This window comes from Thunnus maccoyii, chromosome 12 (genome assembly GCF_910596095.1).
Source record: "Thunnus maccoyii chromosome 12, fThuMac1.1, whole genome shotgun sequence".
NCBI lineage: Eukaryota > Metazoa > Chordata > Actinopteri > Scombriformes > Scombridae > Thunnus > Thunnus maccoyii.
The window spans coordinates 20941034-21083289 of record NC_056544.1 but is presented as its reverse complement, the minus strand read 5'-3'; the positions used below and the strand labels follow the sequence as shown (position 1 = coordinate 21083289).

At 40.9% G+C, this 142256-nt stretch overlaps 9 protein-coding genes across 15 annotated transcripts in view; 6 read left to right on the top strand and 3 right to left on the bottom strand.

Annotated features, from left to right (window-relative positions):
- prkci (protein kinase C, iota) overlaps positions 1-31452 on the top strand; it is a 32465-nt gene extending 1013 nt beyond the window's left edge. The window contains exons 2-18 of the mRNA XM_042429488.1: positions 10922-11043; positions 14217-14306; positions 16319-16369; positions 17111-17196; positions 17832-17969; positions 18118-18172; positions 19384-19439; positions 20367-20543; positions 22197-22294; positions 23652-23738; positions 23853-23988; positions 24109-24196; positions 26075-26200; positions 26726-26805; positions 27190-27279; positions 29302-29417; positions 29543-31452. Of these exons, the coding sequence (XP_042285422.1) occupies positions 10922-11043; positions 14217-14306; positions 16319-16369; positions 17111-17196; positions 17832-17969; positions 18118-18172; positions 19384-19439; positions 20367-20543; positions 22197-22294; positions 23652-23738; positions 23853-23988; positions 24109-24196; positions 26075-26200; positions 26726-26805; positions 27190-27279; positions 29302-29417; positions 29543-29630 (1684 nt within the window). The 3' untranslated portion in view covers positions 29631-31452. The remainder of the gene's footprint in view (positions 1-10921; positions 11044-14216; positions 14307-16318; positions 16370-17110; positions 17197-17831; positions 17970-18117; positions 18173-19383; positions 19440-20366; positions 20544-22196; positions 22295-23651; positions 23739-23852; positions 23989-24108; positions 24197-26074; positions 26201-26725; positions 26806-27189; positions 27280-29301; positions 29418-29542) is intronic.
- Positions 31453-37503: 6051 nt separating this feature from the next.
- Positions 37504-69767, top strand: skila (SKI-like proto-oncogene a). 2 transcript variants are annotated; one of them, XM_042429990.1, is made up of 8 exons: positions 37504-37903; positions 39862-41147; positions 60339-60434; positions 61241-61326; positions 63444-63586; positions 66407-66795; positions 67475-67705; positions 69293-69767. In XM_042429990.1, exons 2-8 carry the CDS (start codon positions 40026-40028, stop codon positions 69551-69553), a joined length of 2328 nt encoding a protein of 775 aa, XP_042285924.1. In that variant the 5' UTR covers positions 37504-37903; positions 39862-40025; the 3' UTR covers positions 69554-69767. The 2 variants fall into 2 exon arrangements, with proteins under 2 accessions (XP_042285924.1, XP_042285923.1); XM_042429989.1 differs by lacking the exon at positions 37504-37903 and adding an exon at positions 37924-38415.
- Positions 69768-80685: 10918 nt separating this feature from the next.
- Positions 80686-91271, top strand: nadkb (NAD kinase b). The gene is made up of 12 exons (XM_042429890.1): positions 80686-80847; positions 82437-82730; positions 82841-82924; positions 83574-83703; positions 84585-84693; positions 85054-85139; positions 85863-85965; positions 86122-86357; positions 88536-88635; positions 88754-88911; positions 90098-90180; positions 90273-91271. Exons 2-12 carry the CDS (start codon positions 82438-82440, stop codon positions 90430-90432), a joined length of 1542 nt encoding a protein of 513 aa, XP_042285824.1. The 5' UTR covers positions 80686-80847; position 82437; the 3' UTR covers positions 90433-91271.
- Positions 91272-93493: 2222 nt separating this feature from the next.
- Positions 93494-103836, bottom strand: sec62 (SEC62 homolog, preprotein translocation factor). Its single transcript, XM_042427402.1, has 8 exons — positions 103763-103836; positions 99803-99911; positions 98796-98901; positions 97713-97914; positions 96862-96957; positions 96673-96733; positions 96445-96564; positions 93494-95295 (listed from the first exon to the last, which is right to left on the bottom strand). Exons 1-8 carry the CDS (start codon positions 103796-103798, stop codon positions 94745-94747), a joined length of 1281 nt encoding a protein of 426 aa, XP_042283336.1. The 5' UTR covers positions 103799-103836; the 3' UTR covers positions 93494-94744.
- Positions 103837-104413: 577 nt separating this feature from the next.
- Positions 104414-112852, bottom strand: samd7 (sterile alpha motif domain containing 7). The gene is made up of 9 exons (XM_042429293.1): positions 111548-112852; positions 108151-108292; positions 107706-107829; positions 107350-107474; positions 107158-107239; positions 106306-106982; positions 106092-106207; positions 105891-106001; positions 104414-105288 (listed from the first exon to the last, which is right to left on the bottom strand). Exons 2-9 carry the CDS (start codon positions 108251-108253, stop codon positions 105052-105054), a joined length of 1575 nt encoding a protein of 524 aa, XP_042285227.1. The 5' UTR covers positions 108254-108292; positions 111548-112852; the 3' UTR covers positions 104414-105051.
- Positions 112853-114136: 1284 nt separating this feature from the next.
- Positions 114137-119331, top strand: LOC121908994 (apolipoprotein D-like). 4 transcript variants are annotated; one of them, XM_042429336.1, is made up of 5 exons: positions 114137-114252; positions 118066-118199; positions 118369-118490; positions 118776-118864; positions 118976-119331. In XM_042429336.1, the coding sequence occupies exons 1-5, from the start codon at positions 114228-114230 to the stop codon at positions 119215-119217; spliced, it is 612 nt and encodes a 203-aa protein (XP_042285270.1). In that variant the 5' UTR covers positions 114137-114227; the 3' UTR covers positions 119218-119331. The 4 variants fall into 4 exon arrangements, with proteins under 4 accessions (XP_042285270.1, XP_042285272.1, XP_042285273.1 ...); XM_042429338.1 differs by lacking the exon at positions 114137-114252 and adding an exon at positions 114370-114528; XM_042429339.1 differs by lacking the exon at positions 114137-114252 and adding an exon at positions 116587-116992.
- Positions 119332-120303: 972 nt separating this feature from the next.
- Positions 120304-126318, bottom strand: LOC121908754 (apolipoprotein D-like). 3 transcript variants are annotated; one of them, XM_042429020.1, is made up of 6 exons: positions 126211-126291; positions 121867-121972; positions 121581-121714; positions 121292-121413; positions 120803-120891; positions 120304-120699 (listed from the first exon to the last, which is right to left on the bottom strand). In XM_042429020.1, the coding sequence occupies exons 2-6, from the start codon at positions 121946-121948 to the stop codon at positions 120458-120460; spliced, it is 669 nt and encodes a 222-aa protein (XP_042284954.1). In that variant the 5' UTR covers positions 121949-121972; positions 126211-126291; the 3' UTR covers positions 120304-120457. The 3 variants fall into 3 exon arrangements, with proteins under 3 accessions (XP_042284954.1, XP_042284955.1, XP_042284956.1); XM_042429021.1 differs by lacking the exon at positions 121867-121972 and having other exon boundaries at positions 126211-126318; XM_042429022.1 differs by lacking the exon at positions 121867-121972 and having other exon boundaries at positions 126220-126316.
- apoda.1 (apolipoprotein Da, duplicate 1) lies at positions 125666-131883 on the top strand. Its single transcript, XM_042429024.1, has 6 exons — positions 125666-125726; positions 129882-130039; positions 130435-130569; positions 131001-131122; positions 131219-131304; positions 131528-131883. Exons 3-6 carry the CDS (start codon positions 130456-130458, stop codon positions 131761-131763), a joined length of 558 nt encoding a protein of 185 aa, XP_042284958.1. The 5' UTR covers positions 125666-125726; positions 129882-130039; positions 130435-130455; the 3' UTR covers positions 131764-131883.
- A 1341-nt stretch (positions 131884-133224) lies between these two features.
- Positions 133225-141610, top strand: LOC121908965 (COP9 signalosome complex subunit 9). The gene is made up of 3 exons (XM_042429296.1): positions 133225-133427; positions 135739-135811; positions 141413-141610. Exons 1-3 carry the CDS (start codon positions 133332-133334, stop codon positions 141448-141450), a joined length of 207 nt encoding a protein of 68 aa, XP_042285230.1. The 5' UTR covers positions 133225-133331; the 3' UTR covers positions 141451-141610.
- Positions 141611-142256: the final 646 nt, after the last annotated feature.

The following is a 142256-nucleotide window of genomic DNA, read 5'->3' as shown; positions in this document are numbered from 1 at the left end:
ATAATGCACTCACAATGTAAGTGATTAGGGCCAAAAACCACAGTCCTTCTGTGCTAAAATGTATTTAAAAGTTTATCTGAAGCTAATATGAAACTTCAGCCATCCAAATTAGTCAAATCAAGTAGATAAATTTCAACTTTACAGTCTTTTCAGTGCCAAAGTCCCTTTATATGTTACTATACTTCCACTGCAGCTCAACAAGGAAACACAGAGAGGGAATTTAATGCCAGTAAGACTGTAAATGTGGCAGATATCAACCTTATATGACTAACTCAGACTGCTGAAGCCTCATATAAGCTTCAGATAAACTTTTAAATGCATTCTTGCACAAAATGACTGTGTGGACACACTGTGGATTTTGGCCCCCATCACTTAAATTGAAAACCCATTTAAAGGGGATCTTTTAATAGCCAGTATGAACAGGAGGAATGATTACAGCGAGGAAAACCTCTTTCAGTGTTCATATGGACACTTGACTGTTGTTTTAAGACGGACTTGTTGTGAACCTGTCCTTTAAGGCATCTTGGATTATCACCCCAAGTTGTGTTGTTGATGTTCCTCATGTTGGACTATCTGACAATCTGAGATCAGTCTGAGCCGGTGTTGTTAAGTATTTCAGACATACTTATGAAGTGTGACAACAAAACTGTGTATCACAATTAACAATACTTAAACAAACTCTCAGAATGTAGTTACAGTGTTGTGTCCCAGTTGATTTGTTTACCTTCTTCTGAATTCAACCTGAGCCCTATCTGTAACTACAGATTATTTTCATAACAAATTAATGAGTTAGAAGCTGGGACTAGCAAATGTTTTACATTTTGCCTCATTAAATTATTCAATTATTGAAAAAAAAAATGCTGATTAATTTTCTAATTGATTAATCAGCTAATTGGTTAAGCTCTAGCCTCACCATAAGTGCTATGGGAAACACTATTTGAGGGGAAATAATCAATTATAAACAACAAAACCGATGCACTCTCCATCCCTGATCCTGTCAAGTATGAGGAGACGCCAGTGCTTTGAGTTTTTGTTTCACCAAATGACAGTCTGTGATTCTCCTCCATCCTGGTAGCGGCAGTTCAGCTGTTTTCGTTTCGTATTTGTGATGGAAATCATCGATCACCCAGGTGTTTCCATGACACTCCCTGCCCCACTGTCTCTGTTTGATGGAGCCAGTGATTGGAGCGTAGCCAAGACTTGAAAAACGTGTAGTGCAAGTCATCTCCACCGGACCTGTTGTATTTCTCAGCAGCTCTTTGACACACCTTAGAAACACTGCGATGTGTTATGATCATTAGGTGTCATGTCACAGAACAAAGTATCAGAAGTATTTATGAGGTTGACGCTGAGGAATGTCAGCTATGTTGCCAAAGAAGGAATGGTCTCATTACGGGTGCATTAAGCTAGGACGTTATCAGTGTTGTTATGGTTTCCCTGCGGAGGTCACGAGTGGGAGATTGAAGGGTTAGTAATGCACTCGACTGATAAACTAGATTGGTACTGACCTAATTTAACAGATCAGGTATCAGCCAGATATGACGGATAAACGCTGTGTATTAATTGTAACAACACAACTTTTAATAAACCCTCTGAAACACTATAATTAAAATGTGCACAAGCCTAAAGAAATGTAGGTGTGTGAGTGTATCCACTTATGGTGAAGAAGTGATATCAACATGTTATGCTGTTACGCAAACTATTTTGATGATGAAATAATCATTTTTTAGTCTTTTTTTTTTTTTTTTAAAGAAAAATGTGCAAATCTTCTGTTTCCAGCTTCTCGAATGTGAATATTTTCTGGATTATTTACCCTTCTATGACAGTAAACTGAATATATTTGGGTCATGGACTGTTAGACATTTGAGGTCGTCATCTTGGACTTTGGGAAACAAGGAACAACAAGGAAATAATTGACAGATTAATCAATAGTGAGAATAATCATTAGTTGCAGCTCTACTCTCTGCCATCAAGGCCTGAGAGTCTGCAGCTTTCCTCTATCATCCAAACACTACAGCAGCTGATTTCACTGATTGGCTCCATTACTGCGTTTCAGAGAGTTAATCAATGAAATCAGCTGATGGAGTGATTTGTTTTAAAACCTCCTTAAAGCCTTAAAAAAAAAAAAAAACCCATCCAGTTAGCAAAATTAAATCAGTCTCTTTCAGTCTCTCCTGCTCTGTGATAGTGTCTCAGATTATCTGTTTTTCAGCATCTCTCTCGAGTCCATTCTTTACAATTTGCATGTCTGTTGTCGGTCAGCGCCAGGCAGCGGCAGACTGGTGTCAGCCTGTAGCAGTCTCAGCCTGTCACTGGCTCCTCTTCATTTTGCTCTCATACAGACCGACGGTCAATAGAGGAGCAAACGCACTGACCACATGACTAGTAACTGACAGTGATGCTGATAATGTACTGTGTAGTTGACACAATGCAAATCCCAGTTTACAGTGCAGTGATTTTTAGTAGTTTTTGTGTAACGCTGTATATAGACTACTACTTACTAATACTTCAAAAGTATAGTTCACTGTCTTTTGTAGCTAAAATCTGTCTTGTATTTAGGATTTATGATTTTTATTTTTTATTATTTCTTTCACTGTAACCTTGTATAATTAATAGGGATGTGTTTTGTTTTTTTTTCACTAAATCTGATTGTTTTAATTATACTTTTTCTACATAATACAGCTGCTCAGTGCACATGTATCCCGTTGTAGGCATACATTAGAGTTAATAAAGCTATTTGTACATTTGATAGTTAAATAGCTCTCCTTCAAGAAAATAAACGGTATCGCCTACACCAGCTTTCCCTTGACGATCTGTTTTGTTTAGTATCCTGCAGTGTTTTGTGTGTTTCAAGTGTTTTAAAAGAGGTCAACAAGGCAATTTTGACAGCTGACAAACAGAGAAGCAAAACAGATCAAGCTTTAAATTGCAGCTATAATTCATAAAAACAAATGGCCAGTACTTTTCCTCTTTTAACCCAGACTAAACAGGATTTTCCAACAGAGTGCTTGCATGTTCTCTGTTTGATGAGTTGCTGAGGGTTTTTTTTCAAAATTTTTGTGTGGGCTTAGGACAGCAATTTTTGAACACTTTCCTCTGTCTGTGTTTAAAAGTCAGCTTATTTTAGTGCTTTACCGGCTAGTCATAGAGATGTTATGAAATGTTTTCATCAACCTCTTTCTAAAGGAACAGTGAACATACAGCCCAGAATTATAGCCTACAAGAAGCTAAGCTGTGTATAGATCATTATTTTAGAGAAAAAACATTTCTGTATATCACTGCCAGTGTGTCACCATGTCAGGCCAGAAAAATATTATTTTGAAGAGTTGCCAACGACGACTAACACAACGCTTCTTATGTGCCAGATCTACTTCAGGATTCCTGTTTAAGGCATGTTGTTTGGCAGGAAACTGGGATTACACCGGCTCGACAGAGCAGTTCAGTTCACTTATTTTCCTTTTTTTTTTTTTTGTAAGGAGTTGCTCTTCTTTTTCAAAGACTCTGCCATCACTGCATCACCGCTCCAAGGCTGGGCTTTGTTTAAAATACGGGAAGCGTTCCTTGTCTTGCCATTTACTTTAGCTCTGAAAGCCCCTCAAGCACTGAGCCACAAAGTCATCCACCTCCCACCCACCCATCCACCAACACACATCTGCACTCATGATTGCAGCTAACAGGTTTGAATATCACTGATTCTCAGCTGCCGCTAACATGCACGTAATGTGTTGTCTGTGCTGCGGCGTTGACCCATCCTGAAGGTTGTGTGTAATAGCGATGCAACGATTATAGATTCTGATGGTACGATTATAGTCTGGGGAGAAATCCATTATGCATTAATTTATTTCACAATACTATAGATTGATAAAATCATCAATGAGCATGTTTGGTTTTGAAGAGTGCTGAACTGCAGCAGTACCAGAGGCAGATTGAGGCTAAAAATGAATAAGAAAAATGAAAATAAATAAACAATGCCAAGATGAATTTCAACTGGACATTGCTGCAAAGACTTTAATTGATTTATAATATTTAGTATTTTTAATTATTATCATTAATATAAGATTAAGAGGAACTTTATTGATTCCTCAGGGGAAAATATTACTAATGTAGGTAATAAACTGAAGTGTTTTTATTACGAACTGTCATTCATGCCTATTTTTTAAATTCATTTTTAATCATTTAGTTTAATAATTAATCTAATTTTACATGCAGCATGAGAAAATCCCGTCCATTATTGTTTTTTTGTTTTTTTTGCAGTTCTAGTAAAAATTGAGAACATCTCTTATGCAGGTGTTATTAATCACTGAAATGCAATTAATTAGAGCCCATGATATAGTGCTGGTGCTACAAGATCCTAATGTTAACTTAATCTTTTGCTCCTAACATACTGTATTTACCTGCCGTACCGAGTGTTTATTCAAAACAGATGGAAGGAAGCAACAGGATTTTAATGGTTGCGCTGAAGCCGTGGAGGGGATTACATGTTGTTTCATTTATAAACGGTGCAATGCTCCTTTTCCTGCTTTGTTGCCGTTCGTTTACGTTGCACTGAAAGCCCAACTCTTAGCTAGTTTGTTGATTGTAAGTGACATGTTTATACTTAATTACCTACCAACTCAATGTTTCCTTAAGTGCCACTAAAGTAATGGTTTTTTTAACTTAGTTATTACCTAGTTTATTACCTTCACTTGTGTGTGTATAGCTGGAGTTTGATCTCGAAGATGTTGCGTTAAGTTTGAGGTGTTGGATCCTTCAGCAGCGACTTTTCTTTGGCAAGTTTTATAAACTGGAGATCCGTCTTCTTGAACAACCCCCCGTCAAGTCTTTATGTATCTAAAATGCTCCCACACTGACCACTTAAGGTGTTTTTTTGGTGGATACGCTTCAGTGTTGGGTCCCTCAGCTATCGCCAGAACTCTTCTCATCTTCTGTGACAGCACGTGTAACTTTGCGTACCTGAAGTTGTTTCAGCATTTTAAACTGGTACACCAGGTTTGTTTTGTCGCAGTCTGCCGGTTGGCCTATGGACTTTTTTTGTCTAGTTTTGTTTAATTTTCGTCATAGTACAACTGTTGTTTCATTAAAAAATAACAAACCATCATGTCCCTGTAAGGTTACAAAACCGTGACATTTTAAAGGGCAGTTAATAGTGAAATCGGTTAATCGCTGCATCCCTAGTGTGTAATGCAGCTCAAGCGGTTGCTTTCATGTGTCTGTCTGTCGTTACGAGTGACCTTGTCCCCGGGCTCGGCGGGAGTGTGTTTGGTTGGTGCTATTGTGCTGCAAGGAGAGAGGCTCCCTCCTGCTCAGCACCACAGGTGGGCCGTGTTGCCTGGAGACCAGAGCATCCGACAGTATGTTTCATTCACCCTGACCTGACTGTGGGAGGAGTGGGAGAGTCAGGGTGTTTTGTTTTTTGTTTTTTTCAGGGAGTTGGGTGTCTCCGTCCAGGTGGCTGTTTTAGTAACATCACCTTCTGCTTGAGCATTACTGTATTTGTTTCAGTGTGTGTTTTTCTTCCGAATCGTGTTGGCATACTGTGAGTCTGGTTCTCTGAGCATGTGCACGTGGGTTGTGTGAAGGTGTTTTGGGGTGGGGTGGGGTGGGGGGGGGGCATACCCATGCGTGGCAGCCGTGACAGAGAGATGGATGGTCCTAGGTGCTCATAGAAGCCCAGAGAGGCACCCTGACCTCTCTTCCTGCTTGAGCGCTCACCAGTGACGAATGGCTTCATGCTGGGCAGATGGGGCTGCAGAGTCCTACTCACGGCAGTTAAGACGCCAGGGGCACGGGCCAGCAGTCCCCTCCTCCTCCTCCTCCTCCTCCTCTCTCTCCCCTTCCTCCTTTTTAATTTAGCTGTACTGTAGGACGGCACACAACAGAGGAATGCCAGGTCTGTGTGGAATGCCATTTCCTCCCTGTTACTCACCACTGATGAGCTCCCAGATGCTCACTGCGCAATCCTTCTGCCTTAGTCACTCTGAGGAATCCCACAGATCAGCTTCCTTTGTCTCTCACAGGTCCCTACTTTTTGTTCATGTTTTCAAGTCCCTTTAAAAAATGAATCTATTGGCTACTGTTGAGTTATTAATGGGCTTAAAAAATTGATTTTTCCCAGATCAAAAGAAGCAGCACAGACGTCTTCTGACAAGTTACAGAATTGCTGGCCTGTTAATCAGCCCACCAAACGGGGAAATACTTTCAAATGGGGAAATTCATTTAAGTTCACTTCATTTATTCATTCATCGTTCAGTCATTATTTAGTTTTGTGTCTACACATTATGCATGTGTGCGCCTACTTTCGGTGGTGCTGTGATTACAAAAGAAGGAATGATTATGTTTTGATAAATTCTTTGTATAAAATATCAAAAAGTTGTTAAAAATGCCCATCTCAAGTTCTGAGAGCCCTAGGTGACATCTTTTATTTAAATGTCTTTGTTTTTTTCAGACTAACAGTCCAAAAGATATTCCTTTTTTAAAATTATAGATGACATTTGAGAAGCTGAAACCAGCAAATATTTGGCATTTTGGCTGATTAAAAACCTTCACTCATCGTTTCAGATCCACTATCTGCAATTAAAAACCTAAAACCTACAATTAAAAAAAATAAATAAATGGGTGGAAGCGTTTTCCTGCCCTACTTTTCACATATTTTTATCACTTAGTAGTCTCTTCCAGTTTCCTGTGACTGCTGTAGCCATTAGCTGAGCTTGTATGTGTGTCACGGAGGATGTTGTTTAAGGCACCGGAGACGTGGCTAAACTTTAACTACAGTGTAGACGCCCAGTGTTTAATGAACACCCACAGATCAGGTCCAGTTACACGTGACACAGTTAAAGTCACCTGCTGGCATTAATGCGCTGTCTGGATCCTCTATAGACGCAGTGTGGGAACTATAATGTGTGTGTGTGTGTTTGTATGTGTGTCGTACACTCTCTATCTTTTGATGTTATCAGGGCTTTATAGGAGGAAGTGGAGCTGCCATGCTGGTCCTAGAGGAGAGATCAGACTGTAGGAGTGTAGTTGCCAGAGTGGTGGCACGCAGTCTTTTCCTCCTCTCCTCCCCTCCTCCCCACCTCCCCCACCTCACAGGCAATGATTAACACCAGCAGGATGGAGGAAGAGGGTGAGAAAATACAGGCAGGGTGGGAAGAGGAGGAAGAGGAGGAGGCATCAGTCTGAGCTTTGCGTCGCTTTATTCTTGCTTGAACACTTTATTCATTCTTCATGTGTGATTTTCAGTCCAGACAATTTAATACCTCTGAGGAGGCAGCGCTATCATGAGCCATGACGACTTTAGATGCCCTAGATTGATGACAAACTTAGATTTCAGCCAATAAATCCGGTGTTTCCCCTAGGATGTTTTTTCAGCGGCGGCGCTGTTGTGTGCGTGCAGAGCCCATGACGCCACGACCCGTATTTACGCACACCTGCAGTGGAATGACTTAAAAATAGCTTAGATCTGTTCCTGATAGGTTTATCCATGTCCACAGGGTCATGTGTGTGTTAATTTACAGGAGCTTTTTACACCAGAAGGGCTCTGGAGGTCCAGATGAGTGTCATTGTAATAAATGTTAAAAAAATGAAAGGCCTCAACGCAGTCGGGGGGGTTTGGAGGTTCTCCCCCCAAAAAATGTGATATTATTTGACTAAAAACTATACATTTTCACATCATTTTGGACCATTATATTACAATATTAATAAAAAAAACAATACACATAGTTTTTTGCAGTACAGCTAGCAAGAGGAAAAGTGAAATAAATATGCTCACTGATGAAGTAAGCACTATGTCCTGAAGTTATCCTTAATCAGAACAGGATAAGAATTGATTTATATTTTAAATATAACTAAATATTGTTTCTAGAGTAGCAACAGTAGTGTTTACCTCAGCAAAGTCACTTTTTAAACTTAATAATATCTCACTGGAAACAAATCTAAAACGTCAATAAAATAAATAATATGTCTGACATCAAAATACTGAGTAAAGTTTAGAAAGAATGAAGAACACAAACATCAGTCATTCCTCCTGTCCTCTGTCCTCCTCCCTCTGCTGTTGCCTGCAGGTCCCACTGGTAAGGGGGCGTGGGGGCTGTCGTCTCAGCCAGTAGCAGTTTACAAGAATTTGACTAGTTTTAATATATACGGCAAACTAAGCTAAACAGTCAGGCTACATACAGACAGCTTTCATTTTAGCTTGTTCATAATATTTCGCTATTAGCTTAACCGGCGTGTTGTGGTTTGAGTAAAACATAGCGGCGGTGGATGAGAGACGGTGGACAAAGCTGGTAGAAATATCGCTTTTCTACATGTTTATGCTTGTTGAACAGGTGATTTGATAAAGTACTTATTGGCTTTTCACTCGCAAATGTTTTATCGCACTTACAGTAACGGGCGTAGTCGTCGTCAATTCTTTTACTTCACCTGGTTCACTGTCTCCATCACGGCCTCTCTGCTCTGCTGTCCACTCTGTGTGTGTGCATACATGATACCAGTTCCCATTCTCTCACCACCAGCTCCAGTCAGCTGCTCAAAGCAGAGAAAGTGCGCGCTTTTTCCGTTCGTCGTGATTATTATGTACCATGTGAAATTTCAGTAGTGGCGTTCATCATTTCGCAGCGCCGCTGTTGAAAGCATAAAGGGCAAACACTGAAATTACAATCTAGTTTTATTTGTGTTCATTCGCTGCCGGAAAGGACCGACCTGACATTGACCTTACACACTCCTTCACTGTCCTTGGACTTGTACAGCAGATGTCCTGGAAAGTGTGTGTTGTTTACTCTTGTGTGTCTGGTTTTTATCATCCTGCTATAAAGCTCTCAAGTTAATGAAAAACTGGATCCATGTCTGATAATAGCAGTAAAGGGTGTAAGAGGTCTATGTCCTTGCAGGTTGCTTCTGGCTGGTGAGACGACTTTTACACGTTACCCCGTCTTTACTTGCCTTTTTACTCCCGTCTTCTTGCCGTACTCCCCTTGTTTTCGCCCATTCTGTCACTCCCATTCGTTCCAGTCCCCACACATATAGACGCCTGAGCTCAGACCACTGTCGCCTGAAGACCTGTAAAAGCTTATGCGTGTAACATCTCCACCACCCACCCACCCCCCCCCCCATCTTTGGGTTGTAAACACCACCGAGGCTGGCCAGAGGGCTGGGACTAGGCGAGACATCAATTCTAACGCTGCCACGAACTGACGAGGAGCAGATGATCCCATCCACGGGGAGAGATGCTCCCGGTCACCCACCACTACCCTCTTTATGCCATGTCTCACTATAACATACGAGTGTTTATGTTTGTGTGTGAAGAAGCAGGGAATGATGTATGAAGCTCGATGGCTGAACTTGTGCTTGTCGGATAAGAGCATTAAGTTTTCTGACTGCTTTCCAGGGAAGTGATGAAGCGCAGCGGTGGACAGTGAGCTTTAACCGCTGCGGTACAACACAACTACGACCACGTTCGCCTGTGACTCATTCGGTTTTAGTTTGTGGCTCTCTCCATCAGGCCTGAATTCCTGAATAGGATCAATCCAGAGTTCATGAATGGTTGGCGTCATGAACACGTCTGCACAAATTTGTCTAAAACTTAAGCATTCAAGTTAACTCTGATGAGTTATTCTATCTTCTTAACACAACGCTCAGAGACCCAACTCTTCAAATAAGTTATTTTACAAGCATGTAAGGAGCCGAGCTCGTAAGATTTGCAGCGGAACACCTTGTATACGATGTTATTTAATATTGAATTTAACAAAGTGTGGGTGTGCGCCCAGCTCTACTCTCCATCTCTCTGCCTCCCTCACTTTTTTGCAGTATTTTTTTTTTTTTTTCTCACACCCACAATTGTGCTGTACAGATGAATGCGCACACAAATGTGACAGACTGCAAGACTGTGACTCACACAGCAGCTTTTTGGAAAAAGGACTCTCTCTCTCTCTCTCAAATCTCTTTGCTCTCTCCAATCAAAGGTCTGGTGTTCTCCGGAGTTTTCCTTTGAGCACATCATTAAAAGAGAGACGGAGGTGTAATAGTTGTAGACAGTGGTTTTAATGTAAAGTGCTGAAATGACCAGTCAGTTCATCAGTTGGTCAATTATCAAATAAAAATACCAAATATTCTCTGGTTCCAGCTTCTAAAACGTGTGGATTTGCGTCTTTCTCCGTTTAATATGATTGTAAATTGAATATCTTTAAGTTTTGGACAAACAAGCGATCACTTCGGGCTTGTGTTTTGCATTTTTGACTGTTTTCTCACATTTTGTAGAATAATTAGTAATGGAAATATCAAGCTGTTGCAGTAGTAATAATATTTAATTAGTATGTCTGGGTGTTTTTGGAATGCATCTTAATATAAATAAATTAAAAAATATTCACTACTTGTAACATTTCAGATATGTTGGTGTGTGTGTGTTTTTTTTTAACATTTCTAATTGAATTTGTTTCTTTAACATTAATACAGACGGTGCTGCACTAATTGGTGGTAAATATGTTTTTGTTTATTTGCACTTGGCCTGCAACGTAATCCCTAGGGATGTACGGATCCAACTTTTTTTCTCTCCCGATATCATTTCTGATATCTCAACTCAGCGTATCTGCCAGTACGAAGCAGTGATCTGATGCCAGTGCTTTCTTTTACCCAAATTTTAAATCTGTACCCCTCACTGCCTGGAAGTCAGTAAAATGTTTTTTTTATGAAGGGTAAAATGAGGCCAAGGTTTGCTGTGGGACTAAAAACTGAGTGGGTGTTTAGTTTTGACTCAATAAACGTGACTGATGATGGAAACACTGAATTGTGAAATGACAATGAAAAAGTATTTAATGTATCAATCAAATCATGGCCCACTACGATTAATAAAATCAGCTCCATTACAATCCTGCATATCAGATCAGCGCATCCAAAGTTATCATATAAATCTTATTTGTCTTCTCTGCAGGGACATCATGATCACCCACTTTGAACCGTCCATCTCGTTCGAGGGCCTGTACGGGGAGGTGAGAGACATGTGCTCGATGGACAACGACCAGCTCTTCACCATGAAGTGGATCGATGAGGAAGGTACGTCTCCTCTGCTCTTCTCATCACCTCTCTTTGTGTCTCTCCATCTGTACTTCAGGAGGAGACCAGCCAGAGACGCTGGTGTTTTGTCAAAAATCCACCTGTCTTATTAAACAAAAGTCAAGTTGATGACATCATCTAGTATATTAAACAAACGTAGATGCCACCGGCTGAATTCGCCGCATTTGCCGGTTCCATGTGTTAACATTAACACATGTTCACACCGCCTGTCACTTGACTGTAAGCCTCAGTCTTTTCTTGTCACTCAAGAAAGTGTACATCACCCCCCCACCCACCCAGCCACCCACCCACCCCCACCCAATTCCTTGTTGTCAGCCAGTTAGTCAGGCAGCAGTAATAGTGTCATAGGAAAGATGGAGCCGTCAGATCACTCCGCTCAGGATAAGGTCAGCCTGCCCAAACTCATTAGACTCAGATCAGCTCCTGCTGGTAGCCACCCACATACAATCACTGGAGTCATTAGCCTGTCTGAGAAAGAAAAGCTGCTTGATGGTGATAATGAAGCACTCCGCCGTTCAGAGGTGTCTGTCTCCGCTACTGCCCTCTTCCATGGTAACCACATACATGCAGCTGTGCAATGTGAACTCAGGTCATTATCACGATAATTAAAAAAAATGTACCTGTAATTAATTAATACGTTTTGAAACTCTCGTTCAACCAAATACCAGGTCTGCGTTACGTGATCTGCTATATAAGGATTTCTGTATCTTCAAGTGTTAGAAAAACGTCAAGGCAATCATTCATGAAAACATAAAAACTTTTAATGAACCTTGTGATGAACGTGTGTGTGCCACAGCTGGTCTAGTAGTAGTAGTGACAGTTATGGATCTAAAGTAGAGCTGCCTATTAGAGCTGAAATCATTTATTCGGTGACATCATCATCATTTATTTCTAGCAAAAAGGCCAAACGTTCCCCAGATCCAACTTTTTCAGTTGTGATGATTTGCTGCTTGTCTTTGTTAAACTGAATGTATTTGGTATTTGGACTTTTAATCAGACAAAACAAGTTCAGCTTCAGGAAATTGTGACAGGTGTTTTTCACATTATTTTACATTTTATCAATCAAAATGATTGATTGAGAAAGTAATCAAAAGTTGATGAATCGATCGATTGAAAATTAGTTGGCAACTTCTTTGATAATTTATTATTTGTTATTTTTCAAGCATAAATACCAAATATTTCCTGAAATCCAGATTCTCACTTGTGAGGATTTGTTGTTTTTGCTTTGTGCTATTTGATGGTATATTGATCATTTTGGGGTTTTGGACTGTCGATCAGAAAAACAAGCTATTGAAAGATGCCACGTTGGACTTTAGGAAATAATAACAGGCACTTTTCACTATTTTCTGACATTTTATAGATAGAATGATTAGTTCAATAATTGAGAAAATAATCAGTAGATTAATCAATAATTATTAGCTTCATCACAAATATACACTGTATATATTGTTGTATATGTTGGCTTACAAGTAGCAGGATATCGTAGTACTGAAATGTAGAATATGTATTAGATTATTATTAACAGTGTTAAATAGTTTTGTCAACCAGAGAACACTGACAAGTTTATTTTAACAGTTAAATGTCTCGCACAGTGTGTATCTTGGGTACAAATTTCAGGGATCTTTATCAAAAATGTGTACGTCATGTATTTGTGTTGTAAAATTAATATTGTTATCAGATTTTTAAAACACTCAAATGTTGATAGCAGCCTCAAAAATCCTATATTGGTCAGGCTGTAATCAAAAGCACCACCTGTAAGATGTGTACTTGTGACAAAAATGTGTTTTTTCACCCCAAACCACCAAACCGTAAATAAACATCTTGTTGACTGACTGCAGAGTAATGGGGACAGTAAACAGGTGTACTCTACTACTATATAGTCTACTTTCTCTGTAACATACATGGAAGTTCATGAACTCACAAACATGACAACACTTCTTCCTGAAACCCAAACTCTTCAGTAAAGATAAAACCCGACAGTATGTAGCTCCACATGCACATGATGGTTGTTGCAGTTCACCCACTAGTTCTGCATCAACCTCCAGAAGTTAGTATCATCTTAAATATACACTGTGTGTCATAGTTTCTGTTCTCAAGCTATTTATAATGTTGTGATTAGTTAGATAAAGCACTATGAATAGCATAGATGTCCTCACCATTGGCTAACACTACGTCTCCAAGTGTGTCACCCAGACATCTGACTCCTCCCGTTAACGATAAGGACATAATTAAGTCTTTGTCTGTGTGATATTTTAATTATTGACTTGGATTGATTACGGTACAAAGAGGGTTGCGCAATTAATCGGAAACACTTTGAAACGGCAACATTAACTACCGCAGTCTCCTACGCTCTAGCTCGCACCCACACACTTTCTTCGATGTTTACTTAAAGTTCATGTGTTGCAATTCATATCACAACTAGAATGGTTAGACTATTTTTTTTTTTTTAAATGTCACACTGCCCCACTGTAACCTGCATTTTACGCTCACAACCTTTTGCACTGGGAGGTGGAAATAGGTGTAGCTCTTAATTTCCTCTCCGTCTGCAGTTACCTGATTTCTCTAAATGTCAGCTGTAAGTGAGAAATCTTAACCACGTCTGTGGTTGTATTTTCAGATATTTGCTTTATAAACGCCTCAGACAGATAATGTATTAATGGGGCAGCAGGGCAGATGTAATGAAAGAGGAGATTTTGTTAGTGTGCCCTTGTATCCAAAATATTTAAACATAACTGAAACTACAATGAGTAAATCAGTTTCCACGGCTATACAACAGATTTTCTTATTTATTTCGGATACATTTTCCTCTCTCGCACAGTAAGAAAAGCTGCACCTCTCATCATAGCGCCTGTCCTCTCTCTGTGCGCTGTCAGTCCAAATGCTCAGACATAAAAAGAAAATCTGGTCTTCAGGCTGTAGTATTGTATCTCACTTATATATTTCATATATGACCCTTTTGGTCCACGGTACAGTGTGGGTGTAAGAGGAGACGTTTCATTCAGCTGCATGTTCGTGTAGGTTTTATAGGTTAGTGCAGAGGGTGAAAAAACATCCTGTGATTTCCTTTCCTTTACATGTTTTCTTCCAGTAACCTGGTTTCATTCGTGTATGTAAATGCGGTGAATGACATCTGGTCTCTCCTCCGCTGTTAGGTGACCCCTGCACCGTGTCGTCTCAGCTGGAGTTGGAGGAAGCTCTGCGTCTCTACGAACTCAACAAAGACTCAGAGCTCATTATCCACGGTGAGCCTCACACAGCCTCTCACACAGACAGTATTTATACTGTAAACCTACACAATTTCAGGATTTGACTAACAGGATGTTTACTGTAAGCCGGTAAGATGTTGTTTAGTTAGTACACGGTCCTGGTGGGAAGCATGTCATCTTTGACTCTCTGTTCTCTGACTCTCTTTTTGGGGATTTTAATGACCAGTTAGGTCTTTCGCATTATGTTGAATCTCTGGTCTTTGAGTTATACCAGACCCCCGGCCCAGGATCACAGATGACAACCATGGCCAGTGCCAACACAGATCACCCAGGGAGTTGTGGCAGACATGTAACTCACTGTTAAGTAATTAACTGCCTGCCAGTACCAGTCTCCTCTGATAATAGAGTTAATCACTCAGGCCATTTCATATCCTGCAAAATGTTTTCATTCAAAGCAAAATACATTTTTTCCTATTGCAAAAAAACCCAACTTTGTATTCCTTGGATATTACTAAAAACTGAGTTCATGTTTTCATTTTGGTAGTAATAATATTATGATTAATGATACAGATAAAACAGTTATTCATGTTCACAATATAAATGTTTTTCGGCTGATCATAATATAAATTTGATACCTCTTTGATTCATTACTGACAAGCAAACCTGAACAAACCTTCAACAATACTTAAACTGAACTAGAAAATGTAGATAAATTACATTATATTTAGGTGTTTTCTACTGTTACTTTATATACTAGAATAATTAATTTGGTAATAATGGCAGACTCCAGTTTGCACTTTAAATTTACGCACTAATATATATAACACAGTTTAAACTTTGAAGTAATATCAGAAAATAATTAGCATATAAATGAAACAATGACAAACTAAAAAGTTTGAGAAACCGGATCAAGATGATCCAACAATAACGCAAAATAGACTTTTCTAGAAAATTGTTTGAATGGGAATTTTTCTTCCTTTTTTCCGGCATGACGTCAAGCCACAATAATACAAATAACATATTAAGATTCAATTCACCATCAATCTAAAAATGTCTGGGTTCGTGACAAGACTATACACTGCTTGCTTGTCGTTTCCTTTCCTTTTCTATCTCACATCCGTCTGTACATTTACATTTCTGAACACAGACAGCCGGATACGCAATCAGGAAGCATCAAAGCCGACGGTTAATGCCGCACTGACCTGTGAAAACAACATTTCCTCCGCTGTTGATGTCTGTCTACAGGCCCTTGAGCTAGATCTAAGCTTAGCGTACTTTACAAATAGTTCAACTTCATGAATCTAGAGGTCATGCTAACTCAGACGCGGGGTGGGGAGTGTGTGTGTGAGGTGGGGGAGGGGGGGGGGGGTTGTATATGTGGAGTGACTTGGAACATTTGATTGACAGGCCATGTGTGTGTGTGTGTTTTTGTATGTGTGTGTGTGTGTGTATAAGCATGTAACCTGGGGGTAGCGGTGACGGGGGCTGTGTGGTTAATGTAAAGTTTTAATCAAATCAGAGGTGAGGGGTCAAGAGTACATTGGATACAAGTGTGACGGCAGAGGATGAATGAAGGAGGAGGGGTGGAGGAGAGGATGTGACAGTGCCGCGGGGGGGTCGCCAGGTCTGCTCGCTAACGAGCTCGTCGGCTGTAGCCCACGCCTTGCCTCTGACTCACACTGCCCCCAGTCTCTCTCTCGCCGTCTCTCTCTCTCTCTCTCTCTCTCTCTCTCTCTCTCTCTCTCTCTCTTACGCACACTTGTCGGCTTCTTTAAGATCGTCTTTTCCCACTTCTCTCTCTCTCTCTCTGTGTGTTGCGCGCACACAAACACGCTTGCGCCATCATGAAAACAACATGAGCGAATTTCATCATGAATCGCTCGAGGCGACAGGTTTGCTACAGGTAGTCTTAACAGCCGTCATGATGAGAGGCAGTGAAATATGCTCAGTAGCGTGCAGATATCCTCAGATGCATGCTTTCATACTCATCTGATTTAGATTAAATGAAGACTTGCTAAATGTAACGGTGTCTTTGTTTTTCTTCCCAGTGTTCCCATGTGTACCAGAGAAACCTGGCATGCCTTGTCCGGGAGAAGACAGTGAGTTAAATCTTGTTTTTTCATGCTTCGGTTTTTCCTAATTTCGTCAGCCGGGGTCCCAAAGAAACCCACATTTAAATGATATCTTAAAGGGATAGTTTGACATTTTGGGAAATACACTTAGATGAGAATATCGATACCATCCTCATATCTGTCAAACTTTTCTTCTAAATTTGAGTTACTTAAGCAAATTTCTTTAGAAGATTTCACTTTAGCAAACATGTTCAACACTATGTAACGTAAATAGATGTTTATCAGCTGATGAAGATGTTGATTTGGATAAAGTGAGGATTCCTTTTCATGGTGACATTTTCTTTAAAGTTTTTTAACATGGTGCCATTGCTTTTAGTTTAGTTTGGGATTACAGGTAAGAGATATAGATAAAATCCTATAGATGTAACTTTCTATTGTGATATTGATATTTATCTGATTATAGTTAGTCAAGCAAATTAGACACTAGACAAATCAAGGTATTTCATCACATTTATACAAAAAAAACGTACAAATTTCCTTCCTCATTGATTTGCAACGTTGCCCAAAATTGTCTCATCCAACTCAGAAATATTAAAGGAAGAGCTACTACGGTAAAAATGGGATGTCTGACCTTACATATATATCATCAAAATGAAATGAAAAATTGAAGTTCCTGTTGAATCAAAGTTGCACAATTCTGTACACACACAAATACATAAATGCAGACACACGCTGGTAAAGCAGGGCCTCCTTTTCCTCTCTCCACAGAGTCTATATATCGGCGTGGAGCCCGGCGCTGGAGGAAACTCTACTATGCCAGTGGCCACGCCTTCCAGGCCAAACGCTTTAACAGGGTGAGACATCACACTGAATTTAGTTTATCTGTGTTTGTACTGTAAAGGCCCTGATAGACTTCAAAAACTGATAAAGACGCACACATGGTTCTACTTCCTACTATAATGGGGCGTATAGACGTGTTCACACATTTGCTGCTGGTGCGTCCATGCTGTTATAAAATTTGGGCTTTCCATGTGGTCATTGTGGGCGCAATTTACATCATGTAGACCCTCGGGACTAAGTATAAGTCGAGCTTTAGACCCTCCACTTATCTGCATTGTTAGCTTAATTTATTCATATATATATATTCAATCATCTTTTTCACATATTTTCCATGATGATTGTTGAAATATTGTAATTTTTGCTGCATTATCTGCAAAACCTCACCATAGTGCACATTTCAAAGCATTGGTATGTGTATTTAAAGGAGAATGAGGCATTCACTGTCCATGGTAGTTTAGCTTTTTATTGATTAATGGCAGAATGACGGATGCTGGTGACACAGAACAATGGCTCTGGTAGGATTTGTTTCTAGACCAGTAAGAGTACACGTTTCTGAAAGCACCTCAGCCGCTGCAGCATCTTTCTGGAATATAATGTGTTTTTGTTTGTGATGATAACTTTTCTCCATCCGCCCCCCCCCCTCGAGCAGAGAGCCCACTGCGCCATCTGCACTGACCGCATCTGGGGTCTCGGAAGACAAGGCTACAAATGCATCAACTGCAAACTGCTGGTGCACAAGAAGTGCCACAAACTGGTCACAGTGGAGTGTGGCAGACCGATGATCCAGGTGAGGACTGTGATTGATGGCATTAACTCATTAGCTTGATGGCGTAAAAGTGGATCATTATCATCATCTATGACTCACACTTCAACACATTTTAAGATGGTTTTCTGTTTTGTGTGCCGTGTGTAATTTAATGAATGTTGTTGTCCAGGAACCAATCATGCCCGGCCAACCACCGAGTCAATTAGACCAAACTGAACAGCCAGGTAACACACACACACACACACACACACACAGTTCTTGAGGTGTTTACAAATGGTAATGAGAAGTCAAAAACACTGAAAGCTCCTTGCCTGCTAAAAAAATAAAAATGTGTCGGTTTAAAAGCAAATAGATGAAGAAAAGGCACACAGAAACTCTGCCTTCTGCCTTGAACTGTTGATAATATTGATGATATATTTGTTGATGTATCTCTGAAATATTGGTGCAAGTTTTAACTTTTCGCACCCAATGCTTTTTGAATCTTTTTAATTACACTCCCAAACTCCTGAGTCTGTTCCCTATGCTTTTTGACATATTATGACTAATTGCCTGCAGCTTTTGACCGCTGCTCTTTAAAGACGAGGCCAGAAATATTCTATATTTTTGTTTTACTGTCAACAAAATTCCATGAAAAGACCTGAGCTACTGTGTTCCTGATGTAAAGACGTAAAATTCACGAACATACTGTATATTTTAATTTATAAAAAATAGAAAAATATATAGAATATCATCAGACTAGAATAAATGACCTGAGCTTGGGAGCTTGTTTACATCAGTGTAGCAGCGGCCACCCAGACTACAAACTGGTCTGCTGCGTTCGGGGTTTACCTACAGCACCAGACTTAAGTCCAGTCAGGTGGCTGAGAAGCTGAGTGGAATGAGAGAGCTTAGCATCATTGTTGCTGTTGTCGGTGAGACAGTCGAAAGTCCTCACAGGCCACCTGGGAAGTCGCGAGGTGCCGTCATGGAAACGCTAAGATGCACATATCTTTGTTTAAGCCTTTTTTTTTAATATGCGTCCACATTTAACTAACATGACTATTATAGCTTAAATAATGTTTAGATTGTTTATAATGTGAGAAGATGTGTTTCTTCCCTTTATGTGTCTACAAAATAGAGAAACATTATTTTAAATATACTATATATCTTATGTATATATCTTGTTTTGTTATATTGTTAACAAGGATGGATATAAAGGGTTTTTGTTTTTTTTTCCTAACCAAGCAGAGAGAAATGACTCTGGCACTGCAGGGCTGTGAACAAAGCGTGTGACTGTCTCTCACCTACTTTCTCTCCTTCCTTTCTCATCTCTCCTATTTTTTTTTCTTCCCTCTCCTGCCTCCCCCTCTCCTTCTGTTTGTCTGTCACTCTGTCTGTCACTTTCTCCTCTCCTCTCCGCTCCCTCCCTCACTCTCTCTCTCTCTCTCTCTCTCAGGCCCTCAGAATAAAGACTCCAGAGAAAGCTTGACTTACGATGGAGAAGAGAAAGAGGTGAGAGAGAAATCTTTTCAAATGCCTCTGATGTGTGACTCATAGTCTGTCAATCTGTCATGTTGTCTTGATGGATATGTGTGCATATTATATTTAGAGAGACAAATCTGTGCTGTTTGTGTAAGCAGGAGGGGGAAAAAAAAAGGAGATCACCTGTAATATGCTTTTTTTTTTTGCCATCGTGTACATTAGGGTGATCCTTCTTACACCTGCTGTGCATGTGTGATATAGAGAGCATGCAGACGTAGGCACCCTTGCAGTGCTGTGGGTATTGATTTCCTTTGGTGGAGCTAATAAAGTAACCTTTTATCACAGCTCTTAACACCAGAGGCTGATTAATGGCCAGAGATGTAGTTTGGGGTTGGAGGGGGGTTGTTAGATGGAGCAGGAGAGCTGGAGATGGATAAAGAATGGATCTAGTTGGACACAGATAGACGGAGATAAAAGAGAGCAAGCCAAATGATCTTATCTACAGTTCCATGTCTGACTCTGGGGATGGGGGTTGTCAGGTGAAGGGGAGGTTAGATGGATAGGTAGTGGAAACGGTTCACTACAGAACAGATTACAAGAGAGGAGGGAAAAAGAGAGGAAGATAGGTGAGGAAATGGTGAAGGCGGTAGTTGGCTCTAAAGAGAAGTAAGATCGTAATACAGCGATCAAACTGAAGCAGCATAACGGAGTTTAATAAAAACAAGATAGTCGTTACTATGATTTACTGAGCTGGGAGCGGTTTAAACTCACCCGAAGGAAATCACCCGTTTGCACAAACCAAATCACCTCTTAAGCAATGTGTGTTGTTGACAACTTCTATCGACAGTTCATGGGGAAAAATGATCTCGGGAAAGGTTGTGTGTTCATCGCATTATGAACTGTTTGCGTTCCACTCTCACTCTGTCCTTCCTTTCTCTCTCCTCAACTGCACCCCAGGCACGGAGCAGTAGAGACACGGGGAAATCGCCTTCCAGTCTGGGCCTGGCAGACTTCGATCTGCTGAGGGTGATCGGCCGGGGCAGCTACGCCAAGGTGCTGTTGGTGCAGCTGAAAAAGACAGAACGCATCTATGCCATGAAAGTGGTTAAGAAGGAGCTGGTCAATGACGATGAGGTGAGCCATACTGAGCCTGATCTACCATCAGAGATGTTGTTGGTCCGCCTTTGCAGGGCATCAACACAGATTTATTGGGTTTTGATTTAAGGGTTATAATACCTTACAGCTGGAGTGTGGGACTTTTACATATAAATGAACGTCTGTTACATTCAAGCCCCTGCCAAACGAGTTCACACAATGCTGATTAAGCGTATCTCCGCCAGGTAAATCGCTGTTTTTCAATGTGTACCAGAGTTTTTAATCTGGCGTCTGTGGTGTCATTCCCACGCTGGCACACCGCTAGTAATGTGTTTTACGTCAACCAGCAATGATTGGTTTGCCAGGGCTGAAGGGCACCCATAGAGCATATGCACCAGAGACTTCTGCTGGCCAACTTGAGGGATAAAATAATTGAATCGAACTTGACTTTCCAAATGTTATCAGACAGAATGGATCAAATTCTGAGGCGGTTGTGATGCTCAAAACAATTTATTCACTGTTTTACAGCTGCAACAAGAAACCTTTAAAACATCAAGAAACAGCTTAAAATGAATTGATATTAATTAAGAAGTTTCCTACACAGTTTTTGTACGGATTAAACAAACAACATATATATAACATGTTTATTAGTGAGCTTTTCCTGGAAGCTGATGTTGTTACTTTTGGGCAGAGCATTCTCCAGTCTTTATGCAAAGCTAAGCTAACCAACTGCTGGTGGTAGCTTTGTATTTATTGAACATAATTGGCAAAGTTATGAGAGGCAGAACTCAGCTCAAAGGTCTGAAAATACACGTTCCTCAGTGATGAGGTTTGAAGAAATAGTTTCGCAACAACAAACAAAATTGTATGTTTCCGCTGCTGTTAATATAGGCATTTGTAAACAGGAAATTATGAGGATGTTTCATATAATCTTACTGATTTGTTGTAATTTAGTTAGGCCAGCTATTTTCTTTGAAGAGTTAACTCTATATGCCGTACCTGGTTAAGTAGAAAAACTGTCCCTTCAAGTCTGTATAGTGTGACAATAACACAATACCTCCATCTGTTTAGATGTAAGAAGGTTAGTTAATAGTGAAGTCATTAGTCGTCAGTCACTGCCATCTATAATTAATCTAATTAGCACAATCAATGGGAGCTGTTATTCATAGCACAACGAACATTTGTCTCACGTGATTGAACATCCGTCTTGTGTATCTGGTCTGAAACGCTTTGAGTTAAGTTGACAGACCTCTTCGAAGCCATCAGTCTGTCTAAGAAGGTGTAGATAAACCATCATGTCATCAAAAATTGATACCGGCGTACACATGTAACAGCACAGCCAGCGGCAATGGGAGTAGTTAGCCTTGATTAGACGCACTTAGCGTGATTGACAAATTGACAAGTGCCTCTCGATCAATGGTGAAGTGTTCTGCTGTCCCTGCCCTGTCAGCGTGAGCAGCATCCGTGTCCAGACATATTATCATCTCGCCATCGATAGAGGCCTGCCTCTGCTTCTACTGGCTCAGCCCTTTTTCTCCCGCCACTGCCCACCGCGCACATGAGCGAGCCCCCAGCTTCTGAAGATAGTCGATTAAGCAGTGTGCTTATTCAGCTTTTATAAGTTCAAGGGTACTCTGTCAGAATGATCTCTGATTGACATTTGGGTGTGTCTTTTGTGTGTTTCTCTTCCAGGACATCGACTGGGTCCAAACAGAAAAGCACGTTTTTGAGCAGGCCTCTAATCATCCCTTCCTGGTGGGCCTGCACTCCTGTTTCCAGACGGAAAGCAGGTGAGAACGGTCCTCTGTATGAATCACACGGTCTCCTCGACGCTTGGGAAAAGTCGGCAAAAATGTGGAAAAATAATCACATTGTGAAAAATTTCACAAAACATCCTTTAGACATATGTTGGGGGAGTGACTGCTTACAGAAGTACTGTACTTACTGTCATAACAAGTCATACCCAAATGACATATTAAGTATTGATCCATATGAATATTTCAAAGACGTGTATGTCCTGAACTATGATGCCTGTTTTTAATGGATGGTACTCCAGCATTTTAAAGTTACTGCAATGAACTTTTAACTGGTTATGAAACAGTTTCATAATGCATCTGATGTCTCTATATGACCTACATAAGCAAACGAGACCAACAGAGAGAAGATTTGCTATTTCTGTATAGTTATTCTAAATGCCCGCCACTGGGTCGGATTCCCCACAAAAGAGAGAGAGAGCACAAGTAAGCTGAGACCAGTGGTGGTCGAGTGAGCTAGAGAGCGAATGAAGAGAGGGAGCGACGGTGTAGTGAGAACAAAGGAGTGAATCTGAGAAAACGTTATTTTCTGATTGTTTCACAGCAATTACGTTCTGAAACACAAACACGCCCACACCTCTGGAAACAAGAGAGATTGATCCAACATGTGCAGTAACCATTCAGCTACCAGTGCGCTACAGTAGCATCTTCTTTTCACTCTTTTCACTTGCAAAACAAACGCACACACTAGCAAAGATCTTTTGGACACAAGACGGTGGTGCTCATGGGAAATACAGTCTTCATTCTGAGAAAAAACTACCGCTTTTGTCCCCAGAGGCTGCTAAAACCAACACATAATGAAAGTTCCTTTTAGTGTGAGTTTAATATTGCACTTTTGTAAAGTTGTAGAACTTGTGAGAGACACTTTAAAAACAAGTAAAAAGAACAGAAGCCGACACATCCTGACTTTTTGTCCCTGGTATGGTCAATCTCCAGTCAGAATTGTTTGTTTGTAACGTAGGCTTTCTGTTTAAAACAACTTGGGCCGCAAACCCAAACCACAGTAACCTTGATGACATTATGATTATTATGATTATTTTCTTAGACTTGACAAAACGGCAGAGCCACAGAAGACAATATACAGCTGTTTTCTCAGACTAACAACTACTTCTTATGACAAATAAACTGACCCTCGTGTAAAACCAGCGGAGTTCCCCTGGTTTAAGCTCAGGGGAAGATTGTGGGAATGTTTGATGTTATGGAAAGATACCCATCATGGTAAAAGGGTTGAGACAGGATGCTTTGTCTCCAGTGTTATGAATTATTAAACAAATGATTGATTTAGTTTTCAAGGTAAAAACATAAACTTTATAACATTTTCCTCTTTTCACAGACTCTTCTTTGTTATTGAATATGTGAACGGTGGAGATCTCATGTTCCACATGCAGAGACAAAGGAAACTCCCAGAAGAACATGCCAGGTAGAGTCTGGCTCTCCCTCAGACTTATAACTCACATCTCATTAAAGAAACAAGATTCATTTCATCCTCTGTTTCTGTTCAGACAACATTTTAATAGTTCAATCTCTCTTTCAGATTCTACTCAGCGGAGATCAGTCTGGCGCTCAACTACCTCCACGAGCGGGGAATCATCTACAGAGATCTGAAACTGGACAACGTGCTGCTGGATTCTGAGGGACACATCAAACTCACAGACTACGGCATGTGCAAGGTGCGGTTCGCCAATTAACATACGATTCGGATAAAAAGCACCTGCAGAGCTGCTTAAGTGTCGGTTTACAGCCGTCAGAGATGATCTCCAGAGCTGATGATGATCTTTTTGTTTTCACAGGAGGGTTTGAGACCAGGCGATACAACAAGCACTTTCTGCGGCACCCCCAATTACATCGCCCCTGAAATACTCAGAGGAGAGGATTACGGTGAGAATAACGACACACAAACACTTATCCGAAGTTCTCTCCTGTGCTTTGCTATGATACAGTATACGATGCATTTGTGCAGTAATATCCGAGATGCTGCTCTCAGTTATGATTATGGACTTTGAAGTGGTGCATTATTGGAAAAGTCGTCTTCAATGGAGTACACATACTGCAAAAAAAACAACAAAGAAGAAATGAGGAAAATAAGATAGAACTGAGGTGATATAAGAGCCAATAGAAAATGAGTACAAAGCCTAAAAAATTAGCTAATAGAATAAACAAAGACATAAATTATCAGTGGAAACAATTGTTCCTCAATCTGAATGTGTGCTGTTTCTATCTGAATGCATCAGTATAATGGTTGAAAACAGTGACGTGGTTAAGGAGGACATAGAAACGTGTATATGTTAAAGTTAGATTTATTACAGCCATTAAGAACAAATATTAGGTGCAGTCACAAGCGCTCAGTGAAATATGAGTTTCTACATCATAACCGAGTGCTGCAAATACAAGTATTTATAAAGACAAAACAATACAAACAGGAGAGGGAAAAAAAAGAGCTCCCTGGTTACCAAAAGAGGTATCATAGCAACAAGTTCCTTTTGTTAAAGGATCATACTAGTGTTTTGCATGTTTTAGCTCATCTAACGTTCTACAGATGAGTACAATAGGCCTTTTCCACAGAAGACATTTTGACATGTCACGGTAAAAAAACACAGGTGTGAATAATGAAAATAACAATGGTGCGATTTCATTTAGTCGCTTTGGTTTCAGGGTTCTGGTATTGTGTGTGTGTGTGTGTGTGTGTGCTGGCTCACTGTCATAATAGAGCGGAGCCATCGTTGGTGTTATTAGTAACGCCTGTGCTTTTCTCACTGATAAGTCAAAATATCTGATGTGGGAAAAAAAGACACTAGAAAGGGCAAATCATATATTATTTCCACATTAAATCGCTTCATATGCATGGGCATCGGTTTGCTTCTTCATTACTAATCTTAAAAGACAAACTGATAGTCTGATAAATAAAATAATTAAGCTAATTACACTTAATGGTTTTGCTTTGGCTCTGTCTACACGCCCAATGATCAATCTTTATCATTTCGAGATGACTGATTAATTTATCATATAAGCAACCAACCTCTTATGTTTGATAAGGTGATGAAAATTAATTATTTGGGCTTATTATATGCACATTTTCTACATGTATGTATAGTATTGAGGGTTTTTTTTCACCTATAACTGTGAATCAGACTTTTGCCACATGTATACATGCAGTTTGTATGTATGTTAAAGTCCACCTTCTCCAGTGCTATAATCATAAGGATTATTGTTTTAACCAAAGTTTCTGCTGCTACCAATGCAGACCTTCTTAAAAGCAAAGTAAGCAACTTAATGCATTACAATGTGTAATGTAGTTAGACCAGCCAGAAAAAAAAGATGATGTCAAGCAAAAAAAGGTAGTTTTTCTATCACTGCAAATATTACCACACATATTGAAAGGCTGCGTATATTTATTAAAATGATTCAACCTTTTGAAGTCACAGTGTATCTGTGTACATTTTCAGGATGTTTTATCCCTAATGGCTTGTTTTTAAAAGGGTAAGCAGTAATATATGTATGTGATTTGCACTCAGTGGATGAAAACATGCAAAAACACTTGTGTGATCTTTTCCTTGTTGAACTGGTTACTAATATTATTACCAAAACACTGGTATTCTTTACAAAATGGTAAACAGTAACGCACACTATGTGTGATTTAAAATAAATGGGCTTAAATATTTAGAAGTACTTTCATATCTGCTTTTGGTTTAATGTAAATGTAACATCCTTGCTGTATTTGTTAGAAATATGATTTGAAACATCCGATGTGTCTCTCAGGGTTCAGTGTGGACTGGTGGGCGCTGGGTGTGCTGATGTTTGAGATGATGGCGGGCCGGTCGCCCTTCGACATTGTCGGGAGCTCTGACAATCCAGACCAGAACACAGAAGACTACCTCTTCCAAGGTAACACACACACACACACACACACACACACACACACACACACACACACACACACACACACACCACTCAGGATTATAACTAGAGGGAAAACATCACGAAGGAAGCAGATAACACCTTCACATCGACACCTTTCTAACGGGGACTTCTTCTACCGAGCTACATGCCATCTGTTACGGGGAAACGTGTGAATACATGAGTGTTTTTGTCTGTCGATATTTCTTTGTAAATACAGTTTTGAAATGTGTCAGTGTTGCCTTTAATGTGTGGAATAGAAGGGAATTACTTGACAGACAAAAATCATATTTCAATACACTTCTGCTAAAAGCCGTTGACACCTCATTGAAAGATTGCTGTGTGTATGTTCAACATGCGTTTATCCCAACAGGGTTGAACTCATACCTCCAGCAGTGTCACAGTAGTAGCATCCTCTGTCTTTTTTTTAGCCTCAAGGGACCGTCTATCTCACCCTCTCCTCTTCTTGTGTACCCTTCCCCCCCTCCCTCCTTCTCCTCTCACCTCCTGCAGTAATATTGGAAAAACAGATCAGAATCCCCCGCTCGTTGTCAGTCAAAGCCGCCAGCGTCCTCAAGGGATTCCTCAACAAGGTAAGAAGGGGTCAGACAAGCCTCGATCAATCTTAAACAGTGTTGGCTCCCTGCAGGCTCCTGAGAATGACATTATTATGGCCTCGATTAGAGTCAAGGTGCCATCTCTCTCATAGTCTTGCATTCTTCTTGTTCCCTTCCCCCTCCCTCTCTGTGTGTGTGTGTGTGTGTGTGTGTCACTCTCTCTCACATACACACACACACACCTTTTCACCTGTTCATAATACTTTTCTTATTTTAACTTCCCCTCCCCCTTCACCAAAATCCTCTCCTCTTTCTCACCCTCTCTTCCTTTTTTTTTGCCTGTTGCCTGACTTGTTGTCTGTCTCTCTCGCCGTTATCTCTTACTGTCTCTCACCCTCCTTTCACCCTCGTGTCCCACAGGATCCCAAGGAGCGTCTAGGATGCCACCCTCAGACAGGCTTCGCTGACATCATGGGCCATCCTTTCTTCCGAAACGTCGACTGGGACCTTGTGAGTCATTCGCTTTTATTCTCTCTGTCTGTTTCTCTTCTCTTCTCGCCATCTCTCTCTCTCCACCTCCTCCTCCTTCCTACATATCTCGATTTCTTCACTCGCTGATCAACTTACTCATGATTTTGATCATAATTTCAAATGAAGGAAATCAGCACTGGTGCATTGCCAAATAGGTCAAAAGCAATCCATATATTGATTGCGGAGAGAAGGAAAAACAGAAAGCTGCTGCTAGACGGCAGGAGGTCAAATCTAAGTGCAGGGGGTCGACCTCCCTCTCTCCCGCCCCTGCAGGCGTAGATGCCCTGTCAAAGCTGAGGGTTATTAGCGATGAGATGAGAGTCCTGTCCTTGTGGCCGGCAGGCTGGCAGGCAGAAAGAAAGAAGACTGAAAAAACAAACAGGCCGAGCAGGAGACTGACAACAGCAGATAGGCTGACTAAGAGACGGGCCGAGACGGGAAGCCAAAGGCAGAAAGGAAATGAGTGGCGACAGATCACCGACTGACAGTCACAAACACGGAGGAGCTTTTACATTTAGTACTTATTTTTCTCACAGTGGAAAGATTTTATCAGCGCGAGTCGTTTTGAGTCATCAGATTTTAATATTCGTGGTTCATAAGGAAGTCGTTAACCTAATTTCAGATTGTCTTATTATGACTTCCTTCCTAAGCTTCAGTGATTTCCTCGTAATCAAAGTCGTTTGTTTACTTTCTCTGAAGCTGTGATTTGTTGGCTTTGCTCACTTGTCTATGTGTAGTAAACATATATTAATGTTAATGCATTAAAACTCTGTGAGTTATGAATGTGGAGCAGGGTGTGAACATCCGAAGGAACAACCGGGTCTTTATTTATCAAGCGTTTCGGAAATGACTTAGGATAGGAATAGGAATAGAATAGGATAGGATTGCATCCCACTGAAAGTTTAACTCGCACTAAAAATACTTGTACCTCGGTTATTTATGAAGCTTCCTGTTCTCAGTCACAGCAATAAGTAGTAAAATATGTAATTAGAGAGTGAATGACATTCTTGTTTTATGACACCGGAAGTGTAAAATGAAACTAATGTCCTGTAGGTGTCTTGTAGTAGCTGTGACGGCGACTGGCATTCAAAAGATTGACAGGCTGGTCTAGATATAGTTTATGTATATTAAAAGAAAAAAGCACTTAATTTGAATGACAAGCTTGTTGTATAGAGTAGATGCTGTCTGTATGTTAATAAATATAAATCATATATATAAAAATAAATCCTTACTTTAATTTCTGTGTCAACTGAGTCAAACTGGTAGCTTGTCGGTTCAGTCCAAAAAAAAACCCCTACATTATTTTGATTTCCCCAAAAGGGTCTGAAACTCTGTACACGTGTGAAGGATCGGACACGTTTTATCTCTAGAGGCCGACAGACAGACATGACCTCAACAAATGGACAGACAGACATCAGCTGGTGGATGAAGTGACAGACAGACAGACAGGGCAGCTCGCCAGGGATCACCATGACCTCTTTTTCCCTGTTTGGTCTGGAGCAGGCACCTACCAGTCGGTCTGAGTGTCTGGAGGGATCAGCTTACATCCTCCCCTCCCCTCCCCCCTCCACCACCACCATCCTTTCCTAACACATGCACATACACATTACCCTGAAAGTTTGCCCTACACTGCTCCTGTCTGCCTGCAGGGGGAGCAGTTGTTGGCTGGCAGATGAGTATTGTAACAATTGAGAGATGTGAGAGAGTTACCTTTATGCAGTGCTAACTGCAATGAGAGGCAGAGGTGTAAATGCCTCTTTAGTGACTATTTTAATATATAATTTAAAGGAGACTCAGTCACAGTTTTTATTGATGGAAACAGATAGAAATCTTTGCCCAAAGAAAGATTGTGGTGGGTTTTCAATGCATTTTAAATGACTCCAGTTCAGATTATAGTTTACTCTTCTGTCTGAATGTTCAAAAACTGATCACAGGTGTTTTTACTGACAGAAAAGCCATTTTTTTTTATTTTCCCACCTGACTCCTGTGTTGTTATTCCAGCTGGAGCAGAAGCAGGTGGTCCCTCCATTCAAGCCCAACATCTCAGGGGAATTCGGACTGGACAACTTTGACGCCCAGTTCACCAACGAGCCCATCCAGCTCACGCCTGATGACGAGTGAGTTTCCATTTCATGAGCTCTCTTTTTCATCTTATTATGATCAATAAAATGTGAAATTTTCACTGAGTTGATGCTGCTTTTTTTTAAAAACAAAAAAATCTATATCTTTTTGTTCATTGTAGTGACGTGGTGAAGAAGATCGACCAGTCTGAGTTTGAAGGGTTTGAGTACATCAACCCACTCCTGATGTCAGCGGAGGAGTGTGTGTGAGGGACACGACGTCTGCGCTCATACACACCACCCATACACACTCTCATGCACGTGTTACGTGGCGTCTCAGTGTCTTCAAGCTGCATAGTTACGAGACAACCCGACGACATCAACCTTCTGTTCGAGGGCCCGCACATGCACAGTAGAACGCTTATTTGCCAAAACCAGTCTCACACTCTGCCATTTATAACCACTTGCCCTTAAGCCTACCTTCTTTCTTAATTATTTTTATATCATGTAAATCTGCACTGATATCAATTTTCTCATCGGGGGCCTCTTTAAATGTAGCTTGATGAGGCTACGGAGTTCTTCCAAGGTTGCTGTACACGGGGCCGGGAGGTGATGAGGCACGGTCCCTGTCAGATGAACTGAGCATCCTCTCCTTCCAGCTGGTGGGGTGTTTTCAATGCATATTTTATTTGTATATATATATATGAAACTACTATTGAGGATAAATGTTAGACAAGGCCTTTTTAGCTTCAAGCCACAGTTGGACAAAACTGACATCTTAATCATCATAAAGTCATTTTGGAATTAGCTTTGTCGCAACACCCCTTCCTTCTGTAGAGGAGAGAAGAATCATAACACTAGCCTTTTAAAAAAACAAAAAAAGATAAAAATCTATATATTTTTCTCATGTTTTATTTAACAACATAGCAGTCATTATATATGTTGTCCCAAGTGTTAAATGTCCAGCCTGAGGAACAGAACCAAAATAATAAAAAAAAAAAAAAAAGGGTTCAAGTCTTCGTTGTTTAGATGCAACATCTGGCAAACAAGAAGGAGTCTGCATCGAGTCCCTTCTCCCAGAATGAAGGAACTTTAACAGCAGCATCCAACCAACACTAATAACTCTCAAACTGTGAATGAAAGAGCTCGCTGTGCTGGGAAATGGGCTGGAAGAGTAGAACATGATACCTGAACGCTGGAGCACAGGTTTAATTTTGCTGTGCAGACCATCCGTGAAACAGACATTCACACAGGACCAAAAAAACATTTTTCTGAAAAATGTCTTGCTGGTATGTATTAGAAGGTACAGTAAATGTAAGGAAGATGTCCTCTTCTAAGTAACAGAAATGATATATTCTGATTTTTTTTTTTTTTTTGCTCATTTTTAATACTATGCCTTTCTGAGATGTATGGTCTGTTTTCTTTTTTTTTTTTTTCTTTATTTTGTACTTTATGCATTCCATGTATGTCTTTGGTTGTAAATCAAACCACACGACATAATTACTGAAACGAGAGCTCAGTTGGAAGTACGAAGCCACAATACTGTACAGTTTTGGTTCTGAGATGTGGCTTGAAAACTGTAAAGTGTCTGCTGTGCTCCTTTTTTTTTTTTTTTTTTAACCATATCTAACACACACAGTTCATGTTATGAGTTAAACTGCTGAATTAATACTGCTTTAATGCATATACAAAGCTCTGAGGAGCCACTCTTTACCCCCCCCCAGACTGTAACAACACTAAGTGATGGTGCATGAACCTCCAGACTCGTCTCCAGTCAAAGCCTCTTTCTACTCGGAAAAAATGTTTTTGGGCTCACATGGTGACCGGAGGAACACGTTCATCTGTTACACACACGTTATTTTTGCTTTATTGTTACTTTCTTTGTGAATCAGATTTAGGTCTGAATTTTCTTTTATCACCGCATTGATTCCAAGATGTTACTGGGTGAACCCAATGGAAACACTATTTGTTGTATTTGTTGTATTTTGGGGGTGAAAACCACCCGGAGGACTCTGCTGACCTTTATTATTAGTGTGCAAAGAAAAAACACTGACGGTAAAATAAACATTTTATTTCTCTCCTTGTGGTAATATGCGTTTGTGCCAGTGTGGGTCTGTCATTCATTTAAAAGGACACAACTAGTTTTACACAATGCTCAGTAGGAACTTTTTCAGGCATAAAAAAATTACCCCGATGATGTAATGGTGTCATCAGGGTTATTTCTGAATTAGTTGTGGGACTTCAAATATTTGATAAACTGGGGGTGTAGATTTTGAAAGATAAGGCCGTTTTAGGAAGATTCTGTTGAGTTGCATCATGGGAACTGTAGGATCCAAATGTCATGGTATCTCAGCCTCGGCTGCACCAAATTTGACCATCCTTTTTTGAATGTTAACTAATATTTAATTAAGATGAACATGTGCTGCATAAGTAGAATTAACTAGTTTTAGTAAATTCAGTTTGCTGATTTTATTTTGAATATAAAAACCTAAATTATTTTATAGTGGAAAAAGTGTTTGTTGTTGGGAGACACTGAGAATGGTAACTGTCTTTATGTAAATTACTTGAATGAAACCAAATCTAATGTCCTTAAACTTCCGGCTAGAAATTCTGTGTATTGTACTTTGAGCTAAATGCTAACATTTGCATACTAACGTGTTCACACTGACAATGCCAACGTTTAGCAGGTATAATGTTTACCATGTTCACAATCTTAGTTCAGTGTGTTAGCATGCTAACGTTTGCTAACTGGCACTAAACACAAAGTACAGTTGAGGCTGATGAGAATGCCGTTAAGTTTTGCAGGTATTTGGTCATAAACCAACCAAAGCTAAACCATTTTAACATGATGATGGGATGATGAGGAAAAGTTCAGGGATCATCAAAGTTATCAAATTTTCATCGTAAGCCATCCAATAGTCAGACTTAAAGTCTCAAAAGCCAGAACAAATTCTTTTGGGACCATTGCCAAACTTGGAGCCAAATCCAATATTTTAAGTTTTGTGATTCAAAAAAAAAAAAAAGTACTATGAACTGGTGAACTGTCAGCATACCATACTGGAGCTGTTTTACAGACAGTCAATCTAGCTAAAAAGTGGAATTTCTTGGCAAAAATGTTGCACTGTTAAGATCGTGCAAACACACGTCTGGCTGCATTAACTCGCACCATCAGGCTTGTGATAGATTTACTGCTGAGGCCAGACCTGAGCTGCCAGACCCACATGGGTGTCTGGAGAGAAGGGAATTAGGCTCAAATTGTCAAGCCTGAGCTTTTCCACTCCAGCTGCCTGCCTCCCTGCTGGTCACGTGACTCCAGCCCCGGCTTTTAAAGGCCCTCAGCGTCCTCCGGGGGGGTGAAAAGGTCATCGACACCAGACCTCTCCTCTCTGCCCTCACACAGTGCTGAGCGTCGAGAGGTGGGGGGGGAAAAAAAGGGGTCACAGAAATGATGATGTGTCAAAAATAATAAAACAGATTGATTTGTGTGCTGTAATAACTCTCACAATGGCAGATAGAAAACCATTGTGTGAAGCTTATTTCACATCCTGCTCCACTAAACCTTTGTATTAACCGAACCAGATTTTGTGGAAAATTACTCCCCTTGCATGCCCGCACGAGACAAATACAGCATCGCCGCACGCAGGACGAGGATAAATGTCTTTGCATAATTCTGTATTCCCACGACGGTATGTTTGACATTGTTCCTGTGCCCTCTCCGGTGGAGAACCGGGGTACAGCCTCCCCAGGCACTGTGGCTCCACATCACCCTTGTGGAAGACACAGGGAAGACTAACCTTCTATAATTAATGATGTAAAACGGAGGAGGATCCGAAAAAACATCCTGTTTTAATTGCTCTTATCTTGTTGGGTGTTTTATTCCGTCCCTGAAGGGATTAATTAAGCAACAGAAGAATCCTACTTGCTGCTAAATGCAATCTCTTAGTAAAACACACACTGCACTTTAAGGTGCTCTACTTGGCATGATCTGAACACACTACGTCTGCCGCTGATCTCGACTGTAGTACTCAGGTGATGAGTTGTGATTTCCAGCATCAGCAGTTAAGTATACTTGTTCCACCTTCCCTTTAAGGTAGCTACAAATTAGTGTGTAATACTTAAGTAATTGTAATAATATAGTGGTGTCATCTTGAGTAAGAGTGTAATGAGAACATATGTTTCATTAGCAGACACTTGAGATGATTCATGAGCACTGCTTCAGAAACACCTACGTATTTAAATGCATGGGACTTACAGGTGGGAATGATTGCTTTAGAAAGTACAGTGATTACAACAGGAGAGAAACACATGACTCATTTATGCACGTGTAATAAAAAAAGATTTATAGGTGAAACCCAGCCTCAAGAGTAAAGAATATATAAAACGAAAACCCTCTTTGCAAGGAGGAAAGACTAAATAAATACTTAATGAAAACATATTTTGAATCATCATGGCAATCACTCTCATAAAGGTGGGTTAAACAGTATTAGATTGAATGTCAAGTAACAGCATTTGGAAATCCCCCTGTGTGCTATATGTATCATGTTTGTGTCAGACGGTAAGGTTTCAACTGCTGCTCCTCTTTGCTGGTACAGTGTGTGTGTGTGTGTTGTTTTTTTTTTTTGGGCGGATTTATTTTTAAAAATTTAATTCAAGTTTGTTGTTACACAGTGCAGAGAAACATTAAAAAAGTGTGTTGTGGCTCCTAGGGGACGGTGCACAGGGGAGATACCAAAAAAAAAGAGTAAATATGCATGCAATTAAAACATAAAACAATATAAATGTGCAATAACAAAAGAAGGAAACATTATATACATTATATAACACTATATGTACGTGTGTTTAGGGGAAGAGAGTATTATTAGTTCTCTCCCTCCTAAGTTTTCAAGACTGTTTTCAAGTCTATCTTAATACATTACTCACATACCAGACAGTACTTCTTTGTTGAAAGAGGTACTGGTCTCTATAATAATCCCCCCTCCACATAATAGCAGTGAAGTAATTGGTTTTTTTTTCTCTCCTAAAGCCAATTCTGATACCTAAACTCAGGATATCTGCTCATAACAAATACCAATCTGATACCGCTGGCCTCTTTTTTTCCCCCAGATTTAAAATCTGTGTAACATGTAATGTAGATTGCTGAAGTCTGGCTGATACCTGATCCACTTAATAAAGTCAGCATCAGGGCCTCGCTCCACTGTAAGAGATGGAGAAAATGCATTTCAAAGTTCAACTGAAGTTAACATGAGGCTTTAACAGTCTGAGTTAGTCATACCAAGTGGGGATCTTCCATAGTTTTAGTGTTTTACTACTGAATTCCCTGTTTGTGTTTCCCCAGACTATGGATACGACCACAAAGAGGGAACTATGAACAAAAAACACTGAAGTTGGAAGATTCCCACTTGATCTGTCTTAAAGCAGACTGGTGAAGTCTCATATGAGCTTCAGCTAAACTTGACATTGACTTAAATGTGAAATTCGTCCCCTGTGTCTCTCACTGGATTTGCATTATGCCAGATTAGAGGACGAGTCACAGCCACAGTAACTTTCAATGTAGATACAGCATGTGAGTTTTTATATTATACTTGAAGAACCTGTCCTTTAAGCAATTGTTTTGACAGTGCACCTGCAATATATGCACGGATGATTCAGTCGGTTGTCTTGTGTGATGCACCAATCTGATACACTGGATCCGTATCGGTGCCAGTAAACACCTCAGCCATGATGGGACCAGTCTATATTAAATACAGTTTCTTTCTCATTGCATCATAACATTCAGTGTGTCCACTATCTGACTCTGTTTTTTTTTTTAGTGACTTCATGTTAACTTACATTAAAATAATTCCATGTGGTCTGGTGCAGATTGTAAATTTGGGTCAGAATCTGGACTTGTGCTTCTCTAGTCTCATGCTGAACTGATGCTCACATTATGTTGATCTTTAATTGCTGAAAAATGCTTCTCATTGACGTTCAACATGACCCACTGTTGCAGCAAAACTCTGATTACATCATTTGTCTCCTTCCTGTTTACACACAGTTGATGATGACTACTCTCAAATGAGTAATGAGTTATTTTCCTTGAAAACATAACATCTGCTTTTTTTTTTTTTTTTACTGTGACTTCAAGACGAGAGCTGATGCAACCTGCTGACAAGCGTCTGAGTGCAAGAAAAAAAAAAACTTTGCTTGACTGTCCATCCTGAAACCGTCTGACACCTCCGACTGTGCGGTGAAGGTGTTTGACCTCAGACCAGCCACTTCAGCAAGCATCATTACCCCAAATTACAGATACATCCACCGACTCGACTCATGACATATTTCAATATCTCGCATTGATTTCAGACAAGATGTATGAAAACGACTGTGAGGTGTCTGCCCCCAGGGTCTACTCAGTACTAAGTCCAATAATAGTTAGACAGAGTCTCGGTTAATGTAGAGGCTTATCAATGTGTTAGTCTGTTACACACTGTCTGCGATTCCCAACTCCCCCCCCACCCACCCACCCAACACTGTTTATGCTACCTCATCCCTCAGCTTTTTTTCGTTACCCCTCATGAACAATCAGCGCTGGTCACATTATTGCACATATGAGATTAATTTACTCCCCGCAGTACACAGAGTGATGTTATTACAGGAAAATCAATGCCCCTCTTGTTGTTCTCTGGGGCTGGACAGGGTGTACGCACATCTGCTCTCATAATACAACTGCTGACCTTGCTGTCAGAGAGTGAGCCAGAGAGAGGCTGCGGCGAAACGGCCGACGGTGTTGTTTATCAAAAGCTTTATCAAGCCTCTCTGCTCTCACAGACGTGTGACATCAGACTGTGGGTCAGTCAGCCAGCCAGATGAAAAAAAAAGAAAACAAAACAAAACAGTCTGTTGGCAGAGCGTGATAACCTTTATAGATTAAGACTTCAGCCAAGAGTTATAGATGATAGTGTACATTCAGAGTAAAAGTTCCTGAAAGAATAATATCACAATCTCTCAGTCCTGGTTTGCAGTTGACCTCCTCATACACAGATTTTTATTAACTCCCATCATCACTTAAGGGCTGAATAGACCGCCTGAATGACCTCTTGACCTTTTTGCAGGAGGATGGCTCCATAAAAAGAGTGGGGGAGGGGGAGCTGTGGAAGAAACAGACACCCCCCCCTTTTTTTTGCCCTTTTTTGTCAGTTAATGTCATCCAAGGCCATGTCGATAAAAATTGACCTACAATGTGTTTCAAGCCAAAAAAAGACAGGAGCATAAACATGAATAGAGGTATAGTAATATAATCGTAATAACTTTATTTATATAGCACCTTTAAAAACAGAGTTTACAAAGTGCTTAGACAGACAGAACAAAAGCCAGGCACTCAGAAAGCAATAAAAACAAACAGAAGGAGCCAAAACAAAACAAAAGCAAGACAAAATTAAGATAAAGTTAAGACAAGAGACGCAAAAACACAGTAGAGAGAACACAAAAAGATAAAAAAAACACAGTAATAAAGATACAAAGACGGTAAAAAACATGACATCACATAACAGGAAGTCTATAAAAATGGGTTATAAGAAGTGATTTAGAAGAAGATACTGGTTAAGTTCCTAAAAAATAAAAATCGAAAGAAAAAAATCAAAGGTAATATTGGAAATATTGTACAAAAAACATGCTTAAACTGTAGAAGGAATATATAATTTCATTCGCAGACATTCACTCTACATATATATATATATATTTAAATTGAAATAAAGCAAATGTTAACCTATAATGGACCTTTAAAACTCCCCTGCCAAAGCCCGCTGTTGACGTCTATCTCCCTCCTTTCTGCTCTAAGCTTTACCTGCTGCTGGAGGAAACACATCTCCAGACAGACAGACAGACAGACTGTCAGATAAACGACAGACAGGTAGGCAGGCGGTCAGACAGATAGACAGATAGTGAGACAGGCAGGCAGGCAGACAAACAGGCAGATAGACGACAGACACCCCCGCATAGTTTCCGTCAGCCGGGTGACGTCTCCGCCTCTCAGCCCGTGTGCAGTGTGACGTTGCGGGGCTGTAGTGGAGCCTCTAGCTGCATCTTGTTGACGGTCCGCCAGGCTTTTCCAGTACTGAGAAGACCCCGGGCGAGTGAGGACGACCGACAGCAGCGATCAGGCAAGTGTTTACAGGATTTCTAACAGCTTTAAATCGACATGTTTTAAAACGAGTTGAGCACGTTTTTTTTTGGTTGACAGCGGACCTTTAAGCACGGGACGATTAACGGCTGAGTTTGAATTACTGTGTTTTTTTTAGTCGCAGCCGACGGAGGAGGAGAGGCGAAGCTAACTTAGCCTGCTGTGTCGCTCTCTATCTGGGGTTAGCCTGCTGTGATGTTAGCGCTTTCGGTCCGCTCGTTTAGCCTGCTTTTATCGCTCACTAAGCCGGGGCTTCATGTGAGCTTTTACACCGGCGGGATACGCCGCTCAGTCACTCCGGACGCCGCTGTTTATCTCTCGGTTTGCCGTGTGAGCCGAGGCAGGTCAGTCCGCTTGATTATCGCTCTCTTTGCCGGGGCGACCCAGGGTAAGTTAGCCTGCCTCACAGCCCGCTACGCTGGTTAGACAGCTCTAACAATAGCGGACTTTACCGGGGGTAAACTGGGGTAGCTAAGCTAGCTAGCTAGCGCAGTTGGTACTGAACGTTGAAGATCGCTGTTTCCCAATTGATTTATAGACAAATACGCACATTTAATGCTTTAACTTTATGTTTTTATAGATGCTTGTAGTCAAAACGTAACCTTACTCATGATTTAAAATAATGTCACCGGTTTATTAATGTGTTACTCAAAGCGATTTGACCGTTTGGTGTACTCGGTATAAGGCACCGTAAGTTACCTGCGTGTATGACATACGGGCTAAGCCCCCGGTTGTAAGTTAAACCCCCCGTCGTGCCCTCACACCAAACCCGGTGTGTGTAAACGCTTGGACCGCGGTGCCTCCCCAGACCAGACTGTAGTGTGTAGACAGTGAATGTCATTATCAGCGCTGTCTGCATACCAGTGCCGTCGTGGCGAGCCAGCAGAGAGAGGAGGCGAGGTACAGTTTGCAGACTGGGAGAGGAGGAGGGGGGAGATACAGAGCAGCAGGAGCATTATTATACGCGGTGTCCTTGCAGCAGCAGCAGCAAAAAAAAAGGATACCGGGAGTAAAGGGTGACACTTGGATTCATGATTTTTTTTATAACGGCTGTGAGATTGTTTACAAGAAACAATGTTATGTCGCTAAGCAATGCGGGCGATATAATCTCTGACATACAAACCGATCTGGGGGTTTTAGCAGGCAAACCGGAGTCCCGTAATACACTGAGCAGGCTGCCTCCCTCATTTATTGGTCGCTGATTTGATTTTGCAGTGTTTTTTTTCAATCGGCCCACAGAGATATTTGCCATTAAAAAAAAAAACGCCCACAAACATCAACCCGCTTCGGAATCGAGCTCAAGGTTTTGCACCGCAGCAGCAGTCGGCGGAAAAAACGGAACATTTCGCAAAAGCCTGCAAATCTGTGGTCAACCAAACAACAAGCTAAACGTTTTTTTTTGTTGTTGTTTTTTGTGGCAAGCTTAAATCCCCATTAAGACAGATGTATAAATCTAGAGTATTTCACTTCAACATCAAATGATACTGTATAGATGTTGCATTTTCAAGCTGAAGTGCATCCAATCATCTCTTGGTGTCATACTGCAGCAGTAGCCATTATCAACTACATTGCGTTTAATTGGGAAATACCTGCTAAGTGTTGTTTACCTTATTACGGTCGATTGAGTAATTCCGCAGTAGAGCCAGAGAGTAAAACAGTGGGGAAACACCGCTTTCCACACTGCTGTATGTCAAGCTGTGAAAGGACCGAGAGAAGGGGACGACTGCTGTTAACGCTTTTATCAATTGTTTTTCATGCAGTTGATGGGGTCAGCGTGGGGTAAGCAGACCTAAGGGGAAGGCACAATATGGTTTGGAGGGGTACTTTCACTTGCAAAGTGAAATGTTGTGGACCATTGTGTATCAGCCTTAAATTAACAATGTAATAGAAGAGGGGCAGGGTGGTTTGTTGGGGGGGGGGGGGTTTGCTTGTTGGGTTGTCATGTCTGGTCAACTGGTTTCGCTTGTTAAAATTCTCACTTTGCGCTGGAAAGTTTGTTTCAAAGACCTTTGGTGAAAACCTTGATGCAAATTTCCCCTGGGGTTCAATTACAAGGGCTGAGAAAGCCTTGTGTTTGTGTGAAGTATGGTAATGGCCATTTGGCTTAGTGGTCCATGCAAACAGCCATTAACCTCTTCAGCCCCCAGCCGGGACAGCGGCCATAAAACATTTAAACTCCTTATGGATATTTCATGCTCAACAACATTTTTTGATGAGATAATTTTCTGTTTGTTTATTCCCCTACAGGAAAGCAATCTATTAGCAATTGTTTAGATAGCGACTGAATGATTTTCCCCCACCCAATGTTCCCGACTGTTTTCTAAATTCCTGTTTTTTCATTCTTAGGAAGCAGATCAGAACATAGAAAACTTCCGTCACCATCATGCATGTGTCTAACTACCAGAAGATTTGTGTCATTTGAAAAGACTTAAGGAGGAAAAAAAAAAAGACTCAGAGGAATACAAGAACTCAATCAGCAGACAGAAACGACAATAACACAGTGCTTAGACATGGCCAGCACCCAGACCAGTTTGAAAACCCCTTTCAAAGACTTGACCTCATTCAAGGGCAACATGAAACGGTTGTACAGAGAGCGACTGGAAGACGCGCCCATCAAGAAGCGAGTGATGGCGGAGATTAACCTGAAGCGTCGCAGCTTGGATTCCTTCCCCAAAACTCCCAAGGTGAAGAGGGAGCAGATCGACGACCTGCGCATTGACTCTGACATGGACGTGGAGGGTCGGGCTGAACTACACGTTGTGGGCTCTGCTAAAGCCCTGGACCTGAGCCCTGGGCTCAAACACACACTAGCTCAGTTCACCCTCAGCAGCCAGAGCTCCCTCGGGGGCCCAGCTGCTTTCTCAGCCCGTACCGGCCACGAGCATTCCCCCGCCGGCATGCCTCCTCTACCCTCCCCTCCTGTTCTGGGAGGGGGCCCTCTGCTGGTTCCCTGCGACAGCTCCACTGAACTCACCCACTCACTGCTGGAAGGAGAGTCTATCTCCTGCTTCGTCGTGGGGGGAGAGAAGCGGCTCTGCCTGCCCCAGGTGCTCAACTCCGTGCTCCGCGACTTCTCGCTGCAGCAGATCAACACTGTGTGTGACGAGCTCTACGTCTACTGCTCACGTTGCGACGCGGAGCAGCTGCACATCCTTAAGGTGCTGGGCATCCTGCCGTTCAACGCACCTTCCTGTGGCCTCATTACACTGACGGATGCACAACGTCTGTGCAACGCTCTGCTGCGTCCTGGGGCGGCTTTGCCTGCCGACCCCAGCGGTAAGCTGTCGGCCCAGGGCCTGCTGAAGGAGAGCGAAGCCAGCTTCCAGGTGGAACACCAGTGTCTGGGGAAGTGCCAGGGTCTCTTTGTGCCCCAGTTCTACACCCAGCCCGAGGCGCCCTGCATCCAGTGCATCGAGTGCCATTTGCTCTTTTCACCACAGAAGTTTGTCATGCATTCACACAAGTCACCTGATAAGAGGACCTGCCACTGGGGCTTTGACTCAGCCAAGTGGCCCTGCTACCTGCAGCTTGCCAGGAAGTACCAGGGTATGCCCGAGGAACCCAAGCTCAAGCAGCTCCTGGACGAGGTCAAAGAGAAGTTTCACTACCAGCTCAAGAGGTCGCTAGACAAAGTAAGTACATCTCTCAATTATACTTCGCGTGTTTGCAGGCTATAAAATGTCAGTCATCATCGTGCTGATAAGAAAGCAATTGAAATGGTGATTTATTATGTTAGATAATGTGCTCTGAATGTCTCTGGCTGGGTCATTGGCCCTTCTTCTTGTCTTTAATACTCTAGTCCCGTGTTGTTGTGTATTCAGCAGTTTGACTAGACTACCTCACGGCTGGTGTTTTCTTAAACCTGCGTTGACCTAGTATGTGTGAGAGAGGTCTGGGACAGGTGGTGACATCTGCCTGCTCAGGTCTGATCAGACGAGGTTAGGCCAGCTGGCCACAGCTGAAGGGGAAGTGCATCATTTGTCCCCTCGGGTCACCTGGAGGTCACTGGGAATGTCACTGAACAAAAGGCCAATATACGAGGCTCAGGAAGCACCTCTTTAACTCCTGCATTGGAATTACACGCTAGCAGTTACCTTTTAGTTTGACCTTTTAACTGACTTTAAATAAAAAATAAAATGTCTACTTTGCCCAATTTGTCTTTTTACAAATTAAGAAAATGGAAATAAAAGCTGGTTCAACCCAAAACTTCAGAAATATTATATTGAATGTGTCAGAGAATTGTTTCAAATTGATAGAACCTGTTAAAATCTTTAAGTTGCTCGGCAAGAAGGACAGATACAGGTGCTTCTTGAGTTTATAAAATGTCTAAATGTGGTACCACTGATGGATCCCAGTCCTCCTCATTAGAGGGTTTTGACCCTTTTTACCTCCAGGCAAACCTGAAAGGGAAATGACTCCATTGCATTACTGGTAGTTATGACTGAAGGCCAGAACACTGCAGAGTCTTCCAAAGAGGATGATTTTGCCGATTCTTTTTGTGTTGTGTTTTTGTGTCAGAGCAGTATCTAAGGCACAAGGGCAGTGAGCCTATTGAAAAGTCAGCATTCAGAGGGAGGGAAAAGCTCTAGATTGTTTCCAAGCCATTGACTGGTTTATGTCTCATGACCTCCCTCTGACCACAGTGGGCTGCCATTTTTGTATTGTTTTCTGGGTAAAGGTGGGGTTGTGTTTTTGTCTGTTTCATGGGTTTGTTCAAACTCAAATCCACCAGTGCAGATAAAGTAAAAAAAAAAATCTTTAAATGATTGATCATTAACCAGCAAACACACATTTAGAAACAGAAAGAGGCTCAACCACAACCTTTGGTAGCCAGATTTAGTTGTGATTGTAGTACAGCCGGCAGCGGAATAAGTGAGAGACTGCGGAGGGTAGAGAGGTCGCAGTGTGTGTTCGGAGTGTTTGCAGGTGTGAGAGTGTGCAACGCTTTAATATAGAGCACAAATTAGTCGTGCATGTGAAATAGAGAGATGCCTTTTTATTTTCCCCCCGTCTGGTTAACTTTGGGTGTGAATTTGACGGAAATACCGCCTGCTGTCTCGTCTAGCGTCCAGACCGCATTCCTGTCTCGCCTCTTCCCAATTGTCCTCCTCTTCTCCCTCCGCCTCGGTTTAAGGTATGCGTTTTGGAAGATTCAGACATTCTTTCTCAAAGACATAGACATTTCAATACCGCAGAGGAAACATGAATGCAATGTCGGGCACGTACAAACATCAGCTTACACAGACCACAGACGCAACACATGTATAAAAACATATGCTTAAAGAGTCCCACAATTTTTGTTGTGTGTGTGTGTGTGTGTGTGTGTGTGTGTGTGTGTGTGTGTGTGTGTTTATGTGCTAGACGTTGCCAACCTCAGTGTGTGTAATGAGCTGTTAACTGGAGGCTAGTATGACGCATCTTGGTCTCTCTCTGTCTCACACTTTGCCAGTCTCTCTGGAGCCTCTGTCTCACCACAGTTTCAGGTGTTGTCGTCTCTCTGTGGGGTCATTTCTCAGTTTATGTGTTTTTGTTTTTGTTACTTCTTTTTTTAGTATCGTCTCTTTTTTTTTTTTCTTTTTTTTTTTTTCCACATCGTTCTGCTCTTTGCGTGACTGTGACTTTATCGGAAATCCTGTTGTCAAATCAATCGTGGAAGTGAATTTTTTATGCAACAGCTACATCTGTGACACACACTGTCACAAATGGTCAAATTCCTGGAAAGACAGTTGCCTGCGAGTCTACAGGAAGCAGGTGATTTTGGCATTAAAAGAGGATGCCACTCCACCGCCCCCCCCCACCCCCCCACCCCCTCCTCTTCATCTGAGCGGATGTACGAGTGTGTGAAAGGTCAGTAGCCAGAGAACAAGGTGAGCTGGCAGTGTCCTGCTTCGCTCAGGACACTTGTGTTCCCTTCCAAAGAAGCTACTCTCTGTTTACATATGTGTGTGTGTGTGTGTGTGTGTGTTTGACTGAACAGGAAGTGAGGCAGACGGACATGTCTCTCACCCTGAACATCCTCCAGACTCTGTGTCCAGCCGCCTCCACTGCACTGGCTGTGTGACTCATACTTTCCACATCCCAGTGGATGTTAGTGGAAGAGCAGCTTATAGTTACACACACTTCTTAGAAAGATGGTTCGGCGTGTTGGTCTAAACCCTAACTGCAGATCCTTTTCCCAGTGGTCCTTATTTACACACAGTGTCAGTATGCACATTTACAAGCAGTTCATAGTTTTACCAGAGAGCTCTGGGACCACTGGAGGAGAAGAGACACAAACAAGGGGAGCCTTCTGGAAGTTTTTTTTTTTTTTTTTCCGCACTTTCTCCAATGGCTACTAGTCCCATATCCTGTTCAGAGTGTTTGGTTTGAGAAGGTGCAGTTAAAAACTCCAGGACTTGCTCTCTATAAACAGCGCTTTGTGCCCACAGGCACAGCTTCTCTGTCTACTGATCCCTGCTGTGTAAATAGAGTTCGCTAGACAGACGCCACCAACAGACAGCAACAAGCTGATGCCTTATCTCAAGAGTTACTTCAGTGTCCACCAGACAATGAGTTCATTCTACCTTTAGGGGTTGTGAAAGGCACACGTACTTTCCGCTGAGACATGATCGTGTATCGTCATTTTCCTTAGGTGATTTCTGTTTTCTCTGACAAAGACGGGAAGAAACAGAAATTCCAATTCGATGGTCATCCCCACCACCTTGTGAAATAACCGTTGCTAGAGGGACATTCTGTTTATTTGGGCTGCGTATTTACATGGCATGTCATCAGACGACTTCTAGTGTATTACAAAACATCTGAATGACAAAATCCCCCACTTGTACTCACATCAGGTCAAATTATATTTTAAAACCGATTCCATTTTGCTGTTTTCAAATAAGAAAAAAAAAAACCCCAAACCATTATGACCTGATATTTTAGGCATATTCCCCAACCCTTGCGACATGGCAGAGCAACATAGCGAACATGGCTACGTGTTGCTTATTTGCCTCAGCCTTGTTTGTATCGTTGTGCTGGCCCAGAGTCAAAAGTGTCAGACGGAGAGAACAGCCTTCCTCTGTCTGTCTCCCTGGCCAGGCTGACACAGTGGCTGCGGCACAGACGGCAGACAGCTGCATCTCTCTGGCTTCCTCTATTTGCTATTTGGAAACCAGTGACTTCATTACCGCAGACCAGTGCAGCTGCACTCTCTGGCTGTCTCCTGGGCTGTGTGCTCTGTCTGTCTGTCTGCTTGTCAGTCATTCTCTTGGGCTGTATCTAATTGGATTTTGGCGAGCGCGCTAATCGTTTACTGTGCTGCCTTTGCTATCCGCTATCTCCTCCACCTCTCCCTCTATCTTGACGTCCATCTTCCATCTGCCTGCTTCTCTCGGGTTCATGTCCTCACACATCTTGACGTATGGCCTTCAGTCTGCTCTTCACTCTTCGCTAACCATCATCCCTTTCCTCTAACCCAGACAGTTCTGCTGTTAGCCACATGTGTCTGTAAACAGTCAATACCCCCCGGGCCCCAATCAGCGGACAGTAACAAAATAAGCAGCCAAATGACCCGATAAGTCGATCGTTACATAAGCAATAAGACCACTTGTGTGGGTCTGCTTGGTGGATGAGAGGAAAGCCAGTGACTATTGATCGGGTCTCCAACCTTGATGGATGTGGCGAGTTGCCGGGTGACACGGACACCGAATAGAGGAGGAGATGGACCGAAAGGGGAGGCAGGAGGAAATAGAAGAAGAGTGAAATGAGGAGAGTCAGTTACAGAGGCCGCAGCCGGTGTTGCGTAAGTTTCCGTCTGTGTTCAGACATGTGCAACAGCCTCTCAAGTTAACCTCACCTCTGCATCTGCTGTCGCCTTTTGTAATTTTTGTTACTCAGACAGGCTGCCAGACTTAAGTAGCGTCAAGCAGACACAGAAAAAAAGGTAACTGTTGTCGGAACACAGACCACGTCTGGAGGAGATACTTGAGCAAATGAGGTAAGGGCAGACATGAGAGGTAAAGAGTATGAAAAGAAGACAATGACAGGGCAAGGTAAGGACAGGTGGCTTTTGTCTCGGTCACAAACCGCTCTTCACTTGTTTCTTATTCTCGCCCTTCCATGAAACAAGCCTTATTCACACAGCCATTAGGTTGTTACAGGGGGGCTCGGGCCCCAGCTCTTCTTTCCTCGGTTGAAAATTAACCTCCCCAAGACCTGAGCTGAACCACACATCTAGCCTGGAACAGCCCTCTCGGCCGGCCAATCACATACCGACTAGCTCGCATTTCCCCAGCCTTTTCCTTTACCCCCCCCCCCTCAACCCCACCCCAAAACACCCATACACATATTTCTATGTCTGTTTGTGCATTTCCCAAAGAACAATTATCCACTTATACTGAATACACAGCAGCTTCTTTGAACGCTGGCCCAGAGTAACCTACAGTCTATCACGCCTGTATGTAGTTCGGTGTGGGAGACTGTACGTGTTCCCCGTGCACAACAAGCTGTGCCTTGGCCAGTGTTTGCTGCCTGTTGTAAAGGGCTAAATGGGGCCCCGCAAGGTAGGAGGGGCTGAGCCAAGGGGCCTCTGGTATGTCACCATCAGGTCAGTGCCAGTATCACAGCTCCATAACAGCATTACAGCACACTGGAGGACCGCAAAATTCATTACTTCAGTCTTTTTCTTTCAAGAATCTTTACAATTTTTTTAGAACCGACATTTGGAAATGTTACAAGCTTCAGTTGCAGTTCAGTTGTCCACTTGCGGAGCTCTGCAACCAAGGCAGGGGAGCAAAGCTTTTTCATCCACTGGCATGCCATATTTAAAATTTACCATCGGTTGGATGGTGGCAATTTCCCACCCCAGCCGTAGCTTGTTGTTTTTGACTGTTTCCTCAGCTTGGGTTCTTTTCCCATCTCACCACCAGAGGAAGAAGATAATGCACAGCGCTGGGACTGATGTGAGCTAGCAACAGCAGCAGGCAGCAGAGATAGGTCAGTCCAGATACAGTGGAACTTCTGCCACGTCTGCCAACAGTCTCATAGACTAAACAAACTGGCTAAGCCCCTCCCAGCCAAATGTCCTCCAGGCTTTAAAAGGGCCCTGGACTGACAGCCTGTTTGCATGTTCACTGTTTTCTGGCTCTTCCCCCCCTCAGGGCGTCAGACCAGTTTGTTGCCTCTAAAGAAAATGAGAGCGAGAACAAGTGAAAGCGAGGGGAATATAATGGGCTACGAGTTCAAACAAGACTGTCAGAAGAGAAAGCGGCTTGGATCGTAACACGTCTGACTACTTTGCCTGGGTTGTTTTGCATGAGACCGGAATAATGAGGAGTCTTGGTATTAATTAATCGATGTGTTGATGAGAAGATTAACTGTCCACTGTCTGGTCTCCCTGGGAGACAGTCAGAAGATCAGGTTGTGTGTGTGTTGGGGGGGAGGGGGGGGGGCAGGGAGTCGTAGGCGAGGGAGGTATACTGTAAAAGAATTGTGGGAGACTGCCAGTCAGTGCGTGTTGTGTGCAAGCAGAGAGAGCGCGTTTGCATTTGAAAGGCTCTTCTGTGCCGCCTTCCCGGTGGGAACGGTGATTAATGAAGATATAAATGGAGAGACCAGAGACGGCGCTTTCCATAGGAGCACCGTATACACAGCAGACACACACACACACACACAAATACACACCATATAGGCACTTGGACTCACTCTCTTGTATTTTCTCCCACAGCCCCAGCGTCCCAGACAGGGAGATAAACACGAGATATCAAAGGCGTGTCATGAGTCCCGCTGGGCTGCCACCCGGCACATCCACAACACATTAAACCCAGCCACTACACTGATCAATTATGCATGTAGCAAACACAGGGAAATCAAGGGAAAATAGTCGGCCTGTACGATTAAGGGAATCCCCATCTCTCCACTTTGCCAGTAATTTATTTGCATGTTTGGTAATAGCTTATCATTTCCATATGGAAGCGATCCTGCTCTCGTCCTTTGATTCGGTCTCCAAGTTCTTTTGTCAAACGGCCTCACACGCTTAACAGCACAGAACAATGGCAACCAGGTTCAGACTACGTCCACGCTAATACGTTTTCATTTTAAAACAGCGGTCCTTACTAACACCTGAAAACTGATAAGATCCGATCAGGAAGTGAACATGTGCGTCATCGCTTGCAAAAGTCTCTGTTTCCGCCCGTCCAGACTAAAACGCAATCCTGGAATTTTCAAACTAAACTTTTAGAGAGTCTCTGTTTTAAGGGTTTGAAAATGTCACAGTAGTGTGGATGCTGGGTGTAAACGTAGCAAAAGTTACGTGTTTTAAAACTAAAACATTTTGGTGTGGATATACCCTCAGTGTTGCTGTGGCCCATGCTAGTTTTGACCTTCAGCCCACGCACCAGATGAAAGCAAGCGGCACAGCAGACCACTGTCAGATGCAAACCTGCCAAGCTCGGATAGGTGATTACTTGCCCTGAAAGTCCTTTATTTTGCAGCCTCACCTTTGCTCTGCTAACATCAAACGCCCTCCAACAGTTTCTCCCCCCTTCCACTGCTGGCTGCCTCTGTACCCTGTAAATCCTTATCTCACCAGGGGCCTGACTAATGCTGCTCAGGGAAAGGCTGTAAAGTTAGCAACTGGGAAACAGACTGCTTTAGTGAAGGTGAAACAAGTGACATTTTGTGGTTTGCCCAGTCTTCCATTTCTTTCAGACTCTGCCTTACCGAATACTGATGTGTTTATCTCACCGCTATTCCAACCTAAAGCGACGCCGCTCATGGGAATCAACTGTCTCCCTGATATTTCTTAGGGCAGACACACACATGCAAACATACAGTCTTCTCTGCTTCATATCCCTCAGGGGTCCATACCAGCTCATCTACATCCTGTAAATAGAGTACTATTTCCCTCTGGATCCTCTACAGCCCCGCTGCACCTCTTTACATCATAAACTAAGGAGTAGACAATCTTTGAGGTCGTTGACCTCCAGGTGCAATTAATTACCAAATAGCTTTCATAAAATGTATATTGTGTATTTTCATTTGAGCATCCTTAGAAGCTATGGAAGCCCAATTAAGGGCTGCATGTGTCGAGACTGGTGAGTGCACTTCAGCATCATTGCATGCAAGCTAATAGTCAAGTCCTCCTTAACTGTCCCCAAGCAACAGAGTGGTGTGTGTTTGTGTATGCGCCTCTCGTTGAGCATGTGGCACCGATTCTCGGTCTTTGCGTGTCCAGTTCTTTCTCTGGCTTTGCTGTTGGTTCGTCGTATTTAAGCAGCCTTGCTGCTGGGGTGACTTGGCCCACACAGAGCCTTATTGCCCTTGACTTTATCCTTTGAAGACTTGAAGTTTCGCCTTGTGGTTTACAGTCTGGCTACATTTTAACCAGTTCCTATGACAAGTGCACTTTGTTATGCCAGACATTTTCTTTGTCATCACTATCAAAATGAAATCGGCTGAAGCACATCCTGATCCCAGATGAGGCCATATGTACAGTAGTTCTTCAGAGGACTGACTCATCGTGGGGAAAGAAATCTAGCCTCAGGCCAAATGATGGTAAATTCTGGCTGCAGCTGGCAAGGTTGCCCTTTCTGTCTGCTGCCTTGGCAGACAACCAGATAGTCTCATTTTCTATTCTGTGAGGCACCGTGCCTCATAGAAGAATGGAAGTTACAGTCGAAACTTGAAATCCAAAAGTGAAACTTTTTTTGTCCTAGCGTCATGAGATCTGAATGACAGATAGCCAGACAGTGACTTCACCCTGACGAGAGCTTCGAATGTGTCCGCATGATGACACAGGTCTCTTATTAGAACGATGACACGCGTGCAAATACACACAGTAGCGCATGATAATGTGCCGGTGACACGATTAAAGGAAGTCAAAGGGTCAAACCGAGCCACACACACACAAACACACACACAACACACACACACAAACACACACACAAACACAACCGCCATCAGCCACTTCCTCTCATCACCGCACCAACCCTACTCTGCAGCGTGAGTCACAGTGCTCCATCAGTGCTGCGGTCTGCTCTCCACTCATCAGCGTCACTGTGGAGCCAGGACGAAGATTTATCACTGTCCCAGTCTCTCTCTCGCACAGTCTGTTTGATGTACGCCCAGGTGTGTTCACTTAGAGCTCTGACTCAATTGTAATGACATTTACGAAACCCAACCGCGCTTTTCTTGGGCTGTTGTCAAGCCAGCCTCAGACGCTGACTGACTGTTTTGAATTAATGAAGGAGGACTGGTGATGGAGTGTGTGTGGACTGCGGGGTCATAATATCAGTACAGGCGGGATAGAAATGAGTAGCAGCCTCCACTAAAAAAAAAAAAAACACTGTATTGGGACAAACATGAGTAATTTCCTCTGAGCCATATCATGCCAGATATTTTGTTACATGACTATTTTGGTACAAACATTTACCCGCCAGGTGGACAGCCTTCTGAGATTTGCTCGCCAAACGGAAAAAAATCTACCTGCATTTGGCGCTTGGCGGGTGTTCATTTCGGACCCTGCATGAGCCATTGTGAAAGTAAAGAGAACGGTCTTCAGAGACTTGTTTTTGAAACCTAGAGCTTGTGACATAGAGAAAGAAAGTGAGAGAGAGAAGGAGAGTCATGCTAGTTGATGGATTTGCATTACGGGAGCTATGTGTGTGTGTGTGTGTGTGTGTGTGTGTGGGAGAGACAGGCAAGCCCGAGGGGCCCGGACAGCAAAGCCAAGCTGCCCATGCAGAGACGAGCAGTAGAGGCTTCAAACAAGCTCCTGCATGTAATATGGATGAGACCAGAGCTCCCTGCAGAACAGTCAGAGGACCCAGGGCCTGTTTGGATTTAACTCTCTCTCTTTCCATGTGTCTGTGATAGATTTTACCCTGCAGGGTGTTTTGGCCAGGTGGAGCTTTCTCTTTGTAGCGCTGTGACTGTACGGGTCAACCATCTTACTTTCTCTCCGTCTCTCTCTCTTTCTCTCTCTCTCTCTCTCTCTCTCTCTTCCTCCATCCTTCCCTCCTTCTTTCTCCATCCTCTTCCCCCCTCTGGCCTCGTTGCAGACAGCGACAACCAACCAAGCACTGACATTTACTGCAGTATTTCACATTACAGCAGAAAAGCCTCCCGTGCTGAGGAAGAAGTAAACAAACCACCGATCGATATATGACCGTATATACCGGGGCTAGTAAACTCCGACTCTTACATTAAAACATTTTATTTAAACACTCAACGTATTTAACAGCGGAGCTCGTTCTTCTTCGGACTTCATCAGCTAATTATAATGATGTTATAAAGTACGTTTTGCTGCTGGATGGCTATGATAAGGAGGCTTCAGCTTTTATTTTCAAGCCTTTATATTTATGGATGCTGTGTAATTTTCTTGCAAAGACAGAGGGTCGGGCAGTGTCTCCATTTTGTGTTTTCTCTCTCTGTGTAGCGATAGCAGTGCATTGCTGGCTTGCTGACAGCCTCTCTCGGCTTTCAGTCTGCTTAGCAACGCTCGTCCTCTCTGCAGCTCTCTCACTCTCCTCTGTCTCCAAGCACTCCGAGTTGTTTCATCCCTTCGAATAGTAAGCCGTGTTCCTCCTATGTAGGGGGAAAAAAACCAAGGCAGCTGATTTGGTGTGTTTTTTGGTGGTGGGAGTTGTGCGTGTTTGTTCCTAATTGGGGGGGATTTGAACCAGTAACCTACCTCCGTAAAGCATCCCATGGCAGCCAGCTTCTCTGGAGACTTTCTCTTTCGTTTTTAGAGACGTTAAAGCACACACACACACACACACACACACACACGTTGGCCCAGATGAAGCTCATATGATGAGTACAGTCATCCACAGACAAGACAAGGGCCCACTGGCCTCATTCTCAGCCGATGTGTCCTCCTGGGAGCATGAAGTGTGTCTGCTCGTATCTGATCGCGTATGCTTGCAAGACAGTTTGCTTGCGGTAAACTACGTCATCGTCCTCCTACTTTGTCGTTTGATTGGATGTGTGTTTATTTTCGAATGCGTGTGTGTGTGTGTGTGTGTCTCTGTCTGTCTCGTGGCCTGGTTGAGTCACATAGGTGAGCCCCAACAGCTTTGGTAATTAACGCTCTGGGGGGCACAGGGGAAGGAAAGTGGAGCACACACACACACACACACACACACATACACCGAGCTGCTGAGCTGCACAGGCAGCTAGTATGCTCTCTCGCGCATGGATGATTTTTAAATGCCCTTCACTGACTCAAACACACCCTGATTTCCTGGTGCATATGTGTACATGTAGACAGAGCGAACATCGCGGTCGGTGTTTTGATAGAGGCCTCGTGTCTAAATGAATGACACAGGTAGGTTAAGAGTCTGAACCCTCATGCCCTCGTAACGCTCCTTTTGATCTCCGAGCGACGAGAAGCGACCGCTCTTCTTTCTTCCTGTGTCACAGCGAGCGGAAGGGTAGATATTATTTGGTTTCTCATAAAACTGCATGATTGTTGCTAAAACAATTATCTTCCTTTGCAATACGAGTTCAACGCGTGGTCACGACCGTTAATCACAGCGTTTGTCGTCGATGATTCAAAGAGTGACATAATTCAGTTGTACTTCTTGTCTCTGATACATTGTCTAGACTACAACACGCGTTTGAGTAATGTTTCATCATTGGTATCAGGGAACAACAAACAACAACATCTGGCATTGATTAATCTGGTTGTTATTCCTACTTATTGAGCAATTAATCATGTGGTTTATAAGAAGTTTCAATCAGAAGTTACCAGAATTAAAGAATGACTTTTTTTTTGATTGACTAAAACAAATAGTTTTTCAATTAACGCTGTTATGGCATTTGAGAATTTTAACCCAGCAAATATTTTGAAGGCATGTCGAAATGATAAACGACTTCAACGATTAATGATCAGAGTTGTCACGGCATAATTCTGCTAAACAGCTAATCGATCAGCACTAATCGTCCGTGTGATAATGATGGCAACTAGAAGCGTCATATTACTCATTCATGTAGACATAGTAGCGTTTTCAAATTAGGGTTAGAATTAGTCGACTGAGACATAATTATGGACAGAAATGTAAGGATTTTTGAGCTGAGACAATTAGTCAATTAATCAATCACAGGGCAACTGTTTGGATAATTTAGTGATTGTTTAATTCATTTATTTAGCAAAATAATGCGCTGGTTCCAACCTCTCAGATGTGGATTTTTTTCTAGTTGTCTTCTATGATATGACATTTAATATCTTTGGGTTGTGGACAAAACAAGACATCTGGAGAGCAACAATCAATCCAGGAAGTAATTGGCAGATTTAATTGATAATGAAAATAATAATAATCTTTAGTTGCAGCGCCAGCATATTTTCTTTCACAACTATAATGTATACTGTGTCATAGATACTTTGTGTGTATGTGATGTGGGGGTGGGGCTTACCTTAGCCTGTGTGGCCTGCCTAGTGTATTCCAGTCAGACAATTTGTCCATTCATGAGGTAACGTTATTACAACCCTCCCGGTGTACGGCTGCGAATATAGACTGGAAGCCGCCACCTGGGATTTGACTGTGAAACATGAGAAACGGAGGAGGGAGAGCGAGCGAGCGAGCGAGAGGGAGGGAGAGATGAATAGAAAAATTGATCGGGAGAGCTTAAGAGACTGCTTTTTATGTCAAGGATCATAGAGAAATAGCTGTTTCTGGTTTCCAAATTAAACTTCTGTCTGTGGTAAAGCTGCAGTAGGTGGACAGTTGATTGCGCGTTTATTAGCGAGGGGGGGAAATTCCTCCTGACTTTTATAGCTCAGTCTGAGACGCTACATTTTCTCCCATATAGACTCCCATGAAGTGTTCCTCCTCTGGGTCCCATCGGCTCTGGTTATCAAGACTGTGGTGTTACTTGTGTGGATTGTAAAATGGCTGACTGGAGCTTTAGCTATGGAGGGAGGCGTTCAACACGTTGACAGGGAAGGGAAAGGCTCTATGTGTGTGTGTGTGTTTGACGTGCGTGTAATGACTGTCTAGACAGAGTGCCCATGTGGCGCAAAAATGTGCCCGAGGCCCGAAGCCAAAGCTAGTCGGGAATGAACCTGTCCTTATCTGCCCGTGAGTGTGTGTGACTCTGGCATGACTAGTCTGGCTGATGCTTATCAGTGTGCTTGTCTGGCTCTGTTCTTTCTCTTTGTATTTGGAAAGAGGGAGGAACAGGTGTGTGTGTGTGTGTGTGTGTGTGTGTGTGTGTGTGTGTCTGGGGGAAGGCACAAACAAACAGTCACATGTTTTCTGTTTGTCTCCTCATCTGTCTTGGCTGTCTGCCGATTTTTTTTTTTTTTTTTTTCCTTTTTTTTTTTTTTTTTCCTCTCTGTCACCTGTTTATCTAACCGTCCACCTGTCAGACCGGTCCTCATCTGTGTCCTGTTGTGTTTTTACTACCGCTTATCTCTTTGTCCAAGGCTAAAGCGAAAGAAAATAAGTCGTAGTATAAGTCATTTTCTCCCGGGGCGCGTACAGTAAGACGAGACAAAAGATCAGTTTTGACTCTTCGCTTTGGAATTATCAAAGAATATTCAACTTATTGACTCATTGTCTCAACCATTACACAAAACTGAAAAGTTAGCTTTCACACAGTACTAAACAGAGTCGATGGTGAAACTAAATCCAGTCATCTCATTTCACGGTGCTGCTGAGTTAATGAGAACCTCTACCCAAAAAAAAAAAAAAAAAAAAAGTGTATTCCTTTAAATGCCCCACTTTGCTGCCTGGTTCCCTTGTGGGCTGTTATTGATTTGGCTGCTGAAACAAAGTGCAGCTCCCAGTCCATGGATAAATGGCTTATTGGATTAAGACCTCCATATAAAGGCCTCTAGTGTCTGTTAGTGTGTGTGTGTGGGGGGGGCCAGGTGGGACCACCAGAGCACTGGATCTAAGTACCTTTTTTCATTTATAAAGCACATACGAACCAGACTCCCCAAAAGACAGACAGATGAGAGGTTTACATGTCAGATCTTCACAGCGAGCAAAAAGGCAACGCCGCGTAGATCGACTGGTGGAGGAGATTTTTAAGGGGGGAAAAGTGACGTTAGAAGACTTTTTTAAAAAAAAGAGGGGACGAGAGACGGAAAATGAATTCTGCGACACACACTGTGGCTGCCAAGATGCCTCGATATCTTCGCTGTCGCATAGCTCGGTCAGGAAGTGTATATATCTACGTATCTGTAGCTGATCTTTGACACGGTTGACGACTGCAGCAGAACAGGATGTGGTCTAGAAACAGACAGGGCGTGACTGACTGTCTGTGTATGTGTGTGTTCCTCCTTTCCTCCCTCGCTGTCTGAGACAGAATGAAAGCACCCAAATAAAGGCTGTTTACTTCCTCCTGAGAGGAAAAGAGAGAATGAGCCGCATTACTTTCGTCCTACTCCGCTTTGCCCCGCCACTATCCCTCACCCTTTACCCCCTCCTCCCTGCTGAATGCCAGGCGCATGAATGGCTCAGAGAGGGGGGGGGGGGGAGGAGGAGGAGGTGGAGGAAGAAGAGGAAGAAGAGGGGAGGATGGGTGGCACACACAATTATGTTTTGTGATCCGCTCTGTTTCTGTCCCTTGAGCCAGATTGCGACGCCGACCGGGGGGGGGGGGTTTGTTTCGGCTTGCGTACACGACCGCCGATGCCAGGGCTTCAACAGATGTGAAGACAATTGGGCCCAAAGGTGGTTGTTTGTATGTCAGGGATTTTAAATTGAATTTAATAACACACACCCAAGTCTGCTGCTCTGGGATGAAAGGTCAGGCCAAGGCTTGCGCACTCTTTATTGTGCCCTAGATAAGATTTGCCATTAGGCTTGTTGAGACTGGTTGCGTTTGTGTGTGTTTTCTGTGTCGAGTGTGTGTGGGCAGGGTTTTATAGTTTTATTATTTCAGTAGCAGAAGAATCAACACATGCTACCTGCTAAAAAGGACTATTTTCTACTATCAATGTAATCGTTTTGTTTATAAAATGCCAGAAAATAGTGGAAAAAATACCCAAGGTGACATCATTAAATGTCTTGTTTTGTCCGTCCAACAGTCCAAATCCCCAAAAGACAGTTTACAAAGAGACAAAAACAGAGGAAAGCTTGAAATTACTCACATTTCAGAAACTGGCACAAGCAGATGTCTAGTAGTTTTGCTTTAAAAGTGACTGAAACAATTTATCGATAATCAGAATAGTTGCGGATTAATTTTCGACCAATCGTTTCAGCTCCGCTTGTATCTCCTTCACAAGAGCGACACGTTCAGCTTATGATTTAACGGTCGGGACGGTTTTAGTTCACAGATCAGCCTTCTAAACACGTTTCCTCCTAAAGTTTCAGTTTTAATAAAGCAAGTGCCGTAGAAAATGCATCCTTCTAGTGTGTACATGTGTAGTGGGGGGCTAGTATGTGTTTTATTATACATGTATGGAGACAGCGTGGGTATTTATAGCCCGAGAGTGACAGTGTGAGTGTGTGTGTGTGTGTGTGTTTGTACGCACTGAGACGGCAGTCATCTGGAGTGTCCACGTGACTGGAGCGGAGAGACGGAAGGGAGGAGGAGGAGGAGGAGGAGAGTTTGACCTCGGACTTGTTTGCACTCTGTGTGGCAGTGTGTCAGTGTGTGTGTGTGTGTGTGTGTTTCGGTGTCTCTGCCCGCCTTCAGCTACAGTACATACGTATTACACCGAGAGCAGACTGATCATAGAGAAAGAAATCTGATTCCTCTGGTCGTCCGTCGGGATGAGCAGAAGACTGGCAAGAGCTGAAAGAGACTCACTTATATCCTCTGCAGTCTTCTGCTGCAAAGAAATTGGGTGGTTGTCAACTTTTTTTTTATAAAGTTGAAAGCCCTTCACCCCAATCAGAAATCAGCTCTTCATGAATGATACGGTGGTGCCTGCGCTAGCACAGCCAATTATGAAATCCAGTGCTCAGAGCAGAATTTCATTTCTTGCTTAAAAATTGAAAAAAAAAAAAAAAGAAGCCTAATTTAATTGCAAAGTAAATGCACAGGCTTAAATTTACACTTTTTTTTTTTAGATTACTGTTCACACAAGCTTATATAAGAGTGTGAGCTCTCCGTTTCGAATGCCCCTCGGCTGTAAAAATTTCCAGCTAAAAAGAGAAAAGAAGCAACAAGTATTTCTGGTGTAAATTGGATGTTAGTGCTTTGCATTAGGAAAGCACAGATGGAGCTCACAGTAGCAAAAAAAAAAAAAAAAAAAATCCACGGCTGCCGAGTGAAGTGCATTCACTCTCCACCTGCATTCGCCAGACTGTGTATGGTAATGTACGGTCATGGATGTCTGTGTAGTAGAGGGGCGCTTGTTATTGTTGGATTTAACAGCACTCAGGCTACACAGACAGAAAAAAAAAAAAAAAAAAAAAAACTTTCTGCTCCATTAATGCTTCTACTGTAGAAAGTCATGTGTGCTAATGGTCTGGGGACTATACTGAGGCTCTGGAAATGGGTCATTGTAAAAGTTCACATGGCTGTGTGTGTCTAGAGCAGTAAGTTTCATCTAGCTGTATAGTAGTCGGGTGTGTGTGTGTGTGTGTGTGTGTAGCTGCAGCGGCAGGCAGACTGCTGGTGATTAGGAACAACAGGGCAGAGTTCAGCTGAGCGAGTGTGTGGAATGCTAATCCACATTGTCATAAGGCGAGCTTCAGCCTGACAAAGGGCTGGAGACATAGGGGGCTAGGGACTGTTTGTGTGTGTCCACGTATGTGTGTGTGTGTGTCGCAGAAGCAACCCAGATAGGAGAGGTGCTTCATTACTAGAGATTAGGACAGAGTAGCAGCATGGTGTGTGTGTGTGTGTGTTAATAAAGCAGGGTGAGGGGGTTGGAGGGGGGGGGGCGGGCAAGAGAAAGAGAGAGAGAGAGAGAGATGGGCAACAGGGGGAAGAGGAGAACAGTTGTTTTGAAATGTGCAAACGCTTGCACCCGCACACATTCATCATTAAGGAATAGAGAGTGTAGAGCAGCAGGAATAATGAGCAGGGGCGTGTGTGTGTGTTTGTGTGTGTGTGTGTGTGTGTGTGTGTGTGTGTGTGTGAGTGGGTGGTGGGCGTTAGGCTGTCAACTGTCAGGTGAGCAGGAATTACAGGGAGAGACACAGGCAACCATTAGTGGAACACACACATACACATGTGTTTTCTCTATGTGAACACCCTGGCGCACACACACACACACACACAGACATACATACATATATATATGTCATGTGCAAACAGTATTTTTTCACTTTTTCTCATTGAGTTTTTTACACAAACACACATAAACCGACACAATCTCACAATTTCTCTCACGCACTAAACACATACTTGTGAGGACCTTTATTGATATAACCTTATTCTAATCTGAACCTTAAATCCACATCTTAACCTTCAAACAGTCCGATGAAGTGTTGGGAACTCATAGTGCGGAAATGTCCTCACAAAGAGAGAAAAACACACACACACACGCACACACACTCACTCACACACACACACACAGACCTACCTTTTTAATGAGCTGTCAGCTGTCTCATCAGCAGAGCATCTGCTGTCATGGGGGTCAAGCAGATGAAAGACCTCTGGATGACCTCATGTTAATGTCAGTTTGGCCTCATGGTCTCTCTCTCTATGTATTTGTCTCTCTCTCTCACTCACACACACACACACACACACACACATATATATGCAGGGGGAGTGACAGATTTGAGATTAAGGGAATTTAGTGTCGAATGCCTCCAACACACTCACACAAACACACACACACACACACACACACACACACACGGACAACCTTGATATTGGAGGGAATCCAGCTCGCCTCCACACCACTGCAGTGGGTTCATTGTTGTTTCTGTCAATTCTCCTCCCCCCCCCCCCCCCCCCCCCTACACTCCGTCCTCCTCTATAACTGCCCTGTCCCATCATCCAACTCTCTCTCTCTCTCTACTTCACTCTCCCTCCCTCCCCTCAGTGCTGCAGTGCTGCCTTCTAGAGTAAGAAAAAAAAAAAAAGAGAAAAAAAAAACACCAACCACAAGCGACTCGTAAACGGACGAGCCTTCTTTTCAGCACACAAATACGCACACACACACACACACACACACACACACACCTGTCTACGCGTATGGCTCCAGTCTTTTACATTTGCATGCACGCGCTCATTCATCCATGCCTTTGTAAACAAGGGACTATCCCCTACATGCAGCTCACACGGATGCACACACAAATGAGGACAAGTAGTAGTTGTTTTTCTGTGTCATAACAGAAGAGATAAATATGCGTAGAGGCAGACAGTACGACGTCCACTACAGAGATATGTGTAATTATGTAAATATTTTGAGGATGTGTGGTTTTTATAGAGCGATATTGATCATCTCACACTTGGCAAGAAAGCAAAGAAGTGTAAAAAAAAAAAAATCAAAAATTCACAACAGTAATTTTGACTAAAGCTGCTGCTGGACTGGTGGTTAACGTGAATGTCAGGTGGTTAACACCTGGCTGTCACACTAATCTGGCCGTATTGCTCTGAGCTTGTTTAGCCCCAGTAATGACGGCGACTCTTAGCCGATACGACGTAGAAGGAAATCCTTTAGTCCAGCTGATGAAAGGCTGTCTGTTTGTGTTTCACTGTGTCCGACCGTGTGTGCACGCATTCTGGGGATAAATGTTTATAGATGGCTTTAAAAGGCTAGTAAGTCAATTATTGATGCTTGCTTCAACCTCTGTCTCTCTCTTTCTTCCTTCCATGTACTTTTCTCCTCATTGAATTCTCTTTCTTCCTCCGTCCTCTTTTTTTTTCTTCTTCTTCTTCGTTCTTGCGTCCCCCCCTCTCTCCCCTCTACTCTGCACCTCCCCTCTCTCACTCGCTCTCCGTCTGTAGATATGGGCTACCTAGCGGTTCTCACAGCTATGCTGCAAAAAAGTCTTGTTCCTCTGGAGCCTTTTCTACCTGTCAGTTTGGTTGAAAGTGTGTAAGTGTGTGTGTGTTTGTGCATGTGTGTGTGTGTGTGTGTGTGTGAACTGCAGGCAGCCGGAGTGTAGCGTCAGGCCTGTCTGCCGCAGATAAGCATCAACTCCATCAGCTTGTGGCCTCTCGCTGAGCGTGTCCTGGATTTGCTCAAAAAAAAAACAAAAAAAAAAACACACACACACACACACAGACACACAAACTACAGGCAGCGCCAGCAGTATTTACTGAACACACAAGGCTCGGAGGGTTTGAAGCTGACACAATAAATCATAAACATACACACAAACACACGTATACGTCTTCGCATCGAGCGAGAGGCTGATTCCAGCCGTGTTGTACAGTATACCGATGAATCACACACACAGAAGAACATAATGACGGGCCCATGTTGTAGCCGTGTTGACTGTCTGCTCGGCGTTTTCTTGTGTTTTATTCATACGCCTTCCTCAGCGGGGCTCATTCAGTCTCTCCTCTTAGTTGATCCGTTTCCCTGCCGCCTTCGTTTTCTCCGACACTGTATCACGGGCCGGCTCAGGCCATAGCTCGTCGTACTGTTCACTTTTAATGCCATTTGTCTCCATTTTCTATCTCTTGGATGTCATTTGTCTCTATTTCCTATAGTTTAAATGCCATTTGTCTCTATCTTTCCCCCTCTGTGACCACGGTGCCGGTTGTAATTTTTTTCTCTTCACTTTCTTCCTCTCTTTCCCACGCTCCCAGACAGGGTTCTTGCATCATCTTAATTGTCCCGAATATTCTAACAAATCTTTTCCACATAACTCTATATCTGGGTCCTCACGGTCTGTTAAACCTCAAGTCTTACTTTCTCTGGTTTCCTGTTTACCCTCGGTGTCTGTTTTAACCGTCGTCTCTTGTCTGTTGGTGTGTTTCAGAAGGTAGTGGAGGAGGAGGAGAGCCAGGTGAGGAAATCTTCGGCAGATCTCTGCTCCCCCAGCGGCAAGTTGGAAGATGCAGACCCAGCGAGAAAGGTCAGTTGTCTGTTCCCTCGAACCCTCCCCGTATCCTATCCGGCCGTCTCTCCGTCGCCTCCTACCGCCCCCTTCCCCCTCCTCTACACGCAGGTCACCTCTCAGGGTCACCACCCCCACCCCCGCTGACAGACACACCCCCTGTTCACCCATTCATAGCGGCACGCTTCTCCTCTCCTCTCTGACCTGTCATGAAACACACACACACACACACACACACACTAATACAGCTGCTGAAAGTCTCTTCACCTCCCCCTACAGCTGCACACACACACACACACACACCCCCAACCTCACATGCGCACACACAAGGAAGGAGCTCTTTATCATGATTATCTTTTTTTCTCCATCTCATGCACACACACACACACACACACACACACATACATGCACACACACTTTCTCAGCTGATGCCTGATGGATGATCCCTCATCCACATGTATGCATGCATATATTAGCTTTATTAGATTATGACTCCGAGAGCGCCATGTGCAGTACAGCACATTCCCTTCCCCTCCTGCTGTTGCTCTCCATGTGTGCATGTATATATGTGTGTGTGTGTGCATGTGTGTGTGTGTGTGTGTGTGTGTGCGTGGGCATGCATCTGATTTCCATTGTCATAATTCACCTATTCAACTACAAGATTGTATTCAAAGATCAATACACGTGGATGGAAGAGCTGTCATTCTGAGCCTTTGTATGTGTAAAACAATACAGATACAATACAATACAGAACACAAAAAGACAATATGTTGCTGTGCTGTGTGATATTTATGTGTGTGTGTGTTTTTTTTTATTTCCCACAGGGTAAAACTTCACCTACTCTGGTGTTTAACCGACTTTTCTCGGACATCAAGGAGGAGCCAGGACACCCCACCCTGGTCCACCCCAGGTACTACACCATATTAACCTTTTAACAACACAAATACGCCAGTTTAGGGTCACGACTAATGATTATTTTCAATTTCAGTTGAAAGGATTTTTAAATTAAATGCTGAAATATCTTTAAAATAGTGAAAAACGGCACGTTGATGTCATCGAAGGTCACAGAAAACAGAGAAAAGAAACATCACCTTTTAGAGACTGGAGGCAGAAGCTATTGAGCTTTTTTTCTTATTAAATGACTAATTGACAATAAAAATGTTTATAACTAATCAATTAACTAAGAGTTTCATCTCTACACTACTTTGATTTGTAGATTTTTATTTTGATTTGATTTGATTATTTTGATTTGATGTAGGAAAAGTATAAATTTGACTATTTATTACAGGAACAAGATTATTGAACAGACTGGTTAGTTAAAGTTTGTTGTTTTAAGTTGTTTAAGTAGTGTTGTTGTCCTACACATGTAAATGCTTAAACAAAGCGTCCCGTCAATACCTGAAGCGCTGCCAGTTGGATTGCTGCTTCCTGTGCAGCTGTCACGGTGCCAGATAGGCGTGTTCGTGGGGGTTTTTTTTTGCTCTTCTGCTAAGTGCCAAGTAATGTTAAGTTTCATTTTGACCACAGTTTCTCTTTAAGTGGATAAAATCCCCATCCCTAAATCGTCAGTCCTCTCCTCGTCTTCTATCCTTCATCACACGTGCCACTCCTCCTCCGCCTCCCCCCTCCCTCCTTCTGTTCTCTTCTTCTCAAAGCCCTCGTTTCCTCTCTTTTGGTTCGCCGTTACTCCCTCCATCCCTCCCCCTGAGCCACACCAGTCTGTGTTTGGATATGGCGCTCTGATAGCTCACACGGTAATCTGGCCCAGATTAAAGGCTAGAATTAGATGGTTTATGGCGCCATCACTGCATGTGACTGACTCGACACACTGACTGAGCGGAGGCACGCAGACGTTAGGCCAGACGAATTGGCAGGATTAGAGCTCCGGTCACCTACCAGCGTCACATGACTTGTTATACTCTCAAACCAGTCAGGACTTGCACAGACCAGTTTGTGGCATGTCTGTTGCATCGCAGCGTCAGTAATAATGAATCGTGCAGCACGATAGACATCCGCAGCACTTAACGTCGTATTTGGGTTACTACCAACATCCATTAGCGGTACACTCGTCAAATATATGCTAGGCTTACATTATTCAATCACATGTGAGGCTGTTTTCATGTGAAGGAGTTTCAGATTCCCGTTCGGGCGAGCGAACGCTGCTTCATTCCTATCCAGAGGAGAGGAAGCCAGGCGCGGTCGGTAGTGCTGTAGTTGTGCAGTCAGAGCCCCACTGAGCTGTCATGCTTAACCTAGTTCACAGCTCCATCCCGAGCTCTGTCTGGAGGGGACTGCTGGTGGGGGAGGGGTTCAAAGCTTCCTCTTCTCTCTCCTCTTCTCTCCTCTTCTCTCCTCTCTTCCCCTTCTCTTTTTTTCCATCTCTATCTCTCCGTCTCTTTCTATTTCTCTCTCCTCCCTTCCCACTAGTGCAGCCAGGAATAGACAGATAATGTTGGCTCAGTGGCTTCAGTGCATCTCCAGGCACTATCTCTCTCTCAGTTGGACCCACTACCTGGACATTCGTGATAAGCCGAAGGTCTGTTTAGGCTGAGATCCTGTGAACACACGATAAGACATATCCATATTCCGCACTGTGTTTTCGCTCCCGTCCTCCGATGCTGCTAGGCTAAAACAGTCGCCGAATGGCTGTTGTTCTATTGCTCTGATTCATCTAAGTCGTGTCGTTTTGGAAGTACAAGGGCCATTCAGTATGAGTTATTGCAGGCGTATATATGTTGCTTTACGCATATCAGCATTGCAAAGTCCATACCTTGTAACATTTTATGATCTTTACTGCAAAGACAGAAGTATGTGAAAGGTGACATTGACACCATTGTGACTTGAATAACAAAAACAAAGACAAAAACAGATTTAATAATAAATTTAGCTTCATACCAACCTTAGTTTTGTGTGATAAAACAAAATTAGGAATCAGGATAAATTAAAATTCAGTATTTTTGTGTCAGGGTTGACAATAGTAAGTGTTTAAATGTTGTTTTTCTTTATCTCTTTTTTTTCCTCTCCCAGTTACTACCTGTACACATACGATAAGATGGTGGCTCCCAACGTGTCACTGCGGAGGGAGGCGGAGATGAGCCCCGAGATGTTCGGAGCGCTCCTCAAACACCACTACAGCCGCAGAGTGCTGGGCCACGACGAGCCACCCATGGGTCAGTAATGACACACATACACACACACACACATGCATAAACACACAAAGAGTTGACCAAACAGGTAGAAATCCTTTCAGTTAGGATGTTACATACTTCAATAGAAAAATACATTGAATGATACCATTTCTTACTTGACCTTGTTGTGAAAGTGAATGCAACAGCCTACACAGTTTTGTTCATGTAAGTAAAAAAAAAAAAAAAAAAAGAAGAAGAAGAAGAGCAGAGCTGGAATGTAATGTGTGAATAGGTGAGAAGTCGCCACCAGTTTATCTATTAAATGGTTACATACATTCAGTCCAGCTACATTATCCAACACTATAGCCCTGTAATGAAAATGACAAAAGGCAGGGAATTTAACATGAGTTAATTCAAGAGCTGGAAAATAATACAAATAGAGTAAATCCAGTTGTACACAACAGTGACTCTATTGTGTGTTTTAAAAATGTCCTGAGAATTACATTTTTGAATAATATTCATTCAGTTTCTGTTTGAAACTTGATTTTTTTTATTTGAAAATGTGTGTGAAGTTCAGTTTTAACCTTGAAGAAAGCAGCTTAACAAAAATATCTTACCCCAAGGTCTGCTTACTTGCTTTTTTTAAGGGTTGAAAGCTCTGGAAAAAGGACCTTGAGTAAAGATTTTTTTTGTCAATTATTTAATTCACTCTGCTCTGAACTCTGCATTGGAACCAATTTCAGTACCCATTAAGAACCAGAGGAGGATAATATTGATAACACTTGATTATTAATATATGGATTTGTGTGTACTGCATGTACAAGCGACGCACAACCACGGCTGACACACGCCTACTATAAATACATGACACACATACAGCAATCATCAGCAGTTTACACACGTACAACATAAGCAGAAGAGACATTCACATCATGTTCATGTAGCTCACTGGAAGAGCAGACACGTGCTTACTGTAAACATACAACCTATAGTAAACCACCATCACACACACACACACACGGGTTTACTTAAGTCACTTTTGGGGTGTTTACTTACATTCATTTCCTGTAGACTTACTCTAACCCTAACCATAACCGCTACTTGCTCAAACCTAAACCTTAACCATAACCACTGACCCAAAACTCATTCATTTTACCAATTGGCGACGTGGCTTTTGTCCCTATTTGCACAAGCCGTCCCCAGTCAACTGGTAAGTCTGGTGTGTGTCCCTGAAAGTGACTTAAGTCCCCCCCAACACACACACACACACACACACAGGCTTACTTACGTCACTTTTGGGGTATTTACAGTGACTTAAGCCATACATACACACACACACATACATGCACACACTTAACATTGCAGCCTGCAGCGATGCACATAATCATGCATTGACCTTCACATAAAGACTCTGGGGGTGCCTCACTATTGATGAACAAGAGGGGTGGAAATGGCAGTGACCTCCTCTCTGCACTTGGTGTGTGTGTGTTTTTATGTGCACATTAAAGTGTGTATATTAAGCCTGCATTAATACTATGTGTGTGTATATATATGTATATATATATATATATATATATATATATATATATATATATGAGAGAGAGAGAGGGAGAGGGTGAATCACAGAAATGGTTACTGACTGCCGTTACGCCACGTCTGACTGCCAGGCTGTCTCTCTCTCATATCTCTCAGGCATTTTGCTCTCCTTTTCTTTTCTCCAACCAATCTGTCTTCGCTTCTCTCCATCCTCCCTCTCTCTTTTCCTGGCCGCTATCTCCACATCCTCTCTCAGCGCGTCCTCCGTCTGCTCTTGCACTCTTCCATCCATCCATCCATCCATCCATCCATCCATCCATCCATCCTTGTCTCTTTCTTCTCTGGCTCCCTTCATCTCTGCCTCCCTCACAGTCTGCTGTCACTTTCCCCCCCCCACTCCTCCTCCTCCTCCTCCTCCTCCTCCTCCTCCTCCTTCTCTTCTCTTTCCCTCCTCACTCAATGCTTTTCTCTCCGTCTCCCAGTCTGTCTGTGCGCCTTTCACTCTCTCTGTTGTGGCCCTCTCTCCCCCCTGTTTATTTCCTTTTGATCCACCACCAAATGACTCACTCCTGTTATTTGTGTATTTCTAGTACCGTGTGTGTGTGTGTGTGTGTGTGTGTGTGCTGCGCAGAGCATATATGTGTGTTAGTGTCTCTCCTGCGCCAGACATGCTGTGTACAGAGCATGCTGTTTCCTGTCACACACATACTGTATGAATACATTAGGCCAGTAAACAACCCAGTGTTCTCAAGCTCTCTCTGTCACTCTCTTTCGCTATTTCACTCTCTTGCTCTGTCATTGAACTCATAGCTTCAAAAACTCTCGTCATAACTAGCGATTGCCTACGCATGCCCCACTGCAGCATCTGTGTACATGTGTATTCGTGTGTGTGATGCTGCCTGTTTGATGTGTTCCCCGTGATGGGCACCTTAAAGGCCGCGTTGAGGGAACCAGCCAGAGTTTGAACAGAGGAGGTACCCACGCAGATCAGCGCAGCACCCACACAAGGCCCTTTATCCCTCTCTATTCTCTCTTTCTCCGTCTGAGGGCACACACACAGAATTTGTGGGCAAGTGTTTGGTTCCGCGGCTGTTGCCATGCCGCGCTTGCGCTCGCTCTTGCGCGCGTGTGCTCACGCTGAAAAAGAGGTGTGAGCTTTTATAAGGTTGTTCGAGGGTGTCACTAAGCGTAGGCGGGAGTGTGCACCAGCTTGGCTCGCACTTCCTGTCTTTCATCCACCTCCTCTCCTGTCCTCTCTCTCTCTCTCCTTTTTTTTTTTTTTTTTTTTTAACTTCTTCCCTCATCCTCCTCTTCTTCCCTCCTCAGATCTTCACGCGTCGTCTCCCGTTGCTGCTGGCGCCGAGGAGGCCAAATCCCAACGTGCCGCGACTGCCTCGGCCACCGAGCGGGAATGCCAAACCCAGGCAGTTTCCATGGAGACAAGCAGCCCGAGCTGCAAGAAAGCCACCCACACCCCCGCCCACACCCCTCCTCCTCCTCCTCCTCCTCCTCCTCCTGCTCCTCATGCGTCGTTGTTGTCGCCGGTAACGGAAGTAGCGGCTAAGGACACGGGCTGTGCCACGAGCGGTGCTGCAGTGGTGGTGGGGGGGCTGGAGGACGACAAGGACAGGATTGTTGTGGAGATCATGCAGATGTACAGCAGGCAGCAGGAGAAGCTCAACTCCACCCTGCACAAGCAGCTGCAGCTGGAAATGGTGAGTCGGCGGTTGGAAAGAACAAAGACCAAGATAAATGAGCCCACGATAAACTAGACCATAACTGTCCTCGCTTATTAAAAGTGTCCTTGATGTGGACGTGGAGGTGATGTTCACCTTCCAGCGACCCTTCCATCTCTCCCTTCTGCCGCCTGAAACATTTTGGTATCAGATGGTTCTGCCATTTTTCAAACAAGTCAGCACGCCAGTTCATATAAATCACAGTTTTTTATATTATTAAAACACAGGGCTGACTTACATTATAGTGACATCAGTTCTGAATTGTTACTGTATTTGGAGAGAATTACATGTATATTCCAAAATTGGATCAAAATGAGAAACCATTGCCTGACAAATTGTCTGACAGAATAAAATGTGAGCAAATTGTGCTTTTTCTGTAAACACTACATAACTTAGATGTAAATACAATGAGCTTTCTTTCCTTTTTTTGCCCTTGACTACATCCCTAATCCCCCGGCTAAAGTGGAAGGTTACATGCAGAGTTTTTGATTCACTTAATGATCTCTACCTGAATTTGGGCACAGGGCATAAACAGTAGAAGGCTTCATTTAAGCTCCTTGTGGAGGGGGCCGAAACGCAAAGATTTTTCCTTACAGGGATCAGTGAAAGTATCATATTATTATTGTTATTTCCCTTGACTTAGTCTTTATGTCTCCAGGAGCTGGAGGCGTTGCGCGGGGGCGAGGCGGCCAGGCTACGGGAGCTGAGCGCCGAGCAGCGAGAGCTTCGCTGTGAGCTGGAGGCGGTGCACAGCGAACAGGCACGGCAGCTCAGCCAGGCCCGCCAGGAACAGCTGGAGCTGGAGACCCGTCTGGAGCAGCTCCGACAGCAGGCCTGCGCCTGCGAGCCAGGGGCACAACGCCAGCAAGAGGCCCACTACGCTGCACAGGTACGAGCTTAGACCGTCACACAAGCATGCATAGGACTGAAATTGGCATCGGAAAACATTCTGAGTGAATCACACTGACATACAGTAAGCACATTGGCTTGAATCACTTAGCATATGCCAGTTTTATCTCCAAGATGGTGCCACGTTCCAGCAGGGATCAAACTCAAACCCGGGAAACATCAGTGCAGCACTTTACATATGAATGCTTCCTTGTATAAACCAAGCATTTATAATCAATTAATTTACTTTGTTTTCAATTTATGGCCATAAATGTACAATTTTTCTACACGGTTAGACTTACAATATAATATAAACTTTACTCTGAGTGTATTTGATCCTCAGTAAATTCTCTGAATCGCAGGTCAGCACTCACTAAATAGCTTTGACCAGTGGATGCTCAGTAAATGGAAAATATTTTGAGCTCACTCTTTTAAATATGCCCATATTGTGGCAAAGAATTCAGGTTACACACTCTGAGATCACATCACCCACACATTCCCTCAAAGGGTAGTAGACAGTATTTTCTCTTGAACCTTGAGACTGAAGAGGTGGTCAGAATCTCCTCCGTTTCTGTGATTTTTTAGAGTTTCCCGACTAAATTAGTGTGTGTATGTGTTTGTGTCCTATGTAATTCACTATGCTGTTGAGGAGTGTGATAGCACACACACATGCACACACACACACACACACTCTCAGGGCTGTTGTTTGGGTTTCCACTAGACTTAATCTTGAGATAGGTTCTGTTATGTTGGCCCGAGCTCAGGGCTGCAGAGTCCCCCCCCCTCCCTCCTCCTGTCTGTTATTGAAGCACCCGCTCCTCTTGCCCTGCACCCCCTTGGCATCAAACTCAGGCTGTCTGCCAGTTAAGAAAGGGGGGGGGGGGGTGGTTATGAGACTAATGCCAGTCTCACAGTAGACTACACACGTTTCCAACGTCAGTAAAATCATGACACTTTGCTGAGCTCTCGTGTCATGAAATAAAGTATTAGAATCAGTCACAAGTGTCTTTAGACAGTTTTTCTTTTCTTGATCAGAACTAGAAAGGTTCACGACGATCAGTAACATCATTTAGAAATCTGTCAGCTGTGAATAACTTGACTGACACCGGCGTATCAGTTGTGACAGTAGGCCGTCACAAAATAAAGTGAACTCTGTGTCAAATTGTCTAAATGTGACCACTGAAATCTGAAAGAGCAAGAAACAGTGAGGGTCAGGGTGTCTCCAATCAGGTTCTGTCACACATTTTGACAGTCACAGAATACAGTGCAACAGCAGTAGATAACCTATCTGCTATACTTTACACGGTATGTTATGTAAACCTGCTAGCTCACTCTATCTCTCTGTTTTTGTGTGTTGTGCAGCACCTTGTTTTTTTTAATTTAATGGAAACGGAGGGCTGAGATTGAGAAAATTCTCAGAAAATCTTATTGGAGTCTGGTATTGTGTGAAGATCATCCAGAACTAAACACCACAATGTGTGACAGATATTTGTTAAATGTGAGAATGTGTCAGACTAAATATCTGCTTAAGTGCTGTAGACATAAGTTGACCTCATGTCTCTCTCTCTCTCTCCGCGTCTCCTCCCAGTTGTCGGAGCTGCGTCAGAGGCTGGAGCGGGCGGAGGCGGACCGGCAGGAGCTGCAGGAGGAGCTGCGCAGAGAGCGGGAGGCGCGGGAGAAGCTGGAGCGCACAATTACCCAGCTCAAGCAGCAGATGGCCCAGTCTGGAACGGTGGGAAGCAGCCCCTCTCCTCCACTTACCCCTTCCACCGGACCCCCAAACGCCCACTCCCCGCCCTCCTCCTCCCCTTCCTCCATCTCAGAGGCCCCAGCGGCTGGCCACAAGTAACTGCCGGCCCCTCTAGGCGCCTCCCTCCCTCCCTTCATTCCTCTCCTCATCACCCGCCAACTCTACAGACACAAACAAATCAGCCTGAAGCAGAAAGGAGCGTCACGTCTCCTCAGGCTGCTTTTTAAGTTGTGCATCTCGCCCTGATCCCTTTTATTTCAGTGTAGGACTGACTTTTTTTGTAATTTAACATGACTTAAAAGACAAGTTTTATGTTGTGTTTTTTTTTTTTTTTATTATTATTATTCTTTCTTTTGCTCCCCTCTCCTCTCTTTAAACAGTATTTAAAGATTTTTTGGGCATGTATGTTTGATTTAATTTATAGTTTTTACTGAACAAAACAGCTGCTTTACAGACAGGAGTTTGGTCAAGTTAGAGACCAATTCAACCCATCACTATTTTATTCGTCACCCTCCTTTTCCACCACTTCTTTGCTCTTTCTGGATTGTGGAGCTATAATGACCTGGAGATCACGGACTTCAGTTTAGACTCACGGACTCGTCTCAGCTGCACACGGACGTCACTTTCACGCTACTACCTGGCACAGCAACCCGGCGCCCCACGGACACATAAGTGGCGGCCGGTTTGCGTGCCTCTTCTCTGTCCTTCTGTACGTTCATCCCAAACGCTCAAGTACCAGCGACTGCAGGAAACTGCATGGACATTTTAACACAGTTTCCTTTTTTTTTTTTTTTTTTTTGCTCCTTATAAAATACAGAGAAAGAAAAGTGTAACATGTTATAAAAACATCAAATCTATATGGAGGAGAAAGACCTTTACTGTACAAAAAAAAGACATTCTGAAGATGTCGTAAAACCTCATGAAAATATGCCAATAGTGATGCTGAACTTGAAATGAGTGTTTTGAGTGTGACAATGCCCCCCCCCCCCCCCTTCCCAAGGTAGCTAGCTAGTCATCTGGCCTGGACTCCAGCTGCTCCTAGCACAGACTAGTTTCCTCTTCACTCTGCTGGGCAGCACCTGGACTCTCTTGTCGTAGACCAAACAGTCTGTTGTTGATCCACCAGCTGCCCCGGTGTCTCCGCTGCCCCTGCACCCCCCCCTCCCTCACAGGAGACCTCACACCTTCCACCGCTGTAGGCTAGCTCCATTGCCCTCTGCTGGGAAACTCTTTAACACTGTGGTTTTCACCCACTTTGGGCTAGACAGGAAACACTGTGCTCTTTTCAGGCTTGGCATGAAGAAGCTCACAAGCAGTGTTATGCACTTAACGCACTCTACTCCCCAGAACCCTCTGGGAAAGGAATGTGTCTGGACACGGGGGATGGTTGAGCCGGTGTAGCTTTTCTAAGAAGAAGAAGAAGAAGAAGAAGAAGAAAGGCAGCGTCTCACATGTGTGGTAGCTGTGCTGTGTTACCATAATACATACGACAACCTTACATGCACCACACACACTCGAGTGTGTCAGTGCAGTCCAGGCATTCAGGCAGAACAATGGCCCCAGCGTTCCCAGCAGATGATCAAAGCCCCAGTCTGTCCCTGTTTTCTGGGATTTCTTTTGTATCATTTGACTTCATTGTTAGCAGACGGTTTTATCCCCACGCCATTTGTCAGAGCATCATCTAAGAATGTGGGTCGCAGGTGAAAGCAGTTAGTCCAGGGTGGTTTGGGCCTCGGGTCCGGCCCCTGCTTCCCGTTATTCTGCCTGGCTGAACAAACAGCACCGGGCAGGCAGTCAGTCAGGCAGGCAGGCAGGCAGGCAGGCAGGGGAGAGGAAGAGGGGAGGCGAGGATTGAGGGGAGCGCTCAGGGGACTGGTGCACTCTCCCCGCAGCAGGCTGGGTGGCCCGGACGCATGGGGTACAGAGGGAGCCCTTTTTTTTTGTTTTGTGCCGTCAGAATGGGGGCAGCTGTTGTTGTCTAGGGGCCTCCGCCCGCCCTCGGGTGAGACTGTACAGGATCCCCAGTCTCTCAACATCCTCCCTCCCTCCCCTCGTCTCTCACACACAGAACCGCCGTCACTCTCTCTCTCTCTCTCTCTCTCTCACACATCCCCGTCCATCCATCTCCAGTTTCAGATCAGCTGGGGGTGTGCAGTGTTTTTTAGATGCCCAGGAGAGCGAGCAGACGTCCAGCCAGAGGAAGAGAGGACTTTTATTGTGTCAGTTGCCAGGCAAAAAGCGCTTTTTATTGCCACTAAGGAGATCCCTGTAAGCGAGTGTGTGTGTGTAAATAATTGTTTAAAAGAGAAGGGGATCGGCCTCGGCTAAACTCTGAGCTTTTTTTATGCATCTGCTCTAAATGCAAATTGATAGACATTCCACTGTGCTCCATCCTGTTCAATGCAGATTTTCTTACACAGCTTCCCTTTACAATAACAGACCTTAAAGACCGGGCAGAGTACAGTTGTGGTTTGTTAATAGTCATAAAAGCAGGTGCAAGCCAGTAAAATCAAACCCGTGCCACAAAATGTACACTCTACTGTTGTTCCATTTAAACCTTTATTGAAATTATGAAAGAAAATATTTAACATATTAACTAAAGATTTATATTCACTTTGTAAATACAGTAGTCATTAATATATTAACTGTTCTTATATGGATAATCTTCAAAAGGTTATATAAATTGGACCAGAAATGAGGCTTCAGACGGCGTACATGGTTTTGCTTTCTTTTTCTGTCTTGTTTTGTTTTTTTTTTTTTTTTAAAGTGATCTTTGCAGATATCAGAACTTGACTTTTGTCGAGTGATTGTGGGGGATTGAAACGCATGGTTTACTGAGACATGATGCAGGACAAAGGCAAAATAGGAAAAATAATACTTTGTTACACACTTTTCCCCCCTTTCTGAACTGTTTTTTTGTGGATTTCATCTTGACGGACTGTTTAATGTGTAATGTAATGAGATTTTTCCTCTTTGTTAACCCTTCCCCTGAGCAAAATTTAAAGAAGTAAACATTTGTTTAAGAAATTGCATTTTGGAAGAAAAAAAAAACAAAACAAAAAATGATTTTTTTGCATGTTTTGCTGCCCCATATGTTTGTGTCACCGGGCCACTCTATCAATCTGTTTATTGTAGGAAAAAAAAAGAAAAAAAGATGTTTCCCCCCCCCCTCCCACTTAACACACAAACTATTGAGATGGCTCATATGCATGAACATTGAACATGTGCAAGTTTTATATCATTAGTGGTTCAGCGGTCGGCTAAATATAAAGTCAAGAGTCAGATTATGAAGAACGTGAAATGTAGACTAATTTGATTTGGAAATGATGTGTGAGAGAGAGAGAGAGTGAGAGAGAGAGAGAGTGTGTGTGTGTGTGTGTGTGTGTGTTGGCCTCCCACGTCTGACTGAAGCACAGCAGCTATGAAAAGGGAAAGAGAGATGGATGTGTAGTTATGTTTTCTGATTTGAGATCCTTTTTATCTTTGTCAAAAGTCTGAATATTTTGACATCCCTCAAATGATAATCAGTATTAGTTTTTTTTTTTATTATTGACTTAATTACCTCTTCAGCAGAACAAAACCTTTAAAAAAAAAAAAATTAATTCAATTCTACATGTTAGGTGATTTCTAATGGAATCCTGTTCTGTCATTTTGTTTTCTGTGTAATTTGCATTTTATACACAAGGGGCCGCTGTTTAGCTTCTTTAGTCGTACACCATAATAAAAAAGAAAAAAAAAGGACTAAATGATGAGGGGGAAATATCCCTTATAACACGGTGTGCTGGGCCTTTTTGCATTTTGCAGTGTTATGAGAACTTAGATATGCTTTGTACAGAATTTTTACAGGTGTGAAGTTTGCCCAACTTACTAAAGTGAGGTGGAAGGAGCCGGGCTTTTACCACATGAACACATTTGAATACAGGATTTACATGCCCATTGCTTCCTCGCTACGTGAAGAAAAAACTAGTTAACACAATCCCAGGTGACCTTTTGAACTGTCGCAGGTGGTCTGCTTTGTGGTTGGGTGTATAATTTTCAGCCGGTAATTATTCTCTGCCAGTGTGGGAGAAGTAGGAAGTAGGGCTGCATTGGCGATTGATCACACAGATCACTGGTTACTAAGAATAGATACACCATGTTTTCATTGATACACATCCTGTTATAGGAAGTTTAAAAAAAAAAAATTATGGCTTTGCTAAAAAGAAACATTTCTCCCCCCCCCTCTATGCTGTTCTGAAACATAAAACGCAGTGTCTGTGTATGACCATTGCATACTACGTTGCCAATACTACAGTGTGATGAGACTTTTGTTCTTGCATGAATCGAGACACTGTTCTCCTACCTCATGTTGTGATATAAAAAGATGTTTTTTAAGCAGAAGACACTGCATCTCTAACTGTTAATCATCATTGATATTTACTAGTAAATTACATACCTGTAAATGCTTTTAGCTAATACCTCAGTTGTATCTAGTGTTTGTTTTTTTTTCTGTTTTTTGCCCTTCCCTGATTTCAGATCTTGTAAATATACCCTGTATAGACAATGAACTTGGATCAAATTCAAGTAAAGTTCTGTAGTGTCAAACCAGCCTTGTCTTGTGTCTTTCGTTTTCTGCTCGTACTGCTGGTGTCGTCCTCGTTGTTTCCTTATTGACTTACGATTCACACCTTTTGCACAAGATACACATTGAAAGCCACATTGACCCGCTGATGTGGTTTTAATTTCAACATGAATGTAAACTGCAGCAGCACAGAGTCACACAGCTGCTACAGCCAATCAATCAGTCAAACTTTATTTATATGTTGTACCTTTCGTACAAGTCGAATGCAATTCAATGTGCTTCACAAGTGACAAACGTACAGAATGGTAAATGGATTTGGAGACTGATGCACACCAAGATACAAGTAAAATGCCAAAATTAAAACAAGTTGACTCTAAATTAATAAATAATTGATTAGACTTAATAAAACCTTCTGTGAAAGGATGAACTATAAGAGAAGTAAATGGTAAGAGAACAGTTAAAATAAAAGAAACTACAACAACAATATGAACGCACTGAAGTTAGCGATGTGTGCAGACTTTAAAGGTACAGGGATAAAAAAAATAGCCAGGAAAGGTCACCTGAACAGCAAATATATAAAAGTGTTTGCTGTCATGTTTTTTGGTTACAGTCGTCCGTCTTGACATGGAAAGAAAACAAAGATGAAGGTCTGAGGGCTGGAACATTGTTAATGAAGTGAAAACATAAAGAGCAGAGACGATTTTGTTTAGAAATGAGTCTGTCTTGAGTTTTTTAGATTTAGATTTAGATTTTCCATCGTACTTTTTATCTCAGAGTAATCACTGAATTTTCTAGCGAGGCAGCAAAATTGGAACCTAAAAAAATATCTTTATTTATTTCACTTGTAACATTTATTAAGCTGTGCATCAGTGTTGTCAGTATAAACACCTTAAAGATAAGGTTGTTATTATATATTCTTATTGCCAACAAATCCCACAAAAACATCAAAAACAACAATGTTTTAGTTCCTCTTTAAAATTTCAGTTATTTCCTAAAACAGCTGGGCACTGTTGTTTTCAGCAAACATCACTCTAACATGTGAATCATGTGTTTGTTGGGGACTATTTTCAATTAGTGACTGTTTATATACATTAAATTTAATGGAAACAAGATGTTTGTGAGGCTCTGTGAGGCTGTTGGCCTACTTAAAGGTGCAGTGTGTAGAATTTAGTGGCATCTAGTGGTAGAAATGGAATATAATATTGTATGATTTAATTAGTGTACAATCACCTGGAAATTAGAATTGTTGTGTTGTCATTGCCTTGGAATGAGCCTTTTATATCTACACGGAGCCCGCCATGTTGCAGCGCCACGTTACTACAGTAGCCCAGAACAGACAAACCAAACACTGGATCTAGAGAGAGTCTTTTGGCCCATGTAGGTTCTCCTACATGCTTGGAAGGGCTCGCCGCTAGATGCCACTAAATCCTACACACTGCACCTTTAAACACAACAGTACTAATGTGAACATGCTGACATGCTAATTCTACCATTTTTACCCTCTTGTTTAGCATGTTAGCGTTTGCTAATTGGCGCTAAGCATAAAGTACATCTGGGTTATTGCAAGCAACTGGTCATAAATCAATGATTATTGGACAAATTGATATTTTGATCTGGCGCTAAATGAAAAGTCAGGGGATCACCAAAATTACTACAATTCAGCGTGAAGGAAAAACTAATATGTGTACCAGATTTCAGGACAATACACTTAATTCATGGCCATAGTTGAGATATTTCAGTTTGGCCCAAAGTGATGGATATAAATATTTCTCCACAGCTAATTGTGAAGCTTCAACAGCTTCAACAACTTGTTGTGCTATGTATCACAGAGTCTTCACTTTGTACTGAAGTCCTTTATGATGTACAATGTGGTACAAAGTCAAGAGGTTGTGATACGCAGGCATCTGCCTTACACGTAACTACTCTCCAGAGACTGAAAACGTGATCTCTGTTATTAGTCTTTGAAGCCATCTGTAAATAAACTACCATACCCAAACTCTTAATGATGAAATAACGTGTCAGCCAGTGCAACAGTGCAGCTCATTGACGTGTTTCTAATAGTTTTAAACAGAGGTCGACGGCACAGAGGGATAAGATATATCAGGCTGCGGATACAAACACGATACATGTAAGTAGGATGAGTTTATTGTTGCACACAAGATTTGTTGACAATAACAAAAATATAGAAATTTGCCAGCTTTATCTTTTAATGAGTCAAGTTTGGACAAAAGCATTCAACACATCAGGACTGTGTGGTTTGATCAGATTTGATTGACAACTGTCACTGAACCCTCACACTTAAATCCAGAAATCTCTTGTATAAAATGATCAAAACTGTCATGTGATCATGTAGGACGTTGCTGCTCATAGCAAACAAAAAAAGGTTTTCAGGGCTTTTAGTTTTATTGTATTTTATTGCATATTACTTGACCCTAACTGTATGTATACGGGTGAGTTTCTGTCGATGTGCGTGTATGACTGTGTCTTTAAGTCTTTATGTATGTGTATGTTTACCTATATTCTATATATAAAGACGTGCATGTGTAAGTAGATGTACTTATATGTGCATTCACTGTGTACTGCTGGAACGTCGCCAGAGCAGCAGTTTTTCATTTCACTGCTTCTGATGAACGAACCTCACAGTCTAAAAACTTGATGCTGCCAATTTCAACTGAACCCATTTTCTCATCATCTTAAACTGTATGAAAATAAAAAAAATGAATTACAAAACAAAAAACTCACAGTGGAATTGACCTTAAATAATAAAAAAAACATTTTTTTTTCCTGCTCATACCTTATTTAAACATTTCCTGTGTCTACATGGAGACAGTTTCCCATAGTAACCAGGCTCTTCTTTTCTTTTTTTAAACCTTTCCTCCGCTCACATGTCTCGTGTAGTTGTTTGAGGTCAAAGCAGCTGAAAGAACCGAACCAAACCAAAAGAAATGAGTATTAACGGGTCCAGACAGGTCAAGCTTCCACATAACAACCTAAAAGTTGATATCTTGAATTCTTAGCAGCACTTTTTCACTTCTGCTTTTCCAAACTGTCATTTAATCACCAACGGATTTGACGATTCCAACTCACAGAAACAGATTGATTTACAGCTTCTAGTGGCGGTAATCCCAACCAGGAAATGAAGCACAGATACACAGTCTAGACAGTAGGTCTATATATCAGGTTACTACAGTGATACCTGGGGAAATAAGCTGTTATCTATGTGTGCTAGTATATGAATATTACAGTAATATGTGTGAAAAATGTGAAAGCTTCTGCTGCAGCGAGGACACAGAGGTCATGTCCTCTGTATTTTCCTCTTGGAAAATGGAGATCTGAGGTGCAGTTTATCATTTAGAGACAGTGTCCAGGAATTTAGAGAAAGAGAAGAAGATAAATTAATAAATACATAAATATTATAACAAAAAGAATTATCTTGTGAATTTTATATTCATAATTTATTTTGTTACACTTGATTTATCTGTTCTCATGTCTGTAAAGCACTTTATGAATTGTATCTTTAAATTCTGTATAAATAAAAGTGTTAGGTTAATATATTAAGTTAATTTTAGGTTATTACACACACAAATGAAAAATAACAACATCAAAACATAAAAACCAATATATGACCTGGACATGAGAAGCCAAACTAGTTATTAAAATGAAATACAGTGAAATAAACTATCAACAGCTTGTAACACAAACAAAATGTTATGCTTAAATTGAAGCGTGACACTGGATAAAAACACTCAAATGTAATCTAACTTATTTCCATACAGAGAAACTGTCTCTGGGACATAAAGTATAACTGATTTAAAACAATTTAAAAAACAGAAATAGAATAGTTTAATGAATTAAACATGGAAGATAAACGTGAAAAGTATTTTCAGGTTTTCTCAGAAGTATCTGGGGCTTGTAGGGACCAATTAGACTTCTGACCTCAGTATAAAATCTAAATCTAACATGACTGCTACTCATTCTTGTGAAGGATTATTTTATTGATAAGTAATGAGCATTTTTAACAGAATAAATTCATTCTTTTTGAGTATGCAGAGCAGAACGGGGGCCTAAAACATTACCATTTCTCTCTTTTTCATTAATAACTGAGGCTCCTGTTTGAGGATTCGTTCTCCCTCAACCTGTAAATCCAGGAGTGAAATGTTACACAAATTCACACCTAATAATTTAGATATTATAGTTTTTCTAGTTCTTTTTCAGTGCCTTCTTCTTGACTTGATGCTATAGTTGATGTTACACTTCTCCCTCTGCTGCTCTGTTGTTATTAATTAACAGCCTGCAGGTAAGTTATAAGGTGGAAATAAAGGTGTTTCAATGCTACAAGGAAGCACCAGGAAATAAATTCCCCAGAGTCAGCTTTAGCACCTCCAGGTTTGACAAAAGAACCACAACACCGTTGCCTGTTCACAACAAAAACATACAAACACACAACTGCCTCTGGATTCATTACCTCTGTCATGCTGTTATCCGATCGATAAATCTCTTCTTGCTTTTTGAAGGTTTGTTTTTGTAACGCAGGCTGGATCCAGCTTCAGTGGAGTCGGTCATCAAAAAGCTTTTGTTTGGAAGACGTGACGCCACTGAAGGCAACACGTCCAACAGCTCTGAACAAGGAAGGTCATAAATAAATTTAAACCCTGCCTTAAAATTAGTATTCTGTCCGGGACTCTTTCTTTCTGACTTTTTTTAAAATTACAGTATGAAGTGCAGTTTAAACAACCAAGAAATGCACAAAGTACACATTATTTCATTTCATAGAGGGGATTTATTCAGTTCGGTTTGAAAGCTACAGATTGATCCCACATAAAGAAACTAGACATTAACTGTAATGTAGACCGATGTGCAAACAAGCAGCAGCAGTGAGGAGAAACTCAACTCTCTGTACTCTACTCCATCTTCATTCTGTTTAGTTTTAATTCATGGGTTTTAACTTAAATGCAAATGTGTCCTGAAGTCCATTAGAATACATTAATAGCAGCTCAAATATGTGTAATGCTTGTGCTCTGCTGTCTAAACGTGAAAGACTCCAGAATACTCTTTTCTCTTTGTTAAAATATTGTATTATAAAAATGTATTATTCAAGGTTACACACTGACTTGTTTCACATAATGCTTGACAGTTTCAACCCTCCAAGGAAACTCCCTCTCAACACTTTGACTAATTGTAAGAAAAATATGTATTTTGGTTTGTGGGTTCACATCATTGTTCAGTTAGTGGGATTTTTTCTGTTGGCATTATCTTTTCATAAATAAATTTAAAATGGGATTGTGGTGGTTTAAGACACTAATGATATGTTTGCAAACCCCCCTTTTCTCATCTGGCCGAGGATTTATGATTAATGATTAATGATCCTCTCACACTGCATATCCTGTCATCTCTCTAATGTCTACTAAAGACTTAAAATGCCCCCAAATACTAAAAAATAAATTAAATTGGATTAAAATTAAATTAAATTAAATGGAGCTATTTACCAGCAGTGAAAAGTAACTAAGTACATTTACTCAAGTCCTGCACTTAAGTACAATTTTGAGGTACTTGTACTGTACTTGAGTATTTTCATTTTGTGCTACTTCATACTTCCACTCTACTACATGTCAGTGGGAAATATTGTACTTTCTACTCCACTACTTTTCAGATGAAGATTTGACACAATGGATAATATAACAAGCTTTTAAAATACAACATATTGTTAAAGATGAAACCAGTGGTTTCCAACCTTTTTGTCTTTTGACATCTTACAAAAAACAGTGTGTAGTCGGGTCACATTTCACATGTCTATGAGTTGTTAACAGCTCCACCAAATATGATTTTTCCCTCTAAACTTCTCACATGGTTTCATTTCAATAAATGTTCAAATGATCCAATATTTCACCAAAAATCAAAGATTAGAGAAAAAGTCCAAAAACTGAAAACAGATTTGTGTATCAGAACTTTGTTTTTTCTTCTTTCCCCTCCCATTAACCATCTCACGACCCCTCAGATTTATCTGGTGACCCTTTGGGGGGGCCCGACTCCTAGGATGGGAACCACTGGACTAAACTAGCTAACTGTGTATAAAGTAGTTGAAACTAGCTCCACCTCCAGCAGCTACAACAGTAACATGCTGCTTACACATTGATGCTTCAGCATTAATAATCTAATGATGTCATATATAATAATATATCAGTCGGAGGGACGAAATGAGTACTTTTACTTTAATACTTTAAGTAGATTTTGCTGGTACTTTTACTTAAGTAGGATTTTTCATGCAGGAATTTTACTTGTAATGGAGTATTTTTACATTGCTGTATTGGTATTAAGTAAAGGATCTGAATACTACTGTGTATTTTAAAACTCTCTATCTGCACACTAGTAATAAGAGCTGTCAAATAAATGTAGTGGAGTAAAAAAAATCAACTCTCAAATGCGCAAGTGAAGTACAAGTATAAAGTGGCAGAAAATGGAAATATCCAAGTAAAGTACAAATACCTCAAAATGTACTTGAAATGTATTTTCTTAATAACTTTAACAAGGCATGTATTTACTTAATTTCCACCACTGCTGCCACTATCGGTGTAATTCTGCATCTGACCAGCAGGCGTGAACATGGCGCTGTTCCTCTAACGTCTGGTCCTGCGTAACGCGTCATATCACTGTGACGCGCCCCTATGTCATATGACGTCCCTCCGGTTATTACTGCTGCACTGTCTGGCGATATTTCAGCTGAAACAGTTTGACGGCAGTGTGTGACAGTAAACACACGTTTGGTAGCAGTGAAACACAATCGAGTCTTGATGATTTAGTGTCACTATGAGCGTGTTTGCTGCTTTCTGACACAGTAAGGCTTGATTTTGTTCAGACCGGTTAGCTAGTCATGAGTTAGCTATTGCTAGGTAACGTTAGCTGTCAACAAACGAGCGTTTTTTTTTCTGACTGTCAGATAAACTCACTTCTGGCTGTTTCTGTGTCAGTTAGCTGCTAATCTGCGAGTAGTGAAAGTTATACAAAGACTGTTATCTCACTCATGTTCGGTCCAAGGTCACTGTGTAACAGCACAGGGAGGAAACAGTGACATTTACCTTCACTTTACAACTTTTTAGCCAACTGTTTTGAATGTAAAGCTACATAGAAAGAACTAGAAAGAGCTAGTCTGTATAGTTGCAGGTTACATCTCTGGTTTATGTTTTTACATATATCATAATTTGTTCAATTTAGGACTTGTGTTTGTTTAGTAATATTATATCAAACATATGACTCCCAGTTCTTTTGTTGTAAGGCTGTGGCTAACCTTTACAAATGTTGATTATTTGTCTTGATTTAATCACTTACTCTATAAATAACAAACAAAAAAGACAGTTCTGGAGAAATGATTACAGAAAATTAATCCAGACTTGTTTTAAGACATATATAAATTACTCTACTTTGAATAATAATCTGTCTGATATGTTTTTTTTCCACAAAAAAGCCCCATTAAATGATCTTAAAATCCTTAAATTTACATCTACACCTTCAACCTCATTAAGAATCAGAATCTATTAATATGCAAATATTTTTCATTCATAAAGTTTAACTGTTGGGCACAGGATGTCTCCTACTTCACTGTAAAGTCCATTTTCAGTGTTGGTGCCCTGCAGGCTTCAAATTTCCACAACACACCTTTCATACTGGACCAGGATTGACTTTCAATCTAGTTGTGATGTCACAAATTGTGTTTACAGGCCCACCATTTAAAATCAGTTTTTCAATGAGCTCAGAGAAACTTTCAACTTTCAGCAGATGAATGTGAAAACAGTCTTCTAGTGTCAAACTCTGCACGTACATCATTCTGCACAGTGAAGCTCAAACATCCAACTGAAGGAACAAGAAAAACATATTTTTGATTGGAGGAGGGCTTTAAGTCACATTTTCAAGCAAAAATACCCAAAATATACTGGCTTTAAAATATAAATATTGGCTTGATGTCTGACAAGCAAATTAAAAACGTCACATTAAGCTCAGAGAGATTCTGATGGGCATTTTTCAACATTTTCTGAATTTTATAGAACAAATTATTAATCAAGAAAATAATCAACACCTTAATTGACAATGAAAATAATGACTAGTTAGCCCAGTAATTGAACTGCCCGCTTAGTCTGACTAACGCCCAGGTAGATTCATTAATTGATCGATAGAACAATAATGTGGAACTCTGCTTATGTCAAATAATTTCGCTACTGTAACTACAGTCAGCTCATAAGTTTTTGACAAATTAACTTCAACTGGTTTCCGAGGTCAAGAATAAACTTAGTCTTAGTCTTTTGATAAAACAGTTACATATTTGGGCTCCCGAAGTATTTCCAGACACACAGAATCATCTCATGCTGTTGTCTCTTGTCTTTTAATTAGCTGATTATCTTAAACAGATGTTTCTGCTTTGCTTCCCTACAGAATGGAGAATTCAGAGACCAGTCCGGCATCGGGACCCCCGGCAGTGCCGGACAGAGGCATGGTGCGACCCTCGGGCCACCTGGGTCAGCTGTCAGAGTCAGCCAGGCCCTGCAGGCGAAGGGAGCACCCGTCCAAGTCACCAAGGAGACGACGGGAGGCAAAGAGGTCGCAGCGACGGGGGGGTGGTCATGAACAGCTGCTCTGGGAAATTGAGCGGCGGAGGTTGCCAGGCCAACACGAGCACTTGGAGCCATCTGGCTCGGCAAGCGACACAGCGGAAAGTTCACCTAAGAGGTTTGCACTGCAGGTTGCCAGCTGGTCAGCCGTGCCACTGGCACATCTCTGCTGCCCTGGACATGAAGTGATGGTGTCTTGACTTGTCTTCCTCTTTTTCCTCCTTGCAGAAGAGCTCACTTTCTACATGGACCGTATCCAGCCACTCACTTCGGACCCAAAGCCTGTATTCTTCCCAACCCAACTTCAGTCATGTAAGCGTGTTGGTGCTGAATGAGTCTGACTGTGTGTGTACAAACGGACTGAGACACGAGATGAGGAGATACTCTGCTTGTTGGGGCATTGACACAGAAAAGCTTGTGTAATTGTGTGAGATAAGATAAAATGAGAATGCTGTGATTGGATGTTACATGAAATGGGATGGCTTTACTGAACAGGCTACAGATGCTTATTGTCACCTGATCTCAGAACGTTTAACTGGACTTGATCTGAAAACACACAGACCAAATTATCTGCACAATGCCTATCATCTGCCACCGAAAGGACGAGAGAGAGAAACGGTAAAAGGGAGAAAGAAGTGGAGGGTTTTTAGGTTCTTGTGTTTGGAATTTGGACCTTAGTCACTCCTACAGATGTTACAACAGTGTGTCATAACAGTTAATGAATGACTGCTGTTTGTTCAATGTAGCTTTAATGTATTCAGGACACATAGCAAGACATATGATCAAGGTGACATTTGACTTTATTTAGACTTCAGTAAACTGAACTAAAGTCTCAAAACATTGTGATTATGTAACTTATGCTTTCAGTCTGTTCCTGTGTGGCAGTGTTGATGTGTGCATGTACATGTACGTGTTTGTTTACTCACTTATGTCTATGCGTGTGTCCGTATCTGTGTCCCAGGCACATCCAGGACCCGGCCAGCCAGCGGCTCACTTGGAATAAACCTCCGGTCAACGTACTCGTCATTAGGAAAATTAGAGATGAGAGCCTGGTCGAGCCTTTCAAAGAGCTCTGCAGGTTTCTAGTGGAGGTACAGAATCACAGGATTTCATCTACAGTATGTTTTAGAGTATGAACGTTTTATGACGTTGATGTATGACTGAGGAGGCAGAGTTTGTTATCAGAAGCGACAAAGCTAACTGATCCTGTCATGTCGGAGCATGTTTTTGTACATCTTGGGATGCTCTAGATTTTGATTATGACATTTTATTTGCATTTCTACTGACCAGTAGGCCCAATCCACATGTTTTTGATTATTTAAATCCGAGGTGTGTCCACAAGCAACACAAACTATAATTGAAGTTTAATTTATAGAAGAATCATATTTTAGTATATAGGCTTGTTTTGCTTCCATGTGTACAAACATAACAGACTTAAACAAGCTTTTTACAGCATCAGAAGATGTTACAGATTATATTTAGTTGTTAGTCATTGTTTTTGATTGTTAGTCATCCTTAACTTTCACTTAGTTTGAGTTTAACCAGGTGGTATTTTTGTGTTTATTTTTATCAGTGGTGCAACTTTTTGTTTTTTAGAACAGATTATGCTTTTCAATAAAGCACATCCAAGTGATTTCAGCCACAGTTTTGTCCAGAATGCGCAATGAAACATTTGTGGTACTGAAGGGCAACAGGTCTAAGAAAGAATCTAGGAAATAGTCCAGACATGTAGTTGAAAGTTAAGTCTGGTCTCATGCATTTACGACACCTTGCGGCCACATGTTTCCAAAACAAACTGAGCTTTGTGTAACAAGACTGTTGGAGTTGGCCAGCGAACTATTTGCATTCCGTACAAATACCATCATATTAAATTACACATGTTTGGCTCATGCTCAACTTCATTTTGGAAAGCGTACTTTTGAGAAATGTGTGTGTTTTGGCTGTTGTCACTGAGGCGCGTCTTGTGTACCAGGAGAAGCAGATGATGGTGTACGTGGAACGCAGGGTCGCAGATGATGCTACGCTCTCAAAGGATGAGGCCTTCGGCTCCATCCGCAATCAGCTCTGTACCTTCAGAGAGGGTGAGCATAATATAGACTCCATTAATATAGAAATGTTGACCTTTGCTGTCTTATATTGCTGATATTGGCCTGTTAAATGACTCCATTTGTCCAGTTTGAAGTTGTTTCTGAAAGGTCGCATGAAACCTTTGTCTTGCTATCGAAGTAGTTGCCGGAGTCATTTCAAGAACAGTTATTCTGACTTTTCTGTATTATTTTGGGATTTTGGATGCATTAATGCCCACATACTTTATGTTGGTCTTTTTTATCTTCAAAATTGAAAGCTTGTATTTCCCCTTTGGCCCTCTGGAGCAGAAGATATGAAAATTTGAATGAAGTATTTTAGGGGGAGTTAAGCAGTGTTTTTGTGTCCACCTGCAGGTTACGATGATATCTCGGACTGCATAGACCTGATCATCTGTCTGGGTGGTGATGGGACTCTGCTCTATGCCTCCTCTCTCTTCCAGGTAATCACACCTTCAGGTTCACACTGAACTCAGACCTCCCTAGTTAAGATCACTATAAAAGGGAAACAACGTTACGTCTCACTCTCAGTATTTCTTCCTTTACCTCACTTTTTGGGAACTAAAGGCACTGATATGCTCCAAAACAGACATAGAAAATGGACAGTGGTTGCTAACGTGATTCTGTTTATACTACATGGATTTGAGCAGATGACTAAAGTTACGTCATATGGCTTTGTGTTTGCGGAAAATATATTTTGAGCTTCATATTGTGAAATATGTCAATATATATTTGACAGTATTAGGCCCCAAACAAGTTAGAAAGCACTTTACCCAAGATCAGTTAGATCTGCAGTATGATGAACATTTTGATTTTGATGTATTTTATTTCACTTTTACAAAATGTTTTCTTGCTTTTGAATCCTGCTGTGAGCACACCACAAAACTAAAAACTTAAGTAGGTGGAGGACAGTGGAGCGGGTGGAGACTAAATAAGTCTCAGTTATACACATTGTGTTCCAGTTTAATGTATCCTGAACATTCAGTTTACTGTATAAATCTTAAAATGTCCTCTCTTGTATCACAGATTTTCAAAATAAATGTATAGAATATACATTGCCAAACATACTCAAATTGTCTTGGTATTGAGTACTATATGTAGCTGGTGTCCTGACAGTTGAGTCCAGCAGAGCTACTCAGAGAGATTTTTTTTTTCTTTTTCTGTAGGGCAGCGTTCCTCCAGTTATGGCGTTCCACCTCGGTTCTCTTGGTTTCCTGACGCCCTTCAAGTTTGAGTCATACAAGACTGAAGTGGCCAAAGTATTTGAAGGTAGAGTTCAGCACTGTATGAAGTCCAATGTCAACTCTTGTGGTCATTTGTATATTAATGTAAAAAAAACTTGTGATCCTTAAACTCGCTGCCCCTTGAAAGGTCAAACGTAGAAAAGCATCATCTTAAGCTTTGAGTGTACGTCTGCATGTGCAGGGAATGCGGCCATCACTTTGCGCAGTCGTCTGAAGGTGAAGGTGGTAAAGGACATGCTTCAGAGGACGGGCCAGCAGCCGAACAGCCGAGAGCCGCCGCCGCCGCCGCCACCGCTGCCGCAACAGCAGCAGCAGCAGCAGCAGCAGCAACAGCAGCAGCAGCAACAGGAACACAACGGACTCCTTCCTCACGGACACATTAACAGTGAGGCTGGCAAAGTCACCCTGCAGCTACAGGTGAGGATAAACACACACAAGAAGGAGTGTGTGAGCTCTGTAGGAGATGATCAGTGAGCCAATAAGCTGTTGGACTGTGAACTTACATCCAGTCAGCTTCTGGTTTGTTCATTGCCTCATAAATGCCACTAGAATCAATATTAGAACGAGAGTCAGAAATTTCTTATATAAAGTTTGTAGATGTTAAAAAGTTTGATATTTTGTCAGCTTCCTGATGAGAAATCTGGAGAACAAAGCAGGTAAATGAGAGAAACGACTTTGCTGATTTTCAGACTTGTTTGTCTAATCGTTACTGTTCTTCAGATGCAATGGAAACACAAACAGAAATGCTCAAAGGCTTTTAGGTCCTTGTTTAGTTCCTTTCGCTCTATTGGTTCCTGGAACTGTTTGGTCCAGAAGGTCTGGCGTGATTGCATTTTGTCCTCTTTTCTTTTTCCTGATCACACTCCTAAAATAATGTTGTAAACCCATAAAGAGCATTGAAGCTGACGGTGTGTGTGTGTGTGTGTGTTTGCGTCCATTACGACGTCTTGTTTCCTTTTCATCCCTGTGTGTGTGTGTTTGTGTGCGCGCGTGCGTACGTGTGCGTGGCTGCGTGAGGAAGCATCAGCTGGGTTGCCATGGCGACAGTCATAATAAAACCGCTGGGTGATGATGTGGGAGAGAAAAGTCAGATGTTGTGATGGTTCTGTTGAGCCAGTTGCCGCGGAGACGGTGGCGTCAACAGTGCAGTCGACACCGAATGGATGTTTAATGAGCTCTGACGCTCTCGGTCTGACACACTCTGTAACTAAACAACATGCCACGGTGCTGCAGTCACACACACACACACACACACACACACACACACACACACACACACTGCTGCAATTTGTCATTTTCAGCGCAGCTCAGTCTTCTTCTTCTCTCTTCTCCCTGGGGTTTTTTCGTCTCACCGATAAAAGACAGTGAAGGATTGTTCTGGTCTCAGAACCTGAGTTTGACCTCACATTACATCACATCTGCTGTGTCCAGCAGGATGTTTGCTCTGTGCTCGACTGACGTCAGTACATCTGCCAGACACCACCGCTCAGCGCTGCAGTATTTGTTGGCCCTGCGACTGACTGAAGTGTGGAACATGATTTGTATGCTGCTTGTTTGCTCTCCAGCATTTTTCTCTCGGTGTAATGTGGGACAGTAATGCCCTGTAACCCTGCGCCCGCCGGCGGATGATTTATTGTTTTTATTGACTGCATCGATTAAATGTTGTCTCATATTCAGTCTGTGAAAAGGAATTACATATTAAAGACCGCCTCCACAGAGCAGGGAGACATGAGCACCATTTAGTATTTCCACAGTATCGAGTGGCTGTATAGAGCTACTCAACATCATGCTGCAGTGAGTTATTTTATCTTTATCATCTCTGCCAGAGAGGTTGTATCCCCAGTTTTTGGTTTGTTTTTTTTTATTTGCTGGATGTCTTAAAAAAATGACTTAACATATTTCAATAAATCTGGTGCAGATTAAGGCCACAGGACAGCAACAAACTGATTACTTTTCGGTGCAGATAGCGCCACCATGTGGTCATTGATAAAACATCTTTTCAATATTTCACCAGCATTCATCTTTTTTAAATTAGCTCCTTGGTTCAAGATCAATATAAGCCCACTGATTTCTACAGAACATATTTTTTTAATTTCATCTAATCTTCTCATTATTGGATAACCCAGAAAAATATGTTTAATTTGTTTCATTTTTTTTTTACTGTTATGTACATAAAGGACACATATAGTACAAGAGCTCAAGTTTTGATGGTATTTTTCCTGTAGATGGCACTACAGTAACATGATTAATTCAAATGGTCATAAGTCAGTGGCCATAAATGTCATTTCTGCTTTTATGAAGCTCTAATATTTCCAAACAGTATTGAGGTTTTCTCCAAAACCTAGAAGATTATTTATCACTATACCTATTTAAATTTCTAAATGGCTTTTATAATTTAAATTTCATTTTAAAAACATACATTTTAGATAATTAATCAACATGCTCAACCCCAGTTTAGATGTATAGATGGGTGATGAATCCTCTGGCAAAAAATCAAATCAAAGCAGTGAACGCCACTTAAACTATTTATTCATGCGTTGAATTATATATATATATATATCTGCTCTCTCTGAGTCTGTGTCTATGTGTGCACAGGTGTTGAATGAGGTGGTGGTGGACCGAGGTCCGTCCTCCTACCTATCCAATGTGGACTTGTACCTCGATGGACGACTCATCACCTCAGTGCAGGGGGACGGTAAGAGCATCTTTAGTCTTGACGTGTTACAGAACCGTTTACCTGCAGGAGCCAGACCAGGTAACACAGAGAACTACTGTATGTACAAATAAAGCAAATATGGTTTCCTCCCTCGCAGGTGTGATCGTTTCCACGCCTACAGGCAGCACGGCGTACGCAGCAGCAGCGGGAGCCTCCATGATCCACCCCAACGTACCCGCCATCATGGTCACCCCCATCTGCCCTCACTCGCTCTCCTTCAGGCCCATCGTGGTCCCTGCTGGGGTGGAGCTCATGGTAGGAAGGAAGGGGGAGGAGGGTGGACTCAATTTAGTGCATAAATACTGTTAACAGCCGGGTGACAAAAAGAAAAAACAGCGTCTTAGTAAGTCGTCGGGCCACAACAGCTGTAATGCTGCTTGTCATAGACTTCTATTTGTTCCTGTTAAGTACACAAACACATTATGTTGTTGATGAGGTGGTTTATGTGCAACAGGTTCAACATTTTCCCTCAGTGTTGGCTGTGAGGTGACAGCATTTTTACCTTGTCAGACCTTGAACTCGGTTATTATCTGACTGAAATTGCCTCCATTTTTCTTGCTCACAGCTCAGTTTTATTCTCCTACAGTCCGGTGGACAACAGCACCTTCATACATTATTCAGTTTCCTGTCGAACTGTAGGTACACATCGTTATCAGGGACACTTTTTGCCTTCGTATCTTAACGTCATGCTGGTGTATGAGGTTTCCATGAACACTTGTTAAAGGAAAGGTTCATAATTTTTCAAGTCTGTCTTAAAATATACTCTACATTTAAGATGTTTTGCTTGCTGGCCAGTAAAATATCGTTTCCTAACTTGTTTTTAATAGAAGTTATGGAGGCTAAAATCCACAATCCTCTGCTGTCCTGTGCAAAAATACGAAGTTATGTTATGAAGTCTGAGTTAATCAAATCAAACATCATTTTAGTACAAATGTCCCTCTTTGTGTTTCTCCCAGACAGTGTTTCCATGCTGAACAGTGGAGAGATAGTGACACGATGAGGAAATTTAGTACAAAAAACAGCGTGACTTTGAAAGACTCGATTTATCTAAAGCTCTGAAACTGCTCAAGTCTCATATTAACTTCAGATAAACTTGTATTTGTGGACTTGAAGTGGTACAAACAGGAGGAGAAATTACAGCAAACAAAAACTGTTTTAATGCACATGAGAGCAACTGACTTGTTTTAAGTCAGATGTGAAAAAACTGTGAATCTATCCTTTAATTTTTGTATGTGTGTATTTTTACGGGTGATAAAGTGGAGGTCGGACATTAATCTCACATTAACGGGGTGTTTTTTTTTCTGTGATAGGTCACATCACGGGTGGATTTAACTTCTGATATCTGTCTCAAATATTATATCATTATTATAAAAATCTAAAACATAATAAAATAATAAAATAAGGAAAACTAACAGCCGTCCACGTGTCCCTCACAAAACAGATCACCTTGTCCCCTGATGCCAGAAACACTGCCTGGGTGTCGTTTGATGGCAGGAAGCGGCAGGAGATCCAGCACGGAGACTGGTAAAGCTCATTAGCAGCTGGTCTTTGCTCTGTTCTTCATTATGTTTCCTCAATTTGGGGCTTAATTTGCTTTCTGCTTTTCCTCCCAACAGCATTAAGATCACTACGTCTTGTTACCCCGTGCCCTCTATCTGTTGCCACGACCTGGTGTACGACTGGTTTGAAAGCCTGGCGCAGTGTTTGCACTGGAACGTACGCAAGAGGCAGGCCCGACTGGCGGACGTCTCAGACTCTTCGGACACGGAAAACTGAACCGCTCGACGCTTTTTCTCGGCCTCTGTTAAACACATTCAGGTGACGCTTCTCACAGCAGCTGAGTGAGAAATGAAGGAAGCAAACACTGTGTTACATTAGTTCTATGAATACAGCAGCATGTATAATGAGTACAGTATTTTATACACTGAGTCAAACATTTGCGCGAGCACCTCATTACATTCCAGTACATATACACTGTAGTTTTATCAGTAGCTAACAGAGAGAAAGCATGTTTCTCACCTGGAAATGGAAAAAAAACCCATTATTACATAATCCTGTGATGTGAAGGTAGAGGATCACCCAAAGCGCCTCATGAATATTCTGTTAACTGTTTGTTTTTTTTGTTTTTTTTGGAGCACTTAATCATCAATGATGATGTTCAGTGTATAGACTCCATGTGTTACTGACATTAACTCGTTAGGATTAGAGGTAGAAATACACTCATAAGGCAGAAATTAAGAAATATAAGACTTCTGAACCTATAAGTGTAAATTTGTACATACAGGATTCTAGGATTCAAATTTATTTAATGTCATATTTATGTGATATTTATATATTTTCAAGACAGGAGCTTTAAAATACTGTATGTGATTGTTTTCTGCTGTACAAACATGTTGTACAATCTTTTAGTCCTTAAGTTCACACTTAATCTTGGTCTCCTAACTGTTATTTTAAAGGACATTTTTCAGTTGTTTCAGTTAAATTCTGCAGCAGATTGCATGAATCACAGGAAAACAAGACTGAATGAAGCAGAGAATCATGTCGTTTTCAAGTCAACATGTCAAAGTCTTGTAGCAGAGGGCAGTTTGTGTGAAAATAAAGCTTAAACACTTGCTGTTTTTGTGTCTGATCTTTGTTTGAAGTCGGACTTTAAGAGACCAAATTATCTGAAAATGCATGAAAATAAATGTAAGTACTGAGCTGTTAGAATATGGTCTGTATGAAACACTTTACCAGGAAACTGTAATAGTTTAAAACTGAAAAGAATCTTATTCAGAACAATAATCTGGAAATTTGTTAATAAACATTTTAAGATTGTTTCAGGACCTGCGGACATCCAGATGTGTAACTACAGCTGGAGCCGACGGTCTGACTGCAGGACGAGGCAGAAAGTGTTGAACTGAGGGGAAATCCAGCTGTGGTGCATTTTTAAAGGCTGCTTTTCATTAAGTAGAAAAAAAAAGTACAGAAAATATAAGTAAAACTTTTCGCTGTTAGTATATTTTGTGCCTGAGAAACTCACCGACCTGCTGTTAACATTTACGTTAGCAGGACAACAGTTAAAACATTTCTGTTCATATTTACATTTTCAATCCTTTTGACTTGTATTAATATTGTTGACGTGCTCGCAGCAGGTTTCTAGACACAAGCACTGACGTTAGTGAACAAAATATTGTCACACTTGGTTTTCTTTTCTTAAACAAGTAGGGTGAAGCCGACATGCTGCGTTTTGTCCCACCGAGGAGAAAATATCACAATACTCGTGTGCTTTCTATATTTTTATTGCAATTATAAGATACAGATATATTTCCAGACATCCAATTTATTAAATTATACTCCAATATTGCATGAGACAGTCTTCAGAATGATATTGATCCAAATGTGGACAACTAGGCGATCAAAAGACACGTTTTTTTTCCTTTTTTCTTTTTTGACCAGAGATAAAACATGGATGTTTACAATTTCACTTTTATTTCCCCCAGAAATGTGCGATGAGAAGCAGCAGCATAGAGAGAGAGTAATACTACAATATACAACAGACCGATACTGTGCAACAGTCAAGAACAACTGGGAGATTTCTTTTTTTTTTTCTCTCTTTTGTGAAATGGTTTTGCCAATATTGAGAGTACAGCGACTGGCACACTGGCAGCCCAGGACACAGAGATGCACTCTGCCCGTTGGGGAAAACAAAACAAAACAAAGATACTAGAAAGTAAACAAGAGCAACAACATGACGTTGTGAGAATTGTAAAGTCAAAGAGCTACAAACGTCAGTGGGATTACAGGAGACAAAACTACTAAATACAGTCGAGGTGACTTCAGTTTTTAGGCAAAACAAATGGACAACAATGTACAGAAAGCCGAGTGAAGTATATTAAAAATATTCTTTCACTGAACAGAGAGTTTGCCACATCGGAGAAAGTGGGAAACGGCAGGTCGCTGCTGTCCGTGTTACACAAGCCACTGGTTTCATAACCTCGAGGTTAATGACTGACCAGACTTTGTGAGAGAAATACAAAAGTGGCAGCGCTGAACGCACAACAAACCGACCACATCACACATTCGACGTTACGGTGGCAAACGTACAAAGAAAAAAAAAAAATTGACAAAAACAAAAGCAGATACAGTATCTAACAAATTCCTGCTGCTTATCTGTCTCATCCCAGATGTTACCTTTAAGTAATGAGTACAATCTTGACATTTTGTAACTCATAATCGTATAAAAAAAAACAAAAATGAGTGTTACAAACACTCTGGGGAATACAAATGATACCTCCTAATACAAAAGAAAAGGGAAAAACAGTTTTACAGTTTCATAGACTGTAAGTATTGTATGTATATATTTGATATATCAATAGAATCCATATATAAATGATACATTTCTGTTTTTATACTTAAATATAATCCTCGCTATGACTAAAAAGAGCACCTAAAACATTTTCTAGCCAGGAGATGATGTGAAGGATCAGCTTGGACCTCGGCTAACCCGCCTGCAGGGTGGAGCTGGACCGCGACCGCCAGCCAACTGTTGAGTCGGCGAGCTGGATTCAAGAAGCTGTTTTCACACGCGACAGCTTGTGCGAGAGACTAGACAGGACAGGTTTCGGATGTTGAGTCAAGTGCGAAAAACACTCTTTTTTAAACGGTTTCATTGAGACCAAAAAATCTTTGTTTAGCTACACACTAACAACCTTGTGCTGTGCTTTTTTTTTCCCTCCTCTTTATTTATTTAAAGATGTGAAAGGTTTGGAGTTTGACACCACAGTTACAAAATTGATGAATGAACAAATGTACCAAACCCCCCCCCGCCCCCGCCCCCTCCCTGCCCCCCCTCCCCTCGCTCACACTCAACTGTCCATATTAAATCAACATGCATAAGATTATTATTAGTCGTGTTTGGCACTAATTTGCTTTACTTTATTATCTGGTTCTGTTTGCAAATAGACAGTTAATCACTGAATGTGTTATCTTCTAGCTTTAATGCAACCTTTTTAAAAAAAAAAAAAAGAAAAAAGAAAAAAATAAAGAAAATGAAGTATGCCAGCTATGTCCCAGTTGCTCACATTTACTCTTAAAGATGAGTCCCACGTTATTAAACATGAACTAGAAGTACTTCAGACTGTGTGGAGGATTGCACTATGATCATCAGCCATAAAAAATGCTTTTTTTTTTTTTTTTTACTGAAAATGGCAAGTACCTCGTACTGTTCTGCTCTCCGAATACTCTATCCAGCCACAAAATGGTCGATTTGTTGTTTTTTTTTTTTAGGTTCCTTTTGAGTAAACGACAAGATTTGGTCCATCCGGCTTAGTTCAGGTTTCATTGACAAAAGCAGACGCGCTGCTTTAAGTGCTGCCTGAGAAAGTTATCAGACTCGCTGGCATTTAACAGGATGTGAAGTGTGCTCCTGGCAGAGATGACCAAAAAAAAAAAAAAAAAAAAAAAAGGATAAAAAAAAAAAATCAGGTGCCCCAAAATCTCCAAAAACGAATGCGATTGTACCAACAACTTGGGGCTCAAAGACGACAATGAAATGAAATGAAAAGGAGGAGGGACAAGAAACCAGCATGTGTTCTCTTTCTGGTCTGTTTTTAACCAAAGAAAAGGGACATAAATAAAACAAGAGACGTTTTGAGTTGAAATGACACGAGAGATCGAGGAGAAGAAAACAAACAAACAAAAAGAAATGAAAACTCTCCATCAGAGTTCTTGTTGATCTGATGGGTGTTTTTTTTTGTGACAACTTCCTCAGGCGAACATGTCCGGTGGCAGTTTGTTTTTTTTTTTTTGTTTTTTTTACTTAATAGCATAAATAACATTTGGGTGGGAGGAATCAGATCCACCGTAAGGCTTCTATATATTTTTTTTATACATTTTTCCCCATTGTCATAGCCGTTTACTTTCACCGCTGTGTCTATCCCGGTACTGGTCTGTCGGTACTGTTTAGTGGAAGATCTCAACAACAAGAGATGGGAGCCTCTCCTCCTCCCGGCGGGCTCAGAGAGACTGGACTAGCAGGTCCTGGGATCACAGGAGGAAGGGAGGGAAGGACAGAGAGAAAAGTAGAGTGTGACAGGATTGTAAGAGTTTATGTTTCAGCAGTCTGGGGTTTAGTCTCACTCCCACCCCCTTCTTTCCTCTCTTGCGTCTCCTCCTCCTCCTCCTCTTCCTCCTCCTCTCCCTCTTCCTCCTCTGTGTGCTGCTCCAGCTCCTCCCTGGTGATCATCTCAAAGTCGTTTCCGTTGCTGTGCTGCGAGCCTTCGTCCTCCCGGCGGTCGCTGTCTGTGTCCGAGTGGCGATCCGCCCCCGTTCCCTCCCCCTCCGCTTCTTTACTCTCCTCCGGCCCCGCCTCTTTGCTCTCGTCCTCTTCGTCGTAGTCCTCGTCGTCGCCGTCTTTCTTCTCGCTGTCTGACTTCTCGTCGCTGTCCGACTTCTGAGCCTTGGTGGAGGCGCCGCTGTCCTTCTCGTCCGACTTGTCTGAGCCCTTCTTGTTGCTGGCTCGAGGACCTTTGTACTCGTGAGTGTAGAGCGGCCTGAACGAGTCGATGAAACCCACGTCCGCTGTCAGGTTGGGCAGGAACCAGAAGTGGTGGCGCCCGCCGGTCACGAGCCAGATGATCAGGAAGAGGATACAGCGGGCTGAGGAGAGAGGCAACAACCAGTGAGATCAATTATAAACTACAGCATACTGGTACTGCTCACGTAATCTATTACAGCATTATTTTTTTGACATGACTGAGTGAGCAGTTATAAATCAAACAGACATTTTAATTTATGAAATCAATGTGAGTCTGTAGCTCTGTTCAATGTGCGGAAATATAAAGGTTTATTTTATTAAGTAGCACATATCTGAACATCTTCACAACTTCGTATAAAACGTCCCCGTTTGTAGTATTTTAATGTGAATGATGCATCTTTCAAAATGTTAGTATTGCATGAAGATTTTGTTATAGTGGATACTTTTTTGGTCGCACTACTATTTCCTACATATATAAGACTTTTAATGTGGAATCTTCACAGACCATGAATTCTGACCATGAACGAACTCCTACTCCGGATGATTTTGACGGTCTTGCAAGAACTTTAAAAACTTTTTTAGAGGCTCCGTAAAGTACCATATTGTCCCGTGTATATAAGATGACAACAGCTGTTTTTGTAAAAAATACTTTTTAAAGATACAACCCACTTTCAGACTCGTCCAGTTGGGAACGTTTTCCGTTAATCCAAGAAGAAGAGAGTCCTCAACTTTGAAGCCTTTTCTCTTGTAGAAGTGAATTATTATCTTAAAGAAGAATGTAAATCTCAAATTTGTCTATCTTGTTGCACACTCTCCTGTCAGTTTGCATTTTTCAGACTGTTTCTATCTGTTTGACCTCCTCCTCATCATCTGTGACAGCAGTAATCGACAGATGATTCAGTCCGCAGTGCTGTGTTTCTGCAGCAAAGACGTCGGGAGACGATGTGGATTCGTTTTCACTTGTCATGAAATTTATTTCCTCTGAGGCAGAAAAACACGTTACATGAGCCTTCAAACGCTCCTGCAGGTTAAACTGATCTAACAAAACACTTTTAGTGCTGACTGACAGACTCACTATAAACAGACTTGAAGACACTTGCTAGCTAGTCGACAATAAGGCTACAAACAACCCATAATGCAACGCTCTCTGTAGGAGCCGGTTACAGCCGGTTGTCTCGTCCTCAAATATAAGACGACCCCCACTTTTTTCAAATTTAATATTCTGAATAAACATTGTCTTATGTGATCATTTATGACGTATGTGTACTTACCAACAGCAAGAAGCAATATACTGGCCACGAAGCAGCCGGCTGCAACACTTAGATAATAAACGCCTACACGCATTTCTGCTGGCCACAGTGGAAACAGCGTGGCTGCTATCACTGCAATGACTGAAAAACAGAAAACAAACGTGGACAGATGTTGTGAGTACAGAGAAGTAAAATCAGCTGCGATCTGCAACAGATTACCGTGCTTATGATTTTCAACCACTGACTCACCCAGTATCAATCCCATGGCAAACGTCTTGAAGTGGACGGGATCGTAAATCCACACGTACACCTGAAGAGACGAGACAAGAGGTGTATTGTATTTTTATCGCCGTTCAGGTGAACACACACGCACGCACACACACACACACACACACAGAGCTCTCTCTCTCCTACGTATCATCCTGTAAACCCGCTCACCTCATTTCCATCCAGGAACAGCTGATCCTCATGAGGCTCCAATTTAAACTTCTTCTTCACCTCTTTCTTCTTCTTGGGGCTCCCGGGACTGTCATCCTGTGAGAATATTCAACGATAGATAATCATATATTGTAAATAAAATGTTTTATATCCTCAAAATTTTTTTTGCTGGTGAGAAAACCATGAACTAGAACTTTATCATTTTCTTTATCCTCGCTGTAAGTTTTTGACTGTTGTTAGTAGAAAGTGAATGCAACATGATCTGGATGATCACACCATTAAAAAAAAAAAGCATATTGGCCCATAAAATGTAACCTAACCTGATAATCTGTCACTCAGTCATACTTTCTCTTTTCACTGTCCCAGATCTGACACCATGTAAACATGACTGAGCTTCTTCTTTCCAAGACTTTTAAAGATCTGTCTCGACATGTACTTTAACCTTAACGTCAATATCCAGCCATTTACTGTCAGGTTAGGAGGCCCGATCAAATCAACTAGGTCAACATGACTCTAGCCGGTCATAAAGCACAGATAAAGAGCTGCAGTCAGTCTGGGGGAGTCGGTGAACTGTTCGACACTGATGACGCCGTTTCAGATTGAGCTCAGCGGAGAAAAATCCATCAAAAGCTGCTGACGCATTTTAAAAAGCTCAAACGTTTTCCAGCCAGTTTTTTGTGCCGTGATCATCAACTAAGTATTTATTGCTTCTCTTATTTTTGCCGTATAACTGTCGTTTCATTAGTGGTGTAAAGCCTGTTTGCTCTGTGGAGACATTTTAACCTCCGACTGTGATAGCACTATCTTGTCAGGACATGAGAGTGAAAGTGTTCACACTGGCGGTGACGTACGCTCTTCTCTTTCTTGGTTTCCCCGGCCTCGGACTCTTTCTTCTTCTCTTTCTCCTTCTTTCCTTTTTTCTCCTCCTCTTTGCTGCTGTCGCCCTTGGCCTTCTCTTTCTCTTTCTCTTTCTCCTTCTCCTTCTTGGTGTCTTTCTCTGGTTTTTTCTTCATCACTTTGAGAGCGCGGTGGAAGAACTGCTTCTTTAGGAGTCTGCAGTGGGAGGAGGAGAGCGACTGGTTATAAAACACTGATTAAGATCAGATCGTTACTGTTCAAAGGAATCTCAGTCAGTGTGCACAGATTCAGGGGTCATGTGAAGGATTTTATTCCCAAAAATGCAAAAAATTTGAGCCTTGAGTTTGCAGGTTTCTTCACAGTTAATCATTCAAGTCAAATTTTTGTTTCACGCTAGTAGAGCTTACTATAGCGATCAGTCGATTAATTGATCAAAAGAAAATGAATCAATACTATTTGATATAACTATTTTGATAGCTGATTAATTGTTCAAGTCATTTTCTTACGCATAATTGCCAAAAATGAATTGATTCCAGCTTCTCAAGTGTGACTATTTGTTACTTCTCTTTGCCTTTTGTGGTAGTAAACAGAATTAGAGCTGCAACGATTAGTTGTTTAAACAATTAGCCTATCGACAGAAAATTAATCTGCAACTATTTTGATGATTGATTAATCGTTTTAATCATTTTTTCAGAAGAAAATGCTAAAATGTGCTGGTTGCAGGTTCTCAAATGTGAGGATTTGAAGCTTTTATGTGTCACACATGACAGTAAACTTTCATTCTTGGGTTTTGGACTGTTGATAAGGCAAAATAAGACATTTGAATACATCTGTTTGGATTGTGGGGAATTATAACAGGCTTTTTTTTTACATAGACTAAATGAAGAATCAAGAAATAATTGGCAGATACTCAGATAATGAAAATAATCGTTAGTTGCAGCCTTACAAGCCAGTAACTGTATTGTAAGTGTATATGTCACATGCTCAGATACCTTTTCTAATAAAATCCTACATGACACAGTCACACTATCCATCTACAATGTCTGAGGCCCGGCAGCGTGTGATGATCAGCTAACCTGTTGCAATAATCCAACACAGATTCCCTGGTGGTGAAGAGCGCCTCCTCTCCCTTCTTAGCCTTGGCCCATTTGGAGTCCAGCAGACAGTCCACAGCCTTGGAGGCTGATGTAGGGACACAAAGACGGACATTTAAAAAAAAAAAAACAACAACATAAAGAGTAGTGCTGGCACTGTATCAAAATGTCATGCTGCGGTTATCCTGGTTAACAGCGTTTTTATAGTATTGATCAGCTGAAAAATTGCCATTAGTGCAAAACATTTTATAGCCTGTGTTGAATTATAAATGCACTCAGTTAATGCACATCCAATCTATTAATTAGATTCTTGATCATCTAAAAACTGCATTCTAGACAGAACTGATGGCAGTAATTTAGATCCAGTCAGATTTCCTCTTTTTTTAACATTAAGAATGTCTCATCATCCCTTCATTTGATAAGTATAAGTATGTTTAAGTATTGAAGTAATTATCTGATTAGAAGAATAATGTAAGAAACTAGAATAAATGCCTGGGGCAGTGCTATAGGGCTACAGACAGACAAATATGGCTGCCCACAGCAGTAAGCAGAAAGCACTGATAAGGTCTTGTGGTGATGATGATGAGTAATAGGACTCAGCAGTCATACGCAATTTCACAACTATTGAGTAAACGGCATTTCCTAAAAACTGACAAATGTCTTCTGCTGTGTCACAGAACAAGACAAATCTATCTGTGTGGGACGAGACTGAAGCTGTGTTGAAGAATTTGACAACTTTGCATTAATGTGGCAGATTTTACCCCCCAAAATAATGACTTATAACCCAAAAACAGCACTGGTTTAATTTACTGTGACAACATCAAACTGTGATGAATCATCGTTCAGTAAACATGTCCCTTCTGTGTGTTGGACAGCAAACAGAAGGCAGGTTTTGACAGTCATGTCTTGATTCACGCTCCACCCGTTGCGCAGGTGTCGTGTGTTGACATATCTGCTTGTTGCCTCACATCCCACAGACGAGCACTAACCGATGAAGTAGTCGACCCGGTGGCCCATCATGTTCGTGGACTTGGTGGGGCAGTTGAAACGGAGGTACTTGGCCACCGCCTTCTCCTCCTTGGTGGGCTCGCTCACCTCCTGCGGGGCCAGACAAACACATACAGATGCAGACGGACACAAAGTAAATATTTCAGCTACATCTTTGGCTGGATAATAAACCAAATTTAGCAAACTGCCAAATTTAGGGATCTCTTAATTTGAACAAAATGTACAAACCTTATATAATTAAGCTGAGAATAGTTACAGCAGCCAGTGACATCTAACCAGAAGTTTGCAATCAGCTTGCAGTCTAGTTAATATTTTCATAATTTAAATCAATCAGTACGAACATATCAGAAATAAGCCAATAGAAGTAAGGAAAAATAATGCATTCATTTATTACAAAGGTCATCATATTACTGTATGTGTTGTTGTCAAGTTAAAGGTGTCAATTAATCATGAAATAGATTTTAGGTAATATTATCCAGCCGTTACTGCATCACAAGTTACCACAGACATGTACAAACAACACCTGTATTGTATATAAAAATGCAGTAACCCTGTAAAAAACTACTGGTGCTGTCTAATTTGTATTGTTGTACCTGATACTTTGTCAATAAAACACCACAAACTATGTTTTGAATAATGATGAGTGTTGAATCAACACCTCTCAGACTTTTTGTCAGGATTTTGGCATTTGTATTGCACAGTTTAAGTGTTGTTTTTATTGCGATCACCCCTTGTAATGGAAAAAGAAAAGTTAGGATGACCCTCATTAAACTGCTTCATTTTGGTAAAAGAAAAAAAAAAAAGTTGCAGACAAGCAACAGGGTTTTAATTTTCACAAAGTTCATAAAACATTTAAAGTGGCAATTAGCAAGATTCAACTGGCACATTATGAACATAACATCTCTACCTGAAGGGTGTGCTGGGATCTCCAGCTCTGAAAACTCACTCTCCCATCAGTACTCTTCACACAACACTCTAATGTTTCCCTTTCTAGTGATTATATCTTAGATTGGTGCCTAAAAATTGTTTATCACGTAAACATGAAATCCCTGAGGCTGAATGAAAGGCTGCAAAGCATTAAGAGTATCTGTTGCAATAAAAGAAGTCCCCCAAATCTTCCTCCAACTCATCCTCGTTTCTCACAACATCTGCACTGTCTGCTCTCCTGCCAGCAGCACTGAACCACATGCCAACACAGGAGGGAATGAGTGCATCAGCTCAATGAGATTCAGTGCAGCTTTATTCGGTCCAGCTGGCTCCGGCCAGCAACACGAGGAAGATGAAGCCCTCAAACAAGCCTTTGTTTAAAGAAGCAGGTATCAGTCACACCGCTCGGTTACATGAAACCCCTAAACGGAAAGCCCCCTGTCACCGTCTATATGATCTACCTGGCTTCATCACGAGGGGATTAGCTTGTGACTGTGTGGCCACATAGAAAATCAACTCTCAGGTTTGGGATGCCTGATGGCTAGAGCGCCACAGCAAGACCAAAGGACTGGCCATATCTAAGTAACAGTTTTGACTAGAAATACACAAAGGTAAGCAGTGCTGAACAAATCAGGAGAAATCATGTCAGAAAACAAGGAGACAACTGTTGTGTAATGTAGAGTGATGATGTTGGGAGGCCTCTTTGGTTGCGGTCCGCTCAGAAATGAGATAACAGTATGTGTTATTATGTAACTGAACTCCAATAGGCAAGAGAACATAACTCAGCTGCCAGTTTGTTAGGTGCACCTGGTGAAAAGTAATGTAGTCTAAAACAACAGCTTGCAATTAACTTGAAGGCTGTAGTTTGTGGTGCTGTTTAATTGTTTTGAATTATCTTGAGAGGTGTTTCTAATATTTTGTCTGCCTGATTTAGATCAACAGCAAAACACTAAGGACAAGGTTAGCTTTAAGTAGGTGGATCTACCTGGCAACTGGGTGGATTTTGCAATACTGGATGGTACGATATCTTGCAACAGGAAAAAACATCATTTTCACCATGCATCTCATGGATTGAAAACTGTTCAGCTTATCTTTGCTTGCAGCTTTATAGCACAATATGTCTGAATGATAACTGCAAGCACATTATCATACTCAGAGAGGATCCTAATCACAGTTTTTGTTAATCTGGATCTTAAAGTACTTCCTCCACTCAAAATATGTCTTTATTCTTTTTATTTAATTTGGATGTTTGAGCTTCACTGTGCAGAATGATGTATGTGCAGAGTTTGACACCAGAAGGTTGTTTTCACATTCATCTGCTGACAGTGGAAAGTTTCTCTGTGCTCACAGAAAATCAGAGTTTAAGGTGTGGACCTACGAGAATGTTTAGTGACATCACAACTATTTTGGAGCCAAACGTGGTCCAATATGCAGCTTAACACGTGGTATATGGAAACTTGAAGTCTTCAGAGGACATAGACGGAGGATTTTTCAGTGAAGTAGAAAACATCTTGTGTCCAGCAGTTAAACTTTTGAAAAGGAAAATATTTACATGTTCACAGATTCTGGATTTTTAATGAGAAGGGAGGATAAGTACATGTCCAGACATGTTTTAAGACATATATAAGTACTCTAATATGAATAATCATTTTTGTCTACAATGGTTCTTCCACAAACAAAGTCCTTAAAACTATATCTATCCATGCTCCTTCATTAAAATCCAGAATCTATGAAAATGCAAATACTTCTCATCTCAGAAGTTTAACTGCTGGACACAAGATGTCTCCTTCTTCACTGTAAAGTCTATTCTCAGTGTTTGTGCACTGGAGGCTTCAAGTTTCCAAATCGCACTTGTGTAAGTTGAATACCGGACCAGGATTGGCTCCAAACTAGTTGTGATGTCACAAACCATGCCCGAAGGTCTTCACCTTCAACTCTGATTTTCTGTGAGCTCAGAGGAAACTTTCCACTTTCAGTAGATGAATGTGAAAACAGCCTTCTAGTGTCCAACTCTGCACATACATCATTCTGCACAGAGAAGCTCAAACATCCAACTATAGGAACAAGAAGAAACATATTTTTGAGTGGAGGGAGACTTTAAGAATTTTTAAGGAAGTAACTGAACTTTTTTTGTGGAGCAACCATATCAGACACACATTATTTGTCAAAGCAGAGTCTTCAAACATGTCTGGAGGGGATCTTTCAGCATCATTATCAGTGGACAGCTGAGCTGAGCTTCTGTTCTTGTTTTGGGATATAAACATTATGTTCTCTCTACGTGACTAATAAATAATCAAATTAATGTGGAGTTGTGGTCATCAGTGAATGATTATAATGGTGCTACTAGATCAGAAATGTCTGGGTTTTTGTTGTTTTTTTTTTAAGGAAAGGATTTGGGATCCACAGTTCAAACTATTGACATGATTATTACATCCAGTCGAGTGATGCCACTCTATAAACTGTTGCGTTTTACTTTAGCAGCGTTAAATCTTCACTTCTTGACTTAAAAGCGCTCTTGTGTCCTCACTGACTGTCTGATACCTGCACAATAAGGAGCATTATGATGCAACGTATTGACTCATTAATTAAAATTCCCACAGATTGGCTCACATTATGTAAACACGTCTGCTTAGAGCTGACGCAGCTTAGCCACAAAAACGTTTACTGCCAGCTCAATCACGCACAAAACGGTTGACTGGTGGGACAGCTCAGTGGCCAACAATTACAACAGCTTTCCTGCAAAGACCAGCGTGTGTGCTACTAGTGGAAAAGCCGATAACCAGCTACAGAAATGCCTCATCCAAACAGAAATACTGACATTTATTTTCACCAGCCAGCTAATGCTAGCTACCGTTAGCCATCATCTAGATTCATCTGCCGTCTTTTAACGGCTCCTCACGAGGATGCTGCCGTTAACAAACATCCCGCAACAGGTCATAATCCAGCGTGTGATGTTTGTATGTTGTCCTCCACTCAGTAAAGGCAGTAATTTTTAATGAATCAAATTATGTTACCTGGATCCGTTTCTTGTGCCTCCTGCGTTCCGCCATGATCCTCCAACTCAGCTCCTCCGACGTGCGCGAGGCGGCGCGCGCGCATACAGCCGTGTAGTATCGCGAGAATAAGCGATTAAGGCGATTTCATTCATAACGAGACGCAGACAGACTACATGTTCTTTCTTAAAATATGCAGTGGTGGAAGAAGTACTCAGATCTTTTACTTAAGTAAAAGTAAAAATCCTGCATTCACAATATTACGTAAAGATCCATCCAGACATGTTTTAGGACATAAAATCCTCTGCTTGCAATAATAATATTTGTCTGATATGTTTTTCCACAAAAAATGTAAAAATAAATAAATAAATATCACTGTTCACTGATGTGTACATGTATGCAACATTTAATGTTTTCAAGGTAGAGCTAATTTTAACACCTTATAGGCCACTGTTGACAAGTCAAATCTACAACAACACTTATATAACAAATGATTGACATATAAAAGGTTTATCTGAAGAGTAACCTGTAACTACAGCTGTGAAATAAATGTAGCAGAGTAAAAAAACAATATATCCCTGTAGTGGAGTGGAAGTATGAAGTGGCACAAAATAGAAATACTCAAGTAAAGTACAGGTACCTCAAAATTGTACTTAAGTACAGTACTTGAGTAGATGCAGTTACATTAACATTCCACCACTGACAATATGTGATTCTTGGTCTTGACATATTTATTCCTTATGATGAGAGTAAGAAAGTACTACAGGTTCCTGTGTAGAAAAACACTTTTATTTCCAATCCATTCAACAAACAAACATAACCAAAAAGGTATCAAACATCCAAATCCAAAGGACACACACAAGTATTTCATTATTTGATTATAAAACCATCCCCATATGGTTTCTAAGGTCCTCGTGCAGACCCACTAAGAAAATGACACATAGCAGCTTAACATAAATCCAAACTGAATTTAAAGCTACAATCAGACGTTTGGAGACTTAGGCCCAAAAAAAATATATAAGACCTTCTTAGCTCCTCATAACTCAAAATCCTCATCAGTTTCACTCCACTTTTACAGATACATAAAAATATATGTCAAATACAAATATTTAGCAGACACTTAGGTCTTGTGGACCTGTGTATCATAAGCCCAGGCAGCAGTAGTAAATAGTAAAAAAGCATTTTCAATCCAGTAAATCATCATGTAAACAACACTGGGGCAGCAGCAGTTTATCAGGCAGTGCTGTAGGCGCAGATTCATCCTGGTCAGTTTTGCATGTGTCCTCATATTTCCATAATATCATCACTGATCAGGCTGTCTCACTGCTGGCAGATGGAGGGGAATTGTTTTCTGTTTCATGAAGGTGCTCTGTGGACTTGAGGACATCAGGGTCTCTTGGACTTGCCAACATCTCCTCGCTGTTGCAGTTAACTGGGGAGCCGATCTCTGACGAGTGATCCACAGGCTTCTCAGGAGTGGCCTGCAGGGTGGGGGTGGAGAGCGGCAGGTTCATCATGTACAACATGCTGCCCAGGCGCCTGGACACCTGTGGAGTCATAAAGAAAGTTGACACATATTTAAATATGGAACAGTCTGCCAGCTGATTTGTGTGTGTGTATATATATATATCATATATTATCACTCTGTGAAGCACTTTGAATTGCTTATATGATACTGTGCTCTACAAATAAACTTAACTAAACACCACAGAGTATTAATGGTAATGAATATGATTAAGTTAATGAGCTACACAAGCTATCACCCCCTGGAAAAGTGCAATGCAACCAGGAAATTATTCCACTGACATATCCTGCTGTTATGTAATGTTCAAATTATATTGAGACTGTGCCAGAAAGGTGTTAATTCAACTGTATTGTAATTTGTTGATGTATTGGATTACATTATATTGTATTAATGGAGGTCCAGTCTGAATATTTCTTTCTTTTATGTCTGAAACTACAACTTTTCAGAGCTCGGCCACAGTCTATGTACATTGTTTTTATGTGAGCTTATGTAGGTTGAAGCACATATTTATGCTTTTATGCATGAAATTATGTTGTATATGTCATATATTAAAATTTGTGTGTTTTATGTTTCACCTGGCTTCAAGACAAATTTCCCTGTGGGGTTTATGAAGTGTTTCTTTACCTGTGAGCGGATCTTAAGAGCCGGCCCAAGCTTGAGCCCCAGTGTGTCCAGTAGATGCTCCTCTGAGAGGAGGGGAAGCGTCTCCCCGTCAATCATGTGGTCCTTGAATGTCTGCAGAGTGAAATTATTTCACATTAACACAACAAAGACACAGCACAAAGAATGGAGATGAAACAATGACAGAAAACCGCAGATACCAACCTGAGCGTATTCTGAACATGTGGGTATACTGTTGATAAAGTTGTAAACATCATTCACTGTCCACTTCCGTATGTCCTCAGGCACCTCATCACCATTTAGAAAGAGATTCGGCGGACCTGGAAAACAAAGAATTCATATTGGTAAAATCATTGCTTAAAAAAAAGGAATTAAAAGTGTTAAAATCAAGCTGTAGATCTTTATTTTTCAAACATACCAGGTGGGAGGAAACCATTTCCAGGGACTGGGAACATGTAAGGCATGCCTGTGAGGGCTCCACCAGCTGAGGGATACATGAATTTGTCCTGGAAAGCTGAACATTGGCTTGTTATGTCTTTGTCATTTGCGCTGCTGTTGGCCACATCTGAGCACCCATCTTGGCTGTTAACACAGGCTTTACGCAGGCCTGGCTCCCCCTCTTTGTAGTTCTTCCTGCTTCCTGTGGCGAGTTCAGAGTCTATTTTGGCTTGATGATGCGTCTTGCTGGCGGCACACTCCTCACCCATGTCGCCCTTTGCCTCCACCTCTTTCTCCTCCCCTGATGTGGCCCCTGGGCTCTGCTCTACACTTTTATCTTCAGTTTGGCCCTTCAGGTTGGCCACGTGGCTCTCTGCGCTCTTGTGAGCGGTCGGCCTTCTGCCCGCCCTGCGTCCCCTCTCTCTGTGCAGCGTGCTGATTGGTGGGTAAGGGCTGGCTGACATGAGTATGCTGTTGGAGTGAAGTTCATCCAAGGTGGGACGGTGGACGAAGACGTCGTGGCCGTCTGGCATGCGCTGACGGCCTCTGAACGCCATGGGGTTGGAGGGGTACGACATAGGGTTTTCCATTCCCATCAGTCCCTTTTGGTGGGCGTTCTCCAGCTCCTTCTGATGCAGGATGGCATTCATCTCCATTCTGAACAGGAGCATACACAAATATTTTAGACACATTTGTTCAAAAATAAAGATGGAATAAAAATATCACACTTTGCTAAAGCAGAGGAGGCTAAATACATTTTGAGAAAGCATGAAATGTCTGATGCAGACTCGTGTGTAGGTGGAATGTCAGATGCTGATGTTACACGCTCTACCTGGCTATATTTTGCTTGTGAATGAGCTCCTGTCGCCGGGCAACTGTTTCCATGGGCTCCGAGGGCAAAAAGCCATAGCCGGCTGAGAAAAAGAAAGAAAAATGGGTTGTTAATCCTCATTCACATTCCTTAAATCTATATGGACAGGCTGGAAATTCTCTCAGGCATGAATGTGCATTGGGCCGTGCTCACCTGCTCCAGGGAAAGCTCTCCCAGGCAGGACACTAGCATGTGGGGTAAGAGGTGGACCCAGGTGAGGTGCCATGTGCATCTGTCTGGCATCAGAAGGTACCATCTCATTGGGGGGGACCAACTCCCTGATAGAGAAAGGAATATGATATCAAAGGGCTATTAATAAACAGATAATCAACTGTTTGCATCTTCAATAGCTGCTATTTTTTTTAATCCACAGAAAAGAGCATCAGAGTTTCCTTTCAAGCCTTAAAGTAGCCATGTCTTCTTCCCTCCAGCACCTGTAACTATTCTCAGGGGTGTCTTTTTTCCAGAGAACTATTATTTTGGATTTTAGAGCAAATTCACAAACGCACCTCTCCATGAAGCGTGGTTCGAACTGTGTCGGGACCCCCTGCAACCTCTGCTGCCCCTGGGTGAGGATCTGTGGAGCCATGGCCATCTGGTTTCTCATTATCATCTCTTGCCTGTGCCTCAGCTCTGCAAGAAAAGACATGCTCCGACTGTGAACGCTGGAGACTGCAGGCGTGACTGAGAATCTCATGACACCAGGTAGCAACACTAAAATCAATGTCACACCACATCACAATGTTGTTTTAACCCATTTGGAGCTCCAGATTGGAGTGAAATTTGCACAATTTAGATGTGTCAAGAAATTTGTAAATTCAAGAAGCGATAAATTTACTTTCACATACATAACTAATATTTTTATTTAAAAATGTAATTTCAGATTCCAAGAAAAAGACACCTGCCAGATTTTATATTGTCATGTCACTTAGTCTTATCTGTTTCCGTTCTCACCTCCAGCCGACATGCCGTTGACCAGACGATACCAGTGCTTCTCATCTAAAGCCCCCTGCTCTCCCAGTGCTGTCATCTTCCTCAGCTGCTCCCGTGGGGTCATGACACACACACACACGACCTTTGACCTCCACGTGAATCACTGTTGAAGTTCAAGTTTAAAAAGAGGTTCAAGTTAAAATCTGGAAAATGGAACGGGTAGCACAAACTTTGACAAATTAGTTACTATAATATCATATTACATATTGTAACTGTGAATTGTAAATTCCTAGAAAATGAAAAAATTAATGAATGTAGGAGTTTTTAATCACTCAGATACCGATATGTTAAAAGATGCAGCAATTGTACCATCTAAGCGCCTCTGTAGGAATTTTGTAATTTCTTATCATTGCCACTAGGGTGCAGCAATGATCTATACATTAAAGAGGTGTTGAAGGTCACTGAACTTTGCGCTAGACTGCCATTGCTCCATAATATATAATTATGCTAAAATATCTCACAAACAGATCATTATGTCTCACAGAACATCGTCATCACATACTACACATTAACAAATGTGGGCAAAACACATGTTTTTATTCTACCAGCAAACTTTAATTCAATGGAACAGAGGATTTCTTCTTGTTGCAGAGCTTTGACATTTATGTCTTCCCGGAGAATAAACTGAAATAGATAACAAAGGGGAGACGTATAACCCTAACCACTGCCAATGTGAGATCAATGCACTTGCACCTTACCTTAACCTTTAACCCTCACTCTCACCTCTTACCTCAACCATAGCATTAAGTGTTAATCTTAAACCAACTTTAACCCTCACCGTAAAGTAAACCTAATCCTAAACTTAAATTTAACCCCTAAATCCAAATCCTAACTCTAACACATGAACATGTGAAGACCAGCAAAAGAAGTGCTACATTTAAGGATTTTTCTCATCTATTTATCCTTGTAAACACAGCAGGTCCTCATAAGTATTGCAATAAAAAGACACACATACTGTGCAAACCCCTAATGGCCACATTGCTCTTGGCTGAGCCAGCAGCTTGTGTACACAAGCACAATCGCCTTAGACACCTCCAATTAGCCCTCTACACTGCAGAAATCCCATTACAAAATATGATACTGTAAACGACAGCGTAATAATCCAGTTCTGCTAATCCAAGACCAGTGTGCATTGTGTTTGTGGATAGATGAATCTGAATCAGAGTCGTACAAAAACTACCCAATCAACTTCTCTCATGATATTAGTTTATAGTTCTTAAAATTGTAAATTTTATATGACAAACATATAAATCAAACCAAATTTTTGTATGAAACTTTGTACAATACATGTGTAATCTGTGCACATGTACTTGTACCACATTATTTCTGCTGTCCCCTCCCCCAGCAAAATGCAGTCATAAGATTTGCCCTGAGGCCTTGTGCATTATCCACCGTCCCTCAAGTTCCCTCTGAAGCTCATTTAATCTGAGGGCTGTAATCCCTCTGTTAGTCCTGCAACAGTCTGCTAGCTACATCTGCTGACCTGCCTGCAGACCGCCTTGCTGGTCTGTCCAACCCCCATCCCCACCTTCCCAGGCCCCCGCTACCCCCACGATCCTATTAGCTAAGTCCTGGCTATACAGCACTTTAAAGGGATGTGTTGGAGGTAATCCGCACGTTTAGAGTTTTACCCTCAGCAAACCTTGCCTGTAAGCATCCCGGACAATACACCCTAAGTGCTAAGCCTATTAGCCTCCATTAGCTCCCAGGATGTCCTAAAAACACCTTGGGGATAAATCTGGGGATGCAATCGGTTTATGTGGAGCTATGTGGTGCGAACACATGCACCTTATTTCCACCTCCTTCTCTCCCAATGTCATAACAGCTAGCATCAGCAAACGAGAAGGAGCATATTTCAACATTTATATGCTTGTAATTCCCAAGTGGGCACTAAGCTCTGAGCCTCCGGGCTTTGTGTAATGTATTATCGCCTTTACACACACTCCACTGGGAGTTAATGATTTAGTCTTTCCTATGAGACACTGTGAACAATTGTACATAGTTCAAGATGATTAGGATTTTTCGGCGTTGTAGTTTGAGCGGATGAACAATAGCTCAAACACTCAATGATTACATCTTGAGAGTGAAAAAATAAAGCTGTAAACCAAGAAAAATGTGTTTGATTTCTACAGAAACTGTTCATCAAGTAAAGCAATGCTCGGGGCTTGTTCAGACAAATTAGTATTACAAACTGTAACAGGATATTGCCCCAAGAAAAGAGACGACTGGAGGAGCCAACTGGAGGAATCCCTTACAAAGTCTGTACACAGCTAACACTTATCAAAGCAACATTCATTCATTCCAAAAGATCTCTTTTTACATTTGGCAACATATAGGGGAAAGCAAACAGAGTTCTCTAAAATCATGTTGTAGCTTGAGACCTGTTGAACCCTGACCCCGCTCAAACATCTTATAGTTACAGAATATGACATGTAAATTTTAAGTGGCTTCAGAATTTTGTGAGTGAAATTGTCACCAAAGGTGAGCTCTAAAACTCCTGTCATATTTCCTTAACAAGCAGAGGCCACACCGCAGCTGCCAAATCCGGGGATTGGACTCCTTGGATTTGCTGTTGCCTAGTTAATCTCATTACAAGAATGAATTAAAGGGAAAAATTGCTGACGACTTAGATGGAGCCCTGAGGAGGTCATATCAGACAAGACAGAAGTATTGTCTGGCCCTTCCTAATCCCCCCATGCAACACATGCATGCTCAAATCATGCATATTCTGTCAGTTACATGTGGTGAGCTGCAGGTAGTGTGGATTTAAGAATTACTTGTGGTGTCATTATTTCACATGACAAAGTGGTGAAAAATGTGGTGATAATAAATTAATAAACTGTATATATACTGTATATAAGTCACATGTAGACATAATTAATCACATGACAATTCAGCGCGCATTTAACATTATTTTCCATAAGTACTACTTACAGAATCCGGACTAATTATTAGGTTAATTATACAGATTTCAAGGTTGTTCCTCTAATCGCATTGGCCTCTAGATTAATCATTCACTCAGGGATCAGTCGCCTTTTATTTACATTCTACATGACAAGATTTACCACTTGAAAGTTCTGCATTTTTATAAAATTGTGATGCAAATATTTGGCTGTAAAATCTGCCTGGATTTTAAATTAGTTTCTGTACATTTTGCTCACATACTGAGATGTTAGATAGAATAGACACTTATATTGCTTAAGATTATACTGTTTAGATTGTGACTTTACAAGAATAATACAGAAGTAAATGTGACTTACAAAACATAAAATATATCCTACACACATCAGTCATAACAGAGGTATAAGAATAATGGAAGGTGAGCAGGGAATATTGAAAGAAATTTTAATTGACTTACCTTCAAGTTCACACCAATGAGCAGAGTTTGGACCTCGTTTGTCCCAATTCAGGAGGAAACACAAGTCAAAAATATAAATGAAAAACCTTTGGACAGCTCACAGAGTCAGTCTACCTTCTGTAAGCTCTTTCACTTCCAACTAAATGGCCTCCCACCAGCCAACCAACTGGTCCGAGTGCAGTCTGCTGCCAGCTAACTGCCTTAACTAAAAAAGACCTTTTAAATACCGATTCATTTCATCTCCATTAGCTGGCCTTATCTCCTTCGGTAAGCCCTCCCTGTCCTGACATCACTATGATCTCCCATCCAACTACTTGCCGCACCTTGCAACTGATGTGTAATTACTGAAGCAGCACTGGTCCTAAGCATGGAGTGCTAAACCTCTTTCAACGTTTACCTCACTAATCCCTTGTTAGCACTTTAGGCCATAGTTAAGACACCTAAATGCTTAGCTTCCTTTTCCAGTGGCAAAATGGCCAACCCCCCCATAGCTGCTCTAGAGCCACATGCAGAGAAGCTACATGATGCTGAGTGTAGACATTAAAAATCCAAGAGATCAGTCTTGTTTTTGTTTTTCTTCATATGTCTAGTTTGGGTGTCAGAAGTATTGCGCTCCCTAGGGTGCCAGGGGGTTGACCCAAACATGCTTGGTGGTAATTTGCTAGAAATCCGACTAAATGTTGGCTGGATCATCCTCTCAGACCTCTTAATCTGACAGTTTGTGCTCACCAACCGCTTACAGCATGGGCCTGCACTTTGAAGTATGTTTTCTTTAATGCCTTGTGGGCAAATAGGTATGCACAAACAGTCGGCTGAGTGGTTATTTTGCTAAACAGCAGACATGCAGTGGAGGGGGGCAGCGAGGTACTTAGATCTCCCTCTACAGTCTGCAGGACAGTAAAGAGCTTTTGGAGAGTTAGGGGTTACTTACACATATAGACTGGTGGGTACACCTACTGCATGTGGTAACAGATAGGACCTAAATTTTCCTCCATAACTGCCTGAATTCTTTGAGACACACTCAACAACTCATTTGAACTATTCCTTGGCTGAGAACGCGACGCACAAAGCCTGATTATAACCCTGATTAGCAATGATGACTAATATTGAAGTTGAGGAGAGTCTTCACTAATCTGCCAGAACTAGGTTCATGAACAATTGGCACCTGTCATCTTGTAGGGTTTCAAATCTCTTGCGTCTTGAATGAGCCTCTGACCAGCTGGAGAAGTCAAGACTGTATCACTTGTTTAATTTTTATGATTGGAATCTAAAACAAATCCATATGTAAATCTGTTGTTTGAGATGTTTTTTAGTCTCACTAACTGGTTCAGTTGGTCGGTTGACCAGTTTGGTCCAAACTGATCTCAACAACTGTTGGATGGATTGTCATGAAATTTGTTACTGTTATATTCCCCACATTATCTTCTGGTGATGAGCACCATGCAGCTCATTAACCTTCTGGAGCTATCCCTCTGACAAAATTTTGGACATGAAGAGGCGCACCTGGTCAGCAACAAGGCTTGCGTACACTGTGACATCCAAATGATGCTCATATTGAGGGACCTAATGAGTGCCAGCAAAACACTCACCACACCATTACAGGACATCGTCCAGGTTTGGTGATCAGGTGCCCACAGTGCAGCCTCATCCTCTTGTTTTAGTGTGCAGGAATGAAACCTGGAGTGGCAAATGCTGCTGTAGCACAATTTATAATTGAAGAGTTGTCTGTGGAGAGATGCCATTCTGCACATCAGAGCTGGACAGAGCTGTGATTTGTGTACGTAACAGTGGCCTGACCATTAACTTTAATAAGCTGGACCATTCTGCTGTGACCTCTCAGTGACGTCACTGTTCAGACCTGCTGCTGGATGTCTGTCTGTATGTGTGTGTGTGTGTGTGTGTCTCTAATGTTCTTTCAAATTGTTCCCGAACCTCTCACACTTTCTGGTTATTTAATTTAAATATTAAGTTAAAGCCACATGATTTGTTACTTGGGGACTTTACTGTTCTGTGAACAAGCCCCTTAACAAAATGGCCAAGGGTGCACTGGCAGCCTACTGGTTAAGACGCCTGCCACATAATAGGGGTGTGCCTGAATACAAATATGTTATTCAGCAAAGCACAAATAGTGGATTTTTTATGAATATTTGTTTCATACAAATTTTTTACAAAATAATTTGTTTTCAGGAAGAAAAAAAAAAAAACATGTCAAATACCAGCCCAGCGGCAAGCTCTGGGGCTGAAAAATGAAGCCAATGCGGAAGTGCCAAAAACCTGTATTCTATCTAGTAGCCATCAGGGGGCGACTTCACTGGCTGCAAAAAGAGGTCCGATTGTAACGAAGTCTATGAGAAAATAACCCTACTTCTCACTTGATTTATTACCTCAGTAAACGGTTTCCTAATGAGTTTATGGTCTCAATCGCGAGTTTAAAGTCTTCTTCAATACAGCATGATGTTCATTTTGTAAATTATGGCCCCATTAGAGTAAAATAGATGATAAAGCAGCGTATGCTTTAGGGCGTGGCTAAGATGTGATTGACAAGTCGCTACCATGGCGACAAGGTTGCTTACGTAATGTAACCATTGTGTATAGGTGTAGCTGCTGCTATTGCACAGTGTGTTTTCAGTTTACTAAAGTTAATTGTAACATTGTGGTAGTTGTAATAAAATACCAATCAATGAGTCGGATGATTAGTTTTTCTGGTGAGTACATTTTGTTTTAATGGTTTTAGGCCTGTTTTTCGCTAGCGAAAATTAGCATTAGCATTAGCATTATCACTGTTAACCATAGATTGTAAATGCACCGTGCTAACCAAGCTAGCAGCTAGCGCTATGGTCAGCCCCACCCTCTCGCCCAAATTTGGTAACTTCTGGTTCCAAAAATCAAACATGGCGACGGCCAAATCCAAGATGGCGATGGTCAAATCGCTACACTTGAGGCCTCAAAACGGCAGTTCAAAACCAATGGGTGACGTCACGGTGACTATGTCCATATTTTTTACAGTCTATGATACCAGCACACAGGTTGGTTATGTCACTATCTCAGTCTCTCTCCTCTGCTCCACCATTACGTGTATTAGCAGGTCTCAACGAGGGGAGTCACATCCACCTGCTACATGATGCACATTTCCTAATTTGGACATCACTCCCGGAGTTGGGGGTGTTCCCCAGAGATAAAGCTGAGCTACTGACACACGTGAAGTGCTCCCAAGGAACTCTCCGTAACCTTTTTTTCCCCTTCTCCTTTCCACAAAGTTAGGTGGGAAAAAGTAGGCAATAAATGAAAAGTGCAAAGCAAGAATCACCTTTGAAGTTCTTCCCTTCATGTTACACACTGTGCTGTCTCTGTGTTATGGCTGTATAAATAGGAAGAGGTCTGTCTGCAATGAGGTGATGACTATAGTTTTAGTTCAGTAGTCAGTGCAGTCGTCTATGGTCTGGGAGACCAGTTCGAGACTCAGTGTGGGGACCTCCTTCGTAAGGTAGTTTGTTCATGGACACTTATTGTAACACTTTAATTCTCTAAAATTAAAAGCGTAATAAAAACAAAAACAAAAACAAAAACAAAAACAGGATTTTTAAGCCTCTTTCCACTTTTATTCGAATACAAATACAAATACAAAATAATTTTGCTGCCTCAACAAATATAGATACAAACACAAATACTGGGCCCACTGCACATCCCTTAATCTCTACAATCTTGTCATGTCATGTTATCAGTATATATTATACAGTACACTAATTATACAGCATATATCTTAAACAGTGTGAATTTATTATGTTATTTATGGTAGGTAGAAGTAATTTTTAACATAATAACATAATACATAATACATGACATAATAAATCCAAAAAGATAAGCTCTTGGGATTTTTTTTGATACATATTAATTTCCATTGTTGTGTGTCATTCATTTGATTTCAATCAAATAAACAAAACTCAAACTACAAAATACTACATTAATTTACCACTTATGGGTAATTTATGGACATTTAGTCAGAAACAAGTTAAAAATGACTTTACAAAAATACATAAAACCAAGAAAATGCATGAATGAAAAAATTAAATATAAAATAAGAATACAGTTTTAATAAAGGAAATTAAAAGCACAGATGCAAAATTTAATTGTATTATCATCATCTTTAATATTTTTATGAATGCTATTATTACTGTTAATGTTGCTATTTGTTGGTAGTAGCTATATTAATGGTAGCTGTGACACCGACTAAGAGAAACAGCAGGAACAATGGAAGGAAAATAAACAGTATAATAACATCAGATGATATATGTGCACTATTATTATTATAATATATCTATATCTCTATATATCTATATATATATAATAAATGGTATTATATTGGTATTTATACACCTTTAGTTTAATTACAATAATTAGCCATAATCAGAGGAGGAGTCTGTGTTTGTAGGCATCCAGCAGACAAGCAAGGTTGAACATTTTTTACTTAGAAAAAAAAAGACTAATAAAGGATTTAGGAATTAAGGGAACAGAGCATTAGGACATGTAAACCGCTAATTTAGGAATCTCCTGGGTGTAAGCTTTTTATAAGGGATTTCTGTCCGTCTTGTTTGCACCCAGCATTATAGAGTCACAGTGAGGCGAAGGGATAAGAACAGGTTTAACCTCAGGAAACAGGCACTGGCTATAAATTCAATGGGTCAGCACAGGGACGTGTCCATGTTCTAATTAGCCTACAGTAACAATCTGGTGTCCGGATCACCTACTGTACATTTTTTGCCCATCAAATGACTACTGTACTGAATGTTTAATCCCTCTAAGGTTGAAGCTTTTACGCCCTTTACGCCTGATGGAAATCTTGTTTAGGTCTTGATTACCGTGTGATCCTGGGTAGTAGGATTCTTTAGGATCAAGAATCCTTGAAATAACTGAAAAGCCTTAGATCCTAGATTTATTAGGCTACATTCAGTAAATACCTGAAACAATTAATGTCTTTAATGATGACTTGCTCAACAAATACTGTTAACATGTGCTGCTTTTTTTAGTTAGATGACAACCACCAAAGCCGTAAAATACGTAATCCCCCTCCCAGATTGAAGGCAGGTGATTATAAAAACAATTATAGGTCTTAAAGCTCATTTTATCGAGATAGCCTATATTTCTTGGCATGCAATCTTCTTTTCAATCTACTGAAGAAGCACTCATCCCATGTCTGCATCAGTAAAAGAAGAATTGCCTATTTTGACCTCTGTGTGACATCAGTCTCAAGTGGGCTGATCAAACACCTGGAGATCGGAGTCGAAGGGAAACCCTGTAGCAAAATGTTTTTGAGGGCTTTGAAGATGAGAAAAAGCGAGAAAAAGTTGAAATGAAAAGTGAAATGATTTGCAGGACATTTGGTAAAAGATATATATGAATCATTTCACTCAGTTTGACAGAGTTTTGACCTTTCTTTGGATTTAAATGGTAGGCCAACATTCATTGTTAACAACGCTAATGTAAGCTAATATTCTCACAATTATGACAGTGCTAACATGCTGATGTTTAGCAAGTTGTTTACCATTTACCCTAGTTTAGTGTGTTAGCATGCTAACATTTGCTAATTATCACTAATCACAAAGTACATCTAGGGCTGATGGGAATGTCATTTGTTTCTCAGGTATTTGGTCATAAACCAAAGTATTGGACAAATTAAAACACTGATCAGATGAAAACCTTATTTAAAAAGAAGAAAAATTATGGGATTACCCTATGGGGGATGTGAATGCGTACCAAATTTCATTGCAATCCAACCAATAGCTGTTGAGACATTTCACCAAAAAAAAACAGAAATACCAACCTAATGGTGGCAGTAGAAGAAAGGACCACCAAATTCTCTAGCTTACACCCTTTATAAACCTTGAAAGTCTGTACCAAATTTTAATGGCAATCAATCCAACAGTTGCTGAGATATTTCACTCAGTGGTGGACCGACCGACTGACCGACTGACTGGCGCTGCCACCTCTGGTGCTGCACCACAAACGTTGCTAAAAACTACTTGTAGATCAACTGTGGACTCATTTTTTGTGATATCACTGTTACCCCATAGCACTGGTATCACCAAGAAAATGTCATGATATGTATCATTATTACCTCTCTAATGATTTGCTTAAATTCGTTTGTTCATTTATTCATTCATTCATTTGTTTTTGTGCTTCAGTGTTTTACAGTAATCTCACAATCACAATACTAACCTGTGAATGCTTCTCTGTCACAGGCCTGTTTAAACACAAAATACTTGTGTGGACAGATGCCAATTCTCACACTCCTCAATTTTCTCAAAATAGCTTCACGTGTAAATAGGGAGGAAGGGCTGCAGAACCTAATAACTGATGTAAGCCTATAAATACACCTCAAAAAAATCTGAATTTCACTGCTACCCGGTAATATAAGTAAGCAGGTGGCACCTGTGATTCTCCTCTCCTCTCAATACTTTAATGATGCTTTTCATTTTTCATGTTTAAAACTGAATAATTGACTTTAAAAAAAATCTCTACAGGTTGTGGAGGAAAGATGAATGCCATCCAGGTGATTTCCCTGACGCTGCTGTCCGTTCTGGCAGCCAATGCTCAGGTCATCATGCCAGGAAGATGCCCCAAGCCTGCTGTTCAGGAGAACTTTGATGCTGCAAGGGTGAATACAAAACCATTTACTATATATATTTTTTAAACTCCTACATAAAACAAACCAGGCCTCCCAGGATGGACAATTTGTCTTGCTAAACAAAAACTTGCCTCAAGATGTTCTTCATCAACTACGAATTTTACTTCATGCCCTTATGTTCCTTGTGCCATCTCTGCAGTATCTCGGTACGTGGTACGATATCCAGAGACTGCCGCATGCCTTCCAGAAGGGCGAATGCAGCACCGCCACTTACAGCCTGTTGAGCCCTGGAGTTGTTGGTGTCCTCAACAGAGAGCTGCTGTGAGTAAAACATCAACAGTTTTTCATTTGGTTATAACCATTTGAGGCATATTCACACATATTCTTGAAGATTTTGATCAATAAAAATTAAAATTTTGGAACTACAACTAAGACCAAGATCTATTTTACTGCCTGTCAAAGATGTTTAATGCTGCTTGTTGATTTAAATAAATGTTTCACTCTTAAAAACTTGAGTTTTTAGGAGTCAGATGCTGTAGTTTCCGCTGTTTGTGTCACTGTTACTAATTGGCTGTCTTTTGACATTTTACTGTTTATCTTTGTTAGTGCTGATGGGACCATTAACTCCATCAGTGGCTCTGCAGCGGCTAAAGACCCCTCTGAGCCTGCCAAGCTCCTGGTCTCCTTCTTTGAGAGTAAGAACTCCTAATTTAACACAAACCATCTCTGGGAAACCAGAAACATATTATTCCAACACTGTGATAGAGCATCATCTTTAAAAATATTGTCTCTCTCCACCTCTCCAGACTCTCCCGCTGCCCCTTACTGGGTTCTGTCCACTGACTACGACAACTACTCTCTGGTCTACAGCTGCACCGACCTCGGTGTGCTACACGTGGAGTTCGCCTGGATCATGAGCAGGCAGCCAACTCTCCCTGAGGAGACCATTGAGGAGCTGCACCGCACTCTGTCCTCCATCGGAGTCAGAGTGGACAAGCTGCTCACCACCAACCAGGATGCAGATTACTGCAGCGCCATGAACCAGTAAACGGACTATGACAGTCTGGATTTAGCCTACAGACTGCTGTGTCCTATGCATTGTGATTGCACACATTATACATCTCACTGTATGCCTAATGCAAGGTCAAGGCAATAAAGTTGGTAAAACAGAGGTGCATGTTGTGGTTTCTGTTCTGTGGGTCTCTGTGGATGTACAATATTGATTAAGCACACACATACTTTTGCTATAATATATTGGCCATGGTCCTGCTTTATGTCTCTTTGGTCCATATAGTCACAACAAAGGTGGATGGCAGTAATGACAGTAATTTGCACATAGTGATCAATGATTTATATGAAATACATGCTGTACTGTGTGCAACATCATGTGCTAATTTACAACTGTCAGTCTGTATCTCCCCAGTTCATCTAGAGATCATTAGCCCTTATCATTTAAAATAACTTGTCATGCTGCAGCTATGAATTAATTGGCTTAAATTCTTAACGCTTTATCTTGTATGTGTGCAAGAGACGTGCGTATGTCTGTGTGTAGAAGCATTATAGCAGACATAAGAGGGGGGAGAGGGAGGAGAGTGTGGGTGGGGGGCATACTGTATAAGACACACCAACCCAAGATGAGCAGATTATGCACTGTTATGTCTTTTTTGCACTCCAGATGTTGAATTTGCAATTGTAAGTTGTGGTTAAAGGGGCTGGTTTTTGTGTATTGTTAGTGATAATTCTTAACCAAGAGAAGAAACTTTTATCCTAAATACATGACCGATACACATTAATTTCCTACTGTATAAGCACATACACTATAACGCATTACTACCTGTAACTTGCTCCTTCATTCTGCAGCTAATACGGCTGTGTGCAAACTCCATAACGGTGATGTGAAACCATGAGGAAAATTTGTATTTAAGAAAAGAAGCCCTACGATGCTCAGAAGCAGCGAGTACATGAGAAATGAGACCAATAAAAGCAAAGTATTACTGCTGTAAAATAGACAAAATAACAATGTTTTTTAGATATTTATGAATGGGTTTAATAATACCTTGTGGTGCTTCATTTTTTTACAGAGTTTTTAAAGAGTAGAATGAGCCCATGGTTAAAAACAAAAGACACATTAACGTGCACTTGTTTCTACAGGTTTATTGCATTAACGTTGCGTAACATCGACAGGGTCAGACATTCCAGATACTGCATACAGTAGTGTGTCATATCTTTAATCCAACAAGTCGTCCTGTGTCTCACAGGCCTGTCGGCTGAGTCAGGAGTATTTCTGTTTACTGGGTCATTGCACTGCAGTATGTGGGATCCTGGATAGTGGCGACCAGCTTGTTTACATTGACTCCAGCGGCGGACAGGATGCCGTGCAACTGCTCGGTGGTCTCCTCAGACAGTGTAGGCTCTCTGCTCAGGATCCAGGCAAACTCCATGCGGAACAGGCCGAAGTCTGTGCAGCCGTAGACCAGAGAGTGACCCTCGTAGTCGGAAGAAAGCACCCAGTAGGGACCAGGGGGAGATGCTGCAGGAGAGGAGAGTATAAAGGAGTCAAAGCTGCTGGAATATTCTGCCCACAAGACTTACCTTAAATGTTACAATTTTTGTAATATGTTAGACATCTTTACTTTCAAAGAAGGAGACCTCCAGCTTGGCAGGCTCAGCAGGGTCCTTGGCCTTGGCAGAGCCAACAATAGAATTAGTGGTTCCATCGTCACTAAATAAAAAAGAAATAAAGACGGTTAAAACTGAAAGGAACAAGACTTTTTCACCATGTGCTTTCATTACATAAATTTGATACCGTACAATTTACAAGATCAGTCTGTGAAGGATATTCAGTACACCTGATGAAAATGTGTAAAATGTAGCTTTAAAAAAAAACAGAATAGCAATAGACAACCCTTTGTGGAAACACTCATCAGTGCTGTTTTCTGGATTTACACACTCATTTCAAGGAATAAAAGACCTTTATTTGCTCTGTAAATTTTTATTTCAAGGACTGTGACTGTGTGAGGTGTTATAGTTCCAGAAATCTTTAGAGTTTAAGCAGAATTTTATTCAAGCGTATTCTCAAAACCTGAAGTATAAATTGAGACATTTATGAAGCATGTACTCACAGCAGCTCCCTGTTGAGGACGCCAATGACTCCGGGACTCTTCAGGCTGTAGGTGGCAGTGCCGCACTCACCTTTCTGGAAGGCTGTTGGCAGCTTCTTGATCTCATACCATCTACCGATGTACTGCAGAGGAAACACATCATTTCACACATTGAGAAAAAAAGAAATACTGCAGGAGTGAATATTTGGTTATTAGGCATGTTTGTACACTTAAAGTGTATATGTATCACACTGTACAGACTATTAATTAGTAGCACAGAAAAAAAGATAAAAAAAGGTTTAGTACTCACCCTGGTGGCATCAAAGTTGGCCTGAACATCGAGTTTGGGACATTTGCCGAACTTCAAGAGCTGAGCATTGGCTGCGAGAACGCACAGCAGAGTCAAGGAAATCACCTGGATGGCCTTCATCTTAGCACCACAATCTGTATAGAACAAAGCAGACAATTGAGGCAATCAGCTGTACATCAGAAGGCAGGACTCAGTTTTTGGTGGTTAGCTGCAGAGTAAAATTTCAGGCAAGAATGAAGGGAAAAAAAGACACACGCAGAGAGAGCTGCAGCTGCTGTCCGCTCACCTGTATGTAACCAGATACCTGTGTGAGGGACATTCAGATTCTGATGGTCTTTTATAGATCTGTGCACCTGCAGCTTCGCCATTGATCACATTCTTTGGCTCCTCCTCTGTGTTTACATGTAAGAGTGTTGTGATGAAGAGGTGGAGAGAGCGTGAGAGTTGGCACCTGTTCAAATGAATACACTCTTCAAACAGGCCTCTTTTAGTGATGTAATCTGCTTGTTGTGGTAGTATACACTGAATCCATCTCATTCATTCATCTTATTCAAATTCATATTTTTTTTTTCAAGAAGGAAGCCTGGTGAAAAGCAGTGTGAATATGACAATTATCAACAAGATCTAAATTGATCTGATGGCTCCAATAGAAAGTAAACATGATAAAAGTGGCAGGTTCACGGCCAAGCTAATATTCTGTCAACTAAATAAATAAATGTTTCATTTTGTGCACTTAAGAAGCCATAATTCCCCCTCTTGGGTTTTGTTGACTTTAAAATTAGGAACCGCTTATTTGCAGAGTGTTAAAATGTTAAGATTTTTCCCACATCGGCGTGATCATGGAGGTAATTTGTATGCCATCCTTGCACATGTCTAAATTGTTGAAAGAGGACATATCTGCACAGTCATCCTAACTTTTATTTAATTATTAAGAAGATACTGAACACCTGCTTGTGACAGAAGAATATCTTAAGGATTTTGCAAGACACAAGGATAAAAGGATCCGCTCTGGCACAAATTTCCATTTTCAAAGAACCAGAGTTGATGTATGATAGCAGATAGTTTGACATTGAAAGAGGGTATTCTTGTTTGTATTAACAACAACAAATAAAATACAAATTTTGCTCCACTGTTGCCAGTCTCAGTCTTCCCATCCTTGGACAAAAGTGCAGTCTCAGGTGGATGTTCTTCCTTTTATAACTTCAGATTGTCCTTGCAGTGTTTGCTAAAGCACATAAGTGTAAAGAAAGATTAATTGGGCACAGGTGCATCTGGTTTTCTTGACGTACTGCTCCAAAAATCACTCTCTCTGCCTCTGGACTCACTTTTAATCCCTGCCCTGCTTTTACAGAGAGTGTTAAGGGGCCTTGGAAATGTCTCACACTGGAAATGGGTTGAAGCTGAAGCATGTTTGCGTCAGAAAACAGAATCAGACTAAGAGCCGCAGGACATAAAGGGGTTCATTAAAAACATTTAAATATCATTATGTGCATTAGAGAAATCATTAAAACATGCTCAAAACGACAGTATATTGTGATAAACAATTGCTTCCACCCTTGAATATTAATCGCTACTGTTTGTCATTTCTGTTCAATGTGTTATCTACATCCTCAGTTGTCTGTTAATGTGTTAGAATACAACTGTTGTCTCATGATAATTCAAATCTGTTTTCAGTAGTTTCACAGCAAAATTTATGTTTAGTGTTTTTTTCCAAAGCTCACTCGAAAACACTCAGAGGCAGATATGTACTTTGATTCAAAGCCAGTGTTTTACTTGGTCAGAGATGAGAAGATCAAACACTGGAGGATTTATTTTTTGTGATTGAAGCAAAAGGTTTCTTGTTTATTTCTTGGGCCGATTGCGGCTAAGTGTTGGAGCGCTCGGCTGTGGTTCTGGCAGCTCTGGTCCGGTAATGGTTGCCAGATTTGGCTAAGTTTTTGGGTGTGCTGATTTTGGCTGAGAATTGGCACATTTGGTTGCATTTGGACCAAATGGCCATAGCGACCTGGATCAGTTTAGGTTGAGTGTTGGGGGTGGAGAGGTCAGGGGGTCAGGCATAGAGGAAAGTGGAGCTGCTTTTTCAAGGTGGGTCAACTCTGGACCAGAATCAGAATTTGTCAGAAAATGGTGCAGGAAATTCCCCCTAAACTTATGAGCTTATGACTGTGTGTCACATTTTAAGACACACACACAAATTAATTAATTCATTCATTAATCATCATCTGGGAACCATGAATGTCTCTACAAAATTTTGTGCCAGTCCATCTAGGAGATATTGAGATATTTATGTGAAAACTTTGACCTGCTGGTGGTGCTACAGGATAAGTCATAGGATCACCAAATTCATTAGAATTCACCCTCTGGGGACCATGAATATCTGTAAACATTTTATGCTAATCCAATTTATAATTGTTGAGATATTCTAGTCTGGATCAAAGTGGTGGACCGATCAACACTGCCATTCCTAGAGCCACACTGCTAGTAAGTTATTTTTATCCTCCCCATTCTTTATTTAATCTATCTTCTTTCAAAACCAGCTCCATTTAGCTTGGTTACAACATAATCTCCTATTGAACTGCATTGTTTTGTATGAATGGAAAGTCAAAAAAGGTCATTCAGCGTTCCTCTTGATCCTTGGTGGCTCACATTGTTGCAGTGGGGTTTCTAGTCATGACAAAGTGGGATTTAACCTGAGAAACGACCTCTGACCCACCAATGTGACACATTCTCAGGCATGTTTGACCACAACCATGAAGACGAAGCCCTAATGATTCTTATCTTTGTTGAAGGATAACCGCGTACTGTATCAGCTTAACCAAACACTCACCTCAGTCAATGTGGTGATAACACTAACCAGCTTATAGGCAATGAATCACTTATCTTTTGTTTCATAAATGCAAAAAGGTTAAATAAATGTAATCATCCAGTTAAATAGATTTAATTCTTAATCTTCCTTTAAAATATTAAAACATGTTTTGTTTTGTTTGATAAGTTGCACTAAAAGCTTTAAGACAGAAAGTAAAAATCTTTTTTTTTTTTTAAATCTTCTTGTAATATTAAATAAAATAAAAAATGAAAAGAAGTTTCATATTTCATTAATCTTATGTCTTCTCTGGACACTGTTGTGTCTGATCAATCCCTGAATATAATCATTAGTAGGTGCACAGATTCTTATTTTTCATGTTTTCATGAGACCAAATAAAAACGATCTGCACTTTGCTTGAAGGTAAAAAAAAAAAAGAGACTGAAAAACAATATTTTCAAGGCATTTTTTTAACCTTGCTCTGCTCTCCACAATGTGCAAAAGTGTATTAAAAAAGCAGAACAAGGTCAACAAAATGTCTTGGAGAGACTTTTTACTGCTTTCTTTGATGCTTTTTGGACAGTAAGCAAAGTGCAGACTCCTTGATTGTTTTCATGAGCGAACAGCAAAGTAACAACAAATACTTTAAAGTCAGTGTATAAGAAGATTTCAGAGATATTTGTCTCTAAAGGATACTGAGCTTAAACCTTTGTTTGTATAAATAGATGATGATACAATCTTAATTAAGATTTGTTGAGGCGATTTTTTAAAAGAAGTCACATCAAACAGGGTTACTTGCTAACTGTTTGAATGACAGCAGCCTGAAGGAGAGCAGCCATTTGTTTACCTGTGCTTTAAAGTTGTGTTCAGTTCTTACAGGCGGTGGACACAATAACAGCAACAATATATTGTAATGTCATCCAATACAATAGCCAGGAAACAGATTAAACCTTTAGGAAGCTTTGGGAACATTCAGATGTTTTAAGACTTTCAGAATTACATCGATTTTGTGGGAAATTGTGATGGTGGAGTGTCAAATGTCAAGAACCGACACACCTGACAACACCTCTTTAAGTACAGTAAAGCAGCACCGTTTACATTCAGTTCTTCAGTGTGAATTGTTGTCAGTTGAATTTAGGGTGAAAGGTCTCAGATGATGTTGTGACCTCTGTTGTCCCTCAGCAGCAGCAGCAGGATTTATTCTCAAGCTCTGTGTGTGTGTATGTTACAGCACATGTGAAGGCATTTCCACTTCCACACGTTTAACCTACAGTGTGTGTGTGTGTGTGTGTGTGTGTACACAGGTGCCAAAAGCCCAAACATGACCCCATGTGTAGTGGCAGGTAAGTCTTGACTGTAGCTGTGACAGAACTGTAGCATCTGTTGAAAGAAAATGTTAAATCTTGACTTGACTTGAGATTATTTTTCAGCATTTTTGAGTAAATTTAAGTCTGTAAAATTTAAGAAAATAGTTAAATTGCTTGACTTATCTGACCAACAGTTTAAAACAAAGATATTTAATTTGCAATTATATAACAAAGAAAAGCATAAAATCCTCCACAGATAATATCTGGCCTTTCTGCTTGATAACTGACCTAAATAATTAATCAATTTAAATTATTATCACATAATTTTCTTTTGATTGACTTTCAGCTCTAGTGATTTGTCTTTTCAGATTATAATGACAACACTCTTTCTTTCCCAAACAAACACACATTTAAGCATTTTGCACTACATTTTGGATCAGTTTCCTAAGTCTGGGACACATTGGTTGATTGATAGATTATGTGATTCAATAATTGTATTGTTGGCTTAAAATATACATACTTGCACAACTTGGATGATGATGTGTTTGATGAATACGTCCCTCCAGGAAACCTTCCTCACAGCAAAAGCTCAGGTGTGCCTGACAACATTAACGAGGGCTCAGTTTACAACAGCAGGAAGAAGGAAAACCTAATTAATGTAATTAGTTACACCTGTTTGTTCAGTCTAAACATCTGCCTTGACGGTCTACAATAATCTGCTGTTTTTGTGCACAAAATCTTGCAAAAACATAACTGTACTAACGTTAACATGCTGACACTCAAGACAGCTGAGGCTGACAAAGTACAACTAATTTGATTTAAAGGATGAGTTCAGCCTCATATAAGCTTCAGATAAACTTTTAAATGCATTTTTGCACTAAATGACTATGTGGACACACTGTGGATTTTGGCCTCCATTACATATGTTGAAAGCACATTTGAAGGGGATCTTTTAATAGCCAGTATGAGCAGGAGGAATGATTACAGTGAGGAAAACCTTTTTTAGTGTTTTATGTGCACCTGATTGTTGTTTTAGGACAGACTTAAAAAAAACTGAGCCTATCCTTCCTAGTCTAAAGTAAAACATGACCAACCCTCTGGCGCCACCCTCAGATCAAATGCTACATTTTCGCACCATAAGGATTAAAGCTGCTCTAATAAACATTTTAATATTTAAGTGGATCAAACATGTAATGTGAAAGGTTGCTCATAGTAATGAACCCACAGAGAATTATCACCCAGCTCTGTATTTCCCTTCAGCTCTAAAGAGCATTTTAGTGTCTTTCAGTTCATTGTTTTGGTTCACTCCCACTGCGCTCATCTGCATCATTTCTAGACACATCAGGCAGCTGTTTTCAGCAAAATGGCTCTGATAAACTCGCTGAATGCAACCTGTCCGGCGCCAAATGACAGACAGACTAATTTAGTGACTATCTGGTGAGCACAGCGGAGCTGAAAGCAGAGTAAATATTGGACTTACATTCATCAGATGGACACAAAAACGACTCCACATGAATGCTGATATCGCTCCATGTCTGCTACTGGATGTGTAAATAAGGAATTATTAGGTAATACATTCACCATATCAACTTTATGAGGTGATAATATGTCAATGTCGTATTTACAGAACCCCCCCCCCCCCCCCCCCCCCCCCCCCCCCCCCCCCAAAAAAAAAACCAAAATGCAGATTTAAGAATTTAAGAAGAATTGGTTTTCCTCAGAAGTGTGTCCACAGAGAGGGATATGTGGGGCAGCTTTCTCACAGTTGGGCTGGTTGATTGACTAGTTAAGTTTAAGGATGGGCAGTTAACATGAGAAGTGACGTCAATTACAGCTGAAAAGACAAAGAAAAGTTTGCCAAATACAGAAACTATAACTTTATAGCAGAAAACAGGACAAAAACATTACTGGACACACAAGTGAGAGAAACAAGAGTTGTTACAATAACTGAATCAGACCTTCATGTTATAGAGTATTGAAACAATTAAAAGCTATAAGTTACATGCAAGTGACCAAGAAAACCCCTAAAAAACATTTTTTTCCCCCTGAATCTGCCCCAAAATATCTGTCATTCTTATCTGCTTATTTAACATTCCTTTGGCGTTTTTCTCTTAGAGCAAGTGAGTGTAGTTGGTTCCCTTCTTGATCATCCGCTGACCAGTGAAGCTCATAGCCTCCATCCAGGGAAAAGCCCTGTGCCTCTGCTTAAAACACGCTTTGATGTAGCCGGGTGAAGCAAACAAGTCATTCCTCTCTGAAGTGTATTAGCTGGAAATTGAACCTTTTGATCTTCTTCTTCTTTAATTTAACCTTGTTTGTAGCCAGGGGGCTTTGTCTGGAAGCAGATAGAACTTAATACTATGTGCATTTAATTTACAGTGTTTGGTCTGAGCTGTTTTGAGTGGTTAAAGACATTTTAAATATGTAAAAGTACGGTTAGAAGCAGATACTGATATTCAAAACTGCTCAGTTTATACAGTTTTATGTCCAAATATTCAGCGAATTGACTAGCACTTTTCAAAATGTGCTTTTGTTTGTTTTTGTTTTTTTGCAGTTGGATAAATACCATGTATCTTCAACTTTTCATGAATACAGAAGCACTGCTAATTTTCCAAATAGATGATAATGACTTTTTGAATAAATTGATTAAGTTGACACATCTCCAGCACTCACTGATTATGTGCCAATTTGAACTACATGAGCATGTAATTAATCAGAAAATAAGAAAGAAAGAACAAAAACATGATCAACGAGAGCAGTAAGAATATCTCCATGCAGCCCTTTTTGTGTATGAATATATGTGTGTATGTTGGGCTTGACAGTAAGATTAATATCACAGAAAAAAACCCCCATATATATACTACAAGTGTGGATGAGTCAGCGGATCCTGCAAGGAAATGGTTGCAGGTGTGTAAGTTGGAGACATAATAAGAATTCTTATATTCTTCATTTTTACAGGTCAGATATTTTAAAACTCAGCCCCTATAGTTTGGTTCTTATTTGTTCACAAGCACCTGCCTTCTGTCTACTGACAATTGCAGACATTTTGACTTTTGACAATCACAGGTAAATGGTAAATGGACTGTATTTATATAGCACCTTTCTAGTCTTGCGACCACTCAAAGTACTTTATGCTACATACCAACATTCACCCATTCACACATGCATTCATACACTGATGGCACAGCCTCTTCAGTATCTAGACACTTCGACATGCGGACTGGAGGAGCCGGAGATCGAACTGCTGATCTTCTGATTAGTGGATGACCCGCCCCTAATATGTTACTAATAACATTAACAATGGCTCCGTTATATGTAAGTGTCCCAGTAAGCCGTGACAATGTGACAGTGAGCCGGCTTGCAATATATCAGGACCCTGAAACCGAAGCAGCTAAATGGGATTCAGGCATCATTCATTTTATTATTTACACTGCTGTGTACTGTGTCACTGTGCCTTTCTTACTGTGACATGTCAACACGCCTTGTGAAAAAGGCCTATTCACAGGAAAATTGTCCACATCTGTACACAACCATCAAAGCTAATGCAACACAATTTGGCTGTATGAGTAACTGTATTACTCTGCAGATTACTGTCACAGAAAAAACTAAACTTGCTGAACATTGTGTGAAAGTTATGCTCTTTTATGTCGCTGCACAATTTTTTGGCCTGGATCCTCCGTACAGGAAGTTCATCTCCAGTAGCATCACAACCAGACTGACTCATGGCTGAGTCAACACACAGCGAGCAGTGACTCTGAGACGCAAAATGCCATCCATCACTGAAATATGAGGGCACTGAAATCATGAATGTCAGGGATAAGTATGAATTAAATGTGTAGTAAACAAAGAGACTGAATGTGACGTGAACAGGGGAGATTATTATTTAATTATATAAATCAAATTCATTAAGTGAATTTGTTTGTATAACAAGGAATAGAAAGGACATGTTTTTTAAAAATGTAAACGTATAATTTCAGTCGGGATCAGTTATTTTCATTAACTTTAAAATGGCTTCCACTTTTTCAGCAGCTGTCAGTGTGTAATCTTTACAACAACATAAAGAAATCTTTAGATATTTTAAAGAAACATTTTAAAAAATCCACATTCCTGCCCATCTAGGGCAGGAGAACATCCAGTCTGTTTTGTAACTTTTCTACTGGTATGTCCCCCATGACTCCAATTTGCTAATAGTTTACTTCAAGTCTGAAATAAAGCTGCCTCTACACAAAGACGCCCATTGATGACACAGAGTCCCAGTGCTGCAAAACCTTGCAGAGAGACGTCTCTAATTCAAATACCAGTATTTGTCTGAGGGAGAGAACGCATCTCTGTAGCACCAGGCCACACAGGTAAGAACACATTTAATGATGTTTGTTGACAATAAAATCACAAAATAGATAACTGAATCCATTAGAACATTTTGAGTTTCTTTACACTAAATTTATGTTGTGTTAATCTGGTTTTTCTGGGACATTTTGAATATATTGTGTAAAAAAAAAAATTGCTGAGCAAACTTTTCACACAAGTTTAAAATAATATTTTTTTTTGCTTTTAATTTTTTAATTAGGCTGTGAGATTATCATTCTGCTCTTCAGCACTTACCTCTGCTTATATCTTGTTATCTGTATCTTTTTCCTTTCACGTTTCGCTTATTTCTTGCCTAATCTACACAAAAGTATAACGCTGTTCTGCAGCCATAGATGTAGTGACCCACTTGTATGATGTGTTTGATAATCTTTTGCAGGTATTGAGGGCTGTTCTCACTATGAAGCTATCTTTGGCTTTGGTTGCATTCATTCTCCCCCTCATCAGGGCTCAGGTGCCCCACTGGGGACCATGTCCAGAGCCAGCCGTTCAACCTGAGTTCACCCTTAAACAGGTACCGGTGGAAAGCTAGTTTGCACAGAATATGTTGAATAAATAGACGACTGTCCTTTATTCTTCCTATGCCATTCAAAAGGAAAAAATGTAGATACAGATTGTTTTTCAGTGTGAACCACTGCTATGAGTGTCTGACAAATGTCTATTAGTAATTATATAATCCAGTATTTTCAGATTGCATCAAAAATGTACAGTGTGTAGTATTTTATTTTATTTTTATTCCATAGCAAGTAAATTCATAATTGTTAGATCATTAGAGCTTTGCGCATAATTTAATGATGATTTGAGAATAGGCTTGATTGGACTGCCACTGTATGTGTTATGTAGATTTACTTATATTCTCTGCTCACAGTGTCCTAAATCATATTTGAATGTGTGTGTATGTGTGTGTGTGTGTGTGTGTGTGTGTGTGTGTGTTTTCCTTTGCAGTTCATGGGGAGATGGTTTGAAATTGCCAAACTCCCAGCTCAGTTTGAGAAGGGACGTTGCATCGAAACCAATTTCTCTATGAAGGCAGACAACTCCATTCGAGTGGTCAGCTCTGAAATACTGTGAGTCTATCTGCAGTTTCATTGTGCATTGTGATATTTGCGTGGTGTAAATTTCCCTTAAGCCAACATGACATTTGTCTCTTCTGAATGAAACAGAAAAGGAGAGCTGAGAAAAATCGAAGGGACCGGAGTCATAGAGGATCTGAAGAATCCTGCCAAGCTGGGAATAAGTTATTCTTATGGTGAGCATGACTGTGTTCGCTACACTTTTGAGAATAACTACCACTTTTGTGTGTCAATTAGGGAGTCAGTTGGTAAAGTTTTTAACATTTTCACCAGCAGACATCTTCCCTTAGACCCTCTTTTCAGCAGAAAACATTCTAGATGACCTGCTTTTCATCATGTTTTTTGGCTCTCAAGCCTTGTGTCTTGATGTATATTCACCACATGTGTATCATCAAACAGTCCTGCCCTATTCCCCTTACTGGATCTTGGCCACTGACTATGTGAACTCAGCCCTGGTGTACTCCTGCACGGACGTCCTGAGGCTCTTCCACGTCGACTTCGCCTGGATCCTGAGCCGAACACGAACCCTGCCGGAGTCCACCATTGAGAAAGCCAGGGAGGTCTTCGCAAGCAACAACATCGATGTGACCCGGATGATTGCCAGCAAGCAGCAAGGCTGTGAAAAAACTCTGTGAGGACGATGAGCAGCGATGGAAATGCAACACAAGATGGCGCTGTTCTTGGCAGGAGGGAAATCCAGAATAATCTTTGACTAATATTTAGATCTGCTGCCTTTTTAAGGCAATATAAATGTTTAAAGCACAAAGTAACCACATGTCTATACTGTTAGGTATAACAGCATGAATGAATACTTATTTGGAAATAACAGTATTTGTTATAAATTATAAATTACCCACCTTTTTATAAAAAAAACATATAAGATGAGAGTGATGTTCTGTACAGTTTTAACCATTTAAACTGTTGATTTTCTCCTAATAAAATATGGTTGCTGTTTTATTTGCAGTATAAAGGAGTAGAATCATATTGAAATCAAATGATCCTGATTCTCTAATCTGATGTTTATACCACAAAATGGAGACATAGAGCTTCTAATTAGAGTCAATAAAGTTTTGTGAAATTTAATTATTTTGATCATCCTTGATTTATAAGCTTCATCTTTCTGTACCAGTCAAACACAATTTTAAATGAAAAAAATACTGTATAAATATCAGTGCACAGTTTAGAATATTTGCAGAGTCTGGGATGCAAAAATATACACAAAAAACACCACAATTAAAAAAATACTCAAAAGTCCTGCATTCAAAATCTTAAGTAAAAGTATATATGTAGTTGTATTATCAGCAAAATGTACTTAAGGTATCACAAGTACTCATTATGCAGAATGGCCCAATTTAGAGTGTAAAATTTATCAAACATGTATATATATTATTTGAATATTAAAATTGATTCATTGATGTGTACATGTAAGCAGCATTTTAATGTTGGCAAGGTGGAGCTAAAACTATAGCTGTGAAATAAATGTAGTGAAGTAAAAAGTACAATATTTCCCTCTGAAATGCAGTGGAGTAGAAGCAAAAAGTAGCACAACATGGAAATACTCAAGTAAAGTACAATTACTTCAAAATTGTACTTGAGTAGGTACAGTACTTGAGTAAATGTACTTAGTTACATGACACCACTGCTTTTGCAGAGGCAAAATAAATGAATAAAATTAATCTAAATTATTATATTTACTTGTAGACAAACCGGTTGTGCTTTTACAAGAATATTATATATTGAATATATACAAGAATGATGACACGACTAACTACCAATAGGTGTGTCCGTGAAAGCTTACCTCATGTTTTTTAATCATGTCAATATGCATACACATAGTCTTTATACTTCTATTTATACTCTGCTTTTTTATGCACATACATAGTTTTATCATGTCGGTATGTATGCACATTGTCCATTCCCACTACACTGAATCTTTGTAAAGTTCCTACACTGATATGTTTGTGTTTATATTTATTGTTTAATGTTCATGTTTATTGCTTTTTTCTGTTGACATCTGGACCACATTGAATTCCTTCTGCTTCTGAAAGTTGTTGCGGAACCTTTGTGTCTTGACTTGACTTTCACATCGGATTTATTTACACGCGGCGCCACTCTGTACGTTAGCTGCGTAGCTCATACTGTAGCCTCTCAGGCGAAAAAGTTAATGAAAATCTGACATTAAAGACATCGGTTTTGTTCACTTATGCCACTAAAGGATCAGTCAAACTCAACGGCCATGAAACCAGCCGTGGATGAGATGTTTCCGGAGGGCGCGGGACCATACGTTGATCTGGATGAGGTCAGTTAGCCAACTAGCTGCTAATTAATAACATTACATTTAGTTGTATCACAGTTTGATATTTATGATTTAAAACTAGTATTCTAGCTTGAAGTTGTCGCTTTTTTACAGCCCATCAGCTTCATTGTTTAGTGTCTGTTTTATTTTGATAAGGCTAATTTAGAATAACATAATTTATTTTCTCGACGTACTGATACTCGATATTCACGAATATCTCCCACTTTTAGCGTAACTATAAGTTGACCTGACTGCGATTTTCTTTTTCTTTTTTCATTTTATTGAATACACAAATGAACATGAGTTACATTCTTGGTAACAAAACTCCACAAACACATAAGAAATAGATAGAAAATTAAATAAATAAGAAGATAATGAAGAATAAAAATAATGAATGAAAAAAATACATAAAAGGAATAAAACAACAGAATAGAGTTAGATTAAGAAATAAAGACACTCATTAACAGTTTTTACAGCCTTAATAGTGCAAGATTTAATGTAAATACTATTCAGATTCTTTTTGAAAAACAAATGTTTTTTGTTTGCAAACTTACACTTCTGCTAAAGTAAACCTAGCTAAAATAATTCTAAGATTAATGATGTGAGCTTGTTTCCCTTTTTTTCTGTTGTGACTTAAAGGTTCAATATACAATATTCAGCCTCACATGATGTCAGCAAACAATAATTTGCTATGTAAAGATACAGTGGAGTAATGGCAACCTAACCTGACGCATCAGATGGTTTGTTACACAGAATCATCTGAGAAGTCATCCTTGGAAACTGTTTGGAAAAGGACAGGCACTTTCAAAAAAGTGATTGATTGAACCATCACCGTCTTACCTTGGAGGCAGCTGGATAATCCTCATATGACAGTGATTGGTCCGAACCACTGGTGGTTTGGACACAAGCGCATAACTTGAAGCCTGATAAGATGGATTCTCGCATGATGTCGTGAGCATGTGAGTCCCTCCGTGTCCTCCCACGTCTGTTTTCAACATGGCGGCCGGGTCACAAACTTTCTCATATTACGGCTACAAAGTACACTAAAATATGTTTCTGAAAACATTAGAGGCAAGAAATGGGCAATGCAGTAACAGAATCTTGATCTACATTTGATCAGCTCTGCCTAGTTTGACAGTTTGATCTGTGTTTCGTGAGCTGTCTGTTAAGATGCTGCTTTCTTTTTTCCCCCAACTTTATTGAGTAAACGACGTGCACATTTGTGTTGGTCTGAGATGCTGGTACTACAGTGCAACATCTAGTGGGGCTGAGTGTCGTATATTGCACCTTTTAAAAACCCAAACAGTACATGTTTATAGAATAAAACAATAAGTGTATGATTAATGTACTTAGAAACAGGATGTGCTTTTACTCGTCTACGTATCCCAAAATAAATCTTTCTGTGATGTGTAACACTATGAAATTACACTCAGTTGACACCTTTATAAAACTTTAATTATTTTCTCGATTAGTCCATTAGCAGTCTTTTAAATGTCAGAAAATGTCGATCGCTGTTTCCCAAAGCCCAAGATGACTTCCTCAAATGTCTTCTTTTGTCCTGACCAACAGTCCACAACTTAAAGATATTCAATTTACTGTCATAGAGGACTAGAGAAAATATTCACATTTGAGAAGCTGGAATCAGAGAATTTGAACATTTTTTTTCTTAAAAAATGTCTCAAAAGATCAAAATAGTTGGCGATTAATTAAATAGTTGACAACTAATCAATTAAGTTACTAATTGTTGCAGCTGTAGTCTGACAAAGCAGACCTGCAATAAATCCTCCCTTCATAAAGGTTATAATTATAGCTGCAACATTGATTAATTAATTGATAAGTTGTCAACTAAGAAATTAATCTCCAACTATATCGTCTGAGCCATTTTTTAAGAAAAAAACGTCCAAATTCTCTGATTCCAGCTTCTCAAATGTGAATATTTTCTGTTTTCTTGGGTCTTATATGACAGTAAACTGAATATCTTTGGGTTATGGACTGTTGGTCGGGACAAAACAAGACATTTGAGGACGTCAGCTTGGACTTTGGGAAACAGTGATTGACATGTTTCACCATTTTCTGACCGAACCACTTATCGATTAATCATTAATGAAAAGTTATAATGTTCAGTCTTTGTTGAAATTGTTTGAGGTGTTAAGTCAACTTTATGGTCATGTTGAAGGCTGTACTTTGCTGTTTATATGTGTATCATTCTGTGGTCGTTGCTGGCTGCTGGGTTTCAGGTTTCTCAGCCGGTAAACTGTCAGCTGTCTGTCTTGAGTGAAGCTTGTGTCTGAGCTGCATGTTTCTTCTCTGGCAGGCTGGGGGAAGCACAGGACTGCTGATGGACCTGGCTGCCAATGAAAAGGCAGTTCATGCAGACTTCTTCAACGGTAAAGATGTATTTCCAAACAATATACATACCACCACCCTCAACACCCATATGAAAAATCTCTTTATAAATGGTATATAAAATGTACATTGGTTGTGCATGTTTTCTCACATGATTATGGCCCTTAAAAAATAAGTTGTATACTTTGATGAACATGCAATATTTGTCTATGAAAGGAATGTTAATCATGTAAGAAAGAAAAATTGGAACCTAAGATCCATTACTAACCACTCACTGAAATCAAAATATCATTAGACTATGAACATAACCGATAAATAAATTAAACTTTTTTATGTTTTTTTTTTTTTTTTTTTTACCCTTTAGACCCACCATAGACCCAATTCTTTAGGGGGAGATAGCAGGTCAAGATCAAATGCCCAATAGAAGTGGTATACATCCTCTGAAAGTTGGAAACCTGAAGATTAATTTGAGATGCAGCTCAGTACTGTGTGTCAAGTTTTTGTAATAAACATTGTGTTTTGGTTAGGCACCTATTCAAATTTTGAAAGTTTGAGTGTATAAAGGCTTAGAACTTTATGATGGAAGTATATAATGGTTGTTCACATGCTCAATTATGTCTCATAAGTTCTTGCAGCAGTTTTAGGGTTGATGCCATTTGTTACACAGATTTTGTGCAAAATTTAACCATTTTTGACCACTTGAGAATTATTAAAAATGGTCAAAAGTTCCTCCAAAATCCTGGATTAAGACATGAAGACCTTGAGGAACACCATAGAAAAATTCATGCCCAATTTATGCATTTCAAAGACTGTTTAGGGACCCCAGTATGCAGAAATATTCAAATACACCATTTTTAGAATAGGCAAAAATAACACATTTATACTGCATGCAAAAAACTGAGATGGGGATGGGATTAGCATAAAGTGGGCATGTCTGTAAAGAGGTGACTTGTGGGTACCCCCAGAACTCATTTTCATTCAGATATCTTGAGGTGAGAGGTCAAGGAACCCCTTTAAAAATGACAGTGCCAGTTTTTCCCACACAAAAATCTAGCCTAACTTTGGAGAATTATTTGCGCACTTCCCGACAAGCTAGAATGACAAGGTCGGTACCAATGGATGCCTTAGGTCATTTAGTTTCATATGATATCAGTATTTTCACTGTAGCTTAAAAACGAGCCCACTACAGCCTCATATGCGGCCCCACGGGTCTCAGAGGGTTTATAGTTGTGAACATGCAGGTCCTCTACCATCCTCCAGGGGGTACTGCAGCACCCTCTGCACCCTTACTTCCCACGGCCTCAACAACATACAACTTGCTGTGCATTATCTTTGACAGCTGAGGAGCAAAACTACTGAATCTATATGAACTGCATATTAAATATTGAGGAAATATTGATTTATTTTGCACTCATTTAATTTTTGAAAATGAATTTAAAAATTGTAGTTTTGAATCACTAAATAAAAGAAAACCAATATTTCCTCAAGTCTTGAGAGCCAAGTGTCCAAAAACTAATGTTTACAGCACCAGACGCCCTAAACAATTAAACTAAACAGAACAACAATTTGGGCAACATTTTGTATCAAAGATACATTTTTCACCAAGTTGCTGCAGTGTTTGTATCCAGTGTTTCAACAATGTTCTTGCAGATAAAATGGTTTATATTAGGACTTACTGTAGATACTAAGGCCTTAATTGTTGTTACTTGCCTTGTTTTAACTACTCCTCACAGTTTAACTTAACGTCAGTGCTCTTTAAAGGACCAGTGTGTAAGATTTAGAAAGATCTATTGGCAGAAACGGAATATAATATCCATAAGTATGTTTAAATTAGTGTATAATCACCTGAAAATAAGAATCGTGTTTTCGTTACCTTGAATGAGCCCTTAATATCTACATAGAGAGCGGGTCCTCTTCCATGGAGCCTGCCGTGTTGCACCATCATGTGTCTACAGTAGCCCAGAACAGACAAACCAAACACTGGCTCTGGAGACCGCCTTTTGTGTTTGTCATGAGTTTTGCGGCCACCGTAGGTTCTCCTACACTCTTGGAAGGGGAGGGGTATCCAGTTGGATCACTGCTAGATGCCACTAAATCCTACACACTGGTCCTTTAAAGGACTGATTATTATATATCACTGTTGAATGTTCTGGATACAGGAATTGTTCTGTTGAGTTGTTTTACCTTTTCTGCAAAAGTACTTACAAACTGTAGACCTCAGGTTGGTTGCTGCCTCCGCACAGTTGAGTGTGATATTTTCTGTTTGTGTGGATTTTTTTTTTTCTCTGGAAACGTATGACTTGATTGGAGGGACTTGGTAGGAGAGGAATGTGTCATATAGACACAGAAACACACACTTAAAAGCAAAGCAGCACAGTATTGTAGGTAGTTACTTGAAATATGCCAAGAATTGGATTTTGACACCTTCAACAAAATTCTCACTGTTTGAACAGGATCTGTGGTTTTGAATTGACACATCTGTATCTCCCACTTCACCTTCAGCTGTAACGATGCTTTTAAAGAATTTTGCAAATACCAGAATCAATGCACATTATTTCTGCTTGTCAGGTAATTTGAAGTGAACTGAGGAAGACTCTGTCATCTTCAAATAGTAAATTGTCAGTCGTGGCAGATTGAATCTATTAGCACATGATGTCTTTTCACCCCCGGACATAAGAGCGCTGCTGGTTCCACAGCAGGAAATCTCTTAACTGGCCCCAAAACATTCCTTGTGCCCCCGCCCCCCTTTTACAAACTGTGTTTTATAATGTAGTGTGATCTCTGTCCCGAGGCGCAGCTACATCAAACGACCACGACTTCTCGCCATATGCGACACAGATTCCACGCAGACTTCCCAGCGGGAGCTGTGTGGATGTGCTTTGTATGAGGCTCGTTTAAGGTGGCAGGTTTTATTCCCTTCTGATAGAGATGTGTAGCACTTAGCTGTCTCTGCAGTTATTGAAAGCAGCTGCCAATCCCCCTGGCCTACATTTATAAATGTTTATTCATTGAAACAATCAGCGTCCTACTCGCTCAGCTCTTTCACAGTAAAAAAAAAGTGGAACTGGTGTGACAGATTGCCTTAATTTGTGGTATTTCACATTGCTTAGAAACATTCAGGCTGCAGCAGCTCTGTGGAGAAATAACTTATTTTCTTGTGACTGTTTTTGAACATTCTTAAGGTTTTGAAAGGTAAAAAAATAAGTATTGGTTGATAAATCAGAGTTTTACATTTCAACATTGGTATCAGCCTCAAAAATCCAGATTGTTCAGGCTGTAGCGGTTTTTAGCATCATATCAATGCTCATAGTTTTGGAATTCAAGGTTCAAAACCACATATGATTGTAATGTTTGGGTGTCCTCATACTTTTGGCCATGCTGTCTATGAAGAAAAATACTGTCCCAGCAGTTACAACGTGACATGAGGAGTTGTGTCACCTGATAGTACCTGTCTTTTATTGTAGGTAATGTGTTTTTTTTTTCTGGAGGCTTTAATTAGGCTCAAAATATTGTTTTTCTGTCGGTTGTTGTCTACGATTTCTGTGTTCTGTGTGTCTGATGACATCTTTTAAAATGGCACTTTGTGCACAAATGGGACGTACAGAAAACACTAATTCTTGTGTGCAGTTGGGACTCGATGTATGTCGACTGAATACAGACAGACTGTACAATAATAAGTAAGAAAAGTTTACATAGCACAATAGACCATTATTTAAAATTTACATGTAAGTTTAGGCTGAGCACTCAAATATTCTTATCATATTTTTCTTTTTACTAAATCTTTTAGGGCTGCAACTAACAATTATTTTTGTTATTGAATAATCTGCCAATTATTTTCTTGATTAATAGATTAATCGTTATGTCTATAAAATGTCAGAAAACAGTGAGAAATGCCTGTTATAATTTTGTAGAGCTTATGGTTATGTCTTCAAATGTCTTGTTTTGTCTGATCAACAGTACAAAATCCAAATAAATTCAGTTTACTATCACGTGTGACACAGAAAAGCCTCAAACGCTCACATTTGAGAAGCTGCAACTGGCAAATGTTTGTAGTTTTTGCTTAACCCTTACATACTGCTCACGGTCAAATTTGACCCATTTTTACATTTGAGAGCAGCAAAAACACCCTTAAACATCTTTTTCTTTGAGCCTGTAATTGGATGACTTCTCCTAATGTGACCCAGAATATACAAAAATGGAAATATTTCAACTTTAACAAAAAATGTGCAGCTGATACACATTTTTGTAGAGTGTTTGACCCATATTTATTCAAATCGCCATTCAAAAACATTGTTGCATTCCTCACATTCATTCTGTTCTCCTCTTTAATGTAACATAGGACCATTATATTATATGATTGTAAATGTTTTTTCTCCATAAACAAAAAGTGTAAAAACTAAAGAATAAATTCTCTCTGCTCTCTGAAAGCTTCATTAAGGATTAATCACTCATTTATCTGTGACTGATGAGGTTTTTATGAATGATTTGATTTGGTATAGAGACTAATTATGAGGGGAAACTGTGGCGGATCACAACATGAGCAGTGTATGACGGTTAAAAAAATGACTAAAACAATTATTAGATTAACAAAAGAGTTGGTGATTAATTTTCTGTTGATCAACTAATCGACTAATTGTTGCAGCTCTAAAACCTTTAAGAAGAGTCCACTTACACACACAGACATTTATGCTCTTTATATTAAGAGACTTCATGTAAAAGGAACAAGCCCAGTCCTTCCTTTCTTTCTAAAGTTATTTTTAGAGCTGAAATGATTAGTGGATCAAGCTATTAGTCAATAGACAGAAAATTAATCTTTTATTTGCATAATTGAGTGATCAGTTCAGTCATTTTTCAAGCAAAAATTCCCCAAAATACTTAAATTACAGTTTCTCAGTTTTAAGGATGTGCTGCTGATTTGTCTTATGTGATTGTAAACTGAATTATTTTGGTTTTTGGACTACTGATCAGACAAAACCAGACATTTTAAGACGCCAGCTTGGGCTTTGTGACGGATATTTTCCACTATATGCTGAAGTTTCGTAGATCAAAAGGTGGATTGAAAAAATGCGGAAAGGGCAGATTAATCGATAATGAAAATAATTGCTAGTTGCGGCAGTAGTTTTCATTTAACCAGGACGACACACAGAGAATATAAAAACAGCCATATCATATCTTAACAGGTGATATCAATATGGATGGAAGCACACATACAATACAACAAAATCTGAATGCATCTCCTCATATGGCAGGAAATGGTTTTATACAGGTAGGAGGCACAAACCCTATTAAACAGCATTCTGTTCACAAATCATTTGAAGTGTATCAAGAGATCGAGAGTTTAAATTTAGGCTGCGAGCAGAAACGGAGGATGTGGCACATATTCTCATGCATGTTCATACAGTTCTCCTGCTGACCTCTGACCTCACAAACTAACAGACCCACAGGAAGGCCACTCAGCAAGTGCATTCCCAGATCCTTTTTGCTTTTATCACCCCGCGCCCCCTCGACCCACCAACCTCTATAACGCTGCTTTATGGGAAAACGCCTGTCTCACAGAAACATTTGAAACACAGCCATCGTTTTGTTGTCCGGCTGTTATGTAACATCGGTGTAATAATTGTGTTTTTGTTTTTCCTCTACAGATTTTGAGGACCTGTTTGATGACGATGACATCCAGTGACAGTCGCTAACGTCCTCAGTGTAATGATGGATGATATCAATCCACACCTTTTTTTTTCTTTCGACATTTTTTTTGTGGAAAGCAAACCAGCCATTTACCTTCTAATGACATACAATTTCCTCTCATAGTTGTACTAGTTTTAGGCTTTTTTTTTTTTTTTTTTTTTTTTTAAAAAAAAAACATCCTCAGAAAGTCGTCAGTGGCTCCAGATGTTGTGAAATTCTTAAGATCCCAAGGATTCCTTCATATATGGTATGTTCAAATTATGAGCTTGTATCGTGCTCATGTCTTTGACTGGTTCTCAACTGGATTGCAGGTTTGCGTGTGCTGGAGAACACCTGTTAGGAGTGTAATTATAGATATGATGGGCAGAGGCTCCTAAGCTGTCGCCCTTAAACATGCTGCAGATGGCATATGATAAATGGCGGTCTGCTAAACTGTCTTAAATTCTTTGTATTACAGTGTATGAGAGTACATTCTGTGTGTTTGGTTTTATATCTCACGGTGTCCTGTTACGTCATGAAATTGTATATATATGTGTACAGGAGTTATGCAACCACACTTATTTTTGTGATAGAAGTCTATATGTGATGTTGGTTGAAAATCAATAAAATGCACTTTATATATATATATGAAGCTGTGTAAGTGTGTGTGATTCTGGAAAGATGCAGACCGTCTTTATTCACCTTTTAATAATTTTCTATATTCATAAAAATGCTTTATGTAACAAACTACAGTAGGAAGGTTTAAAAAGACTGTTTATATATTTTCACCTTGCATTTAATTCTTTAAAAGCAAATTGAGCA

What these genes read in the sequence shown, in the direction of transcription:
- apoda.1 (XM_042429024.1), top strand. Translation starts at nt 130,456, where the DNA reads ATGAAGCTATCTTTGGCTTTGGTTGCATTCATTCTCCCCCTCATCAGG. An exon ending in GTGGTCAGCTCTGAAATACT is followed by an intron (nt 131,123 to 131,218) that starts GTGAGTCTATCT and finishes TGAATGAAACAG; the next exon opens with AAAAGGAGAGCTGAGAAAAA. An exon ending in GGGAATAAGTTATTCTTATG is followed by an intron (nt 131,305 to 131,527) that starts GTGAGCATGACT and finishes ATCATCAAACAG; the next exon opens with TCCTGCCCTATTCCCCTTAC.
- nadkb (XM_042429890.1), top strand. Translation starts at nt 82,438, where the DNA reads ATGGAGAATTCAGAGACCAGTCCGGCATCGGGACCCCCGGCAGTGCCG. An exon ending in GCTCTGTACCTTCAGAGAGG is followed by an intron (nt 84,694 to 85,053) that starts GTGAGCATAATA and finishes GTCCACCTGCAG; the next exon opens with GTTACGATGATATCTCGGAC. An exon ending in GAGATCCAGCACGGAGACTG is followed by an intron (nt 90,181 to 90,272) that starts GTAAAGCTCATT and finishes TCCTCCCAACAG; the next exon opens with CATTAAGATCACTACGTCTT.
- LOC121908994 (XM_042429336.1), top strand. Translation starts at nt 114,228, where the DNA reads ATGAGTCGGATGATTAGTTTTTCTG. An exon ending in TCGGATGATTAGTTTTTCTG is followed by an intron (nt 114,253 to 118,065) that starts GTGAGTACATTT and finishes AAATCTCTACAG; the next exon opens with GTTGTGGAGGAAAGATGAAT. An exon ending in CCTGGTCTCCTTCTTTGAGA is followed by an intron (nt 118,865 to 118,975) that starts GTAAGAACTCCT and finishes CCACCTCTCCAG; the next exon opens with ACTCTCCCGCTGCCCCTTAC.
- LOC121908965 (XM_042429296.1), top strand. Translation starts at nt 133,332, where the DNA reads ATGCCACTAAAGGATCAGTCAAACTCAACGGCCATGAAACCAGCCGTG. An exon ending in CATACGTTGATCTGGATGAG is followed by an intron (nt 133,428 to 135,738) that starts GTCAGTTAGCCA and finishes CTTCTCTGGCAG; the next exon opens with GCTGGGGGAAGCACAGGACT. An exon ending in TCATGCAGACTTCTTCAACG is followed by an intron (nt 135,812 to 141,412) that starts GTAAAGATGTAT and finishes TTTCCTCTACAG; the next exon opens with ATTTTGAGGACCTGTTTGAT.
- sec62 (XM_042427402.1), bottom strand. Translation starts at nt 103,798, where the DNA reads ATGGCGGAACGCAGGAGGCACAAGAAACGGATCCAG. An exon ending in CCGGGTCGACTACTTCATCG is followed by an intron (nt 98,902 to 99,802) that starts GTTAGTGCTCGT and finishes TCCCTACATCAG; the next exon opens with CCTCCAAGGCTGTGGACTGT. An exon ending in TGTTCCTGGATGGAAATGAG is followed by an intron (nt 96,734 to 96,861) that starts GTGAGCGGGTTT and finishes TCGTCTCTTCAG; the next exon opens with GTGTACGTGTGGATTTACGA.
- skila (XM_042429990.1), top strand. Translation starts at nt 40,026, where the DNA reads ATGGCCAGCACCCAGACCAGTTTGAAAACCCCTTTCAAAGACTTGACC. An exon ending in TCAAGAGGTCGCTAGACAAA is followed by an intron (nt 41,148 to 60,338) that starts GTAAGTACATCT and finishes GGTGTGTTTCAG; the next exon opens with AAGGTAGTGGAGGAGGAGGA. An exon ending in CCACGACGAGCCACCCATGG is followed by an intron (nt 63,587 to 66,406) that starts GTCAGTAATGAC and finishes TTCCCTCCTCAG; the next exon opens with ATCTTCACGCGTCGTCTCCC.
- samd7 (XM_042429293.1), bottom strand. Translation starts at nt 108,253, where the DNA reads ATGACCCCACGGGAGCAGCTGAGGAAGATGACAGCACTGGGAGAGCAG. An exon ending in GAACCACGCTTCATGGAGAG is followed by an intron (nt 107,475 to 107,705) that starts GTGCGTTTGTGA and finishes TTTCTCTATCAG; the next exon opens with GGAGTTGGTCCCCCCCAATG. An exon ending in AAATGGTTTCCTCCCACCTG is followed by an intron (nt 106,208 to 106,305) that starts GTATGTTTGAAA and finishes TTTGTTTTCCAG; the next exon opens with GTCCGCCGAATCTCTTTCTA.
- LOC121908754 (XM_042429020.1), bottom strand. Translation starts at nt 121,948, where the DNA reads ATGGCGAAGCTGCAGGTGCACAGATCTATAAAAGACCATCAGAATCTG. An exon ending in AGGTATCTGGTTACATACAG is followed by an intron (nt 121,715 to 121,866) that starts GTGAGCGGACAG and finishes TGTTCTATACAG; the next exon opens with ATTGTGGTGCTAAGATGAAG. An exon ending in GTCCTCAACAGGGAGCTGCT is followed by an intron (nt 120,892 to 121,291) that starts GTGAGTACATGC and finishes TTTTTTATTTAG; the next exon opens with TGACGATGGAACCACTAATT.